Genomic DNA, 144,179 nt, shown 5'->3' on the forward strand with positions numbered 1-144,179 from the left:
GTTCTTTTAAAAAGGGGCTGTTCATTCACAATCCCCATACAATCCGAGAGCTTGAGCAGTTTTGTAAAGAATGGGAAAGATTGCAGAGTCCAGATGTGCAAAGCTGAGAGACCTAGCCACACAGACAAGGCTATAATTGTTGTCAAAGGTGCATCGACTAAATACTGACTTGAAAGGGGTGAATAATTATGCAATTATTTTGTGTTTTATATTTGTAATTTAGATCACTTTGTAGAGATCTGTTTTCACCTTGACACAAAGGTTCAAAGGTACAATGTCAGAGAAATGTATACAATATACATCCTGAAATGCTTTTATTTCGCAAGTATCCACAAAAACAGAGAAGTGTCCAAAGAATAAACAAGTTAAACATGAGAACCCCAAAGGTCCCCCCACCTGCACGTAAGCGGCAGCAAGCAATGATTCCCCTCCCCTCCAGCAAAAAAAGGCACACCCTTTACCGAGTAGAAGTGCGAGCTAGGCGATAGCAAAGACACAGAACCCAGACTATCACATTTCATCCGGTATTCAACAAACCATAGGTTCTCTCTTTCCTTAATAAGGGAGAGGGAGGTGTCCCCCATGTTCACAGCGAGCAGGAGACATAACAACAACCCGCTGGTTCACAATGTTAAAAAGTCCATCTCATCACTTTTTACGAGCTCTGTAGCACAAAAGTCTTTTTCTCTGTTGCTCAATCTCAGAAGCCAAATTAAATTCACTGTGATTCAATGTTGTAAAACGATAAAACATGAAATCTTCCCAGGTCCCCCCCCCCCCCTTTGGAAGGGGGGGGATACTTTTTATAGGCATTGTATATGTTATGAGAGGCATAGTGGACAGCCTGGGAAGATCAAACTGGACATACTAGAGGGCATGCTTTTACAGTGAGTGGAAGAATGTTTAGGGAGGATGTCAGAGGTAGACTATCTTTTTATAAGCTCAGAGTGGCAAGAGCTTGGAATGTTCTACTGGGGATGATCATAAAAGGATATTTAAGAGACTTTTCAATAGACACATGGATGAAAGAAATATGGAGGATTATGGGCTATGTATGAGGGAAGGGACAGATTCATCATTGAGGCTTAAAGATGAGCACACATTGTAGGGCCCATACAATGCTATAACTGTTCTATGGGAATCTTCTGTGTCATCATCTATACATTTTGTTTTTAAAAAGGCAAGTATGGAAAAGCATAATACAATATAGGTCTTTATTCTTTAGAGCGTAGAATGTTGAGGGGGGACTTGATAGAGGTATTTAAAATTATGAGGGGGATAGATAGAGTTGACATGGATAGGCTTTTTCCATTGAGAGTAGGGGAGATTCAAACAAGAGGACATGAGTTGAGAGTTAGGGGGCAAAAGTTTAGGGGTAACACGAGGGGGAACTTCTTTACTCAGAGAGTGGTAGCTGTGTGGAACGAGCATCCAGTAGAAGTGGTAGAGGCAGGTTCGATATTGTCATTTAAGAAAAAATTGGATAGGTATATGGACACGAAAGGAATGGAGGGTTATGGGCTGAGTGCAAGTCAGTGTGACTAAGTGAGAGTAAGCGTTCGGCACGGACTAGAAGGGCCGAGATGGCCTGTTTCCGTGCTGTAATTGTTACATGGTTATATGTATACTTTAATCAAGTCCCTACACAAGTTCAAACACCATTTCTGCTTTCAACTTTCTGCAGAAATAAATCCAGCCTCAACTTCGCTTTTCAATTGGATGCTTTACTTTGGGTTCATCCATATAATAAGCCTTTCCCACAAAAGAAAACAAAAATCACACAAAAGGATCCGAATTCTTAAAATTAGCTACCTGTGACTGAAATCAAAGCACAAGGTAGAAAAAAGATCCAGCATTTTCCTTTCTGTTGCAACATTCACAGAATCCTCCTCTTGTTCTGAAGTGTAGTCAGCTGTAATAAAGAAAATGCAGCAGCCTAACCATAGAGTCAGTGACTGTTTTCAGGTGTTGGTTGAAGACTAAACAGTGGGAACAGAAAGATTCCTGCTCATCATTAAATCAGTGTTATGCATTCACCTGAGGGTCAGACACAGCTTTAAGATCTTGTCTGAAAAGGCTGTGAATGTTACGTTAAATAATGCATTGATGCATCTAGCTACTACAATTGCTTCCATTTTGCACAAAGCAAGTCACTGTCTGCACAGGTTAGTGTTGTTTGGATCAAACTAATCTAGGGAGAAATCAAGAGGGAATGGGACCATCCACCCCAATAATCAGCATAGTTCAGCAGGACCTGTTGTGACATTCCAAATCAAGAAGTGACACCAGGGAGTCCAGTGCTCCCTGAATACTGCAATCAATCGATTGTTTAAAGCACCAAGGTCTCAGGTGGGGCTTGAACCTGTAATCTTCTTGCTCAGGTGGAGTGATGAATGATTGCTAGAAGTGCCAGTATGATGTCTTGTCTAGTTTACCTCAGTGTCCATCATATCTCCATACAGTATTGATAGCTAACTATTGAGCCATAGATTCATTCAGCTAGAACAAAGGCAAAAGGTCCGAGTTTCACACAGTTACAACATACACTTTTTGGTAAAGAGTTTATTTCAAGACTTTTAAACAAAACATTTTCCAATTTAATCTATTAATAGTAACTTTGTCCAAGGTTAAAGTAGGTGGTGAAAACATAAATATTTGTTGATTTTAATTTCAGTTCAGTCAAACACATAAAGATTGATGATACACTCTGTGTACAGATCCATTCCTCTTAAACTTTTTCTTTGCCTTAGTAGAATATTTTAAAAACAAAAGGGAATTCTTCCAGGTTTTCATTGGAATTGATTATATTAAATAGTTACCAAGTTCTTCAGTGACAAATTAATTTAACAGGTTAAAAAATAAGTGGCACTGAATTGGCTCTGTTCCGGTACAGAGATGAATGAACATAACCCAGCACTACACTGGTTTTATGTACTGTTTCCTCGGCTGGCCTGTTACTACCAAGCACTACTTAAAGAACTGGATAATTATGTTAAACTACTATGGTGAACCTTCACTCCTGTCTGTATGCAGCAGCTGTCAGAATAAAGAGAGACAAGCACATTTACGGTCTGCAGACTGGTATTTGGTCAGCTGGATGGGGAATTGTTGTGGGCATAGAATTGTTTATTTGAGATTTCTTCAGTGACTCCTCTTCAAGAATACATGACAAAAGGGCAACTGTTCTGTCCAGACCCTTACAAGAATGGGACTATGAACACATTCTTCACCTAATTTAGCAAGAAACTGTCACTAAGAATGGAGAGTCTGGTGCAAGGAGTCAGTGCCAGATTAAAACCTGGTGAGAAATTAGGAGCATCATAGTTCTCTTAAACAATCAAACTCCCTCAACAAAAGGCCTGAAGATGTCTATGTGGAACTAAGGGTTAAATTGCAAGACCCAATATAGATATGGAATGCAGCATGTATTAACATAAATAGTAGCCAGATTACTGCAAGAGTGAATTGAGTGCTCTGTTGGTTGAGGAGGGAAGTGATAGTGAGGCAGAAAGAGGAGGAGGAAAAGGGAGAAAATAATATGGAACATATTTTAAAGATTCTCTGACTGAACTCTATCTGGATAACTTGCTGCTTAATCACTTTTTAATCAGCTATTTTAAACAAATTAGTGCAACAATGAGTCATCACCTAATTTACAATAACACTCCCCAAGTTCTACTGGTCCTGACCAACACCCACAATCAGATTGACATACAAGGGCAGGAGGAAAAAAAATTAGCTCACTGCTTTTTCTTAGGCTCCGCCTGGGTTTGGTGAAGCATAATTTTTGGTTGAGTAAAAAATAGTTAAACAGTTTGAGGAGCCTGTATATTAGTAATTTATTGGCTTGCTGACAGGAAATGACACCATAAACTCAGGAGTGTTCATAGTTGATAGGAAACAAGTGGCATTCAGTGCTGTAGTTCTTTGAGAGGCTAGCACGAGGGTTGAATTCAGTGTGCCATATTCTGTCTCTACCACCATTTGAAGCATCAGAACTGCTTCTAAAGATGCAGCAATAGACCGACCTTTCTGTTAAATACAGACTTTTAATCCCTTCCACACTTCAGCCGCGGAAGCCAAAGAAACCTTTGATGTAACCAGTGAAGCCTCCTCGTCCTTTCTGTTCCACTTTATCTTCCAATGCTGGGAAAACTGCATGGTTCAGAGCCAGGTCAAAGAACAGGGGCTTGCAGGGAATTGGTTGGAAGTCTGGCGGAAACCGCACTAGGTTGGCATGTTTGGTGACCAAAGAGTTGTCGACGCGGAATACATCCAAACACTCTCTGAGAGGCTGCAAGAAAAGTAAGTCACAAAGTTACACATACAGCCCCATCAGCACAGATAGCAATAAAATACAGGCTTCATCTAGATCAGCTGGAACTAGTGAGATCAACAGTCCTGGTGGGCAACAGCAAATTATCCAGAATGTTACTTGGATCACAACTAAAAGCAGAACTTATTTAGCTTCCCCAACTTTTATTCTTTCCTGAAACAGACACCTACCAGCAGAAATTACTCAAGTGTGATTACAAATGCCACAATGGGTAGTGCTGCTGCCTCAGCTCCAGCAGGCCAGGTTCAATCCTGATCTTTGGAGCTGTGTGGAGCTTGCACGTTCTCCTTATGAGTGTATGTTCCTTCTGGGTGTCTTGTTTTCCTCCCACATTTCAATGATATGCTGGTTGACAGGCTAAGTGATTCACTGTAAAACTACTCCTTGTGACAAGTTATAAGGAAACGGAAGGGGAACTGAAATTGATGGAAATCCTTGAAATTCAGGATAGACTCAATGGTTTCCTCTATCTTGTGAGAAATATGGAAATAATAGGCCATTTTTCAGATATCACCAAGAACATGAACATGCACACAATCAGGTATCCACAACAAGCAGCAATTGGAAATGCGACAGTAGCTTGCACCTCTTTTGCCGAGTTTTACTCAGGATGAAACCCAATTGAAAATTCAGAATTGTTGCCCAGGTTGTCAACTATACAGGAGGCCATTCAGCACATTATGTTCATGTCCAAATGGAGCAAACACATCAGTCTGTATCCCTGCAATTCTCACATGCTCAACTCCCCTTTGATCCACTTGCTCCATACAAGGGACATTTACAGTAACCAATCAAACTGCCAGTAATACTTTGAGATAGAACAATACGGCACAGTACAGGCTCTTCGGCCCACATTGTGCCGACGCTTAAACCCTGCATCCCATATAACCCTCCACCTTAAATTCCTCAATATACCTGTCTAGTAGTCTCATAAATTTCACTAGTGTATCTGTCTCCACCACTGACTCAGGCAGTGCATTCCACGCACCAACCACTCTGAGTAAAAATCCTTCCTCTAATATCCCCCTTGAACTTCCCATCCCTTACCTTAAAGCCATGTCCTCTTGTATTGAGCAGTGGTGCCCTGGGGAAGAGGTGTTGGCTGTCCACTCTATCTATTCCTCTTAAGACCTTATATACCTCTATCATGTCTCCTCTCATCCTCCTTCTCTCTAAAGAGTAAAGTTCTAGCTCCCTTAACCTCTGATCATAATCCATACTCTGTAAACCAGGCAGCATCCTGGTAAATCTCCTCTGTACCCTTTCCAATGATTCCACATCCTTCCTATAGTGAGGCAACCAGAGTTTTATAGAGCTGTATCATTACCCCGCGACTCTTAAACTCTATCCCTCGACTTATGAAGGCTAACACTCCATGAGCTTTCTTAACAACCCTATCTACCTGTGAGGCAACTTTCAGGGATCTGTGGACATGTACCCCCAGATCCCTCTGCACCTCCACACTACCAAGTATCCTGCCATTTACTTTGTACTCTGCCTTGGACTTTGTCCTTCTGAAGTGTACCACCTCACACTTCTCTGAGTTAAACACCATCTGCCACTTCTGCATCCTATCAATGTCTCTCTGCAATCTTTGACAGTCCTCAACATTATCCACACCACCACCAACCTTTGTGTTGTCTGCAAACTTGCCAACCAACCCCTCTAACCCCACATCCAGGTTGTTACTAAAAATCATGAAATGTAGAGGTCCCAGAACAGATCCTTGTGGGACACCACTAGTCACAATCCTCCAATACGAATGTACTCCCTCCACCACTTTCTGCAGGCAAGCCAATTCTGAATCCACCTGTCCAAACTTCCCTGTATCCCATGCCTTCTGACTTTCTGAATAAGCCTACCGTGTGGAACCTTATCAAATGCCTTAATAAAATCCATGTAGATCACATTCACTGCACTACCCTCATCTATATGCCTGGTCACCTCCTCAAAGAACTCTATCAGGCTTGTTAGGCATGATCTGCCCTTCACAAAGCCATGCTGACTGTCCCTGATCAGACCATGATTCTCTAAATGCCCATAGATCTTATCTCTAAGAATCTTTTCCAATAGCTTTCCCACCACAGACATAAGGCTCACTGGTCTATAATTACCCGGACTATCCCTACTACCTTTTTTGAACAAGGGGACAATGTTCACCTCCCTCCAATCCTACGGTACAATTCCGTGGACTACGAGGACATAAAGATCCTAGCCAGAGGCTGAGCAATCTCTTCCACCAGCTCGTGGATCAGCCTGGAGAATATTCCATCAGGCCCCGGGGACTTATCTGTCCTAATGTATTTCAACATCTCCAGCACCTCTTCTCCCTTAATATCAACATGCTCCAGAACATCAACCTCACTCATATTGTCTGTCATCGTTCCCTCTCATTGGTGAATACTGAAGAGGACCTCACTCACTTCCACCGCCTCCAGGTACATCTTCCCACCTTTATCTCTAATCGGTCCTATCTTCACTCCTGTCAACTTTTTGTTCTTCACATAATTGAAGAATGCCTTTACCCTAATCGTCAAGGCCTTCTCATGCCCCTTTCTTACTCTCAACCCTTTCTTAAGCTCCTTTCTTGCTACCCTATATTCCTCAATAGACTCATCTGATCTTTGCATCCTAAACTTCACGTATGCTGCCTTCTTCCACCTGACTAGTTTCTCCACCTCACTTGTCACCTATGGTTCCTTCATCCTATCATCCTGCAAGAGATCCCTAAGCATTGACCAGATGTCCATAGTACATTTCCCTGCAAAAACATCATCCCAATTCACACCCGCAAGTTCTAGCCTTATAGCCTCATAATTTGCCCTTTCTCAATTAAAAATTTTCCTGTCCTCTCTGATTCTATCCTTTTCCATGATACTGTTAAAGGCCAGGGAGCAGTGGTCACTGTCCCCCAAATGCTCACCCACTGAGAGATCCATGACCTGACCAGGCTCGTTACCTAATACTAGATCTAATATAGCATTACCCCAGTCGGCCTGTCAACATACTGTGACAGGAATCCATCCTGGACACACTTAACAAACTCTGCCCCATCTAAACCATTGGAACTAATCAGGTGCCAATCAATATTAGGGAAGTTAAAGTCATTCATGATAACAACCCTGTTATTTTTGCACCTTTCCAAAATCTGCCTCCCAATCTGTTCCTCGGTATCTCTGCTGCTACCAGGGGGCCTATAGAATACCCCCAATAGAGTAACTGCTTCCTTCCTGTTCTTAACTTCCACCCATACTGACTCAAAAGAGGATCCTGCTACATTACTCACCCCTTCTGTAGCTGTAATAGTATCCCTCACCAGTAATGCCACCCCTCCTCCCCCCCATCCCTTTTAAAGCACTGAAATCCAGGAATATGAGAATCCATTCCTGCCCTGGTGCCAGCCAAGTCTCCGTAATGGCCACTACATCATAATTCCATGTATGTATCCAAGCTCTCAGTTCATCACCTTTGTTCCTGATGCTTCTTGCATTGAAGTACACACATTTTAGCCCTTCTACCTTACTACCTTTATACCCTTTACTCTGTTTCTCATTCCTCAAAGCCTCTTTATGTGTTAGATCTGGCTTTACTCCGTGCACTATACTTGCAGCTCTCGCATGACCTTTATCCTCCTCCACCTCACTATCTGCTCTAACACTCTGGTTCCCCTCCCCCTTCAAATCTAGTTTATACCCCCCGAAGCAGCACTAGCAAACCTTCCCGCAAGGATGTTAGTGCCCCTCCAGTTCATGTGCAACCCATCCCGTCGGAATAGGTCCCACTTTCCCCGGAACAAGGCCCAATTGTCCAGAAACATGAAGCTCTCCCTCCTGCACCAACTGCTTAGCCACGTATTTAGCTGCATTATCTTCCTATTTCTAGCCTCACTAGCATGTGGCATGGGTAACAATCCTGAGATTGCAACCCTAGAGGTCCTGTCCTTCAACTTTGCACCTAACTCCCTAAATTCTCCTTGCAGGACCTCCTTCTTCTTCTTATCCATGTCATTGGTCCCTACATGGACCACGACATCTGGCTGCTCACCCTCCCTCTTGAGAATACTGAGAACTCGATCCGAGATATCGCAGATCCTGGCACCAGGGAGGCAACAGACCATCCAGGATTCTCGATCTCTTCCACAGAACCTTCTATCTGTCCCCCTAACTATCGAATTCCCTATCACTACTGCTCTCATCTTTTCCCTCCTTCCCTTCTGAGCTGAGGGTCCAGTCTCGGTGCCAGAGACGCAACCACTGCAATTTGTCCCTGGTAGGTCGTCCCCACCAACAGTATCCAAAACGGTATACTTATTATTGATGGGAACAGCCACAGGGGTGCTCTGCTCATTCTGATACTGCAAACGGAGTACTCGACTGCCCTAACTGCTGCCTCCATTACCTACTCCTAAGTTAATTAGAGTTATTAAAGGAGCTTACCCGGCTTTACCTCACTGGATCAAGCTCATCCTCAGCCTTTGCTCGCCGAAGCCTCTCGAGCCAAAGCCTTCCTACTCTGTCTCCCACTACTTAGTCGCCCGCTCCGTTAATCTGCTCGCTTTTTAAACTCTCCCGCTGCTTCACGGGCCGACTTTCATGCGCTTGCAGAGTCGTGCCCCGTTCAAACTACCGAAGAAATGACCGCCCCTTCTCAATCTGTTCGCTTTTTAAACTCTCCTGCTGCCTGATGTGGGAGGAAACCAAAGCATCTGGTGGAAATGGGTAGAACATGCAAACACCACAAACTGCATCGAAGCTCTGGAACTGAGAGCCAGCAGCAGTAACATCTGTGCCACTGCACTCCTTGGCTCTGATCAATAAACTCAGTGTTGATCAATGTGGAGTATGTATGGTTCAGTACAAGGCACTTATCTGACACAGATTTGCAACAGGTTGCATAATATATTTGGCACAAAAACTATGAGAGGAATTTTTATTAGAGTGGGTTTTATAATCTGATAAATATTGTAGGAGACGGGGAAAGTTTGAGAGTAATCGAGTCCCTATTGCAAAGACTGGCAAATGATAAATATGAAACAACTCATTTCACAAAAAGATATTGTGCCAATAGGTAACTAGCTGCTGATCTTCATTTTAGACCTTCCTGTCTCCTCATATGGCTGCTGCCTCAATGTCCACCACAGTTCATAATTTAAATCACTTTTTTTTGCTTGAGGTAGGGGGAGAAGAACCTCATTTAACCACGTATATTATGATGAAATCTTGACCTCACAATCTGCCTAGTCATGTCCTTATTATCTACTTGTACTGCACCTCCTCTGTACCTGTAGCACAAAATACTGTATCTTGTTAGTGTTTTCCCCTTTGTACTACTTCAATGGGCTTATGATTTGAAATGATCTGCATGGAAGGCTGTAAAATTAAAATTTTCCTCTTAACTCAGTACACGCAATGGTAATAAACCAATTCCAGTTTTGGCATATGGTCCACAAAACCAGCAACGTAAGATTGGAAATTCATTACCTGAATAACAATGCACATCTCACCCAATGGTTTTAGAGAGTCAAAACTAAGCCAGAAAGATTAAATTCCCAATGTAAGCTGACGACTTGATCCTTGCTATAATGGTGTTAGAGCTGCAAGCTTGGATAGTTTAGTGCCACACATTTCATTTAAAATGATTACAACTGTTTTATACAAGATCCTACCAGATGGATTTCATACAATCCTGGCTGAGTGGATCTAACTTCTGAAGGGGAAATAGAAACATAGAAAACCTACAGCACAATACAGACCCTTCGGCCCACAAAGATGTGCCGAACATCTCCCTACCTTAGGAATGACTAGGTTTACCCATAGCCCTCTATTTTACTAAGCTCCATGTACCTATCTAAAAGCCTCTTAAAAGACCCTATCGTATGCGCCTCCACCACAGTTGCCGGCAGCCTATTCCACGCAATCACCACTCTCCAAGTGAAAAACTTACCCCTGACATCTCCTCTGTACCTACTCCCCAGCACCTTAAACCTGTGTCCTCTTGTGGCAACCATTTCAGCCCTGACTATCCACATGATCAATGCCTCTCATCATCTTGAACACCTCTATCAGGTCACCTCTCATCCTCCTTCGCTCCAAGGAGAAAAGGCCGAGTTGACTCAACCTATTCTCATAAGGCATGCTCCCCAATCCAGGCAACATCCTTGTTAATCTCCTCTGCACCCTTTCTATGGCTTCCACATCCTTCCTGCAGTGAGGCGACCAGAACTGAGCACAGTACTCCAAGTGGGTCCTATATATACCTCAGTATAGGGACTACTGTACAGTTTTATCAATTGTATAGAAACAAACCAGTAAAATTCTGCTCCTCTTTGCTCGAGACCAAACAAGTTTCAATCCCCTTAATCAGTCTTCATAAACCAATTAACAAAGAGTACTTGGAACATATCAGGAATATGACAACTACATCATGGAAATGACTTTACTACATTATTGCAGACATGGCAAATCCTTGCTCATTGCTCTGCTATGATCTTTGTAAGACATAGGAGCAGAATTAGGCCATCAGGCCCATTGAGTCTGCTCCACCATTCAATCATGACTGATCCTTTTTTTAAATCTTTTCCTTAACCCCAATTCCCGGCCTTCTCCCCATAAACCTTTGATGCCATGTTGAATCAAGAACCTACCAATCTCTGCCTTGAATATACCCAACAAACAACCTGGCCTCCACAGATGCAGGTGGCAACAAATTCCACAAATTCATCAGCCTTTGGCTAAAGAAATTTCTCTGCATTTCTGTTTTAAAAGGGCACCCCTCTCTTTTGAGGCTGTGTTCTCTTGTCCAAGACTCTCCCACCATGGGAATCATCCTTTCCACACCCACTCTGTCTAGGCCTTTCAATGAGATCTCCCCTCATCCTTCTGAATTCCAACAAGTACAGACCCAGAGCCACCAAATGTTCCTCATACGATAACCCTGGAATCATCCTTGTGAACCTCCTCTGTACCCTTTCCAATGTCAGCACATCTTTTCTAAATTGAGGAGTCTAAAACTGTTCACAGTACTCAAGGTGAGGCCTCACCAGTGCCTTATAAAGCCTCAGCATTACATCCTTGCTCTTGTATCCTCAACCTCTTGAAATGAATGCTAACATGGCATTGCCTTCCTTACCACCGACTCAACCTGCAAGCTAACCTTTAGGGTGCTCTGCACAAGGACTCCCAAGTTCCTTTGCATCTCAGATGCCTGGATTTTCTCCCATTTAGAAATTAGTCTGCACACTTATTTCTACTACCAAAGTGGATGACCGTGCATTTTCCAACATTGTATTTCATTTGCCACTTTCTTGCCCATTTTCCTAATCTGTCCTTCTGCATCCTGTTTCCTCAGCAATACCTGCCCCTTCAACAATATTGTGACATCTGCAAACTTAGCAACAAAACCATCTATTCCATCATCTAAAACATTTATAAACAGCATAAAAAGAAATGGTCCCAGCGGAACACTACTATTCACTGGCAGCCAACCAGAAAAGGATCCTTTTATTCCCACTTGCTGCCTTCTACCAATCAGCCAATGCTCTAACCATGTAGCAACTTTCCTGTAATACCATATGCTCGTAACTTGGTAAGCAGTCTCATGTATGGCACCTTGTCAAAGTCCAAATATACAACATCTACTGCATCCCCTTTATCTTTTGTACTTGAATTGACTTTATTTCTTACATCTTTCACATACATGAGTAAAAATCTTTACATTACGTCTCCATCTAAACGAGCAAGGTGCAATCATAGTAATTTATATTAATTTATAATAAAAAGAACAGTCAATGTAACACAGAATACACACAAATCAGTGCGAGTTAATCAGTCTGATGGCCTGGTGGAAGAAGCTGCCCCGGAGCCTGCTGGTCCTGACTTTTATGCTGTAGAACCGTTCTCTGGATGGTAGCAGCCGGCATGGATTGTGATTGGGCTGACATGGGTCCCCAATGATTCTATGGGCCCTTTTTACACACCTGTCTTTGTAAATGTCCTGAACCACAGGAAGTTCACAACTACTGATGCACTAGGCTGTCACTGAAATTTTGCTGCATCAGGCTTTACTTTCTGCCTATCAAATTTCAAGTTGAACTCAATCATATTGTGATCATAAGGGTTCTTTTACCTTCAGCACCCTAATCGCCTTCGGTTCATTACGTAACACTCAATCCAGTACAGCTGAACCCATAGTAGGCTCAATGACAAACTACTCTAAAAAAAAAAAAAAATTCTCTTAGGCATTCAACAAACTCTCTTGAGATCCATTACCAACCTAATTTTCCCAATCAACCTGCATGTTAAAATCGCTCATGACTATCATAACATTGCCCTTTTGACTTGACTTTTCTATTTCCTGTTGTAATCTGTGGTCCACCTCCCAGCCACTGTTGGGAGGCCTGTATATAACTGCCATCAACGTCCTTTTACACTTGCAGTTTCTAAACTCAACTCACAAGGAACCAACATCTTCTGATCCTATGTCATATCTTTCTGCTGATTTGATGCCATTCTTTACCAATAGAGCCACACCACCCCCTCTGCCTACCTTTCTGTCCCTCCAATATAACGTGTAACCTTGAACATTCAGCTCCCAACTATAACGATCCTTCAGCCACAATTCAGTGATGGCCGCAAAATCATACCTGGCAATCTGTCATATTGCAACACGATCATCCACCTTATTTCTCATACTACACGCATTTAGATACAACATCTTGAGTACCGTATTTGCTGTCCTTTCTGATTCTGCATCCCATATGATTTGATACTCAGCCTGTTGGCTGCAACTAAGTCCCATCACCTGCCTGTCCTTCCTGACAATCTGACTGGACACTATCTTTACTTTTTTTTTACCATCTATCCTATCCTGAGTCCATTTCCAGTTCCCACGAGAATATTGCCCTCCCTCGGGTTCAGGTGAAACATTTCACTTTTGAACAGGTTTTACCTCCCCCAGAAGTGATCCCAATCATCCAATAACCTGAAGCCCTGCCCCCTGCACCAGCTTCTCAGCCACGCATTTATCTGCCAAATCATCCTGTTTTTACCCTTACTGACACATGGCACAGGTAGCAATCCAGAAATTACTACCTGGGAGGACCTGCTTCTCAGCTTTCTATCTGGCTCTCTAAATTCTCTTTTCAGGACCTCATTGCTTTTCCTTCCTATGTCATTGATACCAATATGTACCAAGGCATCTGGCTCCCCCTCCCTCTCCAAAATGTTGTGGGCACAATCTGAGACAATCCCTGACCCTGGCACCTGGCAGGCAACATACCATTTGGGTGTCCTGTTCATGCCCACAGAATCTCCTGTCTGTTCCCCTCACTGTTGAGTCCCTTATCACTACTGCTTCCTTCTTCTATTTTCCTTCTGTACAATAGATCCATGCTCAGTGCCTGTAACCCGGTCTCCATGGCATTCTCCTGGGAGGTCATCCCCCACAAAAGTATCCAAAGCAGTATACTTGTTTCTGAGGGGAATGGCCACAGGGGTGCTCTGCTCTTTTCTAACTGCCTATTTCCATGTCTCCTGACAGTCACACAGCTACTCACCTCCTGCAACTTCGGGGTAACTACCTCCCTGGAACTTTGATCAATTATATCCTCGCTCTCCCGAAAAAGCCGAGAAGGCTTGCTGCTCCAGATCCCTAACACGGTCTTCAAGGAGCCGCAGCCAGATGCATTTCACGCAGATGTAGTTCCCCAGGAGACTCTGGGTCTCCCGGTTCTCCAACATCCGACACAAAGAGCACACCACAGCCATATAAATGGTACAGTAAGAGAGAAACAAAACAAAAAGGAAACCTTATAGACGTTTTACACAGAGCCGACAGCTCTTCCTAGCTAAAGCCTGTCGCTTCTACTCTTGCTACTGGCCTACTCCCGACAGTGGCTGCTCCACTTATCCCTTCTGTACTTTCATTTAGTTTGTAGAGCCCTGTTGTCGCCGCTGATAAGCCACGTAAGGATCCTACATACAGTTGCAGAGTGACCCCTTGGAAATGTTATGAAGGTCTTAAATTTGTGCCCCCAAATTAAACTTTAGTCCACCAATGAATAAATAATACATAGTATTAACCATCACCAAGGGATCACAACAGAACCTACCAATTTTAATTTTAAAACAGACTAAATAGATTTGTATCAGTCTTCCATTAATGCCATTCTGTGCCAAACACCTGATTCAGTTAATTTTAATGAAATAACTTTTGATTTCATGACTTTTCATACTAGTGCAGGAAAAACAGAAGAAATTCCATACCTTATTATCTTTGACCTGATGCTGTGATACATTCTCAGCAATGTCCTCAGTGTCTGGGTGGCATAGGGAAAGATAAGGGTACAAGGCGTCACAACACCCTCTAACAGGCACACAGTAAAGAAAATATCAGCTACATAATATACTGTGGCAATATTTCTGGTAGTACATTATCTAAAACATCTAGATGTTCCCTCCGATAATACTGACATTTCAGTTACCCTTTGATGCCGAGTGCAAATTCCAGTTATTCTTTCACTCAGAATTAATTACTTTTTTCATTATGCAGTCAGTCAGGAACTCTCACTCTTTTCATTATTACATAAAGCTAAAACTCCCATTACATTCTGCAAACAACTCCATTATAATGTTCAGTGACAAGGAACTTTAAGGAAGGCCAAGCCCTGCAGTCACAAATTCTAATAGTGAAACCATCTCAGATGTGCAACATGCCAGATTTGGAAAAGTGCAGAGAGCCAAGTGTGGCTGGGATAGAAGAGGCGATACAGAAAGGGAGGAACAATGTCATAAAATATTTTAAAGCAGGTTAAGAACTTTAGAAATGAGGGACGACCACACTTGGAAATCAACGTATGTGAGAACAGGGACAACAAATGAAACCTGGAGCGAGAAAGGATGCTCGTAGTATAGTTTTGAATGAAAGAACATAGAATAGTACAGCACAGTACAGACCCTTTGGCCCACAATGTTGTGCTGACCCTTAAACCCTGCCTTCCATAAAACACCCCACCTTAAATTCCTCCAAATACCTGTCTAGTAGTCTCTTAAATTTCACTAGTGTATCTGCCTCCACCACTGACTCAAGCAGTGCATTACACGCACAAACCACTCTGAGTAAAAAACCTTCCTCTAATATCCCCCTTGAACTTCTCACGCCTTACCTTAAAGCCACGTCCTCTTGTATTGAGCAATGGTGCGCTGGGGAAGAGGCGCTGGTTGTTTATACCTCTATCACGTCTCCTCTCATCCTCCTCCTCTCCAAAGAGTAAAGTCCTAGCTCCCTTAATCTCTGATCATAATGTATACTCTCTAAACCAGGCAGCATCCTGGTAAATCTCCTCTGTACCCTTTCCAATGCTTCCACATCCTTCCTATAGTGAGGCGACAAGAACCTGACAAAGTACTCCAAGTGTGGCCTAACCAGAGTTTTAGAGAGCTGCATTAATACCTTGTGACTCTTAAACTCTATCCCTTGACTTAGGAAAGCTAACACCCCATAAGCTTTCTTAACTACCCTATCTACCTGTGAGGCAACTTTCAGGGATCTGTGGACATGTACCCCCAGATCCCTCTGCTCCTCCACTCTACCAAGTATCCTGCCATTTACTTTGTACTCTGCCTTGGAGTTTGTCCTTCCAAAGTGTACCACCTCACATTTCTCCAGGTTGAACTCCATCTGCCACTTCTCAGCCCACTTCTGCATCCTATCAATGTCTCCCTGCAATCTTCGACAATTCTCAACACTATCCACAACACTACCAACCTTTGTGTCGCTTGCAAACTTGCCAACCCACCCTTCTACCCCCACATACAGGTCGTTAATAAAAATCATGAAAAGTACAGGTCCCAGAACCAATCCTTGTGGGACATCACTAGTCACAACCCTCCAATCTGAATGTACTCCCTCCACCAAGACCCTCTGCCTTCTGCAGGCAAGCCAGTTCTGAATCCACCTAGCCAAACTTCCCTGGATCCCGTGCCTTCTGACCTTCTTAATAAGCCTACCGTGTGGAACCTTTTCGAATGCCTTACTAAAATCCATGTAGATCACATCCACTGCACTACCCTCATCTATATGCCTAGTCACCTCCTCAAAGGTCTCTATCAGGCTTGTTAGACACGATCTGCCCTTCACAAAGCCATGCTGACTGTCCCTGATCAGACCATGATTCTCTAAATGCCCATAGATCTTATCCCTAAGAATCTTTTCCAACAGCTTTCCCACCACAGACGTAAGGCTCACTGGTCTATAATTACCCGGACTATCCTTACTACCTTTTTTGAACAAAGGGACAACATCCACTCCAATCCTCCAGTACCATTCCCGTGGACAATGAGGACATAAAGATCCTAGCCAGTGTCTCAGCAATCTCTTCCCTCACCTCGTGGAGCAGCCTGGGGAATATTCTGTCAGCTCCGGGGACTTATCTGCCCTAATGTATTTTAACAACTCCAACACCTCCTCTCCCTTAATATCAACATGCTCCAGAACTTCAACCTCACTCATATTGTCCTTACTGTCATCAAGCTCCCTCTCATTGGTGAATACCGAAGAGAAGTATTCGTTGAGGACTTCACGAGGAAATCTGCAGATGCTGGAAATTCAAGCAACACAGACAAAATGCTGGTGGAACGCAGCAGGTCAGGCAGCATCTATAAGGAGAAGCACTGTCGACGTATCGGGCCAAGACCCTTTGTCCTGACGAAGGGTCTCAGCCCGAAGCGTCGATGGTGCTTCTCCTCATTGAGGACTTCGTTCACTTCCACAGCCTCCAGGCACATCTTCCCACCTTTATCTCTAATTGGTCCTATCTTCACTCCTGTCAACCTTTTGTTCTTCACATAATTGAAGAATGCCTTGGGGTGTTCCTTTACCCTATCGCCAATGCCTTCTCGTGCCCCCCTCTTGCTCTCCTCAGCCCCTTAAGCTCCTTGCTTGCTACCCTATATTCCTTAATAGACCCATCTGATCCCTGCTTCCTAAACCTCATGTACGCTGCCTTCTTCACCTGACTAGATTTTCCACCTCACTTGTCACTCATGGTTCATTCACCCTACCATTCTTTATCTTCCTCACTGGGACAAATTTATCCCTAACATCCTGTAAGAGATCCCTAAACATCAACCACATATCCATAGTACATTTCCCTGCAAAAACATCACCCCAATTTACACCTGCAAGTTCTAGCCTCATAATTTGCCCTTCCCAATTAAAAATTTTCCTGTCCTCTCTGATTCTATCCTTTTCCATGATAATGCTACAGGCCAGGGAGTGGTGGTCACTGTCCCCCAGATGCTCACCCACTGAGAGATCTGTGACCTGACCCGGTTCGTCACCTAATACTAGATCTAGTATGGCATTCCCCCTAGTCGGCCACTCAACATACTGTGACAGGAATCATCCTGGACACACTTAACAAACTCTGCCCTGTCTAAACCACTGGAACTAATCAGGTGCCAATGAATACTAGGGAAGTTAAAGTCACCCATGATAACAACCCTGTTATTTGTGCACCTTTCCAAACTCTACATCCCAATCTGCTCCTCGGTATCTCTGCTGCTACCAGGGGGCCTATAGAATACCCCCAGTAGAGTAACTGCTCCCTTCCTGTTCCTGATTTCTATCCATACTGACTCAAAAGAGGATCCTGCTACATTACTCACCCCTTCTGTAGCTGTAATAGTATCCCTCACCAGTAATGCCACCCCTCCTCCCCTTCCCCCACCCCCATCCCTTTTAAAGCACTGAAATCCAGGAGTATTGAGAATCTATTCCTGCCCTGGTGCCAGCCAAGTCTCTGTAATGGCCACTACATCATAATTCCAAGTATGTATCCAAGCTCTCAGTTCATCACCTTTGTTCCTGATGCTTCTTGCATTGAAGTACACACACTTTAGCCCTTCTGCGTTACTACATTTACACCCTTTATTCTGCTTCTCTTTCCTCAAAGCCTCTTTATATGTTAGATCTGGCTTCACTCCATGCACTATACTTGCAGCTCTCGCTTGATCTTTATCCTCCTGCACCTCACTATCTGCTCTAACACTCTGGTTCCCCTCCCCCTGCAAATCTAGTTTATACCCCCCGGAGCAGCAATACGAAACCTTCCTGAAAGGATGTTAGACCCCTCCAGTTCAGGTGCAACCCATCCCGTCGGAACAGGTCCCACCTTCCCTGGAACAAGGCTCAATTGTCCAGAAGTTTAGAAAATAAATTTAGAAAAATTTGGAAAATAAATTCTAAAGAAGTTTAGAAAATAAATAGGAACAGGGTATTCCACCCTTCCTGATTACTTTAATACAAATAAACATCAATCTCACCTCGAATATACGGAGTCACTGAGCCTCCGTGGCTCCTTAGATATAGAATTCTGCAGATTCACTGCCAACTGAGTAAAGAACTTCTCCCACCTCTCTCCTGAATGGCCAAACTCTTATTTTGTGATGATGGTTCTAGACACTCAATCCTGGGAAATATTATCCCTGCATCTACCATATCAAGCTCCATAAGATTTTTGCATGCTTCAATGTGATCAACTTTATTCTTTTCAACTCTAGAGATTACAGCCCCTAGCTGCTTAATCCCAGCTCGAAAGGAGAAAACCCACCACCAAGGAATCAGCCTGACTGCAATGCCTCTGGCCTGAGAATGTTGCTCCTTAAGTTGAGAAGATTTGTAAATAAAGTAAACTCAAACCAGATAGACCTGCTGTGTTCCCACAAGTTTTTTTAATCATCTTAAAACAAGTAATATTCTAGGTGTAGATCCCATCAGGGCCACATATGAATTCAATATGACATCGTTACTGTAGAACTGTAATTCTCCAGCAATACAGATCCATGTACCTGCTTGAACATTTTCAGTGATTCACGTATTGGCCTTCATCAATTGTGGAATTGAGTTTAGGAGCTGAGAGGTAATGTTGCAGCTCTATAGGACCCTGGTCAGACCCCACTTGGAGTACTGTGCTCCGTTCTGGTTGCCTCACTGCAGGAAGGATGTGGAAGCCATAGAAAGGGTGCAGAGGAGATTGACAAGAATGTTGTCTGGATTGGGGGGCATGCCTTATGTGGACAGGTTGAGTGAACTCAGTCTTTTCTCCTTGGAGCGACAGATGATGAGAGGTGACCTGATAGAGGTGTACAAGATGATGAGAGGCATTGATCATGTGCATAGTCAGAGGCTTTTCCCCAGGGCTGAAATGGCTGCCACAAGAGGCCACAGGTTTAAGGTGCTTGGGAGTAGGTACGGAGGAGATGTCACGGGTAAGTTGTTTGTTTGTTTGTTGTTTTTTTTTTATAAACGCAAAGTGGTGGAGGCGAGGGTCTTTTAAGAGACTTTTGGATAGGCACATGGAGTTTAGAAAAATAGAGGGCTATGGGTAACCCTAGTAATCTCTAAGGTAGGGACATGTTCGGCACAACTTCGTGGGCCAGAGGGCCTGTATTGTGCTTGTTTCTATATAGACACCAAGATTCCTTTGAACACCAACACCTTTCAAACTCTCACCATTACAAAAAACTATTTTGGAGATAAAAGATATCGAGATGCTGGAATTTGTAACAAAAAACAGTGGAAGAACTCAGTGGGCTAGACAGCATGTGAGGAGGGAAATGGGTCAAGACTTTCATCTGAACTATCAGACCTTAAATACTGTCCAAAGTCCTTCACAGGTGCCACTGAGTTCCTCCAGCATCTTCTGCTGACCTGAGGACTGGGAGAAGTTCAGAGTCCAGCAGAGGAGGACAAAGGGCTTAATTAGGAAAGGGAAAAAAGATTGTAAGAGAAAGCTGGCAGGGAACATAAAAACTGACTGTAAAAGCTTTTATAGATATGTGAAAAGAAAAAGATTTGTTAAGACAAATGTAGGTCTCTTACAGTCAGAAACAGGTGAATTGATCATGGGGAACAAGAACATGGCAGACCAATTGAATAACTACTTTGGTTCTGTCTTCACTAAGGAGGACATAAATAATCTTCCGGAAATAGTAGGGGACCGAGGGTCTAGTGAGATAGAGGAACTGAGGGAAATACATGTTAGTAGGGAAGTGGTGTTAGGTAGACTGAAGGGATTAAAGGCAGATAAATCCCCAGGGCCAGATGGTCTGCATCCCAGAGTGCTTAAGGAAGTAGCCCAAGAAAAAGTGGATGCATTAGTGATAATTTTTCAAAACTCCTTAGATTCTGGATTAGTTCCTGAGGATTGGAGGGTGGCTAATGTAACCCCACTTTTTAAAAAAAAGGAGGGAGAGAGAAACTGGGGAATTATAGACCGGTTAGCCTGACATCAGTGGTGGGGAAAATGCTAGAGTCGGTTATCAAAGATGTGATAACAGCACATTTGGAAAGAGGTGAAATCATCAGACAAAGTCAGCATGGATTTGTGAAAGGAAAATCATGTCTGATGAATCTTATAGAATTTTTTGAGGATGTAACTAGTAGAGTGAATAGGGGAGAACCAGTGGATGTGGTATATTTGGATTTTCAAAAGGCTTTTGACAAGGTCCCACACAGGAGATTAGTGTGCAAACTTAAAGCACACGGTATTGGGGGTATGGTATTGATGTGGATAGAGAATTGGTTGGCAAACAGGAAGCAAAGAGTGAGAATAAACGGGACCTTTTCAGATTGGCAGGCGGTGACTAGTGGGGTACCGCAAGGCTCAGTGCTGGGACCTCAGTTGTTTACAATATATATTAATGATTTAGACGAGGGAATTAAATGCAGCATCTCCAAGTTTACGGATGACACAAAGCTGGGCGGCAGTGTTAGCTGCGAGGAGGATGCTAAGAGGATGCAGGGTGACTTGGATAGGTTAGGTGAGTGGGCAAATACATGGCAGATGCAATTTAATGTGGATAAATGTGAGGTTATCCACTTTGGTTGCAAGAACAGGAAAACAGATTATTATCTGAATGGTGGCCGATTAGGAAAAGGGGAGGTGCAACGAGACCTGGGTGTCATTGTACACCAGTCATTGAAAGTGGGCATGCAGGTACAGCAGGCGGTGAAAAAGGCAAATGGTATGTTGGCATTCATAGCAAGGGGATTCGAGTACAGGAGCAGGGAGGTTCTACTGCAGTTGTACAAGGCCTTGGTGAGACTGCACCGAGAATATTGTGTGCAGTTTTGGTCCCCTAATCTGAGGAAAGACATTCTTGCCATAGAGGGAGTACAAAGAAGGTTCACCAGATTGATTCCTGGGATGACAGGACTTTCATATGAAGAAAGACTGGATTGATTAGGCTTATACTCACTGGAATTTAGAAGATTGAGGGGGGATCTTATTGAAACGTATAAAATTCTAAAGGGATTAGGCAGGCTAGATGCAGGAAGATTGTTTCCGATGTTGGGGAAGTCCAGAACGAGGGGTCACAGTTTAAGGATAAAGGGGAGGCCTTTTAGGACAGAGATGAGGAAAAACTTCTTCACACAGAGAGTGGTGAATCTGTGGAATTTTCTGCCACAGGAAACGGTTGAGGCCAGTTCATTGGCTATATTTGAGCAGGAGTTAGATATGGCCCTTGTGGCTAAAGGGATCAGGGAGTATGGAGAGAAAGCAGGTACAGGGTTCTGAGTTGGATGATCAGCCATGATCATACTGAATGGCGGTGCAGGCTCGAAGGGCCGAATGGCCTACTCCTGCACCTATTTTCTATGTTGCTCTGCTTTTCTTTTATTCTGTCTGGTGACCTCACATTTTTTTTAAAATAAGAGGTCCAAGGCAATTTCCAGCTAAGAGCAATGGAACACGAGTCCAGAACGTGCCAGAAAAATTCAACAAGCCAGGCAGCACCTTTAGAGAGAGATTGGAAAAGCCTACTTTGCGTTGTATCATTAAAGAAATAATCAGGGTAGGACAGATGTGGAAATAATGGAGGAGGATCAAAATACTTAACAGTCAGAAGATATTTATGAACAGAACTAAAAATACTCTGATCAGTCAACTGCAGGGAGGGTTCTTCACCAATAAGGACTTCTGCAGATGATTTGAGAAAACTAATATTAGAATGTGGAAGCAGGTCTTGACAGTGAACAGGATATAATCATAAGTTTTACTCTGGCAAGCCTGTATGTTGTTACTGCAAACAGTATGCCCTTGCTTCAGATTAAGTCAAGAATAGACAATGCCTTGTAATTAATGAATTATGCCCAGCGTGAAAAAGACTTGCTGGTCCTAATACTTAACTGGTTGAATGTCTTATCCAAAGGTTCTCCAAGCTCTCTGCCCTTTAAATCTAATGAATAACCTCATTAACTCTCCAAAACTACTGAGCTAAACTAGCAGTAGTTTCTTCATTACATAAAATTGCAAATACACACCTGTACAAATCAGAGAAATTCCACTGCCCACGGGAACCACTTCTCAAACACTATTGTAAACATAGATTTAACAACTGTGCCCCACATGGCTTGCACATATACATAAATGCTACTTGCAGCTCTAAAGTAAATATTCATCATACTTAACTGAGCACCAACTTAATCATATTAACACACTCACCTAAAATAGCAGCTGCCTGTACAGAGTATTTCTCAGCATTCACTCGTGCAGCTAGTTCTTTGACATCAGGAAGATCCTGCACAAAAGTGGCATACCATTACTCCAGTAAATCCTGTCCAATTATTATTACATTTCAAACAGCATTTTCTGTGATTTGTTTTATGACATTCTTGCAAACACCATTTCCACTACAATAAAAACAGTGAACATTTGACTGTCATTTACAAATACTATTCTTAGAACAGATCGAATAGGATTGTACCGTTACACTTGACTCAGATAGCGTATGGCTACACGCATCAAGGTACATTAAAACATGAGCAAAAAAAACAGCCAATTATTACAAAAGCCTTGAATGCTTTGGTGTTAACTATTCAATCATAAAAATATCTCCAGACAAAATAATAAAAAACAATTTTAATGTAGTTCTGACCTTGACCAGTACAATTTAATTATAAAAAGAGTGGTTAAAAACGCATTTCAAGTCCAAATCAACACTAGAAACTGTCTGTGGAGAGTCTTTATGGATTTGGCAAATTGTACCTGTAAAATACTCGGCAATTTGGCAGTTTGGGTCTGTGCCTCCGAGGTGTATTTAAGGACTCGCTCATATAGGACCAGAGCTTCACTCCATTTTTTTACGAGCACATAGGACTGAGCAATGAAGAAACACCTGCAAAACAGAGGCAAAAGCTGAATAAAATTTTCCCCAAAATCATATTACATCATACAACTCCTTGGCAATTCAGAAAGTAAACCAATAGAGACCACTAGTATCTCATGACATTGCATGGATTCAGTTTCTTGTATAGCTATGCCTGATCAGCCACCAGGAAAAAAGCCTCTATAAGAGCCTGCACCAATGCTCTCAAAGAGTGTCATATACAATCCTGCAGAATTTTCTCTATTGCTACCTAAACATGATCTAAAATGTGATCAGATCCTCACACAACTACGAAAACTAAAGAGAACCCAATTAAATAAATAACACAAGAAACATGAGATTTGTTCAATTATTTATTTATTGAGAAAAATGATTCACTATTACACGTATTTGTCAGAAGTAGTATGTGACAGCTTGCTTTCAGTAACTGGTGTGACCACCCCCCACCTGTACCACAATAACTTCGACCAAACATTTCCAGTAACTGTTGATCAGTCCTGCACTTCAGCTTGGAGGAATTTTAGGCCATTCCTCCTTACAAAACTACTTCAACTCTGGGATGTTGGTGGCTTCCTTGCATGAACTACTTGCTTCAAGTCCTTCCACAACATTTCTATAGGATCAAGGTCAGGACTTTGACTCAGCTATTCCAAAACATGAATTTTCATCTTTTTAAACCAATCTGTGGTGATTTACTCTTGTCTTTCGGATCATTGTCTTGTTGCATTATCCAACTTCTGTTAAGCTTCAGGTGACAGACTGCTAGCCTGACATTTTCCTGTAAAATATCTCGATACAATTTTGAATTTATTGTTCCCTCAACAATTGCAAGCTGTCCAGGCCTCTGAGGCAGACCATGATGCTCCTTCCACTATGCTTCACAGTTGTGATGAGATTTTGGTGTTGGTGTGGAGTACCCTATTTTCCTCCAAACATAGCAATGGGCATTTCTGCCAAAAAGTTCAACTTTTGTCTCATTTGTCCACAGAACATTGTCCCAGAAGTGTTGTGGAACATCCAGGTGGTTTTTCGCAAACTTGAGATGTACATTAATGTTTTATATTTGGAGAGCCATGGTTTCCTCTGTGGTGTGCTTCCAGGAACACCATTCAGTGTTTTCTTATAGCAGACACATGAACAGAGACCTTAGCAAATTCTAGAGATTTCTGCAGGTCTTGTGCTGTTACCCTTGGGTTCTTTTTCACCTCCTTCAGCATTGCATGTTGTGCTCTTGGTGTGATCTTCGCAGGGCACCCACTCCTAGGGAGTGTAGCAACAATACTGAATTTCCTCCATTTGTAGATAATTTCCCTTACTGTGGACTGACGAACACTCAGCTCTTTAGAAATGCTTCTGTAGTCTTTTTCAGCTTCATGCATCTCTACAATTCCTCTTTTAAGGTCATTTGGAAGTTGTTTTGATTGAGGCATGGTGTACATAAACAGATCTTTCTTGAGGAGAACATGCTCTGGCAGTAACCTGACTTGTGTGTATTTTTTTAATAGGGCAGGTCACCTCTACAACCCACCCCTCTAATCTTGTTTCATTGATTGGAACACCCGACTCCAAATAGCTTTTATAGAAGGCATTACCCCCATACTTTTCCCAACAAATACATGTAATATTGGATAATTTTCCTCACTAAATGAATGAACATGTATAACGTGGTTTTTTAAAATTATTTATTTAATTGGGTTCTCTTTATCTAGTTTTTGGACTTGTGTGAAAATCTGATCACATTTAGGTCATATTTATGCAGAAAGAGATTTATTTTTTATATACAGGGTTCCCAAACTTTCTAGCACCATTGTAAATTTTAACTGCAGTGGATTTAGTAAGTAAGTGGATAAGCAGACCCCATGGTTTCTGACCCTAAAATTCAAGACACACAATGTGTGTAGAGTGGTCCAAGTTGTGAATCTCCTCAGACTCCAGGTCTTCTGGTTAGGATTGAGGTTCTGTAGTTTATCAATCAGGACTGTAGGAATGATGGTATTCCACCAAGCTATAGTCAATGAGCAGTGTCCTGACATAGGTGTTTGTATTGTCCAGGTGATCTAAGACTGTGCGAAGAGCCACAGATTGCATCTGCTGTAGACCTACTACAGCAATAGGCAAATTGCAGTGGGTCGGGTCCTTGCTGAGGCAGGAGTTGAATCTGACCATGACCAACCTCTCAAATAATTTCATCTTCATAGATGTGTGTGCTACTGGATGACAGTCATTAAGGCAGCTCACAGTACTCCTCTTGGGCACTGGTATAATTGTTGCCCTTTTGAAGCCGATGGGAAATTCCAACTGTAACTGAAAATCTGTGACTAGTGGTGTACTGCAGGGGTTTGTATTGGAACTGTTATTTGTCATTTATGTATATAACAATTACAGCACGGAAAATGGCCATCTCAGCCCTTCTAGTCAGTGCTGAACGCTTACTCTCACTTATATAATATATATTCCTATATAACCCTCCATTCATATACGTCTTGGATGAGAGTATGGGTGCGTTGTTAAGTCTGCTAAAAAAACCAAATTGGTGGAGTAGTAGATAATGGAACTGTGAACAGATAGGGCAGAACATAGAGCAGATGGAAATTTGAACAGAACAGTTGAAGATGGAATTTTATCCAGGCAAGTGTAAGGTAATGAATTTTGGAATTTCATAGAACAATACAACACACTATAGGCCTTTTGGTCCACAATGTTAGGTCAACCCTTTAACTTACTTCAAGATCAATCAAACCCTTCCCTCTCCCATCTGCCTTAACATATCTTTTTTTCTTTCATCCATGTGCCTATCTGAGTCTCTTAAATGTCCTTAACATATCTGACTACCACCACACCTGGCAGTGAGTTCCACAAACCTACCACTGTACAAAACAAAACTAGTTCTGACCTCCCCCCCCATACTTTAATCCAAACAGCTTAAAAAGTTCTGGCTATTAAATAAGTTCTATTAGCAATTTCTGCTCAGGGAAAAAGTCTTTGGCTGTCCACTCTATCTATGCCTTTTATCATCTTGTACACCTCTATCAAATCACTTGTCCTCCTCCTCCTCCTCTCCAAAAAGTCATAGCCTACTCAACCTATTCTCATAGATATACTCTCCAATACAGGCAGCAATGCAGTAAGTTTCCTCTGCCCCCTTTTAAAGCTTCCACATCCTTCCTATAATAAGGCAACCAGAACTGAACATATTTCAAACACTAATAGTGGATTCAGAGTCAAAAGCAGGGATTTCAGTAGGGTTGATACACAAAGGGACATTTCAGGAAAGTTCATAGTTCTCTGAAAGTGACAATGCAGGTGAAAGGGGAACAAAGGCAGCATTTAGCAAGCTTGCTTTCACAGGACAAGGCATATTGTACAAAAGTTGAAATGTCATGTTGCAGCTGGACAAAACTTGGTGCATTGTGTACTATTCTGGTCACACTGCAGGAAGGATATGGCAGCATTAGAAAGCGCAGAAGAAATTAACCAGGTTGCTGCTTGAAAATGGAAGTCTGTGGTTATAGAGGAGAGGTTGGATAATTGGATAGGCTGGGTTTATTCTCACTGGAAGATAAGAGGCAGAGAGGAACAGACAGGGTAGAAAGTCAGTCTTTTTCCTTGGATGGGGAAGTCTACAAGATAAAGATTTAAAAGGACTCAAAGAGCAGGTTGCTCTCAGAGGTTGGGGTTATATGGAATGAGTTGCCAGAAGAAGTGGTCAAGGTAGATACAATAATGGTGTTTAAAAGGCATTTGGACAGATACTTGCACTTCTTATTTTTGTAACATAGTAATTTGTGTTGCACTGCACTGCTGCCACAAAACACTAAATTTCACAACATATGTTAAGAGACGAATCAGATTATGCTACTTGGATAGGAGAGGTGTGGACAGATATGGGCCTATTGTGGACAAGAGGCATTAATATACATAGACATCATGATTGGCAGACCATTTGGGCCAAAGAGCCAGTTTTTGTGCTGTACAATTATACGGCTATAAATAGAATAGACTGACAAAAATAAATGGAAACATAGGTAAAATTTATGTTGCTGAAGTCAAAAGACTCATAAGCAGGGAATGCCAAATGTAATGGCAGCACATCAATGGCTGATGCCAATTCAGACCATACAGTGGAGGTTTTATTTGCCCCAACATATTTAGTCAAAGCAGTGCCTTGGGAATTACACAATTTGCAACTGTAACTGGCAATCACCTGGGTGTGGCTGGAAAACCATGACTCCACAAAGCAGTTCAATTTATTTCCACCTTTGCTCTATGATGTATTTTTGAGCATAAACTGTAATGGCCCAACTTTGCTTGAATGTGGGCAGATACACAACACAAGACTAATGATTAATATCTGGCTCCACAAGACTTAAAAGCATTTTACACTCAGCCTAATACAAACTCAAGTCACTCTGCCAATTAATATCTGGACAGGTGGTATACCACATTACCCATCATCCTTGAAATACTGCATATCCCAAGAGAGCCAAATCACTTTGGGGGGGGGGGGGGGGTGCGGGGAGTGATACAACAGAGAAAACAATAAAAATCAAAGGAAAATATGTTGAAAGACAGCACAGACCACAAAGAAACTACAAGCTAAGTTTGTGTTTCACTTCCTGATTTGGTCCTACCTACAGGTTTAAAGGAAAACTATTCTGAAGTTGTGAATGAGTGGAAGGCAAGTTAGCCTTTACAACAAACAAAGCAAAGTGGATGTTTATTGATAAACACAAATCCTGCAGTCCTGAAGGACTATCTCACCCAATACATTGACTTATTCATTTCCACAAATACTGCCTGACCTCCTGATCTCCTCTAGCATTTTGTGTGTTGCTCTGAATGTTTATTCATCAAGCAATTAAATAATGCAAATTACCTCCCCACAAAAATTCAGCAAGTGCAGAATATTCACAAATTATGTGAATGAAGGCAATGTACATCAGCAACACTAGTCTCCAGGTACAATACATCTAACATGATGACTTCAGTTCTGCCCAGGAATAGGCGTGTGATCATATACAGACAAGGAGAATCCTAGCTTCTCAGGCAGTGCTTTGGGATTGACGATGATCCACTCCAGTCCAGAGGAATGATAAATGCCCATTTATGATTTTTTTTAATGTAAGGGACTGTTACACACCAGCTACCGTGCAGTCCAACAACTGCTTAGCCATCAGTGGACAGATTCTCCAGGAGGCCATCAATATCTCTGCTACGAAGCTGGGTGCTCATTGTTCCAAATTCAGGCCTACCTTGGTTGTGATAAACCAATTTATGGACACCTTGTAAGTACAAACAAGTAATTGAGAAGCTTGTGGGATGGATTTGCTGCAGGGTGGAAAGCATCTTCCACTGGGTGGGATTGTGGCATTTCTGTGTGTGTTGTCCCTCTGGCACCACCCCCTATCCCAAAGCTGCAATAATCAGGGGCTCTGTAAGGCTGAGAGCACTGAGCCAGTGCAGTTCACTGGCAGTTACTCTTCCCGCACCTCACAGCTTTGTCTATGAAGGCCCTCTCCCCATTGCTCATTCCCCACACACACACACACAGTTCTGGTTACAAACCGTTCTCAGAAAAGGAACCCAATTCTGACCTAGGGATTGTATCAGTCTCAAAGGATTGTACTCCTATGAATGAGATATCTGACATATAAATTAGTTGCAGTATTCAGCTGGCTGAACAGATTTTGGGGTACAACGGTGAAGAGATTAAGTTAATGGGCCCAGGGACTCGAGCTTGAATTCCATGATAGCAATTGAGAAACTCCAAATCAAGTTATGAACAAATTTTGAATTTCTGAGTAATCATGAAAATACTGAATTGTCATAAAATCGATCTCATTCACCAATATCCTTCAAAAGGATGAAAATCTACCGTCCTTGCCCGGTTTCGCAGACTCGTCTTGCGTCCCGCAATGTGGTTGGCACTTAACTGTCTCATTTCAAGGATAATAAGAGCACTAACTTCCAGATTTGCTAGTTGCATCCACATTGGATGAATAAATCATTAACAAAAACACTAAGAGTTAGAGATCTGGTGGTCACAGACCTTCAGGAATGCATTTAACATTTACTTAAACAGATCACACAAAGGGAATGGAAAACAACACTTTGCGTCTTTAATATTTTTCAGGCAGAAAGACTGTTTTAGTTTTGAAATTTTAAAATTTATATATATTCACTGCTGTATTGTTACAATTTAATAAAAAATGTGGATACCCAAAACAAGAATGAGAAAAAGCCCAAGCTAAATTATTGAATGCATGCGTGCATGTGCATGGGACTTCACTGCAAATAGTACCAAGGTGGTCTACAATGAGATCCAAGATGTCTCATCTGTCTGGGTGTAAAATACTACCCACACTGAGATCTGCAAGAAGCCATGGGATTAAGAATACGGTAGAACAGCTGTTTTAACTGAAGAGGCAACTGAAGTGAACTCATTCTCCTCCATTCTTACCGGTAGGCCTTGTAAACTAAAGTCTTCAACTCCACTTCAGTCTGGAAATCTTTATCATCTTCTAGCCCTGAGAGTTGTGCCAGCTCAGAAAGATTCTGTACACCAACATAAAGTCCAATGTTAGAGAAAGATGAAGAAAACCCAGCTAATTCACAAAGATCTATCCGTGGACTTCTCGGACCCTTCAGTAGAGTTTCTTAAATATTTGTAGCAGTGAATGTATTTTTGATTAGATGCAATTCCCATCTGTACACAAGACTGAAAGTTGCATTTAATATATTAATGAGCAGGAACAGGGCAAGAGCTCTGAAGTGGTTGTGCACAGGAACCAGCTTTGCTTCATCTCCTGCAAGACCAACCAAGAGCCAGGCTTCAGTGCAACTTGATTTCACCCATCTAACAGGATAGGACTCCAAACAATCCTCTGGTGTAGGTGCACAACACACAAGCTTCCCGGGCAAAATTTACAGCTGTTCTCAGTTCACAAGGGAAACCCCAAGCTCTCTGTTGCCTGTTACTATAATTCTCTATCCAATTCTGATCTTTCTGTAACCCAATATAAGTTTGAAGAACCACATTTCATCTTCTATTTGGGGACGTTGTTGCCCTAACTATCAGATACTTTTATTCTTTCTTTCCTTCTTGCACCCTCTGCACAACCAATATTTGCTTTATTTGGCAGTTCTGAAGAGTCTTCAACTTGAAATATTAACTCAATATCTCTTCCCACAGATGTTATCAGGCTGCAGAGTATCACCAGTAACACTGGACAACAAAGATTTTGCTTCCTGAATACCTTTAGGTGTACCTTATGAATTTTGGGCTACTGATCATGAAAATCACCATGAAATTTCCCTATCACGCACCATTTTTTGAAATCGCTTATGTTTATTATTTCAATTCATAATTCAAGTCATTTAAAATGTTACCTACAATGTAAGCTGGAAAGTTTCCTATCTTGTTCAGAGAGGCTGTTGTTCATGGCTGCTGTATGGCAGGACAAGTTTTAGTAATAATTATTGGGTTCAGGACTGTAAGGATGGAATTTGCTATAACCAGGCACAAAAATTTCTATGAAGGATTTTGATATTTGAGACAGATGCTTCCCAGAATAACTGATGCCAAGATTAAGGAAAGTATTTTTGTTGGTCCATAAATCAAACAGGTCATCAATGACAGGCAATTTGAAGAATTTCTAGTGCGACTAGAGAAAAACAAATGGAAGGCATTCAAGGAAATAGTTGAAATTTTTCTCGGCATCTACAGAGCACCAAACTACATGCAGCTGGTTGAAAGCGTGCTTCAAGCATATAAAACCATGAAATGCAACATGTCACTAAAGATTCATTTTCTGCATTCCATTTAGACTTCTTCCCTGCAAATCTCGGTGCTGTTAGTGACGAGCATGGTGAAAGGTTTCACCAGGACATTGCAGTCATGGAGAAAAGATACCATGGCAACTGGAATCCATCAATGCTGGCGAATTATTGTTGGACACTTAAGCGAGAAGTCTCAGACACTGAGTACAAATGAAAATCATTAATAAAATATTTTAACTTACTTGAACTATTGCAAAGTATCAACACTGTTATGCAATTGAACACATTATATTCAATAAGAGTTAATTTGTTGTTTCTCCAAATTCTTACGTGATACAAGTAGTCTGAAATTGTATTTGTGTTCATCTTCAAGCAGTCTATCATAAACAAAAAAAAATTCTGAGGAAGCAACACTTTTGAAAAAATTTGTTGTCCAGTGTAATCAGTTACTCTTTTACTAAAAAGTGTAACTTACTCTAACTCAAGGACAAGCCAACTAGAGTCAACATGACAGCGCAAAGCAACAATATCTGGGGAAACTCAGTAGGTTGAGCCACATCTGTGGGAGGAAAGGAAATGCCAAAATATTTGCTCGACCCACTGAGTTACTCCAGATTATTTGTTGCTCCAGGTTCTAGCATCTACAGTTTCCTCTCTCCAAAAGCTGCACAAAGAAATCCAGCTTTACTTATCAGTTTGAAAAGAACAGCTCTTACCTGCAGAATAATGTCGTAGAGTCGGATCAGGTCCTGTGGCCGCAGCACACGTTTCCCTTCATCTTGCGATGGCTCACTCAGTTGCTTTTGCAAGGCTTCAGCCATGATAACATTACGCTTTATTGCCGTGGAAAGCTTAATGTATGTAAGGTAACTGTGTGGGTACAAGCAAAAATGAACACAAAGCCAATTCAAACTATTTGATTGAAGAATGTATTTAAGACCTTCAGAAACTAATGAAATTAAAATCTAGATTAGCCTTGAATTGAATGCTAGAACAGACCTATGGTGCTGAAAAATCTACTCCAAATCCAATGATTTTAATAAGAATCTTACAAGTTAAACCCCAACAGGAAAAGCTACTGCTCATTTTGCTTTTTGGGATTGGTTAGAAGACATGCACCAGAATCAATTTCATCATCTACTGGAATTCTCTAGATGTTTCTGTACAAACTATTTACATCCATCTTGGTATCTGCAGCTCAACAGCTATCTGTCATACTAGACAAGTCTTTAGGAGTGCTTTAAACTAAACAGACACAGTAAGTCAGAGAGACATACCTATGGAGGTATTGCAGTACAGACACCTTCCCCGAGTCAGGCTCTAGAGATCGCTCCCGCTGCTTCTGTGCCTGAATAAACCAAGAAAATTGTCAGAAATGCTGTGATCAAACACCATATTTCACATCTCTTATTGCTTTTGCTAGCAGGGCCATCTAGACTTATTCCCCCCCCCCCCCCCACACCCATTCCTATACACTCCTATTTATGAAATATCCTTCAGTAACTGCATAACAGCTAAATTCAATTTAATGCTCCAATCCATACAGAAATAAAATGTTCAATTTTTTCCATGTACATATGCAAGTACGATACCTCCTCTGGCATTTTTCTACTTTTTTTTCACATATGTGATATTACAGAATACTCTATTGCGTGATACACTCTGGTCTGGAGCAGTATTCCAATGCACAGGAATGCAAGAAGCTACAGAGGAGTAGTGAATTCAGCCCAATAACATCAAGTGCACCTCCCACCCCACCATCTGCAATAAATACACAAGGTGCTGCCTCAAGGTCACTACATCCATCATCAAAAATCCCCACCATGCCATATTCTTTCAACTATCATCAGGCAGAAAATACAGAAGGCTGAAGTTTCACAACACCAAGTACAAGAAGTTACTTTCCTTTGTCCACGAACCAACCTGCACAACCCTCATTACTACAGTTTAGCAACATATTGACCACTTTACACTAAAATAGACGCACACTTTTTAAAATCTGTTCTTCCTTGCCAACATTGTATAATTTATGTTAATTCTTGTGAATACTGCTTTATTGATGTGCTTGTGCTGCTGCAACAAGTTTTTCATTGTATCTGTGTGTACATGACAATAAACTTGACTTTCATAACCTTATTGTTGAAAATATAAAAAACAAATACATTATTTGGAGCTGAAACCATTTAATATCTCCAAGAGGCATTAAATGCAGTTACAGCAAACACACATTAAACAGTCTGAAAATAACTGTACAAAATATAGGCAAGATCAATTAACTCTATAAATACTTCTTTAAATCCTAAGTTGCATATCTAAGTGGCTCATGATATCTTGAAAACTCATTTCGGAAAATTGAAATAACTGAACATTTAGGCTGAGATTAAGCCGGTATTCCAACCATACAAAAATGATACTGTACATACTGCTGAATGACCAAAGAGTATAGTAAACATGAGGAAATCTGCAGATGCTGGAAATTCAAGCAACACACACAAGAATTTTGTACGTGTTTCAGGAGTACAGTACCTTGGCACCACAACTTGAAAGATTATCAACTTTGTAGAAGTACTTAGAGGTTACATAAGCTCAGCTGCCTTGAAGTACAGATGCCAGAGAGATCAGGGCAAAAGTGATAAAAGGATTTTATTCAATTCACAGAGATGAATTCCTTCATAAGGAGATTGAAAGCAAAGGGAAATAATATTATTCAGGAGTAAAATTGAAAAGGCTAAATGGAAAACAAAGTAAAAGGTAGAAAGATGGAATGGAGCTGATCAAAGCTCTAAATGAATAGCACAGCAGCAACGAGTCAAGGCTCCTACACCTTAGCTACATAAATATGTGGTTTTACATCAGTATTAGATCTTCAGCAGTCTTTATTACATTTCTCCCAACAGCCCTTCACTCAGCCTCACCGGATCAACCCTCAGTTCCTCACGGACTGCCTGGATAGCATCACGGCACTCACTCAACAGGCTCTCGTACAGACGCTCCTTGGCTTCATCAGTTGTTGTCTGCAACACAAAATCATTGATACCTAAGCACACAAATTGCAGGTATTTCTAGATAATACTATATAGAAGAACACAGATGGATGATAATTAATACATTGCATACTCAGAGAGAGGAGGGCTATCAATTTGCTGTAATCCTTTATAGTTCATAGGCAATTGCAATGCTAGTATGGTATCATATGGAACCCGATTTTGTCAATGGAGTAAAACTAACACGACACTCAATTGAGCCACACGTTCTTGTTTACTGGACACTGTTGTGAAGATGGATACTTGTGGATTGGGCTGCTGCTACCATCACTAAGCAATTACCACCAACAGATCACTTGCAATACCAGAGGAAACAACACACTGGATCATTGCTGCACCACCACCACCAAGAATGCCTACCATGCTATTCCACGCCCTTACTTCAGGAAGTCTGATCACCTGGCTGTACTCATACTCCTTGAGTATAGGCAGAGACTGAAGACTGCAGCACTAGTAGTGAGGACTAAGGTGGCATGGATAAGGGAAGCACAGGTGCGCCTACAGAACTGCTTTGAATCGGTGGACTGGATTGTATTCAGGGATTCATCTTCAAAGCTAGATGAGTATACTGCAGTTGTTACCGATTTCATTAAAACCTGTGTGAGTGAGTGTGCGCCTACAACGACTAACTGTACATTCCCAAATCAAAACCCGTGGATGAACCAGGAGTTATGTCATCTGCTGAAGACTAGATCTGTGGATTATTAGGAGTTTGAAGAGATTTGGCATGTCAACAAATACACTCAAAAACTTCTATAGTTGTACCGTGGAGAGCATTCTGACAGACTGCGTCATTGTCTGCTATTCGGGGTGGTGGGGGGGAACTGCACAGGACTGAAAGAGCTGCAGTAGGTTGGAAATATAGTCAGCTCCATCTTGGGTACTAGCCCACAAAGTACCCAGGACATCTTCAGGGACTGATGTCTCAGAAAGGCAAATTATTAAGGACGTCCAGCACCCAGGGCACGCCCTTTTCTCACAGGTAGGAGGTACAGAAGCCTGAAGGCATACACTCGGCGATTCAGGAACAGCTTCTTCCCCTCTGCCATCCAGTTCCTGACACTACCTCACTTTTAAAAAAATATACAGTATTTGTTTTTTTAGCACATTAAAAAAAAATCTATTCAATATACGCATACTGTAATTGGTTTACTTGTTTATTATTATTTTTATTTTATTTATTACTATTTTTTTCTCTTCTATATTATGTATTGCATTGAACTGTTGCCGATAAGTCAACAAATTTTACGTCACATGCTGGTGATAAAAAAAACTGATACTGATTCTGCTCCACACAACTGGCAAGAATCACACACTCGGGCAGCCAATCGAGATTTCAGCAGAAATGCCAATCACAAACATTTTCCCTAATTTTACTCATCTCTTGCTTTATTATAGTGTTTATGAGCATTCATTTACTTTATTTTAAAGGAATTTGGGGAGCTTATATTTTCAAATTTGCATTGAAATATTTCACCTCTTGCTCCCCACTTTTTTTTTGCCTTCACTTGCATCTTGCCAACAAAAAGGAATCAGTATTTGCATCACCTTCATGTAGGATTTAAATACCAGCTCTATTTCAACAGCCAAATCAGTTAAGAAAGGTAAAAGTCACCATGTATGTTCCAAGATTCTGGATAAAAATCTTGGAATTTCCTTCCGAGTGACATAGTGAGAGCACGTTCACCAGAGACTACTGAAGTTCAAGGAAATGGCTCACCACAACCTTCTCAAGAACAATTAGGACTGAACAATAAATGCCAGCTTTACCAGTGACATCCAAACCCTCAAAGTTACTGAAAATCAAAGTGATTCAGCTCAATATAAACATGAGCACTTGCAGAAATAACACTCAATTGCGCACTGATGATGTAATCTCAACTGCTGGTGAAACCTTTGCGACCCAAACTCCAGGCTCAGCGAACAACCCTACAAACAAGCAGCCAACCTGAACTACCAATCTTCTCTTTCGTTTTATACAAGAGACCCATTTAAAAGTCAGATAATAGTGGCCTGATAGTACAAAAACCTCAAGTTTTTATATCTTCTGCCAGATGAGAGAGGGGAGAGGAAAGAATGTCTGGGATGGATGTGGTTTGATTATGCTGGCTTCATTACTGAGGTAGTGAGAAGAGTAGACAGACTCTATAGAAGTGAGGCTGGTTACTATGATTTGCTGACCTGCATCCACATCTCTACAGTTTCTTGTAGTCATGTGCAGAGCAGTTGCCATATTAAGTTGTTATGGATCCATATAGGTGCATTTTTATGGTGCATTGAGTCGATGAGAATATACAGAATTTCTTTAGTCACCTGAGCAACTAGAGACATTGGTGTGCTTTCTTGGCCATGACATCAATGTGGTTGGGTCAGGACAGGCTATTGGTGATGTTTAGTTCTAGGAACTTCAAGTCAAGTTTATTGTCATTTGACTATTTATGTGTACCGTCAAATGAGACAAGGTTTCTCTCAACTAGGATATAAAGCACAATTGTACACATAACACACATAGTGCATACAATAACTTAGAATTAAATCTACAAATGAATTACACATAAATAAAGTATATAAATTCAATATTGTAAGGTACAGAACAAATTAACCCGTGGCACTTTGAATGCAGTGCAGCAGGGAGTTCAAATGCCTAATGACCTGAGGGAAGAAACTGTTTCCCACCCTGATTGTTCTTGTCTTTATGCATCAGAGTCTCCTGAGGATGCTGAATGGATGGGTGGGGTACTCGATGATACCAAGTCCCCTGCATACACAGCGCACCTAATACATGTCGCCAGCTGATGGTAGAGTGACTCCCAACGTTCATCTGGGCCGTTCTCAAATTCCTTTGTAGCGACTTCCAGTCCAATGTACTGCTACTTCCATACCAGATGGAGATGCAGCATTCTCAATGGTGCTCCTCTAAAATTCAGTTAAGATGTGGGATGGGGGGGGGGGGGGGGGTGAGCCTCACTTTCCTCAGTCTCCTCAGGAAGTGGAATGCTCCTGTGCCTCATTATTCAGGGAGTTCTCAACCTTGTCACTGTTGACGGAATACACACAAAATTTTGAGGGAACTCAGCAGGCCAGGGAGCATTTATGGAAAAGAGTAAACAGTCGAATGAAGGATCTTGGCCCAAAATGTTTACTGTTTACTCTTTCCACAGGCGCAGGTTAGCCTGCTGAGTTCCTCCAGAATTTTGTGTGTGTTGCTTAGATTTCCAATATCTGCAGATTTTCTCTTGTTACTGCTAACGTGATTTTACAAGACAACTTTGGTAGAATTCTTTGAGAATATCCACTTAACTCAAGTGGATGTAATGGATTTGAGTTTTCAGAATACATTTGATATGGTGGACAGAAAAAAAATTACTCCATAAACACATGGCATTGAGAGTAATAGGCAAATAGACAGTGCAGGGAATGTGGCCAAGTTAATGATGATGTGGTATATCAGCACAATTCAACTTTTGTTTGAATATCTGATCAAACATAAATAACAAATTGGTTCAATGCTATACAATACTGCAACTACTACAGTATCAGACAACTGCAATTTGCCCATTGCTGAAACAGGTTTATGGCAGTCATCTCTGAAGCATCTGGACAATAAAGACACCTTTGTCAGACTACTGTTTATTGAAAACAGTTAGGCTTTCAATATGATTATTCCACGCAAACACCAAATTACAGACCCTGGAGGAAATCAATGCCTTCCTCTGCAACTGAATTCTTGCATTTTTGACTAACAGATCACAATCGGTAAGGGTAGGCAGCGACACCTCCACTAAGACTATTCCAAACACTGGTGCGCCACGATTTTGCATCCTCAGCACACCCGCCACCCCCCCCCCCCCCACACTCCTTGTACTCATGACTGCGTGTCCAGATTCTGCTCTAACTCCACCTTCAAGTTTGCAGGTGACTGCACTGTCATGGGCATATCAAATAATGACAAGTTGGAATACAGAAGGAATAAAGAGAGCTTAGTGACATGGTGTAATGACAGCATTCACTTCATCAATGTCAACAAAACAAAAGAACTAGCAATTAACTTCAGAAAGTGGGGGGCTGGTCCACATGCAGTAATTCTGTATATTCCCATCAACTCAATGCACCATAAAAATGCACCTATATGGATCCATAACAACTTAATATGGCAACTGCTCTGCACATGACTTAAAGAAACTGTAGAGATGTGGATGCAGGTCAGCAAATCATAGTAACCAGCCTCACTTCTATAGAGTCTGTCTACTCTTCTCACTACCTCATTAAAGAAGCCAGCATAATCAAAGACCACATCCATCCCAGACATTCTTCCCTCTCCCCTCTCTCATCTGGCAGAAGATATAAAAACCTTAGGTTTTTGTACCATCAGGCCACTATTATCTGACTTTTAAATGGGCCTTCTGTATAAAATGAAAGAGAAGATTGATAGTTCAGGTTGGCTGCTTGTTTGTAGGGTTGTTCGCTGAGCCTGGAGTTTGGGTCGCAAAGGTTTCATCACCAGTTGAGATGACATCATCAGTGCGCAACTGAGTGTTGTTTCTACAAGTGCTCATGTTTATATAGATCCAGCTCGTTGTTCTGATTGGTTGGCTGGTGCGCTGGCTGCTAGTCTCCACTGCTCGCATCCCTGGTTATTGATTGCTGTGAACATTGGTTTCTCGGATGTTCACAGCTCATCCCTCAGCCCCAATCCCACAAACAATAGGTTAATATATTGTGTCCAGTTCAATGTGCTTGGTAATAAGAGTCTTCCACTAAGAATCATGCTTCTAAGAATTTTCTTGATTTCTTGTTTTGTGCTTCTGGATTCTGTGTCCAATTGTTTTGCTATCAGTGACCCCAACCTACAAACTGGTGATATGTTTATATTAAAACTGGTGATCTGGATACGTTTGAAGCATCTCGTCAATTGATTGTATGATTCAATAAACAGAGAACAGTTTCTACAGAAGCTGCAGAACATCCAGCTGGACAATGATGAAATAATAATCTCATTCAACTTCACTGCACTCTTCACGTCAATTGATCACAACTTAGCAAAAGAAACAATATGTAAACTACTTAAAAACCAAGAACAAATGACCCAGTCGATGAGACCCTAAAATATATGCAAACTACTGAACTCCCTTGCTTAACAACATATTTCATATTTAACAGACAACTCTACAAATAGCTGAAAGGAACAAAAATGGGCTCTCCTATAACTGAGCTCATTGTGGAAGCTATCCTGCAAAAACTGGAGAGAACAGTATTACCACTTATCAGACCAAAACTGTGGATGCACTCTGTTGATGACACTTTTGTCATACTCAAGTGAAACCAGATAAGAGATTCAAACCAAATTAGCAACATAATTGAAACACACTGCAGTAGCACAGATCTCAAGAAGAAAGAAGAAAATAACCTTTTCAAAGTATTCACACACAATGGCCATCCAAAAAAACTTCTTCAGAAGGTGTCTCATCCGGAGAAACAACCTTTTAACTCCTACTGAACAGACAAGAAAGATGCTAACCATACCATATATCAGGAATACTTCCAAAGCAACAGCAAGACTGCTTCAACCAAATAAAATAATGGTAGTACACAAACCCAGCACAACCATTGGAACACCCATCTCGAGAACCAAAGATCCAACAGCCCACATGGAGAAAAAACAATGTACCAAATTCAATATGGAGACTGGCCCGAAAACTATGTAGAACAGACAGGGAGATAACTATCCGCGAGGCAACATGAATATCAGCTAGTCGTAGGTAGAGATGATTCCCTGTCACTCATCTCAGTACATGAAGACCAAGGAGGACACAAGTTCATCTAGGAAACTAGAGAAGTCCTGGCAAAAGCACAAAACAAGAAATCCAGAGAATTCTTAGAAGCTTGGTTCTCAATGAAAGACTCTATTAACAAGCATAATGAACGATGCAATTTACAAACCTGTGCGCCTGGGGGAAATCGGGGCTGAGGAGGGAGCTGCGGACACGAGAGGAACCAACGTTCGTAACGACCGATAACCAGGGAGAGGGACCAGTGAGACTAGTGACTAGCGTGACAGCCAACCAATCAGAACAATGAGTTAGACCAATATAAACATGAGCACTGGACAGAAACAACACTCAATTGTGCACTGATGATGTCACCTCGACTGGAAATGAAATATTTGCGACCTAATTTCCAGGGTCAGCAAACAACCCTACAAACAAGGACATCTTGTATGATAAGATGGACTCTTGTCCACAAACTACCTCGTTATGATCTTGCACTTTTAATGTTTGCCTGCACTTCACTTTTTTTGTAGCTTTTGCTCCTTATTCTATATTGTTCTTGTGTTATCTTACTCTAGCTCAATGCACTGTGTAATGATTTCATCTGTATAAACAATATGCAAGACAAGCTTTTCATTATATCTTATTACACATGACAATAATACACCAATACTGTTGTACCTACAGGGTTATGTGGGCATAACAATTAAAAATGCCATCACCTGTCCAACTAAAATTCTCACAGGTGCAACCTTACAGAACATAAAATGTTTACTGAGCATCTTGCATTAGCAAATTGATAGATAAAAAATGTGATATCTTGTATTACATTAATAAAGTTTCCTCTTTTTCCCATCTTCACGCCCCCCCCCCCCCCACCCTTTCAGGCCACTAGCGAGGACAAGATGCATAATACACTTCAACCATCTATTTAATAATCTGTTTAACAGCAGCCAAAGACTACATTTTTCATATACTTATAATTATGCAATACTCTAAAATTGTTCACTATATGATTCCTTCAAACTTATGAGTGCCCAACCTAAAGAAGACATGCTGGGTTTGCAAATGAATGTTGTAAAGCCTGTTATACTAGCTAAGAACTTGCCAGAAGGGTGTTAGCTTTTCCAGCTCATCTTAGACTCACTCAGTAGGGTGTTTACCCCACCACTCCTATCTGTACCACATTCCACCCCCTTCATCCACACCCCTATTGATTAACAAAACACAATAATGCAAATTATTTTATTATTTTACATATGCATTTGAAAAGGAAAGCTACCTGTACACAAAACTGTACAGTGTAGGAAACAGCCAAACAGAACAATCATTCTTCATGTTTTCTCAAAAACAATTGCCTAGGCCATTGGATAAGGATAAATTTGTTTTAAGTATTTTACAACACTACAAAAGCTAAAGAAAGTAGGAGTTGGGAGATGTATGATTTACAACAGCCTATCATTCAACAAAGTCAAATTATTTAATAAACAGAACCTGGAACTGAAACTACAGCAAACTTCTTCCAATAAAAGTAGTGATTTCTCCAGAAATAGTGAGTAAACCATACTTCCATATAAGACTGATGCATAAAATCAATTTCAATCTTATACTGTACAGGTATGGTTTTGAGGCTTGGACTTTCAATGTCCACTCTGGTTGACTACTGCTCTGCAATAATAATGTGAAAATATATGCAAGTGAGTTTACTTTTATAAGTTAAAGAAATTAGAAAACACTGAAGCAAATGGACAAAAGAATCAATGTGGCTTAAAAGAGAAACAGAACTGCTTCAATTTAACAACTTAAATGGACAAATCGAATCCGGAATCTAATTTTGTTCAATTTTACTTAATTCTAAAGCACAAAGCCATTTAACTGGTGAAGGGAACAGAGACTGAGAACCCCCAAATAGGCTTTAATTGAAACAAAGATGCCTGGACAGTATACAGAGGTCAGGCATGAGAGAAGGCAGCATTCTGAAACAATCTTTTAAAAATATATATCTTGTCTATGTGATCTTGCTATTCACATACTTGTTCCCATCTCGTCCATAAATCAAATAGTTAACCTTAAAATCAGCTCTAAAATCACTCTGGCTATCTGAAGGATACATACCTCAGCTATGAATATATTCAAATGACTGCAATTTCACAGCCGTAAATACCAGACATTTACAATCCTATACAGTGTAAACAAATTCTCAACTTCACCCAAAATATCTGATCTTGCTTTATGTCTTTAATTCTGGTTTCTCTGGGCACATTGTTAAAAAGTTGTTTTAAATATCTATGAACAATTTACATGGTTATCCATCATTTGATCCAAAAGCCTTTCACAGTAAATGGGACTTGAAAAATCTACTAAACTATAAATCCTAGTATTATGTCAGGCAAGATTACCCCATTTCTTAAACTTTTTTGACAGTAGCTTTATACCTACTAACTCTCAGAATCTGGGTAGTTTTGGAAATGTCACTTACACATGCACCTTCTCTGCAATCACCTCCTTTGGAGCACTGGGTTGAAAATTAATTCCATTAAAATGGATGAAACAGGAAAATCAGTCTAAATCTAGCACAAAAGTCACAAAGCAACTTCTCAGTACAGCTGGATGAAAACATTTCATTCATTTCCCCATGTCCTGCCTCATTACTCACTTTTGAGTATTAGTAAATAGACCACTTTATCATATACCACTTTAATGTTAAGGATTGCTTGGTAAAAGTCATTTAAAAACACTCCCAAGATCCACCAGACTATTACCAAATAAGACCGGTGAGCCACACGGGGTAAGGAGTACTACAATAAATCTAATTTATCTATATTCCTTACATTTAATGAAGTCAAGTTGTTTACCTTGTCTATAAATTAGTGAGAGTCTACAAAGTTTACTTTCAGCTGGAAATAATTCAAAACACTAGCTTTACTGCAGAAAACAAACAATACTGCAGCACAAGGAGGAACTCCTGACAAGCAATACCCTAGCAATTTAACAAAGGCAAATAAGAAAAAAATCCCATGCAACTTGGATGTGTGTAGGCTGGGGTCAGGACTAAAAATTAAAAAGTCTTGCATCATCAACCACGGAAGCATTCTTCGAATACAAGATATGTCATAGTACTGACTGAAAAACAGTGAAGTTCACCATTTTATTACCTATCACTGTCAGGTGATCAGATTTCTAAAACATTAACATCAGCCATGACAGATTATCCAGGCTCTGATCCATTCATAGGCTTTGAACTATGTAACTGAAATGAGGCTTGCTTACAGCCACTGCAACACGACTGTTTAAAGACAGTGGCATGAACTATTCAATTCATAATAAATATTCAGATTGCAGTTTTCAAACTGTTGCTACAATTGCCACTTGGAGGTATGCAAACACTCCACGCCTTTGACTGTAATGAGTCACTGGAACCCTCCCAAGAAAGGATTGGTCCTAGATACTTAAATATAAGAATAATCATTTCAAAATGAGGTATGTTGCTACCTATTGTAATAATTATTGATGTTGATGTCATAATGTTTGATTGTTGTGATTTTCTTGGCTATTTAAGATTAAGTCAGAGAGTAAATAACAACCTGGAAACAGGCCCTTCATCCCAACGGGTCCATGCCAACCACAGCACCCTCACTGTTTGTTCCAGTTGCCTATATTTGGCTGTAACCATAGAACACTACAGCACAGTACAGGCTCTACAGTCCTCCATGTTGTGCCGACCATATAATCCTTTAAAAAAAGTACTAAACCCACACTACCCCATAACCTTTCATTTTTCTTTCATCCATGTGCCTGTCCAAGAGACTCTTAAATACCCCTCATGTTTTAGCCTCCACCACCACCCCTGGCAAGTCATTCCAGGCATTTACAACCCTCTGTGTAAAAAACTTACCCCTGATGTCTCTCCTAAACTTCCCTCCCTTAATTTTGTACATATGCCCTCTGGTGTTTGCTATTGGTGCCCTGAGAAACAGGTACTGACTATCCACCCTATCTATGCCTCTCACAATCTTCAAGACCTCTATCAAGTCCCCTCTCATTCTTCTACGTTCCAAATAGAAAAGTTCCAGCTCTGCTAACCTTGCTTCATATGCCTTGTTCTCCATTCCAGGCAACATCCTGGTAAATCTCCTCTGCACCCTCTCCATAGCTTCCACATCCTTCCTATAATGAGGTGACCAGAATTGCGGGCTCACCAGAGATTTGTAACCTTCCAAGCCTCTCCCTCCATGTACCCTCGCAAATGCCTCTTAAACGTGAAATTGTCCCCAACTTGCACATTTCTTCTGGAATCTGATTCCAGGTACTCACTACCACCTGTGTAAAGAAGTTACTTTTGAATGTCTCAGCTCTTGTCTTGTATCTGTGCCCTCTGGTTCTGAACTCATCAACCCTGGGAAAAAGGGTATGATGTGCACCTTATCCATACCCCTCATGATTTTATAAACTTCTCTTAGATCTCCCCACATTCTCTTATGCTCCGTGGAATAGATCCAGCATGGCCAACTTCTCCCAATAACCTGGGCATTCTACACCAACAAGTATCCTCGTAAAGCTCTTCCGCACACTCTCCAGCTTTTCAATAACTTTCCATTAATAAGGTGACCAAAACTGTAACAATACCCCCAAGTGCAGCCTCACCAACAGCTTACATAATGGCAGAATAATGTCCCTATACCTAAACTCAGTGCCCAGACTGATGAAAGCCAATATGCTAAATGCTTTCTTCACCACCAATTTCAGCGGACTGTGCACTTGTCTCCTGGGTTCCTCTATTTCCCAATAGTCGCCAGTGCCCTACCATTCAATGTACATGTCCATTACTGTCCAACTATTTAAGTTGAAATCCATATTCCTTTACAAATATTGCTACAGAAATCCGTGTTGAGAATCATCTGGCTTCAATTGTTAAGTGTCTTGTACAATCTCTACTGGTCTTTAGTACTTCACAGCTGATGTAGGTTAAGAACTGGAAAATGGAAATTTTTTTTGATCTCTTCCATCGAGTGTTTATTTTAGTAGGGGTAGGACAGTTAATGACTCAATGGCCTGTACCCATGACTCCAAACATCACAAAGTACATTTAGAACCTTAACCTGTCCTAACTCCCAGTGCATGTCTTGGGATCATGCTTTAAATCTGTGCCATCAGCATTATAAACTGGTGTAGCAAAAGGATGGATCAACAAATATGTTGCTGCTTTCATTATAGAACCAGCAACAGTTTGGAAAGCTTTTGAACGATGAGTGTTGTTTAGATAACACATTTCACATCCCTAAGACACAGGTTCACATTCAGTTATACTTGAAGTGTGGTCATTGATAGAATGTACATTATTTGGCTTATGGGGTGAGGTAATGCTTTTTAACTATGCACCACCTAGGTAAAGTCAATAAACCATTCAACCAAACTACAGCTCCAAAAAATTAAAACTAGTAACTGGGAATGAATTGAATTTAAGATGGTAGTCACTAGAAGACACAAATAAACCAAGTTTGTGTCTTCCATCCTCACGAGGCAGGCACAGCGTGGATTCAGCAAAGGCAGGTCCTACTTGACAAACTTACTGGAGTTCTTTGAGGATATAACAGTGGATAGAGGGGAACAGATGAACATTATTTACTTGGATTTCCACAAGGCATTCCATAAGGTGCTGCATAAAAGACATGCAAAAGGAAGCATAGAGTTGGGGTGATGTATTAGCATGGATAGAGGATTGGTTAACTAATAGAAAGCAGAGAGTTGGAATACATGAATGTTACTCAGGTTGGCAATCAGTGGTGAAGAGTGCTACAGGGGTCAGTGCTGGGCCTGCAACTGTTCATGATATACATTAACAATCTGGAAGAGAGGCCTGAATGTAGTGTATCTGAGAGTTTACTGATGATGCTAAATTAAGTAGAAAAGCAAATTGTACAGAAGATACGGAGTGACTGCAGACAGATATAAATAGGTTAAGTGAGTGGGTAAGGGTCTGGCAGATGGAGTACAATGTTGGTAAATGCAAGGTCATTTACTTTGGAAGGAAAAATGAAAGAAGATTATTATTTAAATGGTAAAAAAAATTGCAGATTGCTGCTGTGCAGAGAGACTTCGGTGTGCTTGTGCATGAATCACTAAAGGTTGGTTTGCAGGCAATCAAGAAGGCAAATGTTGGCCATCATTGCCAGAGGGATTGAATTTTAGAGCAAGGAGGTTATGCTACAACTGTACAGGGTACTGGTGAGGCCACACCTGGAGAACTGTGCTCAGTTCTGGTCTCCTTACTTGGGGAAGGATATACTGGCTTTGGAGGCAGTGCAGAGGAGGTTCCCCTCCCCCACCCCTTGATCTTTCCTCTGATTAGTTTTTCACCTGGCACTTTCCACCCTCCCCCCACTTTCTTTATAGGGCTCCTGCCCCCTCCTTCTTCAGTCCTGACGAAGGGTCTCGGCCCGAAACTTTGACTGCTCATTTCAACGGATGCTGCCCGACCTGAGGACTATGAGGAGAGATTGAGTCACCTGTGACTGTACTCGCTGGAATTCAGAAGAATGAGAGATCTTATGAAATAAATGAAATTATGAAAGGGATAGATAAGAGGCAAGAAAGTTGTTTCCACTGGTAGCTGAGACTAGAACTAGGGGACATAGCCGCAAGATTCGGTAGAGTAGATTTAGGATAGAGATGCGGAAGAACCGCTTTTCCTAGAGTGGTGAATCTGTGGCATTCTTGGCCTAATGAAGCAGTGGAGGCTACCCCAGTAAATATACTGTCCATTGATTTCGGTGTTGACTGTGCTGAGAGTTTAGTCTCTGCAGTACTGCAACATGTCTTGCACAGTAATAAGACAGACAGTGTCGTGCCCCCAGCATATAGTCTCTCTGGGTTTCCAAATCTGATGCTAAGTGGTACACAGGAGTGTGACAGACTTAGTGGATAAGGAAGCTGCCCCGCAGTGACAACTAACTAGTCTAGTGATGCCATCCGTTGACCAGCACTCTGGTTCCTCCGCATGCCACCAAGGTGGCTGTACCATTGACCCTTTTGGATTCATCTGCCACAGACACCATCAGATAGCCTGTTGCCGGCATCCTCGTTGGGTGCAGCCTTTGCACTTAGCTAGCCACGATCCTACTACTAGATCTAGTCTAGTACTATACCGATGGAACATCACCTTCACAGCTAGGTTATACCTGCCAGAGAATGAATGTTCGGCCAGTGTCACTCCTATGCCATGGTGAGGTGTCAAGGTAGGAAACTCTAAAACTTTCCTATCTATGTACCTTGTTAAATGCCTTTTAAACATTGTAATTACACCAGCCTCATCCTCTTCTTCTGGTAGCTCATTCCATATATCCACCAACTTGTGTGGGAAAAACTTGACCTCTTCTTCAATCTTTCCCACATTGTTTCAGGAGCTACATTTCAGACATGACAGTAAATGTGATATATTTACTCTCTAAATGCTCCTCATTGCATCTTTCTCCTCTTTAATAAGATGGACTCTTGATTTTATAATCTACCTCGTTATGATCTTACACCTGCATTACACTTTCTCTGTAGCTGTTACACATTATTTTGCATTCTGATACTGCTTTACCTTTTTCTACCTCAATGCACTATGTAATGATTTGATCTGTATGAACAGTATACAAGACAAGCATGTAACTGGGTACATGTGACAATCATTAATTAACTCCAATTTCAATTCCAAGTGGAGTTACGATGGCACTCAGCAGTGATGTTATCAAGCCCATCTGCAGAAACAGCTAATTTCTACCTTTAATGTCTCCTTTTCCTTTTCAAGGTGGATGAGGTTCTGTCAAAGACCCTGACCTAGAGCTACGCTCAAACTTCAGTTCTGTACAGCGATGGGACCCGCTCCTGGGGCTCACTGACCGGCCGTTTTTCAACATCCCAAGGATGTGGCCTAGAAGACAAGTGTGCCTTCAGGGTTCCAAGGCTTTGCTTCCCTGGGGACAAGCCAATTCAAAGCTGGTGCCACTGAGTGAAGTGTTGCAGGAGAAAATGGAATATCATGAACTACTAGAATGTTACCTGGGTTTCAGCATCTAAGTTACAGAGAAAGGTTGAACAAGTTAGGTCTTTATTCTTTGGAGCATAGAAGGTTGAGGGGGGACTTGATAGATGTATTTAAAATTATGAGGGGGATAGATAGAGTTGACATGAGAGTAGGGGAGATTCAAACAAGAGGACATTTGCTGTCTCTTTGATCAGACATTAAAATATTATGTCTATGCTCTGAGTAGATGTTCGGGATCTGATGGCCTATTCCTAATCAAATGGACAAAATCTCTTGCCCATTATCACTCTTTATCCAACATCACTCGAACAGTTTATCTTGTTATATGGGAATATAGAGGCATAGAGTTATACAGTATGAAATAGGCCCTTTAGGCTAACTCATTCCATGTTGAGCAAGGTATCTTGCTGAGTTAGTCTTATTTGTCTATATTTGGCCCATATCACTCTTCTTCGGCTGTCCATTGATTTCGGTGTTGACTGTGCTGAGAGTTTAGTCTCTGCAGTACTGCAACATGTCTTGCACAGTAATAAGACAGACGGTGTCGTGCCCCCAGCATATAGTCTCTCTGGGTTTCCAAATCTGATGCTAAGTGGTACACAGGAGTGTACAGACTTAGTGGATAAGGAAGCTGCCCCGCAGTGACAACTAACTAGTCTAGTGATGCCATCCGTTGACCAGCACTCTGGTTCCTCCGCATACCACCAAGGTGGCTGTACCATTGACCCTTTTGGATTCATCTGCCACAGACACCATCAGACAACCTGTTGCCATCATCCTCGTTGGATGCAGCCTTTGCCTGAAGAGGCATAACCTTGTTTACCTCCTTGACTTAGTAGCCACGATCCTACTACTAGATCTAGTCTAGTAGTATACCGATGGATGGAACATCACCTTCACAGGTAGGTTAGACCTGACAGAGAACGAATTTCCGCCGTACTTCGCTGATGTTCGGCCAGTGTCACTCCTATGCCACGGTGAGGCGCCAAGGTAGGATTTTGTAAATATATTTAAGACAAAGTTGGATAGATTTTTGCATAGTAGGGGAATTCAGGTTTACAGAGAAAAGGCAGGTGGGTGGAGATGAGTCCATGGCCAGATCAGCCATGATCTCATTGAATGGTGGAGCAGGCTTTCCGGGCCAGATGGCCGACTCCTGCTCCTATGTCTTATGTCGTGAGATCATTCAAAGCCAAGGTGTTAGTGCTCACCTGGCTTTCTTTTATTCCATATGGTTTATGGCTATCAATCTTAGTCATTTAGGATTTGTGAGCACAAATATTCCTTTAAATATTCATTTATGCACCAACAGAGCATAAATGATCCAACAGAACAAAAGCCAAGATTCACCACCTGGAGGAGCTAGTGCGACCACACAGAATAACAAAAAAAAAACATTTTCCTTTTAATTTTGAAACCAACATTCCTCTGTCCTTTTCAACTCCTACAGCATTGTGAAGTAGACAGACACCATAGTCAAGCAACATTCACACATCAATCCCTTCCAGGCTAGAGGGCATTTTTTTACTATTTTGGGACAATTCCAAAACTAGTATAATGTTGGAATTGGTATTAGCAACAGGGCTCAACCCACATATTGGCAAACAATTAAATAAGAGCACACTGACACCTATTGGTGGCAAAGAGCCCAGTAACATATCTGGACAACAAAAGAGCAGTACAGGATGAGTACCCTTTATCTGAAAATCTAAAATCCAAAAACCTCCTCAATCTTTTTCAGCACTGACATCACATCACAAAGGGAAAATTCCACAAGGCGCTGGGAAGGTTTTCAGGCGATACACACTCTCTGAACACAAGACAGTTTTGAGAAGTGATCTTGCATATGTAATGAACAGAAGTTAATGAAAAGTAGGAAAACACTGCATAAAGAACAAAGAAAACAAGGAATAATACAGCACAGTACAGGTCATTCGGCCCACAATGTTGTGCCGACCCTTAAACCCTGCCTCCCACATAACCCTCCACCTTAAATTCCTCCATATATCTGTCTAGTAGTTCCCAACTCCTACCAGCCTAGCCATTCACCTTAACAGGAACATGAAGACTTTAAGTTCTCACCATCTCACCTTTAAAAGCATCCCACTTGCCAGTGGTCTCTGCCTGTAAATAATTCACTCCAATCAAACTTTGCAAGCTCCTGTCTCAAACAAGAGAAAACCTGCAGATGCTGGAAATCAGAGTAAAATAGAAAAAATGCTGGAGGAACTCCGCAGACCAGGCAGTATCCTGGCCTACTGAATTCCTACAGCTCCTGTCTCGTATTGTCAAAATTTATCAATTTAAAATATGAAAACTTGAACACGTGGACTATTTCATCACTGATGCTCCCCCAGTCTCCTGTCCCACCCTATACCAAAAGAAGGGAGAAGGCAAACCTTAATTTCATACAGCCTGCTATATGCACAAAGAAACTTTCCTGAACACATTTAAATTCCACTCTATATAAGCCTTTGATAGCATGACAGTCCTGGACAATATTAGGAAAGTTAAAATCCCCAATGATAAGAACCCTATTATTCTTATAACTCTCCACAATCCCCCTGCATATTTGTTTTTCAAATTCCTGCTAATCACTTGGGGATCCCAACAATGTGATTATTCACTTCTTATTTCTCAGCCCCACTCATAAAGACTCACTGGATAATCCTTTAATTTCATATCTGACTACTGCTGTGACACTGCCCTTTAATCAAAATCAACTCCTTCTTTTTCCTTCACCCGTCCTGCCAAATGTACCTGTATCCCGAAATATTTAGCTGATAGTCCTGTTCCTCCCTTAGACACATGTCTGTGATGACTATAATGTCCCAAAGCCAAGTCTTACCTGTCAGACTTCTTACAGTGAAATAAATAATTTTAGATCCAGTTTGCCAAAATGTCTCAGATCTCTCTTGCCCATCTTGTGGGAACGTCAAAAGCCTTATTGAAGTCCATATAAACCACATCTACAGTTCTGCCATTATCAATTCTCTTAATCATTCTTCAAAAAAAAAACTCAAGAGCTGAGACACAAATCCTTGCTGACTTCTCCCAATCAGTCCCTGCCTTTCCAAGTGAATGCAAATCATGTGTGTCAGAATCAACAACTTCCCCACCATTAATGTAAGGTTCACCAGTCTGTAGTTTCCAGGCTTATCCTTAACTCACTTCTTGAACAAGGAGACATTAAGTTTTCTACAGCTTTCTTCTGAAAACCCAGGGTACAATGTCAAATACTGGAGGGCATTGCTACAAAGAGAAAGTTTAATAGAGAGTATGGGGAAAGATATTTATTAAAGAATCAATGCCTGGAATGCACTGCTGGGGTAGCAGTGGAAGCAAATATGATAATTGTACTAAAGAGGCTTTTAGATAGACATGAATATGCAGGGAATGGAGGGATATGGATCATGTACACGCAGACGGGATTATTGTAATTTGGCATCATGCTTGACACAGATGCCATGAACTAAAGGCTCTCTTCCTATGCTGTACTGTTTTATGTTCTGTTGAAAAGCCATACCTGTGCGATTGCAGCTTCATTATCTGTTAGCCCAAGGAGAAAGATGCGCACTTTATCGATTTTCACGGGGATGACCCGCCCTCTCCATTCCACTTCGCTCATAGTGGCAGCATGCTTCGCTCTGGTCTGTGTTAGCAAAGTCTTTGGAAGTTGCAAAAGTCAGAGTTAACTTCCAGTTCAGTCAAACTGAAGTATCTTTATTGTACCAATACATCTTAATATATTTTTACTTGGGTTAGAAGTTTGTAGCAAACAATAAATCATTCCAGATCAACATCGAACAAAATACAAATTTAATATAAAATAATGAACACATCAAAAAACGTATTAGAAAGCACATAACCAATCAATCTAGAGAGCTGGAGTTCGACATCCAATTAAATCTGATGCAGTTACTCAATTGCAAAGCAAATTGAAGTGCAATTACTTACATCTAACAGCCCTCCACTCTCCCCTGATTTCATTCGCATTTGGATCAACTCCTTTATTGCTGTCTGGTCACCTGACAACAAACAGAAGAGAATGTTTAATAGGGTTTCAATAATACAGACTTTACAAGGACAATAAATTAAACTCTTGCAACTAAATACTTCTAAACAAGCATCTCGACTGTTCTATATAGATACCAATTTGAGTACAGCAAATAGCTCAAAGAGTATGGAGGCACTTATCAATGCAATCCCAGACTTCAAGCAGCATCATCCATGTATTGTTAGTTTCAAGGAGCATTAACAATAGGGTTGAGCCCTATAGTCTTCTCCACCATACAATAAAATTATGGCTGATCTGACGGCTCAGGTTCATTTCCCTATCCAATCCCTACACTTACCTCAATGAAACATCTCAAATGCACCCACCAAACTAATTTTGCAGATTTGATTTATCAATCCCAAACAATTGATTGCCCTCCCCAACATTACTGTGACCTTTGCTTGAGTCACATCTAATTTTCTCATTTATTATCTGTCAAACACAAAATAGTAAAATTGCAAGACTAGTTATGTATTCACCTCAACAGATAGCAATGATTCATGCACACACGTGCACTTTCAATATCCGATTCATGTTTGACGAGAGCTCATCTTTACAATGTCATTACCACAGATCATCTATCCTTCAGGAATGTACTGACTCTTTTTTGGTGTGTTACCAAATATTCTTAAATTTCTATGATAATGAACATCAGTTGGCAGTGACAACTTTGAAGATCCTCTAAGATGGCATCGATGACCAAAGATAATATTGCAGACAGCTTACAAGCCTGCTGGATGCTCTTCTTCATCTGAACTGCAATCAATTTCAGCCTGTGATTTCCCTTTACACAACGTATTTTTGAGCCGATAAACTATCTGGCGTTTCTGAGGTCTCCGGGGGATCCAGCGTGAATGAGATTCTGCATCAATTCCTGATGACGGCACATGAGCCCGTAGCTCTCTCCGTTGCTCCATTCCTTTTGAAATGTCAAGCAAGAGAGAAGAAACCGAGTGGATGCTCAGACTGTGTTTCATCGGCCTCTCTCGTTGCTACTGGCAGGTGGAAGGTACAGGATTTTTGGGTACCACGCCACCAGGCGCGGAAGCAGATGTTGACTGCAACCATCAAACTTTTGGAAGGGCTTACCTCAGAGCTGGGTGCACTCCATAATTGTGGACTCACTTCAGGCACTCTGCAGTTCACATTCTGTGTGCTTTTGGTCAACTTCTTTAAACTGTCTGTGCAGTTTGGGGCTTTTCAGCACTGAGATTGACTCTGCACCTATGGCCTGTGACCATCGGCACAGTGTTGAGGATTCACTTTTGGGAACACTGCAGTTAATGTTATTCGTTTACTTTTTAAATTGTTTGCATGATTTGGTCTTTTTTTTTAAACACATTGGGTTTTTGATGGTTTTATTGTGTGGGGTTTTTCTTAGCACAGGTTCTGGTCTTTGTTTAGTGGCTGCCTGCAAGAAAGCGAATCTTAATGTTGTATACTGTATACATACTTTGATAACAAATGCACCTTGAACTTTCCACTTAGACAAGGTAAAAGAGATCTGTAGATCCACTGATATACATCTAAGCACTAGTGCCAATCATTGCCAGCGTTTCCTCTTCAAAATCATTTAAAGATTTTCAGGAACGTGTATCTGGCTGAACACCTGGAATGCTGCTGGCTTTGAAAGACATTTGAAAGCACATATGATCTTACCTATATTATAATCACAGTAACGGATATTGGGTGAAATCTCCTCCACCCGTTGACGGTATAGCACTGCCTGCTCATCTGTGAATGCACTAGCTAGCTTCTCATAGATTGTCCTGTTGAAATGAAATGAAAATTAGTATCCAAATCTACTCACTTATAGGCACATTCCAACAACCAGAAATACAGATAAACTTACAAGTGTTTAAGCTTGTCCCTTGTAAATGGCAGCTGAGGAAATACAGATAGTGCATATGGCTAGAACAAGAACTTGGACTTGTACAACAATTTTAATGCATTGGAACACGGCACACAAACAAACATCAACTAGATTAACATTGGCACAGGTGCACAAATACATGATTGCAAAGAAACAATTACCGTAGATTCCGGACTACAGAGCGCACCTGATTAAAAGCCGCTGGCTCTAATTTTAGAAATAAAATCAATTTTTTAATTGTAAAGGCCGCACCGGATTTTAGGCCGCACCGGATTTTCGGCCGCAGGTGTCCCACGTTGTAATATGAGATATTTACACAGAAAGATATTACACGTGAGGATTTTTTAACTTTTAATTAAATCCATATGGTAACAAAAACAAATACATATTGCAAATGCTTTTTTTCGAACCGTGCCCGTAACGCGGCTACTTTTAAATATACGTTGCGTATACTTCTTTACTGAACAACATTCCAATATCTCCTAACGACTGGTAAAAAATATATATACTGCAGCCTACCAGGAAAAGTTATTGATCGCCTTTAACTTAAAAGCAGCGTTCGCTCAGATCCAAAGCCGCTCGCGTAATGCGCTCCCCCCTCCTTTCCGTTTATCGCAAACTGGCATTTTTCCCACAAGACACCGCGAAACCGGGTGTGACGTCATAGCATCCCGTGATGTAGTACAGAAAACAAATATAGTTAAAACTCTTCTAACTTTAACTAGAAAATGAATTACTAAGCGAAAATATTATAAACTAAATAACTGCCATAAGGCAGCACAATGCTTCGAGTGTTTTCCATGTTGGTGAGGGTGAGTACAAATGACTGATTTACAATAATTTAATTGTGAAAGTGCGCTTGATTTATCGTACAATTTCATTGGACCTCTGTGAACTACTCATCAATTTTATTGGTCTACTGTTATGAGGCAAAATGTTTACGAGGCGGCATGAAAAAAATCATGTATTAGCCGCTCCGGATTAAAGGCCGCAAAGTTCAAAGCTGTTCAAAATGTGGGAAAAAAGTAGCGGCTTAAAATCCGGAATCTACGGTACAACTTTAGGATAATCCAAGCCCATGCTTTAAAGTAAATGTCAGGGTTGGTTGTTACAGGGCTCAAAGAGAAATTGAGAGGCAGACAGATCTATGAAGGGAATTCCAGAGCTCAGGCACATCAAATAGCTACATGAAGAAGGTGGAGACCCCATACACCAACAGGAAATAACTTTGGGACAATATATTCATATGCACTGAGGCACTGATTACTCTTCTTCCCCCAATGTAGTTCATGAGCATTTGACATCATGCACATACCTAGCAGAAACCCAAGGATTTAAGCACAATTCCCAAACTCCCTCATACTCTGGACTGCAGCAAGATAGGAAATCAGAAAAGGGCTTGACAAAGAAAGAAGAAACTAGCAGGGCTTTAACCCTTTGAGCATGTTCAATTTTTCAATCTAATACTGAAATTCAAGAAAGTAAATTTCTTGAATGCCTCTGAGATGGCTTTTTAGAACAGTTTGTCATTGAGCCTACAAGGGAATTAACTATGCTGGATTGGGTGTTATGTAATGAACGGGAAGCAATTAGGGAGCTTAAGGTAAAGGAACCCTTAGGAGACAGCAATCACAGTATGATTGAGAACTTGAAATTAGATGGGGAGAAAGTAAAGTCTGACACAGCAGCATTTCAATGGAGTAAAGGAAATTACAGTTGTATGAGAGAGAAGTTGGCCAAAGTAAATTGGAAGGAGACGTTGGCAGGGATGACAACTGAGCAGCAATGGCTCAGTTTCTGGAAAAAGTGAGGAAAGTGCAGGATAGATTGCAGTTCTGGTCACCTCACTACAGGAAGGATGTGGATACCACGGAGAGAATGCAGAGGAGATTTACAAAGATGTTGCTTTGATTGGAGGGTGTACCTTATGAGAATAGATTGAGTGCACTTCTTGGTGTCTTTTCTTCTTGGTTTGACGGAGGATGAGATGTGACCTGATAGAGGTGTACAAGATGATGAGGGGCATTGATCATGTAGATAGCCAGAGGCTTTTTCCCAGGACTGAAATGGCTAACACGAGGAGCATAGTTTTAAGGGGCTTGGAAATAAGTACCAAGGGGATGTCAGGGTTAAGTTTTTCACACAGAGAGTGGTGAGTGCATGGAATGCACTGCCGGTGGTGGAAGTGGATACAATAGGGTATTTTAAGAGCCTGTTAGATAGGTACATGGAGTTTAGAAAAATAGAGGGCAATGCGCTAGGGAAATTCTAGGCAGTTTCTAGAGTAGGTTACATGATCGGCATAACATTGTAGGCCGAAAGGCCTGTAATGTGCTGTAAATTTCTACATTCTATTTATTCCAAAAACAAAGAAATACTCAAATGGCAAAATAGTACAACGGTGACTGACAAGGTAAGTCAAAGTTAATGTAAAAGCAAAAGATAAGCAAAAATTAGCGGGAAGAATTTAGAAGCTTGTAAAAACCCATAGAAAGCAACTAAAATAATCATTAGAAGGGAAAAGATGAAATATGAAAGTGAGCTAGCAAACAATATCAAAATGGATAGAAAAGGTTTTTCAAATATGTAAGAAATAAAAGAGAAATGACTGTGGATATAGGACCGCTACAAAATGAAGCTGAAGAAATAACAGGGACAAGGAGATGGCCGATGAATTAAATGAGCATTTTGGATTAGTTTTCACTGTGGAAGACACTAGCAGTGTACCAGATGTTGAAGGGTGTGAGGGAAGAGAAGTGGGTGCAGTTACCATTATAAGGGAGCAGCAGCTCAAAAAGCTGAAAGACCTAAAAGTGCATAAATCACCTGGACCAGATGAACTGCACTCTAGGGTTCTAAAAAAGGTAGCAGTAAAGATTGTGGAGACACTATTAATGATCTTTTAAGAATCATTACTGGTTCCAGAGGACTGAAAAATTGCAAATGTCATTCCACTCTTTCAGAAACGAAATTATAGACCAGTTATCCTGACTTCAGTGGCTGGGAAAATGTTGGATTCAATTATTAAAGATGAGGTTATGGAGTACTTGGTGACACAGAACAAGATAGGACAAAGTCAGCATGGTTTCCTTGAGTGAAAATCTTGCCTGATGAACCTGTTAGAATTCTCTGAGATTACAAGTAGGATAGATAAAGGGGATGCAGTGGATGTTGTATATTTGGATTTTCAGAAGGCCTATGACAAGGTAGCCACACGAGGCTGTTTAACAAGTTAACATAGAACATAAGAAATTTACAACACATTACAGGCCGTTTGGGCCACAATGTTCTGCTAACCACAACCTAGTCGAGAGACTGCATAGAAAGTCCCTAACATGCAGCCCTCTATTTTTCTAAGCTCCATGTACCTAAGAGGCTCTTAAAAGACCCTACTGTATCCACTTCCACTGCTGCTGCCAGCAGTGCATTCCATGCACCCACCACTCTCTATGTGAAAAACTTACCCCTGGCATCCCCTCGGTAACCATTTCAAGCACCTTAAAACTATGCCCCTTCGCTTTAGCCTTTTCAGCCCTGGGAAAAAAGCCTCTGGCTATCCACACAATCAATGCCCCTCATCATCTTATACACCTCTATCAGGTCACTTCCCATCCTCTGTCACTCCAAGGAGAAAAGGCCAAGTACACTCAACCTATTCTTATAAAGTACGCCCTCCAATTCAGGCAACATCATTGTAGATAGATAGATAGATAGATACTTTATTCATCCCCATGGGGAAATTCAACTTTTTTTCCAATGTTCCATACACTTGTTGTAGCAAAACTAATTACATACAATACTTAACTCGGTAAAAAAATATGATATGCATCTAAATCACCATCTCAAAAAGCATTAATAATAGCTTTTAAAAAGTTCTTAAGTCCTGGCGGTAGAATTGTAAAGCCTAATGGCATTGGGGAGTATTGACCTCTTCATCCTGTCTGAGGAGCATTGCATCGATAGTAACCTGTCACTGAAACTGCTTCTCTGTCTCTGGATGGTGCTATGTAGAGGATGTTCAGAGTTATCCATAATTGACCGTAGCCTACTCAGCGCCCTTCGCTCAGCTACCGATGTTAAACTCTCCAGTACTTTGCCCACGACAGAGCCCGCCTTCCTTACCAGCTTATTAAGACGTGAGGCGTCCCTCTTCTTAATGCTTCCTCCCCAACACGCCACCACAAAGAAGAGGGCGCTCTCCACAACTGACCTATAGAACATCTTCAGCAACTCACTACAGACATTGAATGACGCCAACCTTCTTAGGAAGTACATTCGACTCTGTGCCTTCCTGCACAAGGCATCTGTGTTGGCAGTCCAGTCAAGCTTCTCGTCTAACTGTACTCCCAGATACTTGTAGGTCTTAACCTGCTCCACACATTCTCCATTAATGATCACTGGCTCCATATGAGGCCTAGATCTCCTAAAGTCCACTACCATCTCCTTGGTCTTGGTGATATTGAGACGCAGGTAGTTTGAGTTCCACCATATCACAAAGTCCTGTATCAGTTTCCTATACTCCTCTGCACTCTCTCTATGGTATCCACATCCTTCCTGTCATGAGGTGACCAGAACTGAACACAGTGCTCCAAGTGGGGTCTGATCAAGTCTTATATAGCTGTAACATTATCTCATGGCTCTTGAACTCAATACCATGGTTGATGAATGCCAACACACCATACACCTTCTTAACAACACTGTCAACCTGCACAGCAACTTTGAGTGTCCTATTGTCATGGACCCTAAGATCTCTCAGATCCTCCACACTGCCATAAGCCTTGCCATATATATTATATTCTGACTTCAAATTGGACCTACTGTGGCGACCCACTTTCTGCGCAGGCGAACTGGCTCACAAATAGCCCGCACGCAGGCAGAGACTTTGGTAATGCACCTCTGACGTCATTTCCAGAGAGGGCGGGAACTAGGGATTAAAAGCCAGCGCCGCGAAGTTTGAATAAACTAGTCTGCGTGTCGTTTCTAGCTCTGTACGTAGTACATCGCTACATTGGTGACCCTGATGATCCAAATGGGATTTGGACCAAAGATGACTGACTCTTCATCTGTTCACGCAGCTTCGCTAAAACTGCCAACTTTCTGGACGCTGCAACCACGCGTGTGGTTTAGCCAAGCAGAAGCCCAGTTCCAGATTCGGTAGATATCTTCTGATTCCACGCGTTACTATTACGCGGTGAGCTCCCTTGACCAGGAGACAGCCGCCCAGGTTGCAGATTTAATAGTCGCCCCTAGAAGAAGGCAAATATGAAGCGTTCAAAGCGCTGCTCATTGAGACCTTTGGCCTCTCACAGCGTGAGCGGGGTGCCCGCCTGCTGCACCTGGATGGTTTGGGAGACAGGCCGCCGTCAGCATTAATGAACGAGATGCTGGCCCTGGCTGACAGACACAAGCCCTGCCTCATGTTTGAGCAAGCGTTCCTGGAGCAACTGCCCGAGGACATACATCTGCTGCTGGCCAACGCAGATTTCAGTGACCCCCAGAAGGTGGCGGCCCGGGCAGACCTGCTGTGGAAAGCCAAGAGGGAGAGCGTGGCGTCCGTCGATCAGATTACCAAGCCACGCACCCAATAGCAGACCAGACCAGGCCCGGCAGGGGGGCGCACACAACACAGAGGCAGGAGTGAGGAGGCCAGTGAGCAGTGGTGTTTCTACCACCAGCGGTGGGGCACAGAAGCCCGCCGTTGTAGGGTCGCCCGCCCTGCCAGCGCCAGGGCCAGCTGCTGCTAATGGCTATGGCGGCTGGCCACCAGGACAGCCTCTTGTACGTCTGGGACAAACAGTCCGGACGCCGCTTCTTGGTCGACACCGGAGCGGAAATCAGCGTCTTGCCCCCGACGGGGTACGACACCCGCAACAGGAAGCCAGGACCCACCCTGAGGGCCGCAAATGGCAGCACAATACGGACCTACGGCACCCGCACAGTGCAGCTGCAGTTTGGCGCCAGCCGGTTCACGTGGGACTTCACACTGGCCACGGTGGCCCAACCACTCCTGGGGGCGGACTTCTTGCGAGCTCATATCCTGGCGGACTTTCCATCTATTCTGGCACCACAGTTCATGGCAGCCATGCCCAGACATTGAGTACAGCACCACATTCCGACCCAAAGACCACCCCTCCACACCCGCACTCACCCACACCCCGGAAAAGCTCCGCCTGGCTAAGGAGGAGTTCAAGAGGATGGAGGTATTGGGGATTGTACGGAGGTCCGACACCCCATGGGCCTCCCCACTGCACATGGTGCCCAAAGCAGCTGGGGGCTGGAGACCATGCGGCGACTACCACAGACTGAACAAGGCTACAACTCCAGACCGCTACCCTGTGCCGCACATACAGGACTTTGCAGCAAACCTGCATGGGGCAAGAATCTTTTCTAAAGTAGACCTCGTCCGGGGATACCATCCTGAATTCAGGGGATACACCCTGAAGACATCCCCAAAACAGCACTCATCACCCAGTTCAGCCTGTTCGAGTTCCTCCGAATGCCGTTCGGCCTGAAGAATGCCGCACAGACATTCCAGCGGCTAATGGATGTGGTGGGCCGCGACCTGGACTTTGCGTTCATCTACTTGGACGACATCCTCATGGTCAGCAGTAGTCGTCAGGAGCATCTGTCCCACCTCCGCCAGCTCTACTCCCACCTGAGTGATTTCGGCCTCACGATCAACCCGGCCAAATGCCAGTTCGGTCTCAACACCATCGACTTCCTGGGCCACAGGATTACCAAAGATGGGGCAACACCTCTGCCCGCCAAGGTAGACGCAATCTGCCACTTTGCCCGGCCCAACACAGTCAAAGGCCTGTAGGAGTTCGTTGGTATGGTGAACTTCTACCATCGTTTCCTACCCTCAGCAGCCCGCATCATGCGCCCTTTGTACACCCTGATGTCAGGTAAAGGCAAGGACATTACTTGAGACGATGAGGCCGCGACCGCTTTCGTTGAAGCCAAGGAAGCCTTGGCAGATGCCGCAATGCTGGTACACCCCAGAACGGACGTTCTGACCGCCCTCACAGTGGACGCATCCGATACAACAGTCGGTGGGGTGTTGGAGCAACTCATCAAGGGACGCTGGCAACCCCTGGCGTTCTTCAGCAAGCACCTATGACCACCCGAACTCAAGTACAGTGCCTTCCACCTGGAGCTGTTGGCATGTGTCTGGCAATCCGGCATTTCAGGTACTTCTTAGATGGGCCAAAAACCTAATTCTCTTCCTATACCTCATGGTCTAAATGTGACTTCACTCAAGTACCTCATCTTTAACCGTCTCCTTTAATAAATCTTACCTAACAGAAATGTATTGATCACAATTTGAAATCAACAATTGATCAGTTGCTGTTTTTGCATGAATTTCAAGTTCCCAGTTGACAAAAAAAACTTTCAAGTACATTGGCCAAGACTGCATCAATTAAATCAATTCCACCCACTTTTATAGGTTAAGCAGAAAGATAAACAATAGACAATAGGTGCAGAAGTAGACCATTTGGCCCTTCGAGCCTGCACCGCCATTTTGACATCATGGCTGATCAATTACTATCAATACCCAGTTCCTGCCTTGTCCCCATATCCCTTGATTCCCCTATCCATAAGATACCTATCTAGCTCCTTCTTGAAAGCATCCAGAGAATTGGCCTCCACTACCTTCCGAGGCAGTGCATTCCAGACCCTCACAACTCTCTGGGAGAAGAAGTTTTTCCTTAACTCTGTCCTAAATGACCTACCCCTTATTCTCAAACCATGCCCTCTGGTACTGGACTCTCCCAGCATCTGGAACATATTTCCTGCCTCTATCTTGTCCAATCCCTTAATAATCTTAAATGTTTCAATCAGATCCCCTCTCAATCTCCTTAATTCCAGCATGTACAAGCCCAGTCTCTCTAACCTCTCTGCGTAAGACAGTCCAGACATCCCAGGAATTAACCTCGTGAATCTACGCTGCACTGTCAATCATCCCCATTCTTTGTAAAATATGTTTTTCATTCATGGCTATTTTTGTTGTGTGCGTGTGTGTATGTGTGCACCCTCCAGCTTAAGACTGCACAACCAGCCATAACTGTGTATGAAGAAAAATTAATTCACCCAAAATATCTTGAAACGATCAATCAAAATCACCACTTAATTTTGAAATTCCAGGAATTCTGTAACCATGGTTTCTGTAATCTCTCCAGGAATTTAACTTGAGTTCTGGTAAATTCAGTTATATGTCTTTAAGATGCAGATCGGGATCTACAGGTCAGGTTACAGTTGGAGCAGAACTCCCAGGCACTACTGTATTTCATTTGTCTTTTCAATAACTTTCTGCATCTGTCCACAAGTTATGATGATCTCCTTCTAATAATCACTGCTTCAAGCTTTGCACCATTTAGAAACTAGTCTGTCATATCCTTTCTATATAAATATCCAAAATGAGGAGCGTCAACTCACATCAACGTGTGCTACATGTTTTGTACCAGTTGGATTAGATTAATATCAATTAATCAATTGTGTGTTGCTCAATATAATGCTTAGACTTTTATTGTAAGCCTGAGAATGGATCTCTATCAACTCTGAGAATGTGCTTCTACAGTATGACTGGGGACAGATTGCAAAAGCTCACCAAATTTTTTAAGGCAGTGTGTCCTTACTTTGCAAATTGTACGGCAGAGGACACAAAGCAGTGGGAAACCAGATCTCCCAAATTATTGACTTGGAAATTGATGCTCATAACTCCATAGGTGCTGGGACATATTATGTAAATCTCTGCCTAACCACTTATGGGAGCTCCACCACCATCAGTTATTACTGATCACCTCATATTTATGGACAATAGGGAGCTTTTATAAAGAACTGCTGCATGGATGTGGGCAGAAGTGATGGAGAACAAAACACATAGTACACTAGATAGGTACTGGCAGAGCGAATACAAAGACACACACAAGTAAGGACGCACATCACTCACTTGCATTTGTGCAAAGCCTCCATAGCACCTTTCCATTCTTGCAGCTCGAAATTAAGCATTCCCTTAAGATAAGCAGTATATGCCTGTAAAAATTGTAAAACAATCATCATGGAAAGCACATTAGGAATTTTTTGACTATCAGAATGAATAATAAAGCATAAGTAATACATTTAATCAACTGGCTCTTTAGAGTACGAGCCAACAGTAGTGAAAACACTACTGCAGATTCAAAAATGTGTTAGATTAATTTAGTTTCAAGCAAATATTGGTAAAGTCACTAAAAACTAATAAAAGAATTAGTTACATAAAATAGAGTTCAAAAGTCAGATGTAAGGGCATGTGGACTCCACACAACTTCCACCTTTCCCACAACATGTCAGCTACTTACCTGAGCTTCCAGTTTGGTTTTTGCATCAACGCAATTGCTTTCACACAAATGTTCCAGCTCTTCTGCATGCTTGACAGCTTTCCTGAGCCGAGAGAACAAGTGGAACCGTTTGCGAGGTTCAGTATTTGCTTCTTGTTTCAGCTGCATGGCATAGCTCCAAGCTCGCTCTGCATCCATCAGAACCAGCAGCAAATACCTGCGAACAGACAACAGCATTAGAAAAGCTCTGTCTAGCTAAACAGTGAGAATGCTGGGCCTAAAAATCACCAGCGTTAATAATAATTCATCATTACTCAAAGTGCATCCCAAAATTCAGGTTGGTGAAGAGTTTAAAGTAGGCATTCTCAAACCATCTTGTACTTCCTTGTACTTCACCACTGGAAATTAACTTAGCAATTTATGACTAGTCCATCAATTCTTTCTCTAAACATTACTAACAAATACTATTTAAGCTAGTGCTATCTACATTTTTCTGTGGATACATTCTTTGCTTTGAAGAACTGGATTAGATTGGAGTTTTCATGACCTCAAGGCATCTTAACACAGTTAACATCCAAGAAAGAAATCCAGAAGCGTAATCTGTTGTAATACAGGAAATACAGGCGAGGTTGTAACTACAATGCCCCAATGACCAGACTAAATTTTAACTGTAATGTTCATTAAATATCAACTAGACCTCCAAGAGATCTTCCTTTCCTTCCTTCAGAACAATCATGAACAGACAATTCCACCAAAATGGAGATAACTTGCACCCATTCCAGTTTTGTGGGTTCTGAGAGGTCTGATGGGTAGGTGGGTAGTTGCAAGGATGTACATAGCTTCTGTTATCATGATAGGCTTCTGTGTGCTCAGAAGACACAGGGGACTCTCAAATGGGATTATTTAAACCCCAAAAGAATACATGAGTTTTCAAATTTATGCTTCATACAGAGATGGGTGGCAGTGGTGTAGCTAATTGAGCTGTAGCCTCTAAGTCCCAATCAATCAGGTTCCACCTTGATCTCAGGACTTGCTTGAGAAGTTCGTATGTTCTTTGACTGTGCAAGTTTCTCCTGGGTACACTAGTTTCTTCTGCCATTCTAAAAGTGTGGATTAGTGCATATTAAATTAGCCCAGAGTAAATTAGGCTCAGTGTGCAGATGAGTAGAAGAACCTAGGAGTAGTCAATGGGAATGAGAGGAGATTGAGAGTAGTACTAACAGCTAGCATCAAAGGGCCTGCTTCCTTAGTGTACAAGGCTGCATAATGAAAATTAAATCTTTCTCCAGCCTCCTTCTTACCTGCTATCTGACAGAATATCAACTGTGATCTTCTTGCCCGTGAACTTGTGACGGTTTCCCATTTTAAAGCCAAGTGCCTTCCTGAGACGGCGTAGTCTGCGTGAACAGTAACCTCTGATAACAAGCAAAGAAAATATTAGTGATTCTGCAGTCCATTCTAGTTTACTGCAAAATACAATTAACAGAAGCACAGAGGTACAATCAAACAGAATTAGAGGACAAACAAAACAAAGGGCAAGAGTATCATCATGGCATGGAAATCATTTGTCACACTGCACCTGTGCAACCCAATGACTCTGTTTCTCTGACCACCACACCTGCAAATCCCTGAAAATTTCTCTTTAATACCTGAAAGGTTTCTTTTAACTAAAGCATTAGTAAGTACAGAAACCTTGGGGTACAACCCAAAATAGAGAAATGTTTAGAGAAGATGGGAAATTCAGTTCAGCTGAAGGGAAAAGACAATAATGAAAAGCATTAGCAGCGGTAACAATAACCAGAAAGGAGCAGAGTATACAAGCACAAGAGTTCACCATCAAATAGAGTCAAGGAAAGTAAAATGCTACAATAAAATCAAAGGCAAAAAAGCCAAAATAAATTGAGAAGACAATTCACACTAGATTAGGTCAGCATTAGGATTTCATTACGTCATGGAAAATGAAACTGAAATTACACTAAATATGGCTTCTTACACAAATATGTGAACAAGGTTAGTGACCTAGAAGCACTGTCTTTAAATTTTCTCCCTCTAATGTTAAAAGCACATCCTCTGATGTTTGGCATTTCTACCCTGATTAACAGTAATTTTGAAATGCATGGATTAATTAAATAAAATCAACACTGATTTAGTAACAGCAAATCATGTTTACCCCTGACATCTCCTCTATACCTACTTCCAAGCACCTTAAAACTGTGCCCTCTCGTGTTAGCCATTTCAGCTCTGGGAGAAAGCCTCTGACTATCCACATGATCAATGCCTCTCATCATCTTATACACCTCTATCAGGTCACCTCAGATCCTCCGTCACTCCAAAGAGAAAAGGCCAAGTTCATTCAACCTATCGTCATAGGACATGCTCCCCAATTCAGGCAACATCCTTGTAAATCTCCTCTGCACCCTTTCTATGGTTTCCATGTCCTTCCTGTATTGATGCGACCAGAACTGAGCATAGAACCCCAAGTGGGGTCTGACCAGGGTCCTATATAGCTGCAAGATTACCTCTCGGCTCCTCAACTCAGTCCCACTATTGATGAAGGCCAACGCACTGCATGCTTTCTTAACCACAGAGTCAACCTGCGCAGCAATTTGAGTGCCCTATGGACTCGGACCCCAAGATCTCTCTGATTCTCCACACTTCTGAGAGTCTTACCAATAATACTATATTCTGTCATCATATTTGACCTACTAAAATGAACCACCTCACACTTATCTGGGTTGAACTCCATCTGCCACTTCTCGGCCCAGTTTTGCATCCTATCAATGTCCCGCTGTAACCTCTGACAGCCCTCTATACTATTCACAACAGCTCCAACCTTTGTTTTATCATCAAATTTACTAAAGATTCAAAGTATGTTTATTATCAAAGTCTATATACAGAATGCAACTCTGAGATTTGACTTCCTGAAGGTAATTTAGTAAGGCATTTGATAAGGTTCCACATGGTAGGCTTATTCAAAGTCAGAAGGCATGGGATACAGGGAAGTTTGGCCAGGTGGATTCAGAATTGGCTTGCCTGCAGAAAGCAGAGGGTCGTGGTGGAGGGAGTACATTCGGATTGGAGGGTTGTGACTAGTGGTCACAACCACTAGGATCCACAAGGATCGGTTCTGGGACCCCTACTTTTCGTGATTTTTATTAACGACCTGGATGTGGGGGTAGAAGGGTGGGTTGGCAAGTTTGCAGACGACACAACGGTTGGTGGTGTTTAGATAGTGTAGAGGATTGTCAAAGATTGCAGAGAGACATTGATAGGATGTAGGAGCGGGCTGAGAAGTAGCATATGGAGTTCAACCCAGAGAAATGTGAGGTGGTACACTTTGGAAGGACAAATTCCAAGGCAGAGTACAAAGTAAATGGCAGGATACTTGGTAGTGTGGAGGTGCAGAGGGATCTGGGGGTACATGTCCACAGATCCCTGAAAGTTGCCTCACAGGTAGATAGGGTAGTTAAGAAAGCTTATGGGGTGTTAGCTTTCATGAGTCAAGGGATAGAGATCAAGAGTTGCGATGTAATGATGCAGCTCTATAAAACTCTGGTTAGGCCACACTTGGAGTACTGTGTCCAGTTCTGGTCACTTCACTATAAGAAGGATGTGGAAGCATTGGAAAGGGTACAGAGGAGATTTACCAGGATGCTGCCCAGTTACAGAGTATGGATTATGATCAGAGATTAAGGGAGCTAGGGCTTTACTCTTTGGAGAGGAGGATGATGAGATGGGACATGATGGAGGTATACAAGATATTAAGAGGAATAGATAGAGTAGACAGCCAGCTCCTCTTCCTCAGGGCACCAGTGCTCAATACAAGAGAACATAGCTTTATGGTAAGGGGTGGGAAGTTCAAGGGGGATATTAGAGGAAGGTTTTTTTACTCAGAGAGTGGTTGGTGTGTGGAATGCACTGCCTGAGTCAGTGGTGGAGGCAGATACACTAGTGAAATTTAAGAGACTACTAGACAGGTATATGAAGGAATTTAAGGTGGGGGCTTATATGGAAAGCAGGGTTTAAGGGTCGGCATAACACTGTGGGCCAAAGGGCCTGTACTGTGGTGTACTGTTCTACGTTCGAGGAAGGCAGCCACAAAACACACACACACCATTGAACCTGTTCAAAATGTCAAGCAGCAAGTCAACAAACAGAACATCAAGCCAGGAGTCTAGAGTATTCAGTTTAGTTCAGTTCAGCACCACGCTCCTCATCAAATGCAGGCTGCAGAGCTAGTCTTCGCCAAAGAACCCCACTCCTCACTGATTACTCCCATCAAGCTGCTCAAAAACAGCAAAAAAAAGTAACCAGAATTCAAAAACACATACAACATGAACTTCAAAGACCCCAAAATGACTCCAAAGGCACGAGCCTCGTTAATCAATCCTTGCAACGTGGATCCCAAGACTCCTGCAATTTCCCCCAACAACAGCTAGCGAAAGCGACAGGAGGACTGGTCAAACACAGGCTGAAAGCGCTGAACACCCAACTGCACTCTGCTCTCTTCTTTGTTGATCTCAACCTTGCTCAAAGCCTCACTGGAGAGAAACAATGGAGTCGATCACAAGATTGTGCCCCACCTTCAGGCTGCACACTCTGTTCCCAACATCACCAAACTTCCTTGGAGACAGCAAAGCACCAGATCACAAAATTGGCCCAAAAACGCACCATCAAAATTTAAATCACAGGTTCCAATCGCAATCGAATTATATTTGAAAGTAAATGAAATAGTTTCATAAACTGTCTGGAGGGCATTGCCACTGGTTGTGGTGTTCACTGGTACCATCTTTACATTACATGAATTTGCATGGCATCCCACTGCACCTTAATGGAACTAACATGTGTAAGTCCACCAAAGGCAGGTGGGCACCAAAAATCCCTCCGCAAACCCTAGCCATAACCAACAGAACACCTCCACTGACCTGTATCGCTGATAGTCTTCATGTCGTAGGCCATGTTGTTGCTGAGAGTCCTTGATGATCTGCAAGACTAGATTTCATAGTTTAAGGAAAGCAGGACAAGAAATATATCAGAGAAGTCTCAGCTTTAAATTCAATATGCAGAGTTCAGAGGAGCTACACTGAGGGAGAAAGCAGCATAAAGGGGTCTCATTACAGCTGGAAAAATGTGCTTGGATCTAGTGCTAAACACTGCCTTGAAAAAGTTACAAGAGAAAAACCTGGCAAGCTCCAGTCACATTTTGATAACTACTCTACGAAGTTCTGAAATACTCCAGCTATCCATGAACCTTTGGCAACTGTTGCAAGTAAAAACAACACAGGCAATGTGAAACACCAACATATAGATGGTTCCTATCATTTCCTCTTATACTTTCCTGAAAGGCTAGTTTGGTTTGTTCCGAACACAAAGTACACTGCAGATGCTGTGGTCAAATCAACACATACAAACAAGCTGGAGGAACTCAGCAGGTCGGGCAGCATCCGTTGAAACGAGCAGTCAACAGATGCTACCCGACCTGCTGAATTCCTCCAGCTTGTTTGTACGTGTTGGTTTGTTCTGAGGCAGGTTTAACTCACCTTACTTGTCAAAACTCCAGTAGCTGCAATCAGCCTTTCAGATTTCAATGTCAAAATCAAATATTTCATTGCACATTGAACAGTAAAGCACAGCTAGTCTTCGGCCTACATTTACACTGATCACGATGCCAATGTAACTATCCGTCTCTTTCAGATGTCTCTGTCCGTATGCTCCATTCCCTGCCTGTTCATATGTCTGTCTAAATTCCCCTTAAATCAGGATTCCCAACCTTTTTATGTCACGGACCAAAACCGCCAACCATGGGGTCGGTGGAGCTCAGAGTAGAAACCCCCGCCTTAAATGTTGCTCTTGTAACTGCTTCTACCACCTGAAGCATTCTAACTGGTTGCATCACCCTCCAATCTGGTGTCTGAGGATTGTAGAGTCAGCCAGTTCCATCGTGGGCACAACCCTCCCTACCATCAATACTGAGCCTCAAGGTGGCATCCATCACCAAGGACTCTCACCATCTGGGGCATACCCACTTCTTGTTACTATCATCAGGGAGGAAGTACAGGAGCTTGAAGAACCCAACATTTTGAGAGCAGCTATGTTTTTATTTTTACTTTATGGAGATACGACATGAAACAGGCCCCTCCAACTCTTTAAGTTAAGCCACCCAGTAATCTCTTGACTTAACCTGAGCGTAACCATGGGACAAGTCACAATGACCAATTAATCTACCAATCAGTACATCCTTGGACTGTGGGAGGAAACCAGAGCACCAGGAGGAAACCCACACTGCCACAGGCAGCGATGAGAATTGAACCTGTGTCACCTGTACTGTGAAGTGTTGTACTGTACTTCCCCTTCACCATCAGGTTTCTGATTGGTCCATTGTTACTCCTTTTACAACACTTATTTATATAACTTAAGTCTTCCACTGTATTGCTGCTGCAAAACAACAAACATCAGTGATAATAAACCTGATTCTGAAATACTTCCTACTTTCCAATCTGCTGGGACTGTATCAAAAACTATAAACGTTTGAAAGCCCATTACCAATGCATTCACCATTGATGCATTTTGAACGCAAAATTCAGATTTCTAGGCTCAATCAATTTAGAAAGAACAATATTCATATTTGCTTGAAATGTTACAGCATTTTAATCAAATGTTAGATGTGAGACCTCGACTTTATTCTGTTAGCAGTTGTTTCTATAACACCTGTAAGTTAAAGACTGTAACTCAAGTATACTGTCCAATTAACACCAGATGGTTCACAGCTGGTTTTCTTTTCAATTTTCATATAGCAACTTGACTTAAAACGACAAATATTGCAACAAAGGGTACTAAACACAACAGCCACAATGCTCGGTAGTGAAGTAAGCCTGCAATAAATCATAAAATAAGCGAGCTGCCTGCATTGTGCCGTCCGGGGACCCAGCTCCGATTCCTACCCACTTCACTGTCGTTTCTCATAGCAGAGGCCCGCGCCCTCAGCCCCTTACTGACACGTAATCCTTGTGGTCAGACCCCGTCCGCCAATTGCACCGTCTCCACTGCCCCGCCAAACACTCGGTCCAATTCGACTAGCACTCCAATGTGGACAAAGGATACTCTCTAGGCTGAGGGTGGCGCCCAGCTCCACCGCGCGGTTCTCCTTATCTTCCCCTGCATCCTCCCGGACAGCCGCCATATCCACTCGCCGCAAAAGCACACTGGGATTCAGGAGGATCAGCAGCAGCGGCCTCGCCGCATGGCTTGCCGGGATACTGGAGGAAGAGCAGCGACCTGGCACGCCGGGATTCTGGAGGTACAGAGCTCTTGCTGGTCATGTGGCACATTAGACTTGACCCCTTACCTGGAGTCCGTGGGGGTCATTCTCATTTCGGGAGGTGATAGTTGAAAATTAATTGCTGCTGCAAGCAACTGATGTTTTAAAGGTTAAAAACAGAAAATACTGCAAGTATCAGTAGGTCAGGTCGCATCTGTGGAATCAGTTCTATTCTCATTGACAAACGGCGTGATTCTTTTTGTTTTACTGCAATAATTCAGTGCTAGGCATAAAAGTTACTATAAGTAACAGAAATATATATATAAATACCGCCAAAGACTAACAACAAGGGCACACGAGTGAATCTGCAGATGCTGGAAATAAACACAAAATGCTGGCAGGAGTCCTGATGAAGGGTTTCGGCCCGAAACGTCGTCACTACCTCTTCCCATAGATGTTGTCTGGCCTGCTGAGTTCTGCCAGCATTTTGTGTTTTTACTAACAAGGTATGGTTTATGGACCGTTCAGAGATTTGAAGGCGGATGGGAAGAAAAGATGCAGGTAATGTTCCGGGTAGTGTGTATAGTATATTATTACAGTATACTACATCATACAACTACTATATAGACGTCTACAACATAGTGAATTTTAAATTGTCGCATTCAGATTTAAAGATTTAATCACTTTGGTGGATTTCTTACGCTTTGTGGGATAACGTTTTTCCTGGCAAGGGGATTCACTCTGCTTGCTTGGTGAGACTTGTACCTGTGAAACAATCTCAGGTTGTGTAGCCTCCTTTGTGGTGGTTGTAGGAATTGACTCTGGGACTGCAGGAAGTGGGTCCGACATTGACCTTGCTCTCCTCAGCTGATCGATGTGTCATCTCCAGATGATATCAGACACAATCTAGACTGTGTAGGAGAGTCGTCCAGTTCTGTCCTTAAACTTTCCAACTACCCACATGGGATTACCTCTGTAGTCCCTCACCAAGACAGGTTCAACGAGGGTCAAACAGCGAACATCCTTCTTCGAGGAGCCCTCAATTTGTCTCGGTTGTTTGTCTTGAACACACCTCTGAGAGATTGGGTTTGAGGAAGTCCAAGCATGGACAGCAGAGCCAGTGAGCTGTTGGTTGTGGAGTGTGCTGCACTGCAATATGCAAAGAGGAAATCGGTGAGCTCCTGGTTTAGTGTCAGTGTAGCGTGTTCTGCATTCTTTAGACTCTGAACAAACCTTTCCGCCAAGCTGGATGGTACTGTACAGATGTAATATGTCTATTCATTTTCAGGAATGACTGAAACTTCTGCAAAAATCTGTGGTCCATTGTCACTGATTAAGTGTTCTGGAGCACCAGTCCTCTAGAAGAGGCTTCTCAACACATCAACGGTGTGCGAGATTGTAGTGGAGGTTATTGGGAACACTTCTGGCCACTTTGTAGCTGCATCCAGTACTACCAAGAAATTTGAGCCCATGAATGGTACAGCAAAATCCACATGAATTCTCTGCCTGGGCAATGCAGGCCACTCTACTCTTGGCATCTTCTGGATGTGTTGGCATCCTGTACACTGCATGGCAAGCAGCTTGTTCTACTGATCTATCCCAGGTCACCAAACAAACACTTCCATTTTCACCACACCCAGATGAAAGGCATACAGCTCCTTCAACACATTAGCACTCAGCTTTGATGATACAACAACTCTCAATCCCTACAACTCCCATCAAAGGCAGGTTCATCCCAGCGCTGGCAAAAATGGGAGAACTAGAATTTCTGCTGCACAATCCAGCCCTTTTTGTATGGCCGTGTAGTCCTGAGACAATGTGGGGTCTTTTCTGCTTTGAGAGAAAATCACAAGAAACTGTAGAGTAATGTAATGTGTAGCAGATGACACATATTGTTCATAATATAAACTGTTCTACATAATTCATAAATACAGTTATTGAGTTGTGTTCACTGTAAGAGAAGGAGGCTGATGTAATGACATCAGTGTAAGGTGACTGCTTTTGGTTCATTCATAATGCAAGTAAAGACTTCTGTTAAGCACATAAAACAGCTCTTGAATGTTTTATTCGCAAAATCCAAACAGATCGAGATAAATATGTACTCTTCATTTTTGCTTTAGTAAGGAGTGCACATTTGACATGGTGCCGTAATGACATATGCCATTCACGTACTTTTACATATAACCTGTAATCAATTATGTAACCAACAAAGGATACTTTATCTACAAGATTACTCAAATATCCCTGAAATGTTGTTATTACTGAAATATTAAATACACTATACTGCTCCCTGCTTAGCTGTAAACTCCATTTCAATATAGAGTGTGTCTCAACTGTATACACTTCTTCGGTTGTCCATCGGAATCTGATGACGACGTTCACTCCTTTAACGGTGAGATCATTGATGATTATACAGTCCTATCCTGGACCCACAAGTTCTATTGCAGGTATACTTACTATACAGACATGCACAGCATAGTAAATTTTAAATTGTTCCATTCTGGCCTAAAGATTTAATCATTGTGGAGGATTTCTTACTCTTATGCTGTCATCTTTGCTGACGAGAGGGCGTACAGGAGTGAGATATGCCAACTGGCACGCAGCAACAACCTAGTATTCAATGTCAGTAAGACAAAAGAGCTGATTGTGGACTTCAGGAAGGGTAAGATGAAGGAACACATACCAATTCTCAGAGGGATTGGAAGTGCAGAGTGAATAGTTTCAAGTTTCTGGGCGTCAAGACCTCTGAGGATTTAGCCTGTTCCCAACATATTGATGTAGTCATAAAGAAGGCAAGACAACGGCTATACTTCATTAGGAGTTTGAAGAGATTTGGCATGTCAACAAATACACTCAAAAACTTATAAAGTTGTACTATGGAGAGCATTCTGACAGGCTGCATCACTGTCTGGTATGGAGGGGCTACTGCACAGGACCGAAAGAAGCTGCAGAGGGTTGTAAATCTAGTCAGGTCCATCTTGGGTACTAGCCTACAAAGTACCCAGAACATCTTCAGGGAACGGTGTCTCAGAAAGGTAGCATCCATTATTAAGGACCTCCATCACCTAGGACATGCCCTTTTCTCACTGTTACCATCAGGTAGGAGGTACAGAAGCCTGAAGGCACACACTCAGCGATTCAGGAACAGCTTCTTCCCCTCTGCCACCCGATTCCTAAATGGACATTGAATCCTCGGACACTACCTCACAATTTTTAAAAAATATACAGTATTTCTGTTTTTGCATGTTTAAAAAAAATCTTTTCAATATACATATGCTGTAATTGATTTACTTTTTTTAAAAAAATATTTTTTTTCTGTGCTAGATTATGTATTGTGTTGAACTGCTGCTGGTAAGTTAACAGATTTCATGTCATATGCTGGTGGTAGTAAACCTGATTCTGATTCTGACAAGGTGAATCGCTCTGCTTGGCAGAGAGTTAGAACTGCACAGCAATCCCAGCTCGATCCCAGGACACCAGACAAAGCTTTGAGCCAACATTTTGTCCCATGTCCAGATAACTGGCATATAGTTCCTCCAACACTTTAGCTCTCAGCCTGCACGGTACAACACTCTCAATCCCCACTTAAGGCAACCCCTGTCCAGGGCAAGTTCATTACAGCGCTGGTAAAATTTGGGGAACTGGAGTTTCTACTGCACATTCCAGCTTTTTTGGGTGACCATGCAGACCTGAGACGGTGTAGGATTTTTTCTGTTTTTCATTTGGATCACCTCTGCTGTAATAGACTTCAGGTTTGCTTTAGAGATAATACAGCAAGAGGACTGTCCATTTTTCAGGCATTTCCTTTTTGAAGGGTACACATGACAATCCATCAGCATTTCCATGATTAGTTGTGCTCTTGATTTTGATCTTGCAATTGTGTCCACCAAGAAACAAAGTCCATCTCTGCATTTATGTTACTGCTGTCATTGGAATGCCCTTCAGTTGATTGAAAATGGATACTAATTGTTGTTGGATCAGTAATGAGGCTAAACTCTATTTTACTGATTGAAATGTCTTACACTCCAAACCAGACTCAAGGCCTCTCTGTCAATCTGCAGTGGTAAAGGAACGTGATGCAAAGACTATGGAGAGTTCACTTGCATCACTCAAAAGATATGACACCTATACCATAAGGTGAGACGTCACAGGCAAGCATCACTGGACAATGGCTCACAATGTGTGAGTACAGTGACTGATGTCACCATTTCCTTTGCCTTTTGGAAAGCCACCTCACACTGCTTTGTCCATTGCCATTTCTTCCTGATCTGAAATAATGAGTTCAAGGTGTGGAGCGCAGGAGCCAGGGTTGGCAAGAACTTGCTATAGTAATTGGCAAATCCTAAAAAGGATCACAACTGTGATACATTCTTTTGCCTTGGGGTATATATAGGCCACTTCTTGAAGTTTCTCAGCATACTTGTGTAATTCGTGTTTATCAATGGTTTGACTCCAATATGTGATGCTTGGTTTGAAGAATTCACACTTGCTCCATCATGGTCTGAGCCCACAGTCTTCAAATCTTTTTAATACTGTCTTGAGTTTTTGGAGATGTTCCTTGTCAATCTCAACATTAGCAATGATGTCATCCAGGTAACACTGAGTGCCTGGACAGTCTTGCTGCAGCTGGTTCCTAGCTTTTTGGCGAAAATAAGGCTATTGTAGTGATAAAGCCCATTGTGAGTGTTTATGATGAGAAACATTTTGGACTCTTCTTCCATGTCAATCTGTAGGTAGACCTCAGTTAAGTCCAGTTTGTTGAAGTATTTCCCTCCAGAAAGGTTTGCAAAGATATCCTCTATCCTGGGCAAAGGGTATTGAATTGACTTTATTACTTACATCCTTCATATACATGAGTAAAAATCTTTATGTTACATCTCCAACTAAATGTGCAATTTATAGTCATTTATAATAAATAGGACATATAACAGGACTGTCAATATAACATAGAAATACAGTTGTATCAGTGTGAAATAATCAGTCTGATGGCCTGGTGGAAGAAGCTGTCCTGGCTGGAAGTTGGTCCTGGCTTTTATGCTGCAGCACTATTTCCTGGATAACAGCTGGAACAGTTTGTGGTTGAGGTGATTCAGGTCTCTAATGATCCTTCAGGCCCTTTTTACACACCTGTCTTTGTAACTGTCCTGAATAGTGGGAAGTTCGCATCTACAGATGTGCTGGGCTGTCTGCACAACTCTCTGCAGAGCCCTGTGATTGAGGGAAGTACAGTTCTCATACCAGTTAGTGATGCAGCCAGTCAGGATGCTCTCAATTGTGCCCCTGTAGAATGTTCTTAGCATTTAGGGGCCCATACCAAGCTTTTTCAACTGTCTGATGTGAAAGAGGTGCCATTGTGCCTTTTTCACCACACAGCTAGTGTGTACAGACCATGTGAGATCCTCAATGATGTGTATACGAAGGAACTTGAAGCTGTTCACCCTCTCAATCCCAGATTCTTTGATGTCAATAGGGGCTAGCCTCTCTCCATTCCTCCTGTAGTCCACAACCAGCTGCTTTGTTTTTGCAACATTGAGGGAGAGATTGTTTTATTGATGCTGCTGTGTCAGGGTGATGACTTCTCCTCTGTAGGCTGCCGCATAATTACTTGAGATTTGGCAAAGGTAATGTTGCAGTAGTTATGGGGGATTTCAACATGCAGGTGAACTGGGAGAATCAGGTTGGTGCTGGACCCCAGGATAGGGAGTTTGTAGAGTGCCTACAGGATGCATTCTTGGAACAGCTTGTATGAGAGCCGACCAGGGACAAGGCTATTCTGGATTTAGTGTTATGTAATGAACAGGATTTGATAAGCGATCTTGAAGTAAAGGAGCCATTAGGAGGTAGTGATCATAATATGATAAGTTTTTATCTGCAATTTGAGAAGGATAAGGGCAGCTCGGAGGTGTCAGTGTTGCAGTTGAACAGGGGAAACTATGGAGCCATGAGGGAGGAGCTGGCCAAAGTTGACTGGATGGATATCCTAGCAGAAAAGACAGTGGAACAGCAATGGCAGGTATTCCTGGGAATAATGCACAAGGTGCAAAATCAGTTCATTCCCCGGAGAAGGAAGGATTCAAAGGGGGGAAAGGGGCCACAGTGGTTGACAAAGGAAGTCAGAGATTGCATAGCATTAAAAAAAAGGAAGTATGACAGAGCTAAGGTGAGTGGGAGGACAGATGATTGGGAAGTTTTTAAGGAACAACAGAACTTAACTAAAAAGGCAATACGGGGAGAAAAAATGAGGTACGAACGCAAGCTAGCCAGGAATATAAAGGAGGATAGCAAAAGCTTTTTGAGGTATGTGAAGAGAAAGAAGATAGTTAAGAACAATGTTGGGCCCTTGAAGAATGAATTGGGTGAAATTGTTATGGGAAACAGAGAAATGGCAGAAGAATTTATTATGTACTTTAGATCTGTCTTCACTAGGGAAGACACAAGCAATCTCCCAGATGTATGGATGGGCCAAGGACATAGGGTAACGGAGGAAATTAAACAGATTGACATTCGGAAGGAAACGGTGATGAGTAGACTGATGGGACTGAAGGCTGACAAATCCCCAGGTCCAGATGGTCTGCATCCTAGGGTACTAAAGGAGGTGGCCCTGGAAATTGCGGATGCATTGGTAATAATTTTCCAATGTTCCTTAGATTCAGGATCAGTTCCTGAGGATTGGAGAATGGCTAATGTTATCCCACTTTTTAAGAAAGGAGGGAGGGAGAAAACAGAGAACTATCGTCCTGTCAGCCTAACATCAGTAGTGGGGAAGATGCTAGAGTCCATTATTAAGGATGAAATAGTGGCATATCTAGATAGCAGTGATAGGATTGGGCCGAGCCAGCATGGATTTACCAAGGGTAAATCATGCTTGACTAATCTATTGGAGTTTTTCGAGGATGTAACCAGGAAGTTAGACAAGGGAGATCCAGTGAATGTAGTGTACCTCGATTTTCAGAAGGCATTTGATAAGGTCCCACATAGGAGATTGGTGGGTAAAATCAAAGCTCAGGGCATCGGGGGGAAGACATTGACATGGATAGAAAACTGGTTGGCAGATAGAAAGCAAAGGATAGCGGTGAATGGGTGTTTCTCGGAATGGCAGGTGGTGACTAGTGGGGTGCCACAGGGCTCGGTATTGGGACCACAGCTGTTTACAATTTACGTCAACGATTTGGATGAAGGCATTGAAAATAACATCAGCAAATTTGCTGATGATACTAAGCTGGATGGCAGTGTGACATGTGATGAGGATGTTAGGAGAATTCAGGGTGACTTGGATAGGCTGGGTGAGTGGGCAAATACTTGGCAGATGACGTTTAATGTGAATAAGTGTGAGGTTATCCACTTTGGGAGTAAGAACAGGAAGGCAGATTATTATCTGAATGGTGTAGAGTTAGGTAAGGGAGAAATACAAAGAGATCTAGGAGTCGTTCATCAGTCACTGAAGGTGAATGAGCAAGTGCAGCAGGCAGTGAAGAAGGCTAATGGAATGTTGGCCTTTATTACAAAGGGAATTGAGTACAAGAGCAAGGAAATCCTCTTGCATTTGTACAGAGCCCTGGTGAGACCACACCTGGAGTATTGTGTACAGTTTTGGTCTCCAGGGTTAAGGAAGGACATCCTGGCTGTAGAGGAAGTGCAGCGTAGGTTCACGAGGTTAATTCCTGGGATGTCTGGACTGTCTTACGCAGAGAGGTTAGAGAGACTGGGCTTGTACACGCTGGAATTAAGGAGATTGAGAGGGGATCTGATTGAAACATATAAGATTATTAAGGGATTGGTCAAGATAGAGGCAGGAAATATGTTCCAGATGCTCAGAGAGTCCAGTACCAGAGGGCATGGTTTGAGAATAAGGGGTAGGTCATTTAGGACAGAGTTAAGGAAAAACCTTCTCCCAGAGAGTTGTGGGGGTGTGGAATGCACTGCCTCGGAAGGTAGTGGAGGCCAATTCTCTGGATGCTTTCAAGAAGGAGCTAGATAGGTATCTTATGGATAGGGGAATCAAGGGATATGGGGACAAGGCAGGAACCGGGTATTGATAGTAGATGATCAGCCATGATCTCAAAATGGTGGTGCAGGCTCGAAGGGCCGAATGGTCTACTTCTGCACCTATTGTCTATTGTCTATTAATCCAATCAGTGTAGTGTCATCAGCAAATTTAATTAGTAGATTAGAGCTGTGGGTGGCGACACAGTCATGGGTATACAGAGAGTAAAGGAGGGAGCTTGGTACAAAGCCCTGAAGGGCACCTGTGTTGAGGGTCATAGGGGCAAAGGTGAGGGAGCCCACTCTTACCACCTGCCAGCAATCTGACAGGAAGTCCAGGACAAGCTACACGAGGAAGGATGAAGGCCAAGGTCTCTGAGCTTTCATGTCGAGCCTGGAGGGAATTATGGTGTTGATTTACTTTCAGTACGGGGTTGATAGTGACCTTAAAATCATCACAGATCTTGGCAGACCCACTCTTCTTGGCTAATGGGATTATTGGCATGCCACTCAACCTCGGAAATAATTCCTTCAGCTTCCATGTGATCTAGCTCATTGGCTACATTGTCACAGGTGGTATGAGGGACCGGATGGGCTTTGTAAAACTTGGGTGGGACGTTTTAATTTAATAATATTTTACCCTTAATATGTTTGAGTTTTCAATGCCATCTTTGAACACTGCTGTGGCATCGTCCAGTACCTTTCTTAATTCAATTTCAGTTGACTTTTTTTGCAGGGAATGTGGCATGTAAATGGTGGCTGGGTCTTCAATCAAGTTGTAGTTGTCTCAGCCACTCACAGCCCCACAATGCTGGTCCTCCTGGTTTTACCACATACAAGCCCAATGAAGCTTGTTGGTTGTTGTATTTCACTGTTACAAATGTCATTCCCACAGGAGTTACCGTTTCACCAGTATAACTTCTTAGTTGGATATCTGCATGTTTCGGTTCATTATCTTTAAAATGTCATTCAAACTCATTTTGTGGAATGAGTGAAACAGCCAAGCCAGTGTCCAAATTCCATTTTAATTATTTTGCCATTCACTTCTGGTATAAGCCATATTGTCTCCTGTTAGTTTTCACTTTGTAAATCTTGAGGCTGCCCAGTTCTGTGTCACTCTCATCATTAACAGATTTTTCATTAACACCATGCAGATTAGTGACCTTTTTGAAATAGCAACTTGACTTTTTATCTTTTTTTATCCCCTGTGCAATCCATTTATTTTTGTCTGGCCAACATGCTCTTTGCATATGTTCTAAATATGAGGAAGTCTGCAGATGCTGGAAATCCAAAGCAACACAAACAAAATACTGGAGGAACTCAGCAGGTCAGGCAGCATCTATGGAAATTAATAAACAGTGGACGTTTCAGGCTGAGATCATTCTTCAAGTCTGAAAAGGAAGGGGGAAGACGCCAGAATAAACGGGAGTGGAGAGAGACGTGTAAATCCAGGTGGATGTACACTGTCGGTACTGCCCCTCAGTGTTATATTAAGTAGTTTATTGATATATATTGTAAGGTATATTGTGTTCAACTGCAGATTGCTGTAACATTCATGGATCAGGGTCTTGCACTGTATATATTTTTTGTGTGAAAGTATTTTACTGCTGTCTTATATGTGCCTTATGCTGAGAATGACTGTTTGTACTGTGTTTTGTACCTTGGCCCCATTGTTTTGTTTAGCTGTATTCATGTGTGGTTGAATGACTCTTAAATCTGAACTTGAATATCAGCCATGATATTGTTGAATGGTGGAATAGACTCTAAAAGACCGTAGTTCCATGTTTGTAGATATATGTGTTTCCTAACAGTGATGACACTTCAATAATATTACATGGGCCATGAGCAATTTAGGACTTGGGGATATGATGGTGATTCTCCTCTGCTGTCCTCTCCTATCAGACTCCTTCTTCTTCAGCACTTCAACTCTTCCGCCCATCACCTCCTGTAATGTATTTCAGTAATATTCGAGTAATATTGTGTTGTTCAATTAAGCTTTCTTACATAATTCATTATGGGTTTAATGCAAGTCCACGTATGGCATATGTCATTACACCACCATGTCCTATGTGTGTGCTTCACTAAAGAAAAGGAAAGTAAAACTTAGCATATGCATGCTGGCTCTTATGTTTATGTTTTGTCTAGTTTCTGGAGTTACAAAACATACCAGTGGTGACAAATAAGTTTTAAAAGGAACACGAGATGACTACCTAACTTGAAATGCAGCATGTGTTTCTTTGGAAGGGGAGAGAGATGAACTAGTTAAAAAAGATAGAAAAAGAAAGAAATTCACTAGTTTATAAACAGTGAGTACCTGGTGATGATAATAATAAATATAAAAAAAATGGCTGGCTACATTGGAAAGATAGACATGTTCAATTGCACTACCAGCACTCTGGTGGAACACACCAATTCTGTTGCCTTCCCTCTGGGTGGGTGGCTACAAACAAGCAACAATGTAGGTTGAGGCCTAGTCCTCACCATGACCGAGGCCACGCAACTCTCCTGCGGTTCACCAGCAAATCAATGAATCAGACTTGCAGCATTCCACATTAACAATGTCCAACAGGATCTTGCGATCACATGGAAAGCAACCAAGGCAATCACTCACTGTTAAACTGCACACTACAAAAGCTCCAGGTTTTCCCCAAACAACCAAATTGTTGAAGGGATAGATTCGGAGTACTTAAAGTTCTTAATGTCTGGCATGGGATTGTGATCATAGAAAAAATACCTTCAAAAAAGACAGTAACACCTTTGGTTGGCCCCATAGAAGCTGCTGCGGCCAAGCACACTGCCATGTTACCGGAAGACTAGTGCTACAAAGTGGCACTACAAAATACAAAGCTATAAATATGGCTGTAATCTTCGACTCTTAGTAGTCTTTCATTCCTTTATCAAATACCTTTGAGGAAGAGAATTCAAAAGACTTAAAACTGTCAGAGGGGAGTGAACATGCTACTCCACCTAAATTTTACTGACAGATCTGTGAGTCTAATGTCAGTGGTAAGGAATTTACTGAAAGAAATTGTGAGTGCAAAATTAACTTGGAGAAATAGGGGTTAATCAGAGACAATCTTTGTAGCATCGTTAAGAGGAGGTTCTAGCTAATTTGAATGAATATTTTAGGGAGATAACTCCTGTGCAAAAGTCTTAGACACCCTGGAATTTTTATCTAAATTTTGTTTTAGATGTTATTTTATGTCTTCTACATTAATGTGTTAGTAGCAAAGAGCAAATTTTAGATTTCCAAACATTAATTTTCTTACAAGTTAAATGTTACAGAGAATATTTTGTATTTCATTAAAGTAAGTAACATATGGTTAACACAAGGGGCACAGTTTTAAGGTGCTTGGAAGTAGGTACAGAGGAGATGTCGGGGTAAGTTTTTTACGCAGAGGGTGGTGAGTGCATGGAATGGGCTGCCTGCGATGGTGGTGGAGGCAGATACGATAGGGTCTTTTAAGAGACTCCTGGATAGGTACATGGAGCTTAGAAAAATAAAGGGCTATAGGTAACCCTAGGTAATTTCTAAAATAAGTACATGTTCGGCACAGTATCGTGGGTCAAAGGACCTGTATTGTGCTGTAGGTTTTCTATGTTTCTATATTAAGTAATAGACCATTCTTCAAATAAAAACTTAATGATTTTGGTATGTAGTCCAGTAGATGACTAATCAAATATAACAAACAGATGAATGACATAATGAGCTGAATAAACTTAATTGATTAACTGAAACTGAAATGGGTGTGGAAGGATCAAACTGGGCGAAGGACAACCAAACTGAAAGTTGAGGCTGTGGCAGGTGTGACAGTTTAACCATCAAGTAATCAATTCTTACACCAGGTCAAGAGTGAGCAGAGCAACAAGCCACAAGGTAGTCATCCTGCATCAGCAAGGTCTCTCTCAAACAGAAATTTTGCGGCAGACAGGAGTTTCAAGATATGCTTTCCAAGTTCTGCTGAAGAAGCACAAAGAAACAGGCAAGGTTGAGAACCAGAAATGCAGTGGTTGGGCACGGAAACGGAACGCTGCAGATGAGAGATATATCAAGCAGACATCCTTCTAAATCAGAAAAAGTCCAGCACTGCTATCAGGTCTGAACTCACTGAAACGCAACAACACCCTTCTACAGTCCAGGGAAGTCTTGCCAGAATTGGTCTTCGTAGAAGAGTTGCCGCCAAAAAGCCATTTCTCTGAAGTGGAAATAAAGCCAAGCGACTTAACCTAAGCATAAAAACACAAGGACTGGGATGCTGAGCAATGGCAGCAAGTGCTCTGGACTGACTAGTCAGAGTTTGAAATTTTTGGCTCAGACAGGGCAGCTGGAAAACTCTATACGAATGAGTGCAGCACTGGAGATTCCCTGCAGGTTTGAGCACATTTCTGCAAATGAAGTTGGTGATCTGGTCAAAATTAATGGAATCCACAATACAAGCAGATTCTCATTCATCACACAAAATCATCAGGGAGGTGTCTGATGGGTCCCAATTTCATTCTGCAGCAGGACAATGACCTCAAACACATGGCTAACGTCATAAAGAACTATCTTAAAAAAAAGAACAAGCATTTCTGTAACAGTCTGTATGGCCTCCACAGTGCCATAAATGGGTATATGATGGTGGGATGATGTTTGTCTTTCTGTGCTCTATGTTGAACTCTCTACTTTTGTGTTCAGTTTCCCCTAGCAATCACGTTTTGATAGATTTGCTGGTCACTTATTGTATATGAGTACTAGCCTTTTGTGAATCATGCATTAAGGCTTTCATCTCCCTCTATATCCCACAGCTTTGAAATGTGATACTATTTCATTCTGCTTTTGTGTTCACTTTTCCTGCCAAGATGGATGATTTCACATTTTCCTACATTACACTCCATTGTCCAAATATTTGCCCACTTGTTTTACTTGTCAATGTTGAGATTAATATGATGGTGTCCAGGTAAATGGTGAGACAAATATGATGGTGGTCAGATAACTTTTTTATGAGGTTAGTTGCAGGATAAATATTGGTCAGGGTTCTATCTGACCTTCTGGCTGCCTTGCAGTTTCAAAACAATGTTGATTTATCTAGCCAAGTGCCATTGCTGAAAGCATATTGAAGAGTTTATTGGAGACAGAACACCTTGCCATCGACCGAGATCTTGATGTCTAGACTATATGGGAGCTAGTTTGCAATAACATTCACTCACATAGTTTATGCTGGGTGATGAAGTCAGCCAAGTGTAAATGGGCCGGTTCTGGGGAGTTTGGACTGAAGACTGTATAAATTTAAGCACCACAGTTGGTGTGGGACTGGAATGCTGTTGTAGCCCAATTGGCTTTGAAGACAAGCAATGGTGGAGGGAGGGGATGGGTGCAGTTGAAGTTAGGGGCAGTGTTGGCAGTCTTATCAGCAGTTGGAAAGTAAAGGGGGGATGAAATTGCACAGGAGTGAGTGGTGAGTCTAGAGGTAAGGAAAGGAGGAAGATGCTAAGGAAAGGGTGGAGATAAGGGAGGAGAGCAGTTAAGGAAGGTGGGTAAGGATGAGGAGGTGGGACTGCAGTGGGGAAAGGATCCAATGGTAAGGAGGTCAAGAAATGAATAGGGTATGAGTGTTCTGTTTGCGTGGCTAAAGTACATCCGTTTATGTGTGTCCACAGATGTATTCTCTTTAAGTCTGAGCAGCAGTGTTGTCAATTGTCTTAGACCTCCTTGCTATTGAACCAAGCCTATGCTTTGTGAAGACCACATGGTAACTTGTGTACACAGCTGCCTCATGTTGAAGTAAGTCACACACGGGCACCTTCCATGCAATGAACATAAGACTTCCTTGACCTTGAACTGGTGAGGTAACAGGGTGGAACTTCTTTTGGACTTTAGGTTCCAGAATGATTAATTCTTTTGTTGCAGCAGAATTTCAAAAATTGCATTGCTTCTTACTATGGCTTAAAGATCACTTTTGGACTTTAATGACTTTCACCTCAGTGTGGTTGCTGGGCAGTACAGTCTGTTGTGCTCATTTGACACAGGGCACCAAAGTAGTTGTCATTGATATTTATCACTCCTTTGGCCCTTGTCTAATTAAAACGTACTTTGCATTTTTTGTGGAACTAACGAGAACTCTTTGGTACCACTGGGAAGGAAGAACGGAAGCCTGAAGGTACTCACTCAGCAATTCAGCAACAGATTCTTCCCCTTTGTCATCCAATTTCTAAATGGACATTGAACTATCTCAATATTTAGAAAAAAATTCTGTTTTTGCACTGCTTATCTTAATTTAAATATTTAATATATATTTACAGTAATTCAAATTTTAAAAATATATTTATCATGTATCGCATTGTACTGTTGCTGCAAAGATATTAAACCTGATTCTGATCCAGTTTACAAGTGTTATGAGTCCTATAGGCCTCTGCAGCATGCCATAAAGCATTGGCTTCTAGGTTACTTGAACACCTATATTTACTCACTGTTGTCTTAACTAAAGTTGTTAAGCCTTTTTGCTTTCTGCTAAATCTTGTCAGGTTAATTGTACCCTATTCATTCCTTGACCTCCTTACCAGTGGATCTTTTACCTACTGCAGTCCTACCTCCCTATCCTTATCCCCCATCCTTAACTGCTCTCCTCCCTTTCTTCCCCGATCTCCACCCTTTCCTTGGTTTTCCACTTTTTATGAATATTTAAGACTAACTCCTGTTTAGCACTGTTGGTAGATTCCTTGTGTGGAAAATGATCTGTCTCATGCAACTGATGTTGGTGTTCCAATGTATAATCTCTTGTTTCCGTCTCTACATTGTAGTCTGCCATGTCTCTGCACCAGGGTTCAGTCGTTGCCAGCGCTCACCGTGACATAAAATTTAGGTAATAAAGATGACAAATGAATTTATTGAGGTGCACTCAAATTGTGAGAAAGGCAAATGAATTTTGATTAAAAAAGATTTGGGTGAAACAAACAGACTTTTGTCCATCATCATTTTAAAATTATTCCTGAAAGAGAGGAGAAGGATATTCAGGGAAATGCCCTCAATGTCATAAGGGGACAGGAGGTTGGACCCAAGTGCAGGACGCAGGCACTGAAGTACTAGGGTCAGGACAGGAACAACTAAACGATAGACAAGATGTGGTGACCGTGGTGTGCGTGAGGGATGTGACGTTCAAGGTGATTCTGGGGTTCCGGGAGAGTCTTAGAGTTCAGGCAAGGCAGGATCCCAGAGTTCGCTGGGCAGGCCGCATAACTCCTAGGCAGGGTCCAGACCTCCCAGGCAGGAACACGGGGGCCTGAGCAGGTCGCGGGGCACCTGGGTAGGTTGTGGGGCACAACCCGTCAGTAGTGAGGGATGGAAAGGGGCAGAGTCCCCTGCTGGGCAACAGCAGTCCAGCCAGGCTTGCCCAACAGAGGCAAGGGATAGGAAGGGAACCAGGTCCAGGGTGACTGCCAGACTTACTCAAAGAACTCATCTTTAACAAGGGAAACTCCAAGCCAGGGCAACCAGAGGAACAGGATAGGCAGAACAACCTCCCAACTCCACTCAGTCCCAGGGCCCTCTATATATACCGCCAGCTGATGGGCATCAGTTGCGCCTCCTTGAGTCCAAACAAGCCACGATGATCCACAGGTGTGACTATTTGGGCTCAAGGGTGAAAGGAGGGACGGCTACAAGATCCGGAATGCAGGCTCCGGACTGGACCATAACACTCAAAGCTGAAAGTTATCTATCTTACCCTTTTTAAATAACTTTCTCTTCATGACCCATGTAGTTAATATTTAACTGGAACCTTCCCAACATGAACAGTTTTTAAAATATGCTATTTAAGCAATAAAAAAAATCTAGTTCAAATTGACAGGGACTTCTAATGATGTTAAAATTATATTTTGGATAAACAATGAAATCTTGCAAAATAACAGACTGAGGCAGAGAAGGAGGATTTTTTTTTACACAGATGTTACATGTGAAACTCTTCTGGCGCTTGGAAGGTTATGCCACTTACTAAGCTGTAAACAGAATTCAATAACATAATGCAGCAGGATCCAGCTTTTCAAGCATCCTTTCTAATATATTGCAAAGTACCGATAAGACTGATGCCTGAGGCTGTGAATCAGAACTTTAAAGCTATAATGAGTACAAGACGACATTTGGTCACACCTGACCACAGTAAGGGCAGAGGAAGATCTGTGGGTTTAGTGAAAACAAATATCATTCAAGTTGAAAATCAGGACTAGGAGATCACACCCAACATTTTCTGTAACCAATCAATCCACATATGAGTAATCTGGTAAACAATTACTCTTATCTTCTCTAATTAATCACTCTTTCTCAATGTCCCTGTTGATTTATGCCTATTCTTAATCTATTTCTGTTGATCTCTCTATCTCTCTCCCTTTCTTGATCTACATTGATTTCCCTCTTTTCCCTAATTGCCCTTTCTATATTTATTGATCTACTCTCAATCTCGCCATGATTGCTCACTCACCCCACCTCTCATCATCCACATTCATTCTATCTCTCCCTGATTGTTTTCTCACTCTATCTCTGATTCACTCCTACTATATCTTACTGATTACTTCCTCTTCCTCCAGTAATACCTTCTGTCCTGCAATTTTCCCTTACCCTCACTCAATTTTTTTTGCGGTCTGGCAGACCTAACCCTCACTAAAGATCAATTCAGTTTCTTCACTGAAAAAATTGAACCTTTTCTTCCCACCACCTTCTACTGCTGAGCCATACCACCATGACACTTGCCTCAAAGTTTTCACCGCTTCTTCACCTACGTAATACACACAATACTCATGTATCTTTTTCAATTCTGAAAGAATTTCCAATAAATGATTAATGTTTGGCACATGCCTAAGTAATAACATTTTATTAAAACATTGTAGAATATATTACTCATCTGTCTGTTCCACTTGTCTCATATAACTGTTTCTTGAACATTTCTATGCCATTAAATCTATTAATAGCACTGATATATTGTTCACTGTACTCTATTATTGTCATAAAACATCCACAATAAAATAATCCATCTTAATTATATTAAATGTGAAGTTGAAAATGCTAATAAATGTCATACTACATATATATATTCCACAATTCCAGAGTGTGTATTACTTCATCAATTTTATGATTTAAATTATTTGACATTCTCTTCGTAAAATAATACTTAAGGCCTTGATACTTCCAGTTTGAACATAATTTCTGTGTAAAATATAGTTTAATTTCAGATTCTTTTTTTTAAATGTGGTTTAAAGGAAATCAAGAAGATGTTGACAAAGTTCAGATTCAGGACTTCTTTTAGAGTGAAGTGCAGGCAAGCAATCTGCTGGAGGACCTCAACAGCTTGAGCAGCCTCGGTGGGAAGAAAGGAGATGTTGAAAGTTTATGATTCCAAATCAAGACTTAATAAATACAGGAAAGAACATACAAAGTTTGATAAGCAGCCTAAGGATAGTCTCTGCTTGGTAGCTAAAAACGTGCATTGCGGTGGGCAACGGTTGGTGATGGATTTCTGAATTTATTCAGTCCTGTACCAGGATGAAAGTACCAGCAATATTTCATGGCCAGCAAAGTTCAGGCACCACTGATTCCAAGGAAAGAAATTAATTTAACCAGCACAAATCCAAGATCGAAGTTAGAATATAGAAAACCTACAGCACAATACAGGCCTTTCAGCCCACAAAGCTATGCTGAACATGTCCTTACCTTAGAACTACCTAGGCTTACCCATAGCCCTCTATTTTTCTAAGCTCAATGTATCCATCCAGGAGTCTCTTAAAAGACCCTGTCATTTCCACCTCCACCACTGTCACCGGCAGCCCATTCCACACACTCACCACTCTCTGCGTAAAAAAACTTATCCCTGCTATCTCCTCTGTACCTACTTCCAAGCACCTTAAAACTATGCCCTTTCATGCTAGCCATTTCAGCCCTGGGAAAAAGCCTCTGACTATCCACACAATCAATGCCTCTCATTATCTTGTACACCTCTATCAGGTCACCTCTCATCCTCCGTCGCTGCAAGGAGAAAAGGCCGAGTTCACTCAACCTATACTCATAAGGTATGCTCCTGAATCCAGGCAACATCTTTGTAAATCTCCTCTGCACCCTTCCTATGATTTCCACGTCCTTCCTGTAGTGAGGTGACCAGAACTAAGCACAGTACTCAAAGTGGGGTCTGACCAGGGCCCTATGTAGCTGCAACAACTTTTCAACAACCTCTGGAGCAGGATGGTTAAACAGGCTCTAGATCATGGTGTTTACCAACAATGAATCTATTTAAAATATCTTAACATTTCTCACCAAGATTTTTGTTTCTGTGATTGTTAGCACTTTTTTTGCATTGATTTCCATCTGCTACTCTTTGCCCCTGTTTGAGATAAACAGGAGTAGAGAGAAAAATAGAAGGAGTAAAGCAATGAATTTTTGTGAATACATCATTGGTATATTTGGAGAACTATTCATTTATAAAAGCCCATTGTCTTCAACCTTCCCCTAATCATAATTTTACACTCCTACATAATGCATACTTGCCTGTTATATAATCTCCATTTATTCCCCTGTATTTCTTTCACCTACAGTATAATTGCTAAGGCACTTAACTTCACATTTTAATTAGACACCGTTGTGACAGGACGGTGAGTTTGTGCAGCAGTCTCACAGCTCAAAGACCCAGGTTTAATCTTCACCTTGGTGGCTGTCAATATGGAGTTTGTCCTTTCTCCTGACTCTCTCAGTTTCTCCTGAGTGCTCCTAAATCCCAAATATGTGCTGCTAGGTTCACTGATCATCTTAAGTTAACCCATAGTGTGAAGATAAGTAGCAAAAGAAGAGCTGATTGACATGTGAGGGAGAACAAGGACATAAAAAGAAGGGAAATGAGACTGATTGGATTGCTTTGCTGGGAGCTAGCATGGACCAGCTGGGCAAAATGGCCTCCTCTTAAGATGTATTTTGTGGAGAATGCAATAAACCTTTCTCTGAACCTCCATTCCTGGCCTGTTAGCCAGTAGGCTGTGCACCAATAACAAACTGCTAGGGGAAGCTCAGAAGGTCGAGCAGCAGCAGTGGTGAGAAAGGAATTGTCAATGTTTGTGTTGAGAGCTTGCATCAGGTCTGAAAGCAGAGAGGGGAGAGAGCCAGTATAAACAGGAGAAGAGAAGTGGTGGGATGGGACCTTGACTGATGGAGTGTTAGTGGCATGGATAGAAGATTAACTAACAGGCAGGAGGCAAAAAGTTAGAATAAAGGGGGTCTTTTCTGGTTGGCTGCCGGTGTCTAGTGGTGTTCCATAGGGGTCTTTGTTGGGACCACTTCTTTTCACAGTATATGTCAATAATTTGAATGAATTTGTGGCCAAGTTTGCAAATGATACGATAATGGGTGGAGCAGCAGGTACTGTTGAGGAAGCAGGAAGTCTGTAGAAGGACTTAGATTAGGAGAATGGACAAACAAGTGGCATATGGAATATAGTATAGAGAAGTGTATAGTTATGCACCTTGGTAGAAGGAATAAAGGCATAGACTATTTTCTAAATGGGGAAAAGATTCAAAAATCAGAGGTGCAAAAGGACTTGGGAATCCTTGAGCAGGATTCCCTAAAGGTTAACTTGCAATTTGAGCCAGTGGTAAGGAAGGCAAATGCAATGTTAGCATTCATTTCAGGAGAACTAGAATTCAAAAGCAAGGTTGTGATGCTGAGGCTTTATAAGGCACTGGTCAGAATGCACTTGGAGTGTTGTGAGCAATTTTAGGCCTCTTATGTAACAAAAGATATGCTGGTATTGGAGAGGGTCCAGAGGAGGCTTGCAAGGATTATCCCAGCAATGAAAGGTTAACATTTGAGGAGTGTTGATTGGCTCTTGGCCTATTCTTGCTGGAGTTCAAGAGTGAGAGGCTTCAGTGATAACTCCATCGAATATTGAAAGGTCTCAGTAGAATGGATGTGGAGAGGATGTTTCCTATGGTGGGGGAGTCAAGGACCAGAGGCCACAGCCTCAGAATAGAGAGACATATATTTAGAACAGAGATTGAGGAAAAAAATTTATTTAGCCAGTGGGTAATGAAACATTGCCACAGCTGTCTGTGCAGGCCAAGTCATTGGGTATATTTAAGGCAGAAGTTGATGGGCTCTTAATTAGGGTCTCAAAGGTTACAGGGAGAAGGCAGGAGAATGGGGTGAGAGGGATAATGAGTCATCCATAATGGAATGGCTGAGCAGACTCGATGAGCTGAGTGGCCTAATTCTGCACCTTTTTTTATGATCTTATGGACTGAAGAGAGATATAAGATGACAAGCAAGTTGAGCCAAGTAGGAAGGAGTGGAGTTGGGGGACAGAGGAAGGTGGATGATAGATGGAGGCAGAGGGAGTGAAATGGGTGGGGGGACAGGAGCATTAAGGTGATCATGGACCAAGTGCTGGCAAATGGGATTAATACAAAGGTGTATTTGAACAGTCTGCCCATGTTCCCTTGCCAAGTGGCTGATCTCTCACCAGTGTGTTCAGATCACTGAGTGGGGAGAAGGCTTCAACTGAGGGGAGTGAAGAGGACCTGTGTGGAAACAGGAGGAAGGGCTGGGGAGAGGGGGAGAACAGCATTTCACTTTATTCTTCCTGACAGCAGAATCCAGCCTGTGGTCTGTACAGACCAGTGGCAGTTGAGATGGTAAGTGTGAGTGAAATAAGACCCACCTGCCTCTGTGTGGGGTAGGCCCTTTGTCTCAGCCATGAACAATATCAGGAGGGGATACAGGTGACGTGTTAACGTAGACAAGGCTTCCTTTCTACAGAGAATCCATTTCAACCACAGATACCACAGCTGAATTCCGCTGAGTGTATGCTCATGGTCTTCTGCTGTACTGTAGTTTATCCACTTCAAAGTTCAACATCTATGTTCAGATATGTCCTTCTGCACATCACTGTTGTAACGTGTGGTTATTTGGGTTACTGTCTCATTCCTGTCAGCTTGAACCAGCCTGGCCATTCTTCTCTGATCTCTCTCATTAACAAAGTGTTTTCACCCACAGAACTTCTGCTCACTGGATATTTTATGTTTTTTTGCACCATTTTCTGTAAACTCTAGAGACTGTTGTGCATTAAAATACCAGGAGAAATGCCTTTCTGAGATACAATGCCCCATCTAGCACCAACAATCATTCCAGTCAAAGTCACATAGAATCCAAAATTGCTGGAATCACTCATCAAGTCTGAGCTGTGGAGAGAGAAACTGTTCCATGTCTTAGATGGAAGACCCTTTATCTAAACTATTGATGATCTTTTTTGCAACACGCAAAGCACTGGAGGAACTCAGCAATTCAGGATGCACCAATGGAGGAATAGATTCACCTGATCTGCTAAGGTCCTCCATTGCTTTGTGTACTGCTCCAGATTTCAGCATCTGCAGCCTCTTGTATCTCCATTTTGTTTCTGTGTCCACAGTTTCTGCCCATTCTGTTGACTATTTACACCATTCTCTATTTGTATTAGAGAAACATTTATAAAAAGTAATGGATATGAAAACTTGAAACCAGAAGCATTATACAGTTATTCAACAAGAGGGGTCTAGAGACTTACTTTTATTCTAACTACTGATCTGGGATATGTACAGCTGGCCATCTGAAGACTGAGTGGGATAATGACAGGGTAAGCATTAAAGTTTCCTGTCCCCACTTCCTTGTACATGTTGGGGTCCTGTGGTGAACTACATATACCTGTCTGGACATGCCCCCTGCTGACTGCTCCTGTGGCTCCTCCCACAGACCCCGGTATAAAGGCGATTGAGGCCTGAGCCCGGCCTCATTCTCCAGGATGTAGTATGGTGGTCAATTACTGCTTGTTCTTTCTTCCAGTCAATAAAAGCCGATATCTCGACTTCACGTCTCAGAGAGAGTTATTGATGGTGCATCAGGTCCAGCACAGCTGGGCTTCACCTTATCAATTTTCATCACATCTACTATCTCTATACTTAATTTTATTAAGATTTTAGTGCCATTTTCTTCCCTAGTAAAGAGGAATGTGAAGTAATCATTTAGTATTCCAGCGTTCTGTATCAGTGCATAGGTAAATTTCTAGGTCTCATAATTCTTCCATTTTCCTCATGCTACAAATTTACAATTTAATCCACCTCTTTCTGCAGGCTGTACAATTCAGGGCAGAGTAGGCCAGTATGAACAGTGGAAGTTGCACACCTCAATACAAATTACGCAGCCACCTGCTCTGTCCACTGTTGCCAAAATGACCAACTGAAAACACATAGAACTGGAGTAGAAGCAAGTTGTTTTTGAACATTTGAGATGGTCTTGAGAACCCTGCATTGGGAGCACAGCCAGGCCCAGCATAATTAGCAGAAGCAGCGGACCACCACACAAGCTATACATCTTCACTGCTGGCTACCACCTCCACACCTGTGTAAAATTCTGTGCTTCCCACATCAACTTCTCAACCACAAAACCAATACCAAGGGAATGCTTTAAAAGAAGGCTATTTAAATGCTTGTAGATGTTGATTGATGTCCCTTTTGTGCTATCTACCTTTTTAAGTGCACCTTCCCTCTGTTGACACCTTATTTTTTTCTGTTTTACCCCACTTTTCTGTCTGGTTGGTTCTCATTTCAATTGTTCATGTTGATATGCATGTTTCCTGCTTTATAAATGTCATAATATTGTCATTCAGGGAGCTCTGGATTTGCTTACCTATCTTTTCTCTTGAGGACATGCTCCTGAAACACCTCCTCTTGAAAGGTTGCTTCAGCCATGTTCTGTGAGGTACTACAACCGTTTGCTCTCATCTTAGTTTGGCAATCTTGAAAGTGACAGAGAACTATTAGAACACTGGAGCAGTTTCAAATTGATTTAAGGATGATTAAAATCCTAACTCCATTTACCTCCAAATGCTTCATGTTGTTTGTTGTCTTTTTCTAGAAAGCACATGACTTTACAAACACAAAGCTACTGTAAGTCCATCCATGTAAATGTAGTCAGCAGCACCCACGTGCCTTAATGACTTGGAGAGCTATGCCTGTTGGGGTCAGGGATTTATGTTTTGTCTCTTGCTAGGGGCACACATGCCAAACAGGTCAAAGTGTAGAGGTCAGACAAAAAGCGCTTCACTGATCCTCCAGGTTCAGGGGTTCAGTTCAGGGCTAACATCCCTGACTGGTAAACAAAGTTGTTACATAAATAGAAATGAAGAATCCTACATCTGATTGTGACGATATTCCTGAGTCTCCATCCAGGACTTGCATGACTGATAGTAGTGATAGAGGATGGTACTAGCATGATGAAGGATGCCGTGGACACCCACTTGCTCTGTCTGTGGAAGTGTCCACTTCCCAAACTGACCACCTGAGATGCAGGACTTCATTGCTGCTCTAAACACAAGCAGTGTTATGAGCAAAAGAGAGAGTTCCCACTAAATTCTAGACTCATAATACCCATGTGTACAATCTTTCCAACACCCCTCCCCAAACTAAATCAGCCACTAATCTCAGTGGTTTGCTTTTAAGCCAGTTTTTCATACAAGCCGACATCAGTCATTCTAATATTATTGTATTGTGAGAGTTTGGTTCGGTGTTCATTAAAAAAAATCTTGATTCAGTGTAATAATGGAGTGACATTTCCATCTCCCACAGATGCAGGGTTATTACTTTACTGAATAAGCACAATGCTTTATGTAAATATTACAATCTTGTTATTTTACTGGTGCAGACTTACTCAGTCTTTACTTGAATTAAGGATAAGAGTACTGAGCTGAATGTGAGAACCGCAAAAAAAACACACAGAGACACATATAACCTGGACTAGATATACAGACACATAAAAACAGACTGGAATTAAATCTTGAAGAACATAAACAGGGAGAATGGACAGTCTCTTTCTCAGGGAGAGAAATCAAAAACTGGGAGGCGTGGGTTTAAGGTTGTTGTTGTTGTTCGTCCTTCGGAGTCGAAGACGACCATGACTTCAGTCAGGTGGAGGGTTTGTGACTGGGTCCTGAGGTGACTGGTGAGGCCAATCCGGGCCCTGAAAGCTCGCCCATATGTGGGACACATGAGGGTAGGTGCTGCAGTGGAAGTGGAGGTAGCTCGAGCCTTGCGCGTGGCGCGTTTCCTCTGAGCCTCTGCGGTGCGTCTGATTTCTGCTGCATACGCTCCTTTAGTGGTCCTGCTCCACCAGGTTGGGCGGTCCAGAGCAAGCGATTCCCAACTACTGAAATTGATGTTGAGGTCTTTGAGGGACACTTTGAGGCAGTCTTTGAAACGTTTCTTCTGCCCTCCAACTGAGCGCTTGCCCTGGCTCAGCTCTCCATACAGCAGCTGTTTTGGTAGTTGACTGTGTTACGAACACCATAACTGGGTGTCTTACCAGCAAAGATAGGAGTATCCTTTGGAGTCTGGTGATACTATTTTTAACAGTATTTATTAGTAAAAATACACAAAAATAATATCAATGCAAATATACAGATAATATACATCATCAATACTAAACCTAAAAGTGCGGGTATGATAATAATCAATAAGAAATAAGCTCTATCGTTGTCTAGGGGATAATGAATTGTCCGATGGAAATATAAAGTTCAGTTCAGTTCATGCAGGCTGTGGTAGTTGTTGGTCGCCGTGTTGCAATTGTTGGAGAGAGACAGAGAGAGAGAGAGAGAGAGTAACAGCTATTGACTTGCCAACTTTCCTTTACGATCTTGATCCGTCGATGCGTTGTTGTTGTGGCCATTCATGTATGACCCCTCCATCCTTTAGCTAGACCGTTCTTCCGTGGCGGACTCATCACCCAGGCAAGGGTGGACACACACACAAGCCCCCACCGGTCTCGTAGCGTCTCTCCTGGTGTGTCTGAGGGGTGTTCCCCAGACCTTAATTTTATCCCCACTCACGGGGTCTCAGGTGTCAATCAGGTTGGGATGATGCAACCCATCAACCAGACCACTCTGGTTGCCCCCTGAGGGGTTTCAATGAATAGAACAGTACTCAATACACAATCCTTCTCCAAGAGACAATAGCAGTAATCAGTGGTTCCGTTCCGCTTTTGTTAGGAGGAGACATTCCACTTTTGTGTATCTCTGCATTGTCTCTCTCTCATTTCCTTGGTATCAGACCCGAAATAGTAGCGATTTTGCGATTCTCAAAAAGGGGGGGGGGTGACTTTGCACCCTTCTGCCCATCAGAGTTGCTCCTCATTCATAACACCCCCATCCTTCTAAGAATTTTCACCAAAAGGGGAAAATTAACTAATACAGAGTCTTACCGAATTTCAGAATCTAACACAATACACAAGAGTTTTCACTACAGAGTAATACAGTTATACATTCAATTTAGCATCTAAACAGTTAGCGATTACATTGTCACTTCCTTTAATATCTTAATATCTTGTACCTTAATAAATTCCTGTAGCATCAGACTCCAATTTAATAACCACTTATTTTTTTATTCCTTTTCTTCAGCAAAAACAAAACTAAAGGGTTGTGATCTTGAGTATATAATACAAAATGTGAACCAATACATGTGTGATTATTCTGTAGTACATTACAAAAGTTTATGCAAATACTAATCTTTATTTTACTTTTAAACTTAACAGTCAATCTTCCATGGTGTTGTCTTTATTATTTACATGCTTTGTCGAAATCCCTCAAAACCAGATCCTGTTATTTAAAGTGGCATATTGTCAACCTTCGCCTCTTTTCCACTTAACTCTCACGTGGTTAGCTTGCTCATCAGTGTGGAATAGGCTTTTTCATACTCCTTTCATAGGAGTTAACTTATCAACAATGTTTTCCAAACTTAGCCCATCTTCTGAACCTCCACACAATTCTTTATTTTTAAGCAAGTCATTCATTTTATCTTCAGGACCCTTCATTCTATTAATTTTCAGTTTCACATCTGCAAGTGATGCCTCTTTGTCCAAACAACATTTCAAATTCTGCCTCTTCACAGCACACCCTTGAATAATATTAGCGAGTGGGGTACCTTTACATTCCAACTCAAACTGTAATTGATTCGCAGGCACCGTGTTAACAAGCCATTGTTCCTTCAGCCTGGTTACTGCTTCTGAAACCAATCCAGACTTTAAATTTTCTTTATTCAATTTAGGAACTACACTTTTCCCTTCCCCTTCAATAATAATATTCACATGACCAGCTTCCATCTCCTCACTAACTTTTAACACACCTTCTAACACAAACAACTGAGAATTCTCACTTCCCACTAGTACCAAGGTTAACCCTTTCTTCACTGAACCAAGTCCAGCTGACCCAAAAGGACTGCATTCCTTTTCAACTAAATCAGATACCTCAGACTTTTCCTGAGTTTCATTACTAGGTTCAGTACCATGTGCATCCACATCTTGAACACACTCAAACGGGATATCTGCCTCATCCAGGCTTTCAATACCCATCCCCTTTTCAAATTCTAAGTTCCCCTGATCCTCCCAGCTACTCTCTGGGCAACTCCCTTCCAGCGTAAACTCAACCCTGCGGGTTAAAACAACCTCATCTGCTAACCCAGCAGACTCCTTCAAGGTAATGGCATCCTTTTCATCTAGGACTGCCCTTATTTCATTATCGGGAACACATTTAAAATTTTCAACTTCTTCTAACAGTTCTGTCAAGCCAGACAGATCATCCATGTCCAACCCTGGACCTTCTAACAGCCTTATCTGTTTCTCATTTTTACTCCGTGCCTCTATAAATTCCCTCTTGGCTAAGGGTAGGTCTACCTCCTCTCCTTTACTCTCTTTCACCTCCCTATTCTCTGTTTTACCATCCCCTAACCCCTCTTGGTACAGGGTCAGTAAAAACGTCTCAGCCAAATTAACACTGGACTGATTTAAACTGGTCTCTTTCTCAGCTGCCTTTCTCGACATGCTGCGAGTGATCGCGCATGCGGGATAGATCTTGGAATCTAGGGGCGGGTCCTCAACACTTACAGGCTGGCTCGTCAGCTTCATTGCTGACCACACCTCACCACCTGCTAAATTGTTACCAAGAAGGACATCCACGCCAGCTCTCGGGAATTCTGATCGCACCCCTATTTCAACTGGTCCAGATACCAGATCACAATTTATAATGATCCTATGCAAAGGCACAGCTTCTGTCCCTCTTCCTATGCCTCTCAAAATTACCTCTCCAGTCTCAGGACCAAAATCTAGTACCTTACCGAGAATCAATGACTGCTCAGCTCCAGTATCTCTCCAGATCCGCACTGGAACTGGTGTTTCTCCCTCTTTCACAGACACGGCCCCTTCTGAAATAAATTTCTCACACCCCTCTCGTATTTTATTTACCCAGGGCTTTCTCGTCGATTTGCTGATCAACACAATACACCCTGTAGGGACTGCTGCATTCCCTTTTCCTGTCTCCTTCCTCAGAGCAAAGCACTTAGATGCAATATGACCAACCTTTCCACAATTAAAACAGGTCAAGCCAGGAACCCTCCTGCCAGCCTGCCTTTCTTCCTCCTTATTTTTACCATTAGCTCCCGGCTGAATTTCTGCCTCAGCCGGTGGGCTTTCTGTACCGTTCCTATGGTCTTTCTGGTAACTCTTATTCGAGGAAAACTTTGTCTTGTGGCATATTCATCTGCGAACCTGGCAAATTCTGATATGGACTTATTCGGCTTCTCGTTCAAATACATCCAGATATCATCCGAAACACAACCTTTAAATTCCTCAATCAGAATTAACTCTCTGAAACGCCGAAAATCGTCTTCCACCCTTTCTGCAGCACACCAGCGATCCAAGAGCACACCCTTCCCATAGGCAAACTCTGTATACGTCTGATTCCACACTTTCTTTAAATCTCTGAACTTTTGTCTATATGCCTCAGGTACCAACTCGTAGGCCCGAAGAATGGCCTGTTTTACTTCCTCGTAATTCTCATACTCCTCCTCCTCCACAGACAACACCACATATGCCCGTTGTGCCTTCCCTTTTAACACACTTTGTAACAACGCCACCCACTGCTCTTTGGGCCACTTCTGATTCACTGCCACCTTTTCAAAATGCAAGAAATAACTATCAACATCCGCCTCCTCGAACGGAGGTACTAACCTAAACTCCCTACTAACATTAAACCTCTCCTCTCGGTCTGCCCCTTGGACCCTTCTCTCTTGCTTTAACTTCTCTATGTCCAGCTCATGCTGCCTCTGTTTCTCTTTCTCCTTTTCAGCTCTTTCCTTCTCCCTTTCCTCTGCTTCCAGCTGTTTTAACCTAAGTTCATGCTCCCTTTTCACCTCTAATTCCTTTAGCTAGAGCTCATACTCCCTTTTCTTCTGTTCCGTGTCCAGCCTCAATTTTCCCAACTCTACCTGAGCCATCCTAATAGCTGGTACCTTTTCAGGGATATGTTCCAATACCTCAGCCGAAAACACATTCTTCTCAATATAATACTGAGTTATGGCCCTCCGCATTTCCCACTTTTTCATTGACGACCTCACCTCTGCGAGATTTAGTCCTTTCACAATATTTACCAAGTCCGTCTTTGTGGCCTCCTCTAGCACCTTCATAGTCGGGTTTTGTGTAAATTCGTCTATGTCCATCTTTGCTGGTTTCCTGTCTGGTTACCCACGCAACCAGATCCAAGTCTGGACTTAAAAGCCCGATTCACTGGCCCTCCAATTTGGTATCAAATCTCGAGACGAGGCCCCAAGTTGTTACGAACCCCGTAACTGGGTGTCTTACCAGCAAAGATAGGAGTATCCTTTGGAGTCTGGTGATACTATTTTTAACAGTATTTATTAGTAAAAATACACAAAAATAATATCAATGCAAATATACAGATAATATACGTCATCAATACTAAACCTATAAGTGCGGGTATGATAATAATCAATAAGAAATAAGCTCTATCGTTGTCTAGGGGACAATGAATTGTCCAATGGAAATATAAAGTTCAGTTCATGCAGGCTGTGGTAGTTGTTGGTCGCCGTGTTGCAATTGTTGGAGAGAGACAGAGAGAGAGAGAGAGAGAGAGTAACAGCTATTGACTTGCCAACTTTCCTTTACGATCTTGATCCGTCGATGCGTTGTTGTTGTGGCCATTCATGTATGACCCCTCCATCCTTTAGCTAGACCATTCTTCCGTGGCGGACTCATCACCCAGGCAAGGGTGGACACACACACAAGCCCCCACCGGTCTCGTAGCATCTCTCCTGGTGCGTCTGAGGGGTGGTCCCCAGACCTTAATTTTATCCCCACTCACGGGGTCTCAGGTGTCAATCAGGTTGGGATGATGCAACCCATCAACCAGACCACTCTGGTTGCCCCCTGAGGGGTTTCAATGAATAGAACAGTACTCAATACACAATCCTTCTCCAAGAGACAATAGCAGTAATCAGTGGTTCCGTTCCGCTTTTGATAGGAGGAGACATTCCACTTTTGTGTATCTCTGCATTGTCTCTCACTCATTTCCTTGGTATCAGACCCGAAATAGTAGTGATTTTGTGATTCTCAAAAAGGGGGGGGGCGACTTTGCACCCTTCTGCCCATCAGAGTTGCTCCTCATTCGTAACAACTGTCAGACATCCTGACGACATGGCCAGCCCATCTGGCTTGGGCTTTCTGTAGGAGGGTGTAGACTCTGTGGGTGCTAGCCCGCTCCAGGACCTCCGTGTCTGGGACTTTGTCCTGCCATCGTACGTGGAGAAGTCTGCGGAGGCAGCTCATGGAAGTGGTTGAGCTTTTGGCCCGAAACGTCGTTATTACCTCCTCCCATAGATGCTGTCTGGCCTGCTGAGTTCTGCCAGCATTTTGTGTTTTTTTATTTATTTCCAGCATCCGCAGATTCACTTGTGTTGCTGTTTAGTGTGTCTGCTGTAGACAGTCCAGGTCTCGCTGGCATAGAGGAGGGTGGTGAGAACCACTGCTCGGTAGACCTTCAGCTTGGTGGTAAGGCCGAGTCCTCTCCGTTCCCATACATTCTCATGGAGTCTCCCAAAGGCGGCACTGGCTTTGGCAATTCTGTTGCTGATCTCTGCATCTATGTTCACCGCTCGTGATAGAGTGCTGCCCAGATAAGTAAAGCTGTCGACTGCCAGTAGCTTCTGCCCCTTTACTGTGATGTGTGGCTCCTGGTAGGGCTTTCCAGGTGCGGGCTGGTACATAACTTCGGTCTTTTTGGTGCTGATTGTAAGTCCAAAGTTGTCACAGGCTCGTGAGAAGCAGACCATTTCTCGCTGCATCTTCTGCTCTGTGCTGGTGTTGAGAGCGCAATCATCAACAAATAAGAAGTCTCTGACGACGGTCTCCTTTACTTTTGTAACAGCCTGTAGATGCCGGAGGTTGAATAGCCCACCGCCAGTCCTGTATCTGACGTGTATACCATCCTGACAATCGTGGAAGGCATTAGTCAGCATAGCAGAGAAGACCATGCTAAAGAGTGTAGGGGTGAGAACGCATCCTTTCTTCACACTGTTCATCACTGGGAAGGCTTCTGACTCGTCACCATCATCCAAAACTTTCACCATCATGCCATCGTGGAACTGCTGAACAATCGTGATGAACCTGCTAAGGCAGCCAAACTTCTCCATTATATTCCATAAGCCATCTCTGCTGACCATATCAAATGCCTTGGTCAGATCGACGAAGGTCAAAAAGAGGTCGTTGTGCTGCTCTTGACATATTTCCTGGAGTTGGCGTGCAGCAAATATCATGTCGACAGTTCCACGCTCTGCACGGAAGCCACACTGGCTTTCTGGGAGGAGACCTTGCTCAAGGTGTTGGAGAAAGCGATTAAGCAGGACGCGACCCAAGATTTTCCCAGCTATGGACAGGAGGGAGATGCCTTAGTGATTGTCACAAGACTGGCGGTTGCCTTTCCTCTTGTAGATGTGGACTATGCTGGCATCTTTCAACTGCTGCGGGACCTTTTCTTCGGTCCACATAGACTGGAAGAGCTCAGTCAGCTTCTGCATCATGAATGGGCCTCCTGCTTTGTAGACTTCAGCAAGGATTGCATCTGATCCTGGTGCTTTGCTACAAGAAAGTTGCCTGATGGCTTTTCTGACTTCTTCTGTGGGGAGGTTGTCAAGGTCCAGGTTGATCTCCGCCTGAGGTAGGTGAGCAATGGCCTCATCATTGATTTCGGCAGGGCGGTTGAGGACCCGGTGGAAATGTTCAGCCCATCTCTCCAAAATCTGCTTTTTCTCTGTCAGCAGCCGAGTCCCATCTGCACTGAGGAGGGGGGAGGAGCCAGAGGACTGAGGTCCATACATAGCCTTCAAAGCGTCGTAGAAACGCTTGGTGTTGTGACTGTCTGCGTAGCCCTGGATCTCATCGGCCTTATTGTTGAACCAGACATCCTGCATCTTACGGAGTTTCTTCTGCACTTTCCGTCTTGCACTGGCGAAGGCATCTATCTTTGCTTGTGATGTGGGATCATTCTGGTGCGCTCTGAACAGTTGGTGCTTCTCTGACAAAATTGCCTGTATCTCCTTGTTGTTCTCATCAAACCAGTCTTGATGTCTACGGATTGCTGGTCCGAGGTGTTCGCGAGCGGTAGAGTAGACTGCATCTCTGAAAGCCGTCCACTGCTCTTCAATGCTGGTGTGGTCATCCTGGGGTGTGACAAGCAGCCTGCTATCTAGGTCTTCACCAAATTCTTCTGCAACTACACTGCTCTTCAGCTTGGAGACATTGAGCCTCTTTGCAGTCTTCTGACCTTGGGGTCTTCTCACAGGCAGGATGAGAAGTTTAAACTTGGACACTATGAGTCGATGATCCGTCCAGCAGTCGGCACCACACATGGCCTTTGTCACTCTCATGTCTTGCCAGTCCCTCTTTCTGGTGATGACCTAGTCAATCAGATGCCAGTGCCTAGAGCTTGGATGCATCCAAGATGTCTTGTTACAGGTAGGGAGGCGGAATAGGGTGTTGGTGATGACAGGGTCATGCGTAGCGCATGTCTTGAGGAGCAGCAGGCCATTGCTGTTACACTTGCCAATACCATGTCTTTCAAGAATCCCTTCCCAGGTCTGGTAATCTGTCCCCACTCTGGCGTTAAAGTCCCCGAGGACAATAAGCTTCTCTGACTGGGGGACTGCTGCTATGAGGGCGTCAAGTTCTTCATAGAACTTATCTTTGATGTCATCTGGGTTGGTCATCGTTGGGGCATATGTGCTGATCGGCGTTGCACTCCTCTTATTGCCAAGTGGGAGCCGAAGCGTCATCAGGTGATCGTTGATGCTCTCTGGAAGCTTGGCAAGTTTACGAGCAAGGTGGGATCGGATGGCAAATCCAACGCCAGCCTCTCATCGTTCAGTGCTGCTGTGACCGCTCCAGAAGAAGGTATACCCACCACCACATTCTGTAAGCTGGCCCTTGTCTGCTAGGCTGCTCAGTGAAACATGCCTAGGGTTTAAGGTAAGGCAGGGAAGATTCAAATGTACTTGAGGAGCATTTTTTCACGCACAGTGTGGTGTGTATGTGGAACAAGCAGCCACAGCTAGTGGCTGAGGCAGGTACAATAACAACAGTTAAAAGACATTTGGGCAGGTCCATGGATGGGAAATGTGGGTGGGACGTGGGTAAATGGGTCTACCTTATATGTGCATTTTGTTCAGGATGGATTATTTGGACTGAACAGTGTGTTTCCATTCTGTATCTCAGTGGCTCCATAACAAGACTATAGACACAATGTACATAAACGTGTCATAGACAGTATGGGCCCTTCAGCCGCCAGTGTTGTGCTGGGCCATATAAACTTACTCTAATCAATCTAACACATCCCTTCTACACAGCCCATAACCCTCAATTTTTCATTCATCTATGAGCCAGTCTTTCAATCACTTTAATGCACCAGCCACTACCACCAGTACATTCCAGGCACCTAGCACTCTCTGGTGTAAAAAAACAACTCCCCTAAACTTTTCTCCACTTGCCTTAAACTAATGTCCTCTGGTATTGGCTATTGTCAACCTGGATGTCCATTCATAATCTTATACACCTCTAATAAGTCACCTCTCGCCCTCCTTGGCTCTAGTGAGAAAAGCCCTAGCTCTATCAACCTTTCCCCATAAGACATGTTCTCTAATCCAGGCAGCATCCTGGTAAATCTTTGAACCATCTCTAATGCTTCCATATCCTTCCTCTAATGAGGTGATCAGAACTGAACAAAATACTCCAATAACAGATATTTAAAGAACTGCAACATACCGGTAATCTTGTAGCTCTTGAACTCAATCCTCCGATTACCTAACCACCCCACCAACTTGTGCAGTAACTTTGAGGGATGTATGGATATGGACCCTAAGATACCTCTGTTTCTCCACACTGCTAAGAATCCTGCCATTAGCTTTGTACTCCAGCTTCAAGTTCAATCTTATAAACTGTATCACCTCATGCTTTTCAGATTGAACTCCATCCTCAATGTGTTCCTTATGTCACCTACAGATCTTTGCACCCATGGTTACATTGATTATATAATACACAGGGAGCTATGAACACACAATCAGGTGGATGCAAACCTGAACAGACCTGATCATTATCACACTTTAGTAGTAATATATAGGATGGTACTTGTATTTTTGATATATCCTATGTGTCTTTAGTAGGACAGTTCTAACATTGCTCTATTTATTGCCCATAAAAATTGCTTTCAAAGCTCAAAGTTCAAAGTAAAATTGATTATCAGATTACATACATGTCACCACAATACAACCCTGAGATTCTTTTTCTGCGGGCCAACTTAGCAAACTATAGAACAGTAATTGTAAATAGGATTGATGAACAATAAACTGTGCAAAGGCAAATATAAATAAATAGCAATAAATAACAACAGCATGAAATAACAAGGTAAAGAGTCCTTAAACTGAAACCATCTGTTATGGGAACACCAGAAATAGAATCGGTGTAATAATCCCCTTTTGTTCAAGAGCCTGATGGTTGAGGGGTCGTAACTGTTTTTGAACCTGGTGGTGCGAGTCCTGAGGCACTTGTACCTTCTACCTGATGGCAGCAGTGAGAAAAGAGCATGGCCTGAGCGGTGAGGATCTTTGATGATAGATGCTGCTTGTCTTTGGCAACGTTTCATGTAGACATGTTCAATGATTGGGAAGGTCTTACCTGTGAATCACTGGGCCGAATCCACTATCTTTTGTAGGATTTTCTTCTCAAAGGCATTAGTGTTCCCATCCGAGGCAGTAATGCAGCCAGTCAGCAAAATGAGATGGTCACATGTTGTTTTCACATGCAGACTAAACAATAAGTAGCAAAGCCATTGGACCTTTTGGATAAAAACAGAAAATACTGGAAGTATTCAACAGGTCAAGCAGCATTTGTGGGAAGGGAAGCACAGATAATGTTTCAGATTGCAGGTCCTTTGTCAGTACTATTACGTGACCACAGTTTCGAATCCTGTGGGTGTCACCTGACATTAGTTTTTGTTCACTAATGTCGTATCTATGACGTATGACGTATCTATGGACTCGTTTTGCTGGAAGTTTGTATTTTCGATTCCTGTCAGCGTCATGTGACCATAGTTTTGCTTTGCTGGGAATCCGTAGTTTCACTTCTGTAAGCGTTACTTGATGACGTATACTGACAGTATAAAAAGAGAAACACAGATTGCTGCAGGAGTCGTTCGTTAAGGAGTTGACAGAGTCGACGGAAAGAGAGAGAAGAGTGAAGACTGCAGACTTCGTGCTGTCAGGGAACAGCTCACGATCGAGAAGAGTAAAATCTAATGCTTAACCATTAACCCAAAGGATTTGGTTTATCAGCGGCACACTGTGCATTCTGGAGACGTGTCTGTCCTTCGTATGATCCATGTGTGTGGATTTTACACTGTCACTTCGTCTTGATGAAGGGTCTTGGCCCGAAACGTCGACAGTGCTTCTCCTTATAGATGCTGCCTGGCCTGCTGTGTTCCACCAGCATTTTGTATGTGTTGTGTAAATAAATATAGTGGTTTTAATATTAAAACCCGACGCAATTTGTCATCTCATGCTGCTGGTAAGTTACGAAATCGTAACAGTACTGGGAAGCAGAAAAGAGAAGCTTGTAAGGCTACAGGGAGGCTGGGGACTGGGGGATGTCTCCCATCGAGTCAAACTGGGGTAACCAGCAGGGAGACTGGGGATTGGGGGATTTCTCTCATCAGGTCAAACTGGGGTAACCAGCAGGGAGACTGGGGACTGGGGGATTTCTCTCATCAGGTCAAAGTACAGTAACCATGGGAATAAGCTGTAAATATGTTTATCCCATCAATGATTGAATGGGAGCAGTTAAAGAATAAGAACATAGACAACAAAAATTAGATAAGAGAAATGGTGGCTGTGGAAGTAGGATGTCAAGATAATTTGGTAACAGTCATAGTCATTTCCTGGAGCAAAATAACTTGTTGGGTGCTTCTTCCAATCCAGGCAAGTGTATTACTTAGTTAGACCTAATAAGTGTCAGCTGCTCTGTCATTTCTTACCGAGACCGCTTGTGACTGATGTCCAATCACAAGGTGTTGTGAATAAGGGAGGAGCTAGGAAAGATGGCATCAGTGTTTTCTGTAGATCCAGACGACTTATTACAGTTCTTCCACGAAGTGGCTTTTTTTTTGTCTTCTCGTACATCTTTCTTTTCTTTTCTCGGTGGTTGGGGTTCTATCAGAGCTAATACTCTACAATTCAAACTATGGTTCTTCATAAGTGGTTGGTTTCAAACCGGCCACATGGCCTCATGCTTTGCTGTTTCCAGAAATGGCCTGGAAGGCATGCACCATCAGGGAGCGGCCTCATAGATTACCCAGTTCCTCGCCCATTTTGCAGACTGAATCAATCATCTCTCTCTCTCTCTCTCTCTCTCTCTCTCTCTCTCTCTCTCTCCCCTCCCCCTCTCTCTCTCATCTCCCTTTCTCCCTCTCTCCCTCTCTCTCCCTCTTTTAGCCCTCCTGATTTCTCTCCTTGCATTTCTTAGACTCCATGAAAGCACCTCTTTCGTTCCTATATGCCTATACCTCCAGTACACCTCCATTTTCCCCTTAACCAGAGCTTCAATATCTCTTGAAAGCCAAGGTTCCCTAAACCTGTTAACTTAACCTTTTATTCTGACAGGCACAAAAAGCATTGTACTCTCAAGATTTTGGTTTGAAGGCCACCCACTTACCGAGTACACCTTTGCCAGAAAAGTGTCCCAATCCACACTTTCCATATCCTTTCTGATACCATCAAAATTGGCATTTCTCCAATTCAGAATCTCAACCGGCAGATCAGACCTGTCTTTTTCCATGTTTACTTTGAAAGTAATAGCATTGTGATCACTGGATGCAATGTGTTCCCCTACACAAACTTATGTCACCTGTCCAGTCTCATTCCCTAGCAGCACATCTCTCATTGAGACTTTTATGTAATGGTTAAGACAAGTTTCCTGAACACATTTGACAAACTCTATCCTATCTAGTCCTTTTACAGTGTGAGAGTCTCAGCCAGTATGTTGAAAGTTGAAATCACCTACAATTAATGCCTCATACTTCTTGCAACATTCTGCAATCTCCACAAACTTGTTCCTCTGAATCTCTCAAACTGTTGGATGCCCTGTAATATGGTCTCATTAACATGGTCACACCTTTCTTATTACTTAGTTTTACCTATAATGCCTCACTAGACGAGTTCTTCAGTTTGTCCTGACTGAGTACTTCTGTGACAATTTCCTTGACACTTCCCCTCCTGCTCCTGCTTAATCTGTCCTGCTCTGTCACGTCTAAAACATAGGAACCCCAGAATACTGAGTTGCCAGCTCTGCTCCTCCTACAACCAGTCTCAGTAATGGCTACAATATCATAATTCCAGGTGTTGATCCATGCTCTGATCTCATCTGCCTTTCCTACAATACTTTTTACATTGAAATATTCACATTTCAGGACATTAGTCACACTATGCTCCACCTCTCAACCTTTTGATTCTTGACTTTGTCTGAGGTCTTAGTAATATCTGTTTCCACAACCTCTCCACTATCTGTTCTGGCACTCTTGTTCACATCCCCCTGTAACTCTAGTTTAACCTTTCTTCCCACCTATCTCCCCCCCCACCCCCATGCATCACTAGCAAACCTTCCCAATAGGATATTAGTCCCCTCCCAGTACAGGTGAAAACCGTCTCTTCTGTACAGGTCCCACCTTCCCTGAAAGAGAGCCCAGTGATCCAAAATGATATGCTCTTCCTCCTACACCAATTCCTTAGTAACATGTTAAAAACTGTATAATATTCCTATTTCTGTCCTCACTAGCACATGGTGCTGGTAGCAAGCTGAGATCACAACTCTGGAGGCCCTGCCCTATAACTTAGCACCTAACTTTCTGAATTCATTTAGAAGAACGTCATCACTCTTCATATCTATGTCACTGGTACCTACATGGACCACAGCCTCTGGCTGATTACCATCCCACTTAAGAATGGTGAGGACTCAATACAAGATGTCCCGGACCCTAGCCCCTGGGACACAGCATACCATCCAGGAATCTCGTTCTTGTCTACAGAACTTCTTTTCTATTCCCCTAAATTCCAAATCCTCTATCATCACAGCTTGCCTCTTCTGCACTCCCCCTGCTTTCTGAGTCACAGAACCAGACTCACTGACAGAGACCTAACTGCTATTACTTTCCTCTGCTAGATCACCCCCCCCCCACCGCCAACAACAGTATCCCTTGTTATTGAGGGGCATCACCACAGTGGTACTCTGCACTGGCTATTCCCCTTTCCCCTTCCAGCTCCAACTCCTTAATGCAGAATGTTAGAAGCTGCAGCTGGATGCACTTCTCACAGTCGTAGTCATCAGGGTCACTGGTGGTCTCCCTGCCTTCCCACATTCCACTATCCTGCCTGGCATCACTACTGTTCAACTGAGCAACTATAAAGAAGGAAAAACTATAAAAAGTGGCTGGGGGAGGGGGAATAGAAAAAAAAAATCTCTACTACAGCTTGTTTTGCCTTCTCTGACTGAAGCCTGAAAATCCCACTCTAACTCTGACCACTCCGACAATGGACACTCCACTTGTCCCTGCCTTACTTTAATTTGTTCAATCAATCCCGAACGTTGAGTGTCCCCTCTCAAAGCACCAAACTGCCGCGAGTGGCTGCCATCGGCAAACCTGTCAACTGCATCTTCCCAGATCTCCTATTAGGCGCTGCTCAACACACACCAAGTGCTGGGGAAACTCAGCAGGCCCGCAGCATCTATGGAAAAGAGTACAGTCGACGATTCGGGCAGAGACCCTTGATCAGGACTCTGTGCCCGACTGGTTTTTCACACTGCGCACGGCTCTTTTTCTCCTTGGAAGCCTGTTAGTTGTTTGCGCTCGGGTATTCCCAGGCAGCCGAGGGGGGTGTTCCCATAGATGGTGCGCGGATTTGGATTCTTCTGTAAGCTGACTCTTTATTCGTGGAGCCTGCTCCAAGATTTCGGTGTTAACCGTCTGAACTGCAAATTTGCCAGGACAAGTCGTAGTCTGTTTATATCTTCTCTATGTCATGGTTCTCTGCACCCAGCCATTTCCTCTCACATCACGTACCCACGCTGTCATCACTGTGACCACATCTTTTCCACCGCAGCCCCTTGTCCCCCCGGCACCACCTCCAGCCTATTGCCCCAGGTGGGGCAGTGGGTGTCTGCGGGAGCCTGCCCCGTGCCCACAGCGTTTTCTCCATGGACCAGGAATCGTGAGGGGTGGCTCAACGTTACGAGGAGCTGATCTATACCTCGCTCGGTTGACGGACAAGGAATTTTACTGCTGAAAGTCCCGGATGGAGCAAGGATCTGCACCCTTCATCCCGGACCGGAGATGAGCGATGGTTTCGGGAAGCAATGGTCCAGCAGACGGGGATTTGATTTCCATGTTTGGGAGAACTTTACAAACCTTGTGGTAAATGAATTGTTCTCATCACAAAATGTTTGTAATTATCGGAACTTTAGAGCTTACACTGCTGGAATACGGAGCAACAAACAACCTGCGAGAGGGCTCAGGATGTAACGCTGCTGATCTCCTCCAGCAGACTGTCGCTGTAATTATTGTAACTGGGTCCCAAGATAGATTCAATTCCAGTCGAGTGTATTGTAAACTGAGGTACGGGTACAAATGAAGTTCAAAAAGCTCGAAGTAAATTTTATTATCAGAGTCCAGAAATGTCACCACAAGCAACCCTGAGATTCATTTTCCTGTGGGCAGACTCATCAAAACTATAGAATAGTAACTAAAACAGGATCAATGAAAGATCATCAGAGTGTAGAAGAAAACAAGCTGCAAATAAAAATAAAAATAAATAACATTAAATAAAGAGAACATAGAACCACAGAACATTACAGCACAGAAACAGACCTTTTGGCCCTAGTTGGCTGTGCCAAACCATTTTTCTGCCTAGTCCCACTGACCTGCACCTGGCCCATATCCCTCCATACACCTCTCATCCAGGTACCTGTCCAAGTTTTTCTTAAATGTTAAAAGTGAGCCTGCATTTACCATTTCATCTGGCAGCTCATTCCACACTCCCACCACTCTCTGTGTAAAGATGCCCCCCCCAATGTTCCCTTTAAACTTTTACCCCTTCACCCTTAACCCATGTCCTCTGGGTTTTTGCTCCCCTAGTCTCAGTGGAAAGAGCCTGCTTGCATTCACTCTATCTATACCCATCATAATTTTATATACCTCTATCAAGTCTCCCCTCATTTTTCTACGCTCCAGGGAATAAAGTCCTAACCTATTCAACCTTTCTCTGTAACTCAGTTTCTCAAGTCCTGGCAACATCCTTGTAAACTTCCTCTGCACTCTTTCAACCTTATTAATATCCTTCCTGTAATTTGGTGACCAAAACTGCACACAATACTCCAAATTGGGCCTCACCAATGCCTTATACAACCTCACCATAACATTCCAACTCTTATACTCAATACTTTGATTTATAAAGGCCAATGTACCAAAAGCTCTCTTTACTACCCTATCTACCTGTGACACCACTTTTAGGGAACTTTGTATCTGTATTCCTAAATCCGTCTGTTCTACTGCACTCCTCAGTGTCCTACCATTTACCTTGTATGTTCTACCTTGGTTTTTCCTTGCAAAGCGCAATACCTCACACTTGTCTGTATTAAACTCCATCTGCCATTTTTCAGCCCACTTTTCCAGCTGGTCCAGATCCCTCTGGAAGCTTTGAAAACCTTCCTCACTATCCACTACACGTCCAATCTTTGTATCATCAGCAAATTTGCTGATCCAATTTACCACATTATCATCCAGATCATTGATATAGTGCCAAATAACAATGGACCCAGCACTGATCCCTGTGGCACACCACTAGTCACAGGCCTCCACTCAGAGAAGCAACCCTCCACTACCACTCTCTGACTTCTCCCATTGAGCCAATGTCTAATCCAATTTACTACCTCACCCTGTATACCTAGTGACTGAATCTTCCTAACTAACCTCTCATGCGGGACCTTGTCAGCAGCCTTACTGAAGACCATGTAGACAACATCCACTGCCTTCCCTTCATTCACTTTCCTTGTAACCTCCTCGAAAAACTCTAATAGATTTGTTAAACATGACCTACCATGCACAAAACTGTGTTGACTCTCCCTAATAAGTCCCTGTCTATCTAAATACGTGTAGATCCTATCTCTCAGTACTCCTTCCAATAATTTACCTACTACCGATGTCAAACTTACCAGCCTATAATTTCCTGGATTACTTTTAGAGCCTTTTTAAAACAACAGAACAACAATAGCTGTCCTCCAATCCTCCGGCACCTCACCTGTAGATACCAACATTTTAAATATATCTGCCAGGGCTCCTGCAATTTCAACACTAGTCTCCTTCAAGGTCTGAGGGAATACTCTGTCAGGTCCTGGGGATTTATCTACTCTGATTTGCCGCAAAATAGCAAGCACCTCCTCCACTTCAATCTGTATAGGTTCCATGACCTCACTACTTGTTTGCCTCATTTCCATTGACTCCATTCCAGTTTCCTTAGTAAATACAGATACAAAAACATTTAAAATCTCCCTCATTTCTTTTGGTTTCATACATAGCTGACCACTCTGATCTTCAAGAGGACCAATTTTATTCCTTACTATCCTTTTGTTCTTAATATACCTGTAGAAACTCTTTGGATTATCCTTCACCTTGACTGCCAAAGCTACCTGATGTCTTCTTTTAGCCCTCCTGGTTTCTTTCTTAAGTTTTTTTTGCACTTTTTATACTCCTCAAGTACCTTTTTGCTCCCTGTTTCCTTTACATGTCATACATCTCTCTCTTCTTCTTTATCAGAGTTCCAATATCTCTAGAGAACCAAGGTTCCTTATTCTTATTCACTTTGCCTTTAAGCCTGACAGGAACATACAAACTCTAATACTAGAGACATGGCTCTAGGGTGACCAAGGATGGGAGCTCAACATCCAGGGATATTCAATATTCAGGAGGGATAGACAGGAAAGAAAAGGAGGTGGGGTAGCATTGCTGGTTAGAGAGGAGATTAACGCAATAGAAAGGAAGGACATTTGCCTGGAGGATGTGGAATCAATATGGGTAGAGCTGCATAACACCAAGGGGCAGAAAACACTGGTGGGAGTTGTGTACAGGCCACATAACAGTAGTAGTGAGGTTGGGGATGGCATTAAACAGGAAATTAGAAATGCGTGCAATAAAGGAACAGTAGTTATAATGGGTGACTTCAATCTACATATTGGGTGAACCAAATTGGTAAGGGTGCTGAGGAAGAGGATTTCTTGGAATGTATGCGGGATGGTTTTCTGAACCAACATGTCGAGGAACCAACTAGAGAGCAGGCCATTCTAGATTGAGTATTCAGCAATGAGGAAGGGTTAGTTAGCAATCTTGTCGTGCAAGGCCCCTTGGGTAAGAGTGACCATAATATGATGGAATTCTTCATTAAGCTGGAGAGTGACATAGTTAATTCAGAAACAAAGGTTCTGAACTTAAAGAAGGGTAACTTTGAAGGTATGAGATGTGAATTAGCTAAGATAGACTGGCAAATGATACTTAAAGGGTTGACGGTGGATATGCAATGGCAAGCATTTAAAGATCGCATGGATGAACTACAACAATTGTTCATCCCAGTTTGGCAAAAGAATAAACCAGGGAAGGTAGTGCACCCGTGGCTGACAAGGGAAATTAGGGATAGTATCAAATCCAAAGAAGAAACATATAAATTAGCAAAAAAAAGTGGCACACCTGAGGACTGGGAGAAATTCAGAGACCAGCAGAGGAGGACAAAGGGCATAATTAGGAAAGGGAAAAAAGATTATGAGAGAAAGCTGGCAGGGAACATAAAAACTGACTGTAAAAGCTTTTATAGATACGTGAAAAGAAAAAGATTGGTCAAGACAAATGTAGGTCCTTTACAGTCAGAAACAGGTGAATTGATCATAGGGAACAAAGACATGGCAGACTAATTGAATAACTACTTTGGTTCTGTCTTCACTAAGGAGGACATAAATAATCTTCCGGAAATAGTAGGGGACCGAGGGTCTAGTGAGATGGAGGAACTGAGGGAAATACATGTTAGTAGGGAAGTGGTGTTAGGTAAATTGAAGGGATTAAAGGCAGATAAATCCCCAGGGCCAGATGGTCTGCATCCCAGAGTGCTTAAGGAAGTAGCCCAAGAAATAGTGGATGCATTAGTGATAATTTTTCAAAACTCCTTAGATTCTGGATTAGTTCCTGAGGATTGGAGGGTGGCTAATGTAACCCCACTTTTTAAAAAAGGAGGGAGAGAGAAACCGGGGAATTATAGACCGGTTAGTCTGACATCGGTGGTGGGGAAAATGCTAGAGTCAGTTATGAAAGATGAGATAACAGCACATTTGGAAAGAGGTGAAATCATCGGACATCAGTCAGCATGGATTTGTGAAAGGAAAGTCATGTCTGACGAATCTTATAGAATTTTTTGAAGATGTAATTAGTAGAGTGGATAGGGGAGAGCCAGTGGATGTGGTATATTTAGATTTTCAAAAGGCTTTTGACAAGGTCCCACACAGGAGATTGGTGTGCAAACTTAAGGCACACAGTATTGGGGGTATGGTATCGATGTGGATAGAGAATTGATTGGCAGACAGGAAGCAAAGAGTGGGAGTAAACGGGACCTTTTCAGAATGGCAGGCAGTGACTAGTGGGGTACCGCAAGGCTCAGTGCTGGGACCCCAGTTGTTTACAATATATATTAATGATTTAGAAGAGGGAATTAAATGCAACATCTCCAAGTTTGCGAATGACACGAAGCTGGGCAGCGGTGTTAGCTGTGAGGAGGATGCTAAGAGGATGCAGGGTGACTTGGATAGGTTAGGTGAGTGGGCAAGTTCATGGCAGATGCAATTTAATGTGGATAAATGTGAGGTTATCCATTTGGTTGCAAGAACAGGGAAACAGATTATTATCTGAACAGTGGCCGATTAGGAAAAGGGGAGGTGCAACGAGACCTGGGTGTCATTGTACACCAGTCATTGAAGATGGGCATGCAGGTACAGCAGGCGGTGAAAAAGGCAAATGGTATGTTGGCATTCATAGCAAAAGGATTTGAGTACAGGAGCAGGGAGGTTCTACTGCAGTTGTACAAGGCCTTGGTGAGACTGCACCTATAATATTGTGTGCAGTTTTGGTCCCCTAATCTGAGGAAAGACATTCTTGCCATAGAGGGAGTACAAAGAAAGTTCACCAGATTGATTCCTGGGATGGCAGGACTTTCATATGAAGAAAGACTGGATTGACTAGGTTTATACTCACTGGAATTTAGAAGATTGAGGGGGGATCTTATTGAAACGTATAAAATTCTAAAGGGATTGGACAGGTTAGATGCAGGAAGATTGTTTCCGATGTTGGGGAAGTCCAGAACGGAGGGTCACAGTTTAAGGATAAAGGGGAAGCCTTTTAGGACCGAGATGAGGAAAAACTTCTTCACACAGAGAGTGGTGAATCTGTGGAATTCTCTGCCACAGGAAACAGTTGAGGCCGGTTCATTGGCTATATTTAAGAGGAAGTTAGATGTGGCCCTTGTGGCTAAAGGGATCAGGGGGTATGGAGAGAAAGCAGGTACAGGGTTCTGAGTTGGATGATCAGCCATGATCATACTGAATGGCGGTGCAGGCTCGAAGGGCTGAATGACCTACTCCTGCACCTATTTTCTATGTTTCTATGTTTAAAGTGAGGCAGTTGGCTTTCTCAATGGATGGGTAAGTGAATGTGGTTATCCCCCTTTGTCCAAGAGACTGATGGTTGAGGGCTAGTAAATAAGAGAGTTTTACAGAAGGAGATCTTTATTCATTGAGCATACAATATTGAAAGCTGTCCGTTCATTATAAGCGGGACTGGCTCTGTTTGACAGCTTAGGCGACATGGACGAATTGTGTTGGAGGGTTCTTTCTGTACCGAATAATTATAATTCTAGTGCTACGATAGTAACACTCGTCACCTCCCTCCTCAACACTTCCCAATCAGTGGGGACTAGAGTGAGCAGCCCTTTGGAATGTTCACTTAATGTGTTTTTAGAAATTCACAGCTCCCCCTCCCACGTCCCATCTCCATGCCTGGAACAGCGTCCGCGGTGTCTCAGTTCTTCTGGAGGTCTAATCGGCGAAGCGGAGTGCTCTCTGGTCTGTCTCCCAACTTTTTAACCACTTCATCCCGTACTTCACTTCATGTGACAGGGAGGAAAAGCGAGTTCAGGTCGCCTTGGCAACGGGTGGCAAAGCCGGCTCGGAGCTTTAAAGCGGCCCGAGGACAGCGTGCAGTCGTGCTGGAGATGAACGGGAGCCAGAGATGGAACTCCTCGCAGAGCTGGGAGCTGAGACCCGAGAGTGTGATCGTCCCCTGTGTCTTCTGCCTTATCTTCCTGCTTGGCACTCTGGGCAACAGCCTGGTTCTAGCCGTCCTGCTTCGGAACGGCCCCATGAACTGTAACACCACTAACCTGTTTATACTGAACCTGGCTCTGGCCGATCTCTGCTTCATCCTCTGCTGCGTGCCCTTCCAGGCCACCATATACACGCTGGACTCCTGGGTCTTCGGCTCCTTCATGTGTAAAGCTGTACACTTCTTTATCTACCTGACTGTGTACGCCAGCAGCTTCACTCTGGCCGCAGTCTCCGTGGACAGGTGAGCTGGCAGGCGGAGCGGGGAGGGTGGCGAACTCGGGAGGGGCAGCTTTGCTGATCGGATCAGGATCCGGCTCGCTTCTCCAGCTGCAGTAACTTGTTGGAGAGCTTTGTGCATCCTTTGGGGGCAGTCCGAAGACACGTGGTGAATTTAGCATGGGATGGGAAGGGGGTGACTGCACTGGGTTTGGCGAGTCCCTGGCTCCCCACGACCCTACTATGCCCTTTATCCCAGTACTTGTCCCTGAGCGGAAACTGTTTTAATGAACCGGGAGTCCAACGAATCTGGAATTCGTTGTCAAGTAATACAGGTCAGTTTATACAGCGTGTTCAGACCAGGAGCAGCGCTGGGGCTGGATAGACAGACAGATTGATAGATATTTTATTGGTCCCAAAGGAAATTACAGTGTCACGGTAACATTACAAGTGGATTGATATACAGATATCAGAGGAGAAGAAATAATAAGAGTAAGAAAGAATATTTTAAAAAAGTTATTTTAAAAACAAGATATACAAGATTACAAATCAAGATTTCAAGATTTACAAGTTCACATTGAAAAGATGGCAGTGCAAGAATTACCGTAATATTCTACAGCAATGGGTGCACATTCAACGCGTCCAGATAAGAAGTGATGGTGGTATTGCGCAGGGTGTCCACTTAACAGGGTGAGGTAAACAGAGTTTAACCCGAGGTTAAAAGCAGTCTAACAGGAGGGGGTGGAGCAGTCATCGCTTCCCCGGGTATAGGTTGACTCATTATGGAGTCTAATGACCGAGGGTAAGAATTATCTCATATAGCGCTCTGCGCAAATGGCAATAATCAAAATATAGAAAGAACTAGAGATGTTGGATGTCAGTGAAAAAAATAACACGCTCGAAACCCTTCAGCAGGTCAGCGAGCATCTGTGGAGAAAGCAATAGTGAACGATTTATGTTTGAGCTTCTGCCTTCGAAGTCCCCAACTTGAAATGGTGACTGTTCCTCCAACACACTGATCTACCTCGCTCAAGCCTCTCCCATTCTCTAGTGGACAGATAACCTCGTTGACAGCTTCAGACCCGTGGTCACCCTGTCTGAGACACTCCCCTCACCCAACGGTCCCTGCCGGTAACGCGTTCCTCTGTCTCCTTTCCTTTCATCTCAACCTTAGCTGTTTCTCTTCCCGCAGATGCTGCCTGATCAGCGAGGGGTTCCAGCAGTTTTGTGTTTTATATTAAATAGAAAGCATCCAAAATGGATATCTAAATGGCGCTGTTCTGTCCTCAGTTCCGGGGAGACGGTGTACCCACCCGTCCAAGGAAGGTGTAACCGACATCCCAGCCAATGACAACGGGTGGGCCCCATGGGACAGGACACGCTGCACCCAGCAGCAGACTCCCAAAACAGGCGCTCTGCCACTAGAAGATATTATCAGGGGGACAAGCCACAAGCGGATAATGGGGAGATTCAAGCCCCCTTGTACAGTTCCTGGGATTTGTGGAAATCCCTGGCCCACGGCCGCTTAAAGCGGAGGTGTTCCAGCTGACAATGGACATCTGTAATCCTCCGGTCCCGAAGGCGCCATCTCCTAAACTACTTACCCATCCGTCCTATCAAGCAACTGTCCCATCCAGAGCAAAGCCTGTGGGTCCCGTGTTAGTCGATCATCCGCCCAAGAACTCCATAGAAGATAGCTTCCGTCACGTCTTCCTCAGGAACAGGTAGGTATGTGGTAGAAGGAGGCGCGCCTGGACGGCCAGTCACAGTCCTGCTGTCCAACTGTCCGAAAATCGACCGCCTCTCCAAAAGCGTGTCACTCCATCCGAATTACAATTGAAACCATTACATTTTTTATTCCCCCTTCTAATATAAACCACTCCTCTGTAATTCGTCCTTTAATGCATTGTCCTTCGGTAGTTTTCCGGCGTACTTCCCACGAAGGCGTTACTTTAAGCGAGAGCCCGCGCTCTCAGCAGCCCGTATACAGACAGACAGACAGACGGACAGACATACTTTATTGATCCCGAGGGAAATTGGGTTTCGTTACAGTCGCACCAACCAAGAATAGTGTAGAAATATAGCAATATAAAACCCTAAATAATTAAATACTAAGTGGAAAAAAGTCCAGGACCAGCCTATTGGCTCAGGGTGTCTGACACTCCGAGGGAGGAGTTGTAAAGTTTGATGGCCACAGGCAGAAATGACTTCCTATGACGCTCAGTTCCACCCCCACTCAGCCCCGCTCAGTTCCACCCTTACCAATGAGTTTGTTGATTCTGTTGGTGTCTGCTACCCTCAGCCTGCTGCCCCAGCACATAACAGCAAACATGATAGCACTGGCCACCACAGACTCATAGAACATCCTCAGCATCATCCTGCAGATGTTAAAGGACCTCAGTCTCCTCAGGAAATAGAGATGGCTCTGACCCTTCTTGTAGACAGCCTCAGTGTTCTTTGACCAGTCCAGTTTATTGTCAATTCGTATCCCCAGGTATTTGTAATCCTCCACCATGTCCACACTGACCCCTTGGATGGAAACAGGGGTCACCGGTGCCTTAGCCCTCCTCAGGTCCATCACCAGCTCTTTAGTCTTTTTCACATTAAGCTGCAGATGATTCTGCTCACACCATGTGACAAAGTTTCCCACCGTAGCCCCGTACTCTGCCTCATCTCCCTTGCTGATGCATCCAACTATGGCAGAGTCATCAGAAAACTTCTGAAGATGGCAAGACTCTGTGCAGTAGTTGAAGTCCGAGGTGTAGATGGTGAAGAGAAAGGGAGACAGGACAGTCCCCTGTGGAGCCCCAGTGCTGCTGACCACTCTGTCTGACACATAGTGTTGCAAGTGTACGTACTGTGGTCGGCCAGTCAGGTAATCCATAATCCATGACACCAGGGAAGCATCCACCTGCATCACTGTCAGCTTCTCACCCAGCAGAGGTTCTCACTCAGCAACTTCTGGGAAAGAAAGTATTGAGTTTAAGTGTGTCTCACTATTTGAAGAGAAACCACGACTAGATCTACCCACACCACACACAAAATGCTGGTAGAACACAGCAGGCCAGGTAGCATCCATAGGGAGAAGCGCTGTCGACGTTTCGGGCCGAGACCCTTCGTCAGGACAAACTGAAAGGAAAGATAGTAAGAGATTTGAAAGTAGTGGGGGGAGGGGGAAAGGCAAAATGATAGGAGAAGACCAGAGGGGGTGGATGAAGCTAAGAGCTGGAAAGGTGAATGGCGAAAGTGATACAGAGCTGGAGAAGGGAAAGGATCATGGGACGGGAGGCCTCAGGAGAAAGAAAGGAAGGGGGGGAGCACCAGAGGGAGATGGAGAACAGGCAAACAACTAAATATGTCAGGGATGGGGTAAGAAGGGGAGGAGGGGCATTAATGGAAGTTAGAGAAGTCAATGTTCATGCCATCAGGTTGGAGGCTACCCAGCCAGTATATAAAGTGTTGTTCCTCCAACCTGAGTTTGGATTCATTTTGACAATAGAGGAGGCCATGTATTGACATATCAGAATGGGAATGGGACATGGAATTAAAATGTGTGGCCACTGGGAGATCCTGCTTTCTCTGGCAGACCGAGCGTAGGTGTTCAGCAAAACGGTCTCCCAGTCTGCGTCAGGTCTCACCAATATATAAAAGGCCACACCGGGAGCACCGGATGCAGTATACCACACCAGCCGACTCACAGGTGAGGTGTCGCCTCAGTAGATCTACCCTACCGGTTACCCCCCGACCCGTTGTTCCGACATTCCTCTCCCTCCACAGATGCTGCCTGACCCGTTGAGTTCTTCCAGATGTTTGCTTGTTGCTCTAGATCCCAGCACCTGCAATCTCTTGCGTCTCCAAATAACTCAAATGTGTAGTGGGTCAAAATGGGTTAGTATTGTGTGCGGGGTGACACAGGACAGCTTCCACATGCCTGGGAAGGGGCAGGGATTGAGTATATTGTCCATAATGTTACCTGTGATGTGTTAGTTTTGTTGTTCGGCCCTACTGGTCCTGAAGATGTCCAGACAGTGCTGAACACAGCGTGCTCCCTTCTGCAGGGGTGCTTGGGGTGTCCCAACAAGGGGGCAGGCAGTCAGGCAGTCTTTGGTTGGTTCATTTGGGTGTGTGTGTGTGTGTGTGTGTGTGTGTGTGTGTGTGTGTGTGTGTGTGTGTGTGTGTGTGTGTGTGTGTGTGTGTGTGTGTGTGTGTGTGTGTGTGTGTGTGTGTGTGTGTGTGTGTGTGTGTGTGTGTGTGTGTGTGTGTCTCTCTCTCTCTCTCTCTGTCTGGTTTCTTCAATGAAGACAGTCACCCTGCTACCCCCGAACCACATTTACCAATCTGTCCGCGTTGTTTGCCGCTCCCAATCCGCAAAGACTTCACACTGCCAGTCCAGCATTGGATGGCGGAATTAGTGACAGACAGGTTGCCTCGTTCAGCCTTCCTGGCAATGACCATGAGTTATAAACTCCTAATGCCAAAAGACCCACGCTTCCCTCCTACCAATCACCCCTGATATTTATGGTGGATGTTTCCGCAATGGAATGACCACAAACAACAGGTTTTTATCAGGTTTCCCAAAACACCCGAAGAAAACTGTAGGAAGAAATGACTGAATGAGATAATTTAACATTTCAGGATGTCGGATGTCAGTGTTAGCACATAAACACATATATCCGCATCTCAACCTGAATGTTTTCCACGACCTTGATTAACAGAGTTTTGTCAGCCTGTGCTTTTCTAGAGGTTGGAGCATTATCACTTAAATGACCAATATAGTCCTGATGTGGACAAATTGGATTAGTGTGGGTGGGCAGGTGGTGATATATGGCTGTGTAATTCTTGATAACTCCAATATACAGCAACAAAGACACAGGAGCTAGGAAACAATTTGGAATGTCCAAACAACACACACACACAATGCTGGAGGATCTCAGCCGGCATCACCAGGGTGAATCTCTTTGAGATGTTGGGATAAGTGTGAGTGTAGTGAGGCCAACATTACTCCATCCTGACAGTGCGAGGCTGTTTCCCCAGGCAGTGATCCAGCACAGGTGTGACTGATTTCCAATATCACTTCATGGCAGTTTTCTGAGAATGTATTTTTGTTCATTGCTCTGTGATGGGCAAGTTTATAAAGCTAAACTCATCATCAGCTGCCAAATGCCATGCTGTTCAAAGGTAACGGATGTTGGTGGGTGGGCGGTCCTGAAGTTGGGTCTAATTTGAACAGAGTAGCAATGAGGGAGAAACATGATTCGAGTATTTCCATTTCATTGCGACATTGCACCTTCATTTTTATGATTCTATAAATTGCAATGCACACATCAGAAATGTCCGGGTGGTGACGCAGTGACATCAGCACCAGACTCCGGAGTGAAGGTTCCCGAGTTTGAATCCAGTTGGGCCATTCCCGGACACGCTTTTCATCTGTGCCTGGTTGAGTGTCCAGCTCACAACTCGGCCTTTAAAAAAAAACACTGCACTGTGAGAAGGACGTGGGGGACCACTCACAGAATCTTTCCTCTAAGACAACCACTTGAAAAAATAAGTGGTCGCCAAGGCTCTGGCAAAGTATGGCACACAAATAGTCCAAAAAAAATATCAGAAATAGGTAAAGCAAATTTTATCCAAATGTTCATTGAGCACTTTGGCTTTCACTGGAGTTGAGTGAGGTTTACGTAGAAAGAGGCCACTCAGACTGAAATATCCACATCATTGTTCCTACTGCACTGGAGTCTCCTCTGCTCCTCAATATGATTGTCAGCAAATCTCCCATTCCTTCTTTCATACATCACACTAGTATAATTTCACCACTTATGTATCTGGACCAGCAGGAAGGCTGGCTTTGTACCATTATGTTCGTACAATTATTTTCTGTGCAACTTCTAGCGATGGTTGCTTTTGTACTTTCAGATTTTCCTGTTCCTCTATCTCAGTAGGCACAGAGATTTTTATTTACTCTGTTTTTGGTAATCAAAAGGTGACAGCTTGCTCTTATTTGTAACTAATTTCCTTTACTAAAGTTTTGATGAAAAGCAATTGACCTCAAACATCTGTTTCTCTCTCCACAGTTTCAACCTTACCTGCAGACCACTTGCAGCATTCCTTTATACTTGAAAGTGTTCCAGCTATGCCTCTTTGATCCTTGGGATCTTGTGAGCAATCATTATCCATTATCCAATCATTATGATACCTCAAAATATCAAACAGAGGACAGCCCAATTCCAAACTCACATCCATCCCAAGTCCCATTTTGAATTTGTTGTCAATACCAGTCTCAATCTCAGTTTTAGTGTTAGTACTGTCCAATCTGATACCTCATTATTGGTTTAAATGAGAAAGTAGAAACATAGAAACATAGAAAACCTACAGCACAATACAGGCCCTTCACCCCACAAGGTTGTACCGAACATGTCCCTACCTCAGAAATTACTAGGCTTACCTATAGCCCTCTATTTCACTAAGCTCCATGTACCTATCTAAAAGTCTCTTGAAAGACCCTATCATATCCGTCTCTACTACCGTTGCCGGCAGCCCATTCCACGCACTCACCACTCTCTGAGTAAAAAACTTACCCCTGACATCTCCTCAGTACCTACTCCCCAGCACCTTAAACCTGTGTCCTCTTGTGGCAGCCATTTCAACCCTGGGAAAAGCCTCAGACTATCCACAGGATCAATGCCTATCATTATCTTATACAACTCTATCAGGTCACCTCTCATCCTCCATCGCTCCAAGGAGAAAAGGCCGAGTTCACTCAAACTATTCTCATAAGGCATGCTCCCCAATCCAGGCAACATCCTTGTAAATCTCCTCTGCACCCTTTCTATGGCTTCCACAGCTTTCCTATAGTGAGGCGACCAGAACTGAGCACAGTACTCCAAGTAGGGTCTGACCAGGGTCCTATATAGCTGTAACATTACCTCTCAGCTCCTAAATTCGATTCCATGATTGATGAAGGCCAATACATCATACACCTTCTTAACCACAGAGTCAACCTACGCAGCTGCTTTGAGCATCCTATGGACAGACCCCAAGATCCCTCTGATCCTCCACACTGCTAAGAGTCTTACCATTAATTCTATATTCTGCCATCATACTTGACCTACCAAAATGAACCATTTCACACTTATCTGGGTTGAACTCCATCTGCCACTTCTCAGCCCAGTTTTGCATCCTATCAATGTCCCGCTGTAACCTCTGACAGCCCTCCACACTATCCATGACACCCCCAACATTTGTGTCATCAGCAAACTTACTAACCATTCCCTCCACTTCCTCATCCAGGTTATTTATAAAAATCATGAAGAGTTAGGGTCCCAGAACAGATCCCTGAGGCACCCCACTGGTGACTAACCTCCATGCAGAATATGACCCGTCTACAACACTCTTTGCCTATTGTAGGCAAGCCAGTTCTGGATCCACAAAGCAATGTTCCCTTGGATCCCATGCCTCCTTACTTTATCAATAAGCCTTGCATGGGGTACCTTATCAAATGCCTTGCTGAAATCCATATACACCACATCTACTGATCCTCCTTCATCAACGTGTTTAGTCACATCCTCAAAAAATTCAATCAGGCTTGTAAGGCACGACCTGCCCTTGACAAAGCCATGCTGACTATTCCTAATCATATTATACCTCTCCAAATGTTCATAAATCCTGCCTCTCAGGATCTTCTCCTTCAACTTACCAACCACTGAGGTAAGACTCACTGGTCTATAATTTCCTGGGCTATCTCTACCCCCTTTCTTGTATAAAGGAACAACATCCGCAACCCTCCAATCCTCTGGAACTTCACCTGTCCCCATTGATGATACAAAGATCATTGCGAGAGGCTCAGCAATCTCCTTCCTCGCCTGCCACATTAGCCTGGGGTAAATCTCATCCGGTCCCGGCAACTTATCCAACTTGATGCTTTCCAAAAGTTCCAGCACATCCTCTTTCTTAATATCTACATGCTCAAGCTTTTCAGTCTGCTGAAAATCATCACTACAATCACTAAGGTCCTTTTCCATAGTGAATACTGAAGCAAAGTATTCATTAAGTACCTCTGCTATTTCCTCCAGTTCCATACACACTTTCCCACTGTCACACTTGATAGGTCCTATTCTTTCATGTCGTGTCCTCTTGCTCTTCACATACTTGTAGAATGCCTTGGGGTTTTCCTTAATCCTGCCCATTCTTGTGGCCCATTCTGGCTCTCCTAATTTCCCTCTTAAGCTCCTTCCTAGTAGCCTTATAATTTTCTAGATCTCTAACATTACCTAGCTCTCTGAACCTTTCGTAAGCTTTTCTTTTTTCTTGACTAGATTTATTACAGCCTTTGTATACCATGGTTCCTGTGCCCTACCATAGCTTTCCTGTCTCATTGGAACATACCTAGACAGAACTCCACACAAATATCCCCTGAATATTTGCCACATTTCTTCCATACTTTTCCCTGAGAACATCTGTTTCCAGTTTAAGCCTCCAATTTCCTGCCTGATTGCCTCATAATTCTCCTTACTCCAATTAAATGCTTTTCTAACTTGTCTGTTCCTATCTCTCTCCAATGCTATTGTAAAGGAGACAGAATTATGATCACTATCTCTAAAATGCTCTCCCACTGAAAGATCTGACACCTGACCAGGTTCATTTCCCAATACCAAGTCATGTACATCCTCTCCTCTTGTAGGCTTATCTACATATTGTGTCAAGAAACCTTCCTGAACACACCTAACAAACTCCACCCCATCTAAACCCCTTGCTCTAGGGAGATGCCAATTGATATTTTGGAAATTAAAATCTCCCATCATGACAAGTCTGTTGTTATTACACCCTTCCAGGATCTGTTTCTCTATCTGCTCCTTAATATCCCTGTTACTATTGGGTGGCCTATAAAAAACACCCAGTAAAGTTACTGACCCCTTCCTGTTTCTAACCTCCACCCACAGAGACTCCGTAGACAATCCCTCCATGCCGTCCACCTTTTCTGTAGCTGTGACACTATCTCTGATCAACAGTGCCACACCCCCTACCTCTTTTGCCTCCCTCCCTGTCCTTTTTGAAACATTTACACTACCACTACTCATATCCCTTCCTAACTCCCTGTAGTCTTTTTTCAGGACCTCTTCCCTTTTCCTACCTATGACATTGGTACCAATATTTACCACGACCTCTGTCTGTTCTCCCTCCCACCACAGGAGATCTTGGACGCAATCTGAAACATCCTGGAACCTGACACCTGGGAGGCAAACTACCTTAGTTTCTTAACTGTGTCCACAGAATCACCTGCTGACCCCCTAACTATAGAGTTCCCTATCACTACTGCCTTCCTCTTCCCTTCCCTACCCTTCTGAGCCACAGGGCCAGACTCTGTGTCAGAGACACACCACAGAACCATAGAACATTACAGCACAGAAACAGGCCTTTTGGCCCTTCTTGGCTGTGCTGAACCATTTTTCTGCTTCATCCCACTGACCTGCATCTGGCCCATATCCCTCCATACACCTCTCATCCAAGTACCTGTCCAAGTTTTTGTTAAATGTTAAAAGTGAGCCTGCATTTTCCACTTCATCTGGCAGCTCATTCCACACTCCCACCACTCTCTGTGTGAAGAAGCCCCCCCCCCATGTTCCCTTTAAACTTTCCCCCTTCACCCTTAACCCATGTCCTCTCATTTTTTTCTCCCCTAGCCTCAGTGGAAAAAGTCTGCTTGCATTCTCTCTATCTATACGCATCATAATTTTATATATCTCTATCAGATCTCCCCTCATTCTTCCACGCTCCAGGGAATAAAGTTCTAACTTATTCAACCTTTCTCTGTAACTCAGTTTCTCAAGTCCCGGCAACATCCTTGTAAACCTGCTCTGCACTCTTTCAACCTTATTAATATCCTTCCTGTAATTTGGTGACCAAAACTGCACACAATACTCCAAATTGGGCCTCACCAATGCCTTATACAACCTCACCATAACATTCCAACTCTTATACTCAATACTTTGATTTATAAAGGCCAACGTACCAAAAGCTCTCTTTACTACCCTATCTACCTGTGACGCCACTTTTAGGGAATTATGTATCTGTACTCCCAGATCCCTCTGTTCTACTGCACTCCTCAGTGTCCCACCATTTACCTTGTATGTTCTACCTTGATTTTTCCTTGCAAAGTGCAATACCTTACACTTGTCTGTATTAAACTCCATCTGCCATTTTTCAGCCCATTTTTCCAGCTGGTCCAAATCCCTCTGCAAGCTTTGAAAACCTTCCTCAGTGTCCACTACACCTCCAATCTTTGTATCATCAACAAATTTGCTGATCCAATTTATCACATTATCATCCAGATCATTGATATAGATGCCAAATAACTATGGACCCAGCACTGATCCCTGTGGCACACCACTAGTCACAGGCCTCCACTCAGAGAAGCAACCCTCCACTACCACTCTCTGACTTCTCCCATTGAGCCAATGTCTAATCCAATTTACTACCTCACCATGTATACCTAGCGACTGAATCTTCCTAACTAACCTCCCATTCAGGACCTTGTCAAAGACCTTACTGTTGTTTCCCCTAGGTAGCCTGTCCACCCACCCAACAGTACTCAAACAGGAGTACTGATTGTCAAGGTGTACAGCCACAGGGGTACTTTCTAGTCCCTGACTCTTCCCCTTTCCCCTCCCCAGATAAAGTATTCTTTATCTGTCCCTCTCTGCAGACCTTATCTGACCTGTTGAGTGTTTCCAACATTTTGCATTTTTGTTTTAGATATCGAGCGTCTACATTGATCACCTTTGTGCAGATTCATTACTGACTGGTGTCTGGTGCAACAAATCTCAGTGTTAGCTGAAATCTAGGAGGTGGTAGGTGGGATGATTTCTGTAAGGACATCCTAGCAATCAGATAGCTTCGCTTGTAAATTCCTTCGGGTTAAGATTCTGACAATCACGGTGTCTTTAGGCATTGAACCGGTGGAGTTCACAGCTTGAGAGAGAGGCAGACAGTTTGGGTTGTGTTTTCTTACACCCACCCCCCACCCCTCCTCCACAAAGATTTCATAGATGTTTTTAGGTACAGATGAATTGAGCAGCTGGGCTTCACTATTCCAGAAAAGCTCCTAGTTTATAATCAGAATCAGAATCAGGTTTATTATCACCGGCATGTGACGTGAAATTTGTTAATAGCAGTACATAATCTAGCAGAGAAAAAACAGTAATATAATAATGAAATAAAAATAAAAACCAGTAAATAAATTATGTATATTGAATAGATTTTAAAAAGTGCAAAAATGGAAACACTATATATTAAAAAAAAGTGAGGTGGTATCCAAAGATTCAATGTCCATTTAGGAATCGGATGGCAGAGGGGAAGAAGCTGTTCCTGAATCGCTGAGTGTGTGCCTTCAGGCTTCTGTACCTCCTACCTGATGGTAACAGTGAGAAAAGGGCATGCCCTGGGTGCTGGAGGTCCTTAATAATGGACGTTGCCTTTCTGAGTCACCGCTCCCTAAAGATGTCCTGGGTAGTTTGTAGGTTAGCGGTCAAGGTGGAGCTGACTAGATTTACAACCCTCTGCAGCTTCTTTCGGTCCTGTGCAGTAGCTCCTCCATACCAGACAGTGATGCAGCCTGTCAGAATGCACTCCATGGTACAACTATAGAAGTTTTTGAGTGTATTTGTTGACATGCCAAATCTCTTCAAACTCCTAATAAAGTATAGTCACTCTTGCCTTCTTTATAACTACATCGATATGTTGGGACCAGGTTAGATCCTCAGAGACTTTGACATCCAGGAACTTGAAGCTGCTCACTCTCTCCACTTCTGATCCTTCTATGAGGATTGGTATGTGTTCCTTCATCTTAACCTTCCTGAAATCCAAAATCAGGTCTTTCGTCTTACTGACGTTGAGTCCCAGGTTGCTGCAGCAGCACCACTCCACTAGTTGGCATATCTCACTCCTGTATGCCCATTTGTCACCAACTGAGATTCTACCAACAATGGTTGTATTGTCAGCAAATTTATAGATGGTATTTGAGCTATGCCTAGCCACACAGTCATGTGTATACAGAGAGTAGAGCAGCGGGCTAAGCACACATCCCTGAGGTGCACCAGCGTTGATCATCAGCGAGGAGGAGGTGTTATCACCAATCCACACAGATTGTGGTCTTCCAGTTAGGAAGTCAAGGATCCAATTGCAGAGGGAGGTACAGAGGCCCAGGTTCTGCAACTTCTCAATCAGGATTGTGGGAATGATGGCATTAAATGCTGAGCTATAGTTGATGAACTACATTCTAACATTGGTGTTTGTGTTGTCCAGGTGGTCTAAAGCTGTGTGGAGAGCCATTGACATATTGTGGCGATAGGCAAATTGCAATGGATCCAGGTCCTTGCTGAGGCAGGAGTTCAGTCTAGTCATGATCAACCTCTCAAAGCATTTCATCACTGTTGATGTGAGTGCTACTGGGCGATAGTCATTAAGGCAGCCCATGTTATTCTTCTTAGGCACTGGTATAATTGTTGCCTTTTTGAAGCAAGTGGGAACTTCTGCCCATAGCAGTGAGAGGTTGAAAATGTCCTTGAGTACTCCTGCAGTTGGTTGGCATTGGTTTTCAGAGCCTTACCAGGTACTCGATCGGGACCTTCGGCCTTGCCAGTGTTCAGTCTCTTTAAAGACAGCCTAACATCGACCTCTGAGACGGAGATCACAGGGTCGTCACTACACATTTGTGCTTTGATTTGGCACCAGTCTTCACCTTGGGGACCAGTGATTAACTAGCAAATGCAGGTCATCCATTGGTTATTCTTCTGAATATCTAGTTGAACGGAATAGGATTTCACTAGAACAATGCCAAATCTACCCCCCTCCACCCCCACTACTGACTGCAGCTTGCCAGTAGAAGGTTCCAGGGGCAGAGAAAAGCAAAATACTGTGGGGAATGGGTTTCCAGGACCCAGAGATACACTGAATGAACAATCAGTTATACCACATATCAGTAAGTGTGTTGAACTGGTGGAAGGGATGTTGAAATGAAGAGATACTGGTTGACAAGTGTATGTAGGAGCTTGGGAGGGATACAGGTCTCTCAAGTGGGTAGCTTGTAGTCATTTTTGCTCAGAAAGTTTGTCATACACATTAATAATGTGCTTCACACATTCTGCTATGCTTTGTAGATATTTCCACTATGAGACCATCTGGGGCAATGCCATGAGAAAGGTTTGCCTTTAGTGTTACTTGCATTGTGCTGTTACCCAAGACCAATTTAAACCTCATTCACCTTGGTCTATTGCATGCACTGTGTGGACTGATTAACCTGATGGTTTTCAACCTTACCTTGCCTTGTAGGTACCTGGCGATTCGATACCCACTGAGATCCCGAGAACTGCGCACTCCCCGAAATGCCACAATCACCATCTGCATCATCTGGGCGATCTCATTTGTCTTTGCAGGTCCCTACCTCAGCTACTACCAAGTCATCCATTACAGAGACCTCACTCTCTGCTTCCCAGTCTGGGGCGATTACAGTCGCAAAGTTATGGACATTGCTACCTTCCTCTGTGGATATATCATTCCAGTGCTGATCCTGAGCTTAGCATACACCAGGACCATCCGCTACCTCTGGACATCTGTAGAACCTATAGAAAACATGTCTGAGTCTAAGAAAGCCAAGCGCAAAGTCACCAAGATGATCATCATTGTGGCTGTTCTCTTCTGCCTTTGTTGGCTTCCCCACCACTTAGTTATTTTATGTTTCTGGTTTGGCCACTTCCCACTTAACCAAGCCACCTATGTTTTCAGACTTTTGTCACACTGCATGTCCTATGCTAACTCCTGCCTCAACCCTATTGTCTACGCCCTGGTCTCCAAACACTTCCGCAAGGGCTTCAAGAAAGTTTTCAACTGCTTGCTGAGGAAAAAGGTTGTCAATAAAGTTCATGTTGTTCAGATGGTCCACACAGAGGCAGGGACCACTGAGGCATCTCACATGAGTGAGCAAAACAACCAGGCCACCAGCCCGGAGTGGAGCCAGCCAGGGCCTGCAGATGAAGCAATGCTGCCAGGAACTTTCATGGATTTAAACGTTACCTAAGTCTCAAGAAAGCCAGTGGCTGAGGTGCTGAGACAGACTAGTGGAACCCCATTGATTGTGGAATGTGACACAAGTTATCATTTAAAGCAAATACTTAATTCTCCTTGAGAAATTGGAGGTGAAATATCTCCCTCTGTGCCTATTTGGTGAAGGTACTACTTGTTTGTTGGGAGTTCTGTGATTTTAATTCAGAGATGCTGAAGAAGTAGCCCTTACTATGCTTTAATATTTTCCCCTCTGTCCTTCTCTCTTTTTCCATTCGCCACTCAGTTTACCCTCTCGCCCCCGCTCTTTTCCTCACCTCCCTCTGGCATTTGCTCCTCCTTCCCATTCTTCCACCATCCACTGTTCTCCTCTATCAGATTCCTTCTTCTTCAGCTCTATATCTCTTCCACCTATCCCTCTATCTTCACGAATCCAACTTCTCACACACTTTATTCCTCATCTATCACCTGTCAAGCGTGTACACCTTCCCGTCTCCCAACCTTCTTATTCTGGCATCTGTCTCTTACTTTCAAGTCATGGTGAAAGGTCTCAGCCTGAAATGTTGGCTGTTTATTCCCCTCCACAGATGTGCCTCATTTGCTGAGTTCCTAGAGCTTTCTGTGTACGTTGCTCAAGATTCCCAGCATTTGCAGAATCTCTTGTATTTATGGACAGATGCATGGATGGGAAAGGTTTAGAAGGATGGTGGACAAATGCAGGAAACTGAGACTAGCTCTGGACGATCACCCTGATGGAGCTGGGCATATTTCTGTTTTGTTTCTGTGTTGTACAATCTTGACCTTATGGATTGGCTATAACCACAAAGTCTTTTTTGACTGTAAGACCATAAGACATTGGAGCAGAATTAACCATTCAGCCCATCGACTCTACTCTGCCATTTCATCATGGCTGATCCCGGATCCCACTCAACCCCATACACCTGCCTTCTCACCATATCCTTTGATGCCCTGACCAATAAGAAAATGATCAACTTCTGCTTTTAATGTACCCTCATATTCTCCTAAATCCCAGTGAGTACAGGCCAAAAGCTGCCAAAAACGCCTCATATGTTAACCCCTTCATTCCCAGAATCATCCTCTTGAACTTCCTCTGGACTCTCTCCAATGACAACACATCCTTTCTCAGATATGGGGCCCAAAACCATTGACAATACTCCAAGTGTGGCCTGACTAGTGTCTTACAAAGCCTCAGCATTATCTCCTTGCTTTTATATTCTATTCCCCTTGAAATAAATGCCAACATTGCATTTGTCTTCTTTACCACAGACTCAACTTGTACAAGGACTCCTAAGTCCATCTGCACCTCTGATGTTTGAATTTTCTCTCCATTTAGGTAATAGTCCACAGTATTGTTCCTTTTGCCAAAATGCATTATCATACATTTCCTAACACTGTATTGTATCTACACACACAAAATGCTGGTGGAATGCAGCAGGCCAGGCAGCATCTATAGGGAGAAGCACTGTTGACTGCCACACATTTTAATTCCATGTCCTATTCCCATTCTGATTATGTCTATCCATGGCCTCCTCTACTGTCAAGATGAAGCCACACTCAGGTTGGAGGAACAACACCTTATATACCGGCTGGGTAGCCTCCAACCTGATGGCATGAACATTGACTTCTCTAACTTCCGTTAATGCCCCTCCTCCCCTCCTTCTCCCATCCCTGATATATTTAGTTTTTTCACCCCTCCTCCCTTTTTTTCTCTCTGCCCATCACTCTGCCTGTTCTCCATCTCCCTCTGGTGCTCCCCTCCCCCTTTCTTTCTCCCTAGGCCTCCCGTCCCATGATCCTTTCCCTTCTCCAGCTCTGTATCCCTTTTGCCAATCACCTTTCCGGCTCTCAGCTTCACCCCACCCCCTCCAGTCTTCTCCTATCATTTTGCATTTTCCCCTCCCCCCTCCTACTTTCAAATCTCTTACTATCTTTCCTTTCAGTTAGTCCTGACGAAGGGTCTTGGCCCGAAATGTTGACAGCACTTCTCCCTATAGATGCTGCCTGGCCTGCTGTGTTCCACCAGCATTTTGTGTGTGTTGCTTGAATTTCCAGCATCTGCAGATTTCCTCATGAGTACTGTATTCTATCTGCCAATTTTTTTGCCCATTCTTCCAATTTGTTTTTTGTCCTGCTGCAACCGCATTGCTTCCTCAGCACAATCTACCCCTCCACCTATCTTCGTAACATCTGCAAGCTTTGCCACAAAGCCATCAATGCCTTTATCTAAACCATTAACAAAAAATGTGAAAAGTAGCAGTCTCAATACTGACCCCTGAGGTACACCACTAGTCATTGGCAGCCAACCAGAAAAGGTCCCCCTTTATTTCCACTCACTGCCTTCTGTCCGTCAGCCATTCCTCTATCCATGCCAATATCTTTCCTGTAATGCCATAGGATTTTATCTTGTCAAGCAGCCTTATGTGTGGCACCTTATCAAATGCCTTCTGAAAATCCAAGTAAGCAACATCCACTGCCTCTTCCTTATCAATCCTGCTTGTTACTTCCTCAAAGAATTCTAACAGATTTGTCAGTCAAGATTTCCCTTTACAGAAATCATGCTGACTTTGACTTTTTTTTTATCATTAGTCTCCAAGAACCCCGAAATCTCATCTTTAATAATGGATTCCAACCACTGAGGTTAGGCTAACTGGCCTATAATTTCCTTTCTTTCGCCTTCCTCCCTTCTTAAGGAGTGGCATGACATTTGCAATTTTCCAGGACCATGCCAGAATCAAGAAATTCTTGAAAGATCATGACAAATGCATTCATTATCTCTTCAGCAATCTCTCTCCGAATTCTGGGATGTAGTCTATCTGGTCCAGGTGACTTGTCCACCTAAAAAACTTTCAGTTTACTAGCACTTGTTTCTTCGTAATAGCAATGAAACTCACTCCTGCTCTCTGACATTCATGGACCTCAGGCACACTGCTAATGTCTTCCATAGTGAAGACTGCTGTAAAGTATTCATTAAGTTCATTTGCCATTTCTTTGTCCCCTATTACTATCTCACCAGCATCATTTCCAATGGTTCAGTATCAACTTTCACCTCCCTTTTACTCTTTATATAACTGAAAAAGCTTTGACTATCCTGCTTTATATTATTGGCCAATTTGCCCTCCTATTTCATCTTTTCTCTTCTTATAGTTTCTTAGTTCCCTAACTTCCCACTCACTTTTGCTACCTTATATGCCCTTTCCTAGGTTTTTATGCAGTCCTTAACTTCCTTTGTCAGCCATGGTTCTCTAACCCTGCCATTTGAGAACTTCTTCCTTCGTGGGATATATCTATCCTGCGTTTTGTGAACTATTCCCAGAAACTTCAGTGATCTCTGCTCTGCCGTCATCCCTGCCAGTATCCTACTCCAATCCACCTGGGCAAGATCCTTTCTCAGCCTCTGTAATCCCCTTTATTCCATTGTGATACTGATATATGTGACTTATGCTTCTTCCTCTCAAACTACTGTATGTTCACTGCCTCCTAAAGGTTCCTTTATGTTAAGCTCCAAATAAGATTGGATTATTACACAACATCCAATCTAAGAAAGACTTTCCTTGAGCAGGCACTCAAGCACAAGCTGTTCTAAAAAGCTATCTCGTAGACATTCATAAAAACATAGCAGAAACCTACAGCACAATACAGGCCCTTCGGCCCACAATGCATGTTACCCATAGCCCTCTATTTTTCTAAACTCCATGTACCTATCTAGGAGTTTCTTAAAAGACCCCATCGTATCTGCCTCCACCACCGTCGCTGGCAGCCCAATCCATGCACTCACCACAGTCTGTATAAAAAAATCTTACCTCTGACATCTCTTCTGTACCTGCTTCCAAGCACCTTCAAACTGTGCCCTCTCATGTTGGCCACTTCAGCCCTGGGAAAAAAGCCTCTGACTATCCACACGATCAATGCCTCTCATCATCTTATACACCTAACAAACTCGCTTTCTTGCAATTTGACACCAACTTGATTTTCCCAATCCCATTGCATATTGAAGTCCCCTATTACAATTGTGACATTATTCTTATTACATGCCTTTTCCAGCTCCCTTTGCAATCTCAACCCCACATCTTGGCTAATATTTGGCTAGTCTGGGTATGATCAGTCCGATGTCCTTATTTGAAAGCACAAAGTTCTACAAAACACAATATTGTCGATGAGTTTCATCATTGGTACATGAGCTGCATTATTCTGAATGTTCCACCCTTGTTCAAAGGAAGGAAGGATAAACACAGCAACTGCAGTTCTGTCTGTCTAATACTAGTGATGGGAAAACTTTACAAAACAATAAGCTGTCAGATCAAAATTAACAGTTACAGGTTGAATGGCATGGATTTGTAAATGGAAATTTGTGCTTCCCTAACCTGACAGAGTATTTTTCAAGTTAATGTGGACAGTTGATGAGGGCAATGTGCTTGATATGAGGCATTCAGGCTTCCAACAAACATTTGGTAATGTGTCCTCTTAGTGCCCTGCTAAAGGCTTATCAGTGATGGAATGGATAGGGGGCAATCAGCACGTACCACTGGGGACAAAGGGACTGATGGAGTGTAATTGTTTTATTGCCAGGAAGAAGATGATCAGCAGAGTTAATGCTTGGACTAATGTATCTTTCTGCACTGGGAACAGTTTCAAAATTTGCTGCATGCAACTCAACTTGGAATCATAGTGGACAGAGAGAGGGTCAGTGATAAACTTCATGAGGCCAAGAATTGGCCAGTACAATTTAGTATTGCAAACCATGAATGAATATGGTTTGGTAATAAGGAATGAGGAGAGGCAATTTAATAAATCAAATACAATTCTAAAGAATAGGAACAAAAGACCTAGGCGCACATGAAGATGGGTCATTGGTGATGGCAGCAAAGATTGCCAAGTCCATTAAAATATATGCTATTGCAGACTTTGTAAATGGACTACAAAAATGAGGAGGTTAGGAATGGCTATAGGTTTGTATCCAAGCCATGTCTCTGCTTAATAGGCTACACTTGGTTCATGCAGAAAATAGTTTCAGGTATGTGGGATCTAAAGCCACAGAAGCAGAGCTTCTCCTCTTTAGAGCACAGGAGGTGTTCAAAGTATTGAGGGATTTGCATGGAGGGAAATTTTGGTGGAATGATCAAAAGCTACTTTTAGATCATTGACAACATGAAAGGAAATCTGTTTGTGCAACATATGGTTGGCATATGGAATGATTCCCCTGGATAAAGAAAGTACATTTAAATGTGGCTTTCAAAGAGAGTTGGATCAAGTCTGAAAGAAAAAAAAATACAGATAAAGGATGAGAAGAGAGCTGCAGCATCCCTCTTGCAGAGAGCCACCTCTAGCACAAATGGTCTCTGCACATTCCCATTCCAATCTGATTGTATGGAGAAGGTCAATCAAAGGTTTCAAAGGTACATTTAATGTCAGAGAAATGTATACAATATACATCCTGAAATGCTTTTTCTTTGCAACCATCCATGAAAACACTGCCCCAAAGAATGAATAACAGTTAAATGTTAGAACCCCTTCAGCTCCCCTCCCTCCCGCGTGTAAGCAGCAACGATACCCCCCTCCCCCTACCAGCAAAAAAGAAGCATCGGCACCCACTACCAAGCACTTAAGCGTGAGCAAAGCAACAGCAAAGATACCACAAAGACTACTTGTTCACCCGGTATTTGACATACCATAAGCTCTCTCTAATAAGGGAGAAAGGGGCGTCTTCATTTCACAGTGAGTGGGGAGACATAACAAACAACTCACTGGTTTATAATGTTAAAACTCCATTGTGTTGCTTTTTCTGAGTTCTGTGCCCAAAGATCTTGGTCTCTGGGCATACAGCCATAGATCGTTTGACTCTCCCGACAACACACCAATCTCCTGCCGTGACGCAGGCCTTCGATCTGCCTATCTCCAGAGCCCCGAGATCTCAGTACTCCGAAGGCGAGCAAAGCTCTTAGGCCTAGCCCTTGGCGTGCTGAACAACGGCCATTCATGAAACCCCGAGAGCGGGTCCCATTCCTGCAAGGAATCGAACTCAGTGCGTAACTCCAGGTCAGGCTCTTCAAAAGAACCCTAAAAGAGAAAAATAGAGATATTAAAGACGGAATTAGAGCTGTTTCTGAAGATGCAAGCAAAGGAGTCGCCATTAAGTGCCATTAATCCTCCATCTGAACCATCAGTGAGAATTTATGCTACTGTGTTTCAGGTATACAGTGCAACACTTATTAGTCCAGAAAGCAGTTATAAAGAGATGATTTTAAACTCATAGCATGGGTCCTAATGAAGAGTATGAATTAAAGGAGAATATTTTCATTAAATAGGCCTCGGATAGTGATGAGTTTGTAGTTAACAATACAATACCTTCAGTCCTCATTTCAATGGATCTCTCCTTTTTATAGAGACATCACAGGAGACTAGCTTTTGAGTAGATTTTTGCATCAATAATTTCACAGGAAGAAGGCAGGAAGCTTTAAAGCATTGAGTGATGGTTGGTGATATAACAAGGCAAGAATTTTCAGAATGAGCCAAGTGAGGTTCTTTCACCTCACTGTGGTGTTAGCTCTATCTCTGTGTTGCTGTTCTACATGTGTGCACAACTTAGTCTGTTTCTAGTGATATTCTGTATCATCAGTTAAAGTGCATTCAGTGGTGCTTTTATGTGGTATTTGAGGCAACCGATATGCGAATCAATTTTGCTCCCAAACACGAGATAAAGGAACTGTATCAGTCAGCTCTGCACCCTGCTACTTTTCAACATGTCAACTATTTACGATATATCATAATAAATATATTTCAGAACAAAAACTTGTTGTTCTTAGGCAAATGTTTTCATCTTATACAGTGAGAACTAATATGCAAATTTAAACAGAAATTGTTGGAAACACTCAGTTGATCAGGCAGTGTTGGTACAAAGAGGAACAGTATTAATGTCTCAAATCCAAGATCCTTCATCGGAACTGGGAAGCATTGAAAACAAATCAGATTTCAGTTGCAGAGGAAGTTCAGGGGGATGGGTAGAACAAGGGGAATATCTCCAATGGGGTGAAATCAAATGTGTTAATGTGGCAGTTTCAGGAGATTTTTGAGAACAGATAATCACTTCTGCAAATATATACTGTGAACTCCATGAAATAGGAGTAAGAGATGGCCACTCATCTCCTGAAGCCCTTTCCACCACTTGGTTAGATCACCGCTGATCTGACTGTGACCTTGACTCTCCATTCCTGTCCACCTATGATAACACATGCTTCTCTGGTATCTTCTGACCAAAGTCCAAGTAATGCAAAGTGATGATAGTGTTGCAGTACTGAGGTAATGATTAGAATTTTGTCAGCTTGTTCAAAACTGAATGGGTGGAGGGAAGTAGCTAAACTGAAACTGGTGGTGTGCCACTTCAGGTTTCTGTACCTTCTGCCCAGTGCTAGCTGTCAAAGATGGCATGGCTCAGATGATGGGTTCTTTGATGATAGAAAAGTATGCTAGTCCTTCATTTATTGCTGGGTTGAGATTCTGCAATTCCTTTCCTAGAAGCACTGGGGAAGTATTTTAGCAAAGAATAGCAGAGTCTAAGGAAAGAGGTCATCACCATCTTCTTGGGGGTGATTAGGTACAGGCTATAAATAAGAATGGTTAAGATGAACACTTAGATGGCTTTGGTACAGAGGGCATGGGGTTAATACATCTGAATGGTTGGTGTGGATGTTTGGCTGAATAGCCTGTTTTTATTCTAATTCCATGACTTGCTCTGCTCTAGTTTTGGAAATGCAGTTGAAGAAACTCTTGCAAGTTGTATGAATGCACACTGCAACTATGGTAACTGAAGATGGGGAATAAATGGTCAGAGTGATGGATGGGTGTTAATCAAGAAGACCACTTGGTGTTGAGCTTCTGGGGTATAGTTGAAGCTGCACTCTTACTATCATAGAAAAATACTGCACCAAATGAAGCCATTCAGTCCATCATATTCACAATGTCTTCCATCAAAACCAAAGCAATAAAGTACAGAGTGAAGTACTCCATTACGTACTCCCAGGTGAGCTAAAGAGAAAGGGTAAATGCATAGCTCTCTTCTTGGGCTTCCAGCCAGGTACAGGTATCAGTTATAACCGACTTTGTCAGGCTGAGTTGGGCATCAAAACGTCAGTTATAATCGATACCTGTACCCAGCTAGAAGCCCGAGAAGAGTTCATTCGTCATATACGCCAGAAAAGCACTAGATCCTATTTTGCAGAGTAAAGCCATTTCTGTATCATTTCGGTAGGCATACCCTTGTCAGGTACAGTAACATAATCTACATTGTCCCATCTATACTGACAAAATATGATTTACTCTTGCTATGCCTGCTGAAATGTGCAATAGTACATAACCCACACTGATAGCTATTCTCAGTTTTTGGGTCTGAACCAGCCTGGGTGAGGTAAATAAAGCCAAGACTCTTAAGGCAGCTCAACCCAGAATACACTTTATTGTAGTGTTAATTGAAACTAAACAGTACTACAATTAATACAACACTATAAATAATACTTACATTATTAAGGGAAACTATAGAAGATTCTATGAAGTGATTTTATATGATAGGAATCACTGCAAAAATACAACAACGTACCGTGCACTGTTGCACCCTTCAGTGATCTTACACGGTTTTTATTGCTTAACTGTAACTGTGACTTCAACTCCCAAGTCAATAGATCTGATTCCAAAGCTGCTAAAGTCTATTTCAACCCCCTTTTCATATTATAGAAACATAGAAAAGCTACAGCACAATACTGGCCCTTCAGCTCACATTGCTTTGCCAAACATGTCCTTACCTTAGAAATTACCTAGGGTTACCCACAGCCCTCTATTTTTCTAAGCTCCATGTACCTATCCAGGAGTCTGCTATCGTATCCACATCCATCGCCGTTGTCAGCAGACCATTCCACATACTCACCACTCTCTGTGTAAAAAACTTAACCCTGACATCTCTGTACCTACTTACAAGCACCTTAAAACTGTGCCCTCTCGTGTTAGCCATTTCAGTCCTTGAAAAAGCCTCTGACTATCCACACGATCAATGATTCTCATCATCTTATACACCTCTATCAGGTCACCTCTCACCCTCCGTCGCTCCAAGGGGAAAAGGCTGAGTTCACTCAACCTATTTTCATAATGGCATCTCCCCAATCCAGGCAACATCCTTGTAAATCTCCTCTGCACCCTTTCTGTAGCTTCCACATCCTTCCTGTAGTGAGGTGACCGGAACTGAGCACAGTACTCCAAGTGGGGTCTGACAAGGGTCCTATATAGCTGTAATATTACATCTCATCTCTTAAACTCAATCCCACGTTTAATGAAGGGCAATGCACCATATGCCCTCTTAACACAGAGTCAATAATATAAAAAGTCAAGTCATTGATACCAACCTGATTTCATACTCCCAGGCGAGGTTATGGTGAATTCTGTGACCACTTTTTACTTATAAGTCTATGCATCATTTAGAAATAGAATAGTACAGCACGTTACAGGCCCTTTGGCCCACAATGTTGTGCCAACCCTCAAACCCTGCCTCCCATATAACCCCCCACCTTAAATTCCTCCATATACCTGTCTAGTAGTCTCTTAAATTTCACTAGTGTATCTGCCTCCACCACTGACTCAGGCAGTGTATTCCACGCACCAACCACTCTCCTGAGTAAAAAACCTTCCTCTAATATTCCCCTTGAACTTCCCACCCCTTACCTTAAAGCCATGTCCTCTTGTACTGAGCAGTGGTGCCCTGGGGAAGAGGTGCTGGCTGTCCACTCTATCTATTCCTCTTAAGATCTTGTATACCTCTATCATGTCTCCTTTCATCCTCCTTCTCTCCAAAGAGTAAAGCCCTAGCTCCCTTAATCTCTGATCATAATCCATACTCTCTAAACCAGGCAGCATCCTGGTAATTCTCCTCTGTACCCTTTCCAATGATTCCACATCCATCCTATAGTGAGGCAACCGGAACTGGACACAGTACTCCAAGTGTGACCTAACCAGAGTTTTATAGAGCTGCAACATTACATCGCGACTCTGTAACTCTATCCCTCAACTTGTGAAAGCTAACACCCCATAAGCTTTCTTAACTACCCTATCTACCTGTGAGGCAACTTTCAGGGATCTGTGGACATGTACCCCCAGATCCCTCTGCACCTCCACACTAACAAGTATCCTGCCATTTACTTTGTACTCTGCCTTGGAGTTTGTCCTTCCAAAGTGTACCACCTCACACTTCTCTGGGTTGAACTCCATCAGCCACTTCTCAGCCCACTTCTGCATCCTATCAATGTCTTTCTGCAATCTTTAACAATCCTCTACATTATCCACAACATCACCAACCTTTGTGTCATCTTCAAACTTGCCAACCCACCCTTCTACCCCCACATCCAGGTAGTTAATAAAAATCATGAAAAGTAGAGGTCCCAGAACAGATCTTTGTGGGACACCACTAGTCACAACCCTCCAATCTGAATGTACTCCCTCCACCATGACCCTCTGCCTTCTGCAGGCAAGCCAATTCTGAATCCACTTGGCCAAACATCCCTGGATCCCATGCCTTCTGACTTTCTGAATAAGCCTACCATGTGGAACCTTGTCAAATGCCTTACTAAAATCCATGTAGATCACATCCACTGCACTACCCTCATCTATATGCCTGGTCACCTCCTCAAAGAACTCTATCAGGCTTGTTAGACACGATCTGCCCTTCACAAAGCCATGCTGACTGTTCCTGATCAGACCATGATTCTCTAAATGCCCATAGATTCTATCTCTAAGAATCTTTCCCAACAGTTTTCCCACCACAGACGTAAGGCTCACTGGTCTATAATTACCCGGACTATCCCAACTACCTTTTTTGAATAAGGGGACAACATTCGCCTCCCTCCAATCCTCTGGTACCATACCCGTGGACAACGAGGACATAAGGATCCTAGCCAGAGGCTCAGCAATCTCTTCCCTCACCTCGTGGAGCAGCCTGGGGAATATTCCATCAGGCCCCGGGGACTTACCGTCCTAATGTATTTTAACAACTCCAACACCTCCTCTCCCTTAATATCAACATGCTCCAGAACATTAACCTCACTCATATTGTCCTCATCGTTGTCAAGTTCCCTCTCATTGGTGAATACCAAAGAGAAGTATTCATTGAGGACCTCGCTCACTTCCACAGCCTCCAGGCACATCTTCCCACCTTTATCTCTAATTGGTCCTACCTTTACTCCTGTCATCCTTTTGTTCTTCACATTATTGAAGAATGCCTTGGGATTTTCCTTTACCCTTCTCTCCAAGGCCTTCTCGTGCCCCCTTCTTGCTCTTCTCAGTCCCTTCTTAAGCTCCTTTCTTGCTACCCTATATTCCTCAATAGACCCATCTGATCCTTGCTTCCTAAACCTCATGTATGCTGCCACCTCACTAGATTTTCCACCTCACTTGTCACCCATGGTTCCTTCACCCTACCATCCTTTATCTTCCTCACCAGGACAAATTTATCCCTAACATCCTGCAAGAGATCCTTAAACATTGACCACATGTATCCTTTACTGCAAAAACATCATCCCAATTCACATCCGCAAGTTCTAGCCTTATAGCCTCAAAATTTGCCCTTCCCCAATTAAAAATTTTCCTGTCCTCTCTGATTCTATCCTTTTCCATGATAATACTAAAGGCCGGGGAGCGGTGATCACTGTTCCCCAGATGCTCACCCACTGACAGATCTGTGATCTAACCCAGTTTGTTACCTAATACTAGATCTAGTATGGCATTCCCCCTAGTCAGCCTGTCAACATACTGTGACAGGAATCCGTCCTGGACACACTTAACATACTCTGCCCCATCTAAACCCTTGGAATTAATCAGGTGCCAATCAATACTAGGGAAGTTAAAGTCACCCATGATGACAACTCTGTTATTTTTGCACCTTTCCAAAATCTGCTTCCCCATCTGCTCCTTGGTATCTCTGCTGCTCCCAGTAGGCCTATAGAATCCCCCCAATAGAGTAACTGCTTCCTTCCTGTTCTTAACTTCCACCCATACTGACTCAAAAGAGGATCCTTCTACATTACCCACCCTTTCTGTAGCTGTAATAGTATCCCTGACCAGTAATGCCACTCCTCCTCCTCCCCTTTTTTCCCCCCTCTCTATCCCTTTTAAAGCACTGAAATCCAGGAATATTGAGAATCCATTCCTGCCCTGGTGCCAGCCAAGTCTCTGTAATGGCCACTACATCATAATTCCATGTATGTATCCAAGCTCTCAGTTCATCACCTTTGTTCCTGATGCTTCTTGCATTGAAGTACACACACTTTAGCCCTTCTTCCTTTCTACCTTTACACCCTTTATTCTGCTTCTCTTTCCTCAAAGCCTCTCTTAATTCTATTACTCCAGTTAATCCTCAGATCAAGTTTCACTGTTCAAGAGCTCTGAGCTTTACTGAAATTTAGCAACCTGCAGAAGTTAACTGAAATTTTGCAGTCAGATTACAGTCTCTGGGAAAAGAAGATTAATGTAAACTGTGTCCTCAATCTTAACAAACATCTGTGTCAATTCCCCAGTCAAATCTTGCTTTTTAAATGAAGTTTTAGAAGTCCTGCTGGGATAAGAATTGTTGTCAACATTTCCCACTAACACGAAATTCATGAACGCTAGCTCCCTATTTCTCTTTCACACTAATTTATTTATTTGAGTATGTAACTTGTAGTAACTTTAATATCTTGCACTGTACTGTTACCACAAAACAACAAATTTCATGAAATATGGCAGTGATAATAAACCTGATTCTGATTCATATCTTGATGCAAGTGTTTGGCCACAAATATTGTTGAATTAGCTTCAGATGTACATGTAAATATTCCGGCCTTTGTCTGAAATCCTAGTTCCTCTCACAAGCAAGAGAAAATCTGCAGATGCTGGAAATCCAAGCAACACGCACGAAATGCTGGAGGAACTCAGCAGGCCAGGCAGCATCTATGGAAAAGAGTAAACAGTTGACATTTTGGGCCAAGACCCTTCATTAGTTAGGTGAAGGGTCTCAGCTCAAAACATCAACTATTGACTATTTTCCATGGATGCTGCCTGGCTGGCCTGCTGAGCTCCTCCAGCATTTTGTGTGCATTGTTTTTTCAGCATCTCATCTGCACATAATGTTTCCCCAAAGAACTTTCTGAAGGTTAAAAATTAACACCCAGATTTCACCAGTGATTCTCTCTTATTCCCAACATGATTTTAGTCCCCGTAAATTAATTGAGCCTTGACTCCATTCATAGGAGCTATCTTCTTTTAATCATTTAATATTTAATAGGGAAGGTTTCACTATTTCGCACCCCCGTCAAACTTTGCCTCTTTAGATCATATGTGGTCTAATACCAACACTCTTGCCTCTAATCCATTACAATACTGACCGAGTGTCACATTGTTGAAACTACTCTTATGCTAATAAAGTACTTTTTAAGTTGCTCAGTATGTAATAAATTTGTCAGCCAATTTGCTTATAGTAAACTTTTATATCCAGCACTTTAACAATCCTTTCTGCAGTAATGTTAGTTTATAAGTAAAAACTGCATGACACCAAGACCTCTCCATGTCTGCATCGTAGTGCTGTGCAATTTCTATATGCCTTGTGCCTTGGTTAACAATTATCCTTCCAACATTGCAACAATTTCAACGTTTGTACTGGAGCATTGACTTTGATTATGAGCTCATCGTAGAAAAATAGAGGGCTATGGGCAACCCTAGGCAATTTCTAAAGTAAGTACATGTTTGAGACAGCATTGTGGGCCAAAGGGTCTGTATTGTGCTGTAGGTTTTCTGTGTTTCTATGTATGAAATGCATAATCTGATTTGAAAACAAGATTGCTAACACAAGTTAAGGCTGACTATTACCAACCAGGTTAGTTCTAACAGAAACACAAGAGATTCTGCAGATGCAGGAAAACACAAATTGCTGGAGGAACTCAGTAGGCCAGGCACCATCTATGGAGGGAAATGAACAGGCAACGTTTCAGGCCAAAATCTTTCATCAGGTCTGGAAAGGAAGAGGGAAGAAGTCAGAATAAGCAGGTATTGGAAGTGAAAGGAGTATTAGCTGGCATGTGATAGGTGAAACCCAGTAGCAGGGAAGGTGGGTGGGTGTGGGAGGGAGGATGAAGCAAGTTTCTTACATGATACTTCTTTTTGGTTCCTCATCCTTCTGTTTCTTCCACGGTCCACCGTCCTTTCCTATCAGATTCCTTCTTCTTCAGCAGCCTCACCTGGTCACTCCACACTGTTGCAGTGATTAAGAAATCACATCAGCATATGTACTTACTGAGGTAACTGAGAAGATTCTGCATTTTCATAAGGATTCTCTTGAACTTCTGCAGATGTACTGTAGAAAATATCCTGACAGGTGTATCTCAGCCTGGTATGGAACCTGCAGACCATGGTAAACAATGGCCAGTTCATCACAGGCTGGTTACTTCCTTCCATCCATTC

At 42.7% G+C, this 144,179-nt stretch overlaps 2 protein-coding genes across 2 annotated transcripts; one reads left to right on the top strand and one right to left on the bottom strand.

Moving 5' to 3' along the window:
- Positions 1–2,544: 2,544 nt before the first annotated feature.
- On the bottom strand, positions 2,545–70,637 carry srp68 (signal recognition particle 68). The gene is made up of 16 exons (XM_073026668.1): positions 70,474–70,637; positions 68,298–68,364; positions 64,674–64,787; positions 63,394–63,589; positions 63,006–63,088; positions 53,842–53,951; positions 52,083–52,153; positions 51,652–51,792; positions 34,200–34,298; positions 32,562–32,632; positions 32,001–32,154; positions 29,966–30,060; positions 23,385–23,514; positions 22,842–22,917; positions 14,599–14,651; positions 2,545–4,294 (listed from the first exon to the last, which is right to left on the bottom strand). Exons 1-16 carry the CDS (start codon positions 70,550–70,552, stop codon positions 4,067–4,069), a joined length of 1,767 nt encoding a protein of 588 aa, XP_072882769.1. The 5' UTR covers positions 70,553–70,637; the 3' UTR covers positions 2,545–4,066.
- Positions 70,638–115,318: 44,681 nt separating this feature from the next.
- Positions 115,319–131,437, top strand: LOC140714965 (galanin receptor 2b-like). Its single transcript, XM_073026669.1, has 2 exons — positions 115,319–115,671; positions 128,970–131,437. Exons 1-2 carry the CDS (start codon positions 115,319–115,321, stop codon positions 129,712–129,714), a joined length of 1,098 nt encoding a protein of 365 aa, XP_072882770.1. The 3' UTR covers positions 129,715–131,437.
- The last annotated feature ends 12,742 nt before the right edge of the window (positions 131,438–144,179 follow it).

This window comes from Hemitrygon akajei, chromosome 22, assembly GCF_048418815.1.
Source record: "Hemitrygon akajei chromosome 22, sHemAka1.3, whole genome shotgun sequence".
In the NCBI taxonomy this organism is placed as follows: domain Eukaryota; kingdom Metazoa; phylum Chordata; class Chondrichthyes; order Myliobatiformes; family Dasyatidae; genus Hemitrygon; species Hemitrygon akajei.

Coding starts and splice junctions, on each gene's coding strand:
- srp68 (XM_073026668.1), bottom strand. CDS start 70,552: ATGGCGGCTGTCCGGGAGGATGCAGGGGAAGATAAGGAGAACCGCGCG. Junction 68,365..70,473: donor CGCCACCCTCAGCCTAGAGA/GTATCCTTTGTC, acceptor TATGAAATCTAG/TCTTGCAGATCATCAAGGAC. Junction 52,154..53,841: donor TTACTGTGATTATAATATAG/GTAAGATCATAT, acceptor GTTTGTTGTCAG/GTGACCAGACAGCAATAAAG.
- LOC140714965 (XM_073026669.1), top strand. CDS start 115,319: ATGAACGGGAGCCAGAGATGGAACTCCTCGCAGAGCTGGGAGCTGAGA. Junction 115,672..128,969: donor GCCGCAGTCTCCGTGGACAG/GTGAGCTGGCAG, acceptor CTTGCCTTGTAG/GTACCTGGCGATTCGATACC.